At 39.6% G+C, this 144,179-nt stretch overlaps 6 protein-coding genes and 3 long non-coding RNA genes across 58 annotated transcripts; 6 read left to right on the forward strand and 3 right to left on the reverse strand.

Annotated features, from left to right (window-relative positions):
• Nucleotides 1–3,513: 3,513 nt before the first annotated feature.
• Nucleotides 3,514–6,912, forward strand: LOC131008254 (uncharacterized). Its single transcript, XM_057935166.1, has one exon. It carries the CDS (start codon nucleotides 3,514–3,516, stop codon nucleotides 6,910–6,912), a length of 3,399 nt encoding a protein of 1,132 aa, XP_057791149.1.
• Nucleotides 6,913–20,907: 13,995 nt separating this feature from the next.
• LOC131015966 (uncharacterized) lies at nucleotides 20,908–26,303 on the reverse strand. Of its 10 annotated transcripts, none has more exons than XM_057944560.1 (11): nucleotides 25,779–26,303; nucleotides 25,595–25,697; nucleotides 25,419–25,458; nucleotides 25,077–25,189; nucleotides 24,718–24,781; nucleotides 24,492–24,625; nucleotides 22,212–22,669; nucleotides 22,084–22,118; nucleotides 21,879–22,005; nucleotides 21,703–21,814; nucleotides 20,908–21,610 (listed from the first exon to the last, which is right to left on the reverse strand). In XM_057944560.1, the coding sequence occupies exons 1-7, from the start codon at nucleotides 25,814–25,816 to the stop codon at nucleotides 22,661–22,663; spliced, it is 501 nt and encodes a 166-aa protein (XP_057800543.1). In that variant the 5' UTR covers nucleotides 25,817–26,303; the 3' UTR covers nucleotides 20,908–21,610; nucleotides 21,703–21,814; nucleotides 21,879–22,005; nucleotides 22,084–22,118; nucleotides 22,212–22,660. The 10 variants fall into 10 exon arrangements, with proteins under 10 accessions (XP_057800543.1, XP_057800485.1, XP_057800477.1 ...); XM_057944502.1 differs by lacking the exon at nucleotides 22,084–22,118 and having other exon boundaries at nucleotides 20,908–21,194; nucleotides 21,298–21,610; nucleotides 21,879–21,954; nucleotides 22,212–22,766; XM_057944494.1 differs by lacking the exon at nucleotides 22,084–22,118 and having other exon boundaries at nucleotides 20,908–21,194; nucleotides 21,298–21,610; nucleotides 22,212–22,766.
• A 5,150-nt stretch (nucleotides 26,304–31,453) lies between these two features.
• On the reverse strand, nucleotides 31,454–69,061 carry LOC131015846 (uncharacterized). 39 transcript variants are annotated; one of them, XR_009098783.1, is made up of 29 exons: nucleotides 67,519–67,533; nucleotides 66,371–67,426; nucleotides 65,011–65,565; nucleotides 64,883–64,917; nucleotides 64,678–64,804; nucleotides 64,491–64,602; nucleotides 64,086–64,398; nucleotides 54,254–54,357; nucleotides 54,078–54,117; nucleotides 53,733–53,845; nucleotides 53,374–53,437; nucleotides 53,148–53,281; nucleotides 52,977–53,060; nucleotides 50,872–52,267; nucleotides 50,744–50,778; nucleotides 50,540–50,665; nucleotides 50,353–50,464; nucleotides 49,949–50,261; nucleotides 39,900–40,002; nucleotides 39,724–39,763; nucleotides 39,387–39,497; nucleotides 39,026–39,089; nucleotides 38,800–38,933; nucleotides 36,514–36,972; nucleotides 36,386–36,420; nucleotides 36,181–36,307; nucleotides 35,994–36,105; nucleotides 35,589–35,901; nucleotides 34,605–35,122 (listed from the first exon to the last, which is right to left on the reverse strand). XR_009098783.1 is itself a non-coding variant. In XM_057944320.1 (22 exons), the coding sequence occupies exon 22, from the start codon at nucleotides 33,561–33,563 to the stop codon at nucleotides 32,364–32,366; it is 1,200 nt and encodes a 399-aa protein (XP_057800303.1). In that variant the 5' UTR covers nucleotides 33,564–33,676; nucleotides 35,589–35,901; nucleotides 35,994–36,105; nucleotides 36,181–36,307; nucleotides 36,386–36,420; nucleotides 36,514–36,972; nucleotides 38,800–38,933; nucleotides 39,026–39,089; nucleotides 39,387–39,497; nucleotides 39,724–39,763; nucleotides 39,900–40,002; nucleotides 49,949–50,261; nucleotides 50,353–50,464; nucleotides 50,540–50,665; nucleotides 50,744–50,778; nucleotides 50,872–52,267; nucleotides 52,977–53,060; nucleotides 53,148–53,281; nucleotides 53,374–53,437; nucleotides 53,733–53,845; nucleotides 54,254–54,357; nucleotides 54,439–55,688; the 3' UTR covers nucleotides 31,454–32,363. The 39 variants fall into 39 exon arrangements, 18 of the variants coding, with proteins under 18 accessions (XP_057800303.1, XP_057800294.1, XP_057800275.1 ...); XR_009098779.1 differs by lacking the exon at nucleotides 34,605–35,122 and adding an exon at nucleotides 35,199–35,485 and having other exon boundaries at nucleotides 36,181–36,256; XR_009098782.1 differs by lacking the exon at nucleotides 34,605–35,122 and adding an exon at nucleotides 35,199–35,485 and having other exon boundaries at nucleotides 35,994–36,084.
• An 11,858-nt stretch (nucleotides 69,062–80,919) lies between these two features.
• LOC131016015 (uncharacterized) lies at nucleotides 80,920–84,664 on the reverse strand. Its single transcript, XR_009098818.1, has 4 exons — nucleotides 84,143–84,664; nucleotides 83,532–83,727; nucleotides 82,728–83,409; nucleotides 80,920–81,209 (listed from the first exon to the last, which is right to left on the reverse strand). It is a non-coding gene; the product is annotated as an uncharacterized LOC131016015 (long non-coding RNA).
• Nucleotides 84,665–84,679: 15 nt separating this feature from the next.
• On the forward strand, nucleotides 84,680–85,922 carry LOC131016061 (chaperone protein ClpB3, mitochondrial-like). Its single transcript, XM_057944619.1, has 2 exons — nucleotides 84,680–84,950; nucleotides 85,086–85,922. Exons 1-2 carry the CDS (start codon nucleotides 84,702–84,704, stop codon nucleotides 85,353–85,355), a joined length of 519 nt encoding a protein of 172 aa, XP_057800602.1. The 5' UTR covers nucleotides 84,680–84,701; the 3' UTR covers nucleotides 85,356–85,922.
• An 8,142-nt stretch (nucleotides 85,923–94,064) lies between these two features.
• On the forward strand, nucleotides 94,065–97,174 carry LOC131016066 (uncharacterized). The gene is made up of 3 exons (XR_009098840.1): nucleotides 94,065–94,346; nucleotides 96,301–96,362; nucleotides 96,882–97,174. It is a non-coding gene; the product is annotated as an uncharacterized LOC131016066 (long non-coding RNA).
• Nucleotides 97,175–105,003: 7,829 nt separating this feature from the next.
• Nucleotides 105,004–108,113, forward strand: LOC131016065 (uncharacterized). Its single transcript, XR_009098837.1, has 3 exons — nucleotides 105,004–105,285; nucleotides 107,240–107,301; nucleotides 107,821–108,113. It is a non-coding gene; the product is annotated as an uncharacterized LOC131016065 (long non-coding RNA).
• A 15,008-nt stretch (nucleotides 108,114–123,121) lies between these two features.
• Nucleotides 123,122–125,747, forward strand: LOC131016044 (chaperone protein ClpB3, mitochondrial-like). Of its 3 annotated transcripts, none has more exons than XM_057944591.1 (4): nucleotides 123,122–123,411; nucleotides 123,529–123,724; nucleotides 124,050–124,104; nucleotides 124,909–125,747. In XM_057944591.1, exons 1-4 carry the CDS (start codon nucleotides 123,255–123,257, stop codon nucleotides 125,116–125,118), a joined length of 618 nt encoding a protein of 205 aa, XP_057800574.1. In that variant the 5' UTR covers nucleotides 123,122–123,254; the 3' UTR covers nucleotides 125,119–125,747. The 3 variants fall into 3 exon arrangements, with proteins under 3 accessions (XP_057800574.1, XP_057800583.1, XP_057800592.1); XM_057944600.1 differs by having other exon boundaries at nucleotides 123,155–123,411; nucleotides 124,754–125,747; XM_057944609.1 differs by having other exon boundaries at nucleotides 123,155–123,411; nucleotides 124,900–125,747.
• A 7,050-nt stretch (nucleotides 125,748–132,797) lies between these two features.
• Nucleotides 132,798–135,280, forward strand: LOC131016022 (chaperone protein ClpB4, mitochondrial-like). The gene is made up of 4 exons (XM_057944578.1): nucleotides 132,798–133,377; nucleotides 133,677–133,942; nucleotides 134,034–134,931; nucleotides 135,014–135,280. Exons 1-3 carry the CDS (start codon nucleotides 133,092–133,094, stop codon nucleotides 134,406–134,408), a joined length of 927 nt encoding a protein of 308 aa, XP_057800561.1. The 5' UTR covers nucleotides 132,798–133,091; the 3' UTR covers nucleotides 134,409–134,931; nucleotides 135,014–135,280.
• The last annotated feature ends 8,899 nt before the right edge of the window (nucleotides 135,281–144,179 follow it).

Below are 144,179 nucleotides of genomic sequence, written 5' to 3' on the forward strand. Positions count from 1 at the left end.
TAATTAATTATATTTTTGACTTTTTAATTGATATATTTTTGGTATTGAATAGATCCGTTATCGGAGGCCCAGTACACTCAATCGTCCCAGGACGCAGATCAGTTCTTACTACAATACCTGTTATTTGTCCTCGGTAGCGGAGAAACTGAGGGACATTGGGGGTGAAGCACTGGAGAATACGTTCAGGCAGGGTTGCTTTGGACATTTGTTGGATTGGGATCCGGGCCACAGGTGCAACATGATTGATGAGGAGTAAGGATCTCATCAGCCATCTTATTCCAGAAACGTCGAATCAAGCAGCGCAGACCTAAGCCTGCGCAGACCAAGAAGGGAACTGATCTAGACTCTAGGTGCACCTGGCCAGGAGGAGCGGAGTCGCATCGTGCAAATATGAAAGCAAGATAGCGGCGCAGACAAAAGTCGGCGCAGACTAGAAGAGTTAGCACGACACTAAAGCAATACCCGGAGAAGAGTCAAAGAAAGAAGCGGCGCTGATGGAAACGAAGACTAAAAGAGCCGCGCGGATAAGTCAAGGGGACTACACATATGAAGGACCCAAGTACGTCTTATATAAAGAGCAGCGCAGACAAAGTTCTACCCCAGTTAAGGACAATACGGACAAAGGTTAGACATGATAAAGTCATCGCAGACAAAAGGTCGTCCCAGCGGAGTCAGCACAGAAAAAGAATGGAAGCAACCAACGTCGAAAATCTAGAAAGACCACGTGCTCAACGTAAAGCTGCGAGGTAGTTAGGAAAGTTTGTTAGAGGACAGAGAATCATTCACGTACACCGCATGTGGAGCGCGTAAATGACTTGTATAGACCCTTTTACCCTTCGCCCTAATGTAGTCTTATAAATACTCCCTGTAGTTCATTGTAATACACACGCAACAAATTACTCTAAAGATTTATCTGCAAGTTTTCAAGCGAGTTCTCATATTGTGATACAGGTTACTCCGATTTCTCTTTCCGGCATGTTTAGATCTAGGTTAAAATGTTGAGCTTCACCAACTGGCACCGTCTGTGGGAAATCTGGGCTAAGGCGTGAGGTTTTGAGAGTGTATCCGGGTGTTCTCATGTGTTCTCATGCATGCTTTGGGTAAATCTGGTCGTTCAAGTCTAGATCTAGAGGGGAAATGGGGTTCAAATTGCCAGATCTGCGTTCATGTTCATAACTGACCATATCTGCCTATTGCGTAAAAAGGGAACGGATCAATTACATGATTTGTGTTTGAATGTTTAACACGATTTGGTTCACGTTTTTTATTAATGTAATATGCATCTGTTTGTGCTTGTTTGCGATTTGTGTGGTTTTTGGGATCCGGGTGGCCTCTGCCACCTTACATGAACAAGGGAAACAAAACAGGGGAATGAAAATTTTCGAAATGTCTCTGGGAAATTGTGCCATTTTCTGAGTTCTTCAAACCTTTTATGCTTACATTGTTCGTTAATCTTTGATTCACGAGCTGGTCGAGATAACTTATTCTCCTTGTGCTTGATATTTTCATGTTATTTTCGACTAACCTTTGTGTTTTCCCGGAGGGCATATTTCGCCGGAGTTCTTTATTATAGGAACATTCTTTATTTAAACATGAGCGACGGAATTTTCGCTTACCTCTGCCTGGGTTTATTTCCCAGAAAAGGGGAAATATCTATGATCTTCAAAGAGGACTTCTATGAATTTCTTTCTATCTAAGGATTTCTGTACATTTGATCGAGAATCATTCTATGGGCCGGAGTTCGTGGGTCTTCTTTTTCTGGGGCTTATCTCTATTATTGGAACGCTTATGAGCCCATCTATCATAAAAAGGGAATTACATGTAAAGCGACATCAGCGCAGCTTGCCTGCGCCAACATATTTCTTCCATGCTTAGCTCATTATTTCTCATATTGTGATACAGTGATACAGGTACTTTGCAATGGCAACTCATGAACACTGCAAGGATCTAAGTAAGGATTTCGAAGCTACCAGGGGGAACACAAACACCAAGCCTACTGACGACATATCAACTAAGGGAATTGATCTGACTGGGCTAACTCCACCAGGTTTCGCCACGATCAACAACATGGTTCCAGGTTCTGTACAGTCCAATATGGGAACAGCCATGCCCGTCACTGCCACTATTGCTCCGGCCATAACACCAGCCAACGTCCCTATTTCTGAACAAGTGCTAGCCATGATCAACTATGCAACTATGCGCTCTTTAATGGGTATTACTCAGCCAGCCGCTGCACCAGAGGGCGTTATAACTACACAAAAGGCAGCAACTGCACCGGCGTAGGCTGGGGGAGGAGAGACTGTGATGGCTGCACAGACAGGAGGGAACAGGGTAGAACAAGGGGGAAGGAATAAGCGAAAGTTCATCACAAATAGTGTCCAGATCGAGGATGTGACGGATTCAACCAGTGGGACTACTCCGCAGCGCAGTTTGGGGATACACAAAGACAACGATAAGCTGAAGGAGAAAGTATCTTTCCTCCGAGACCAGTTGAAGAGCTTGGAGACGGAACTTAGAGAACATGATCATAACACAGAGGTGAACAAATCCCCCGACCAGCATGAGCCGAGATAAAGAAGGGCACAACTCTGATACTACCATAGTGATATCTGCCTACAGGAGTCTGTTTTCAGAGGAAATATTGGCGGAGCCTCTACCGGCAAATTACCGCCCCATCTCACTAGACTATGATGGTACCACCGACCCGGAGGTACACATGGCTCGTTTTGAGGGATTAGCCGCGCTGCACCAGTACGGGGAGGGAATCAAATGTAGGATCTTCGCCACGACTCTATCAGGTATGGCTCAGCGATGGTTCCACAACCTGAGAAGCAACTATATACAGACCTATGGTGATCTTCACCTCATGTTCATGAGACAGTTCGCTAGCGCAAAGAGGGTAGGGAAAACGCTCATTTCTTTGATGGACATCAGACAGGAGCCCCAGGAAACGCTTCGCGAATATGTGGCACGATTCAACACAATCGCGTTAGATATACCAGAGGCAGAATCTCAAATCAAGTGGTACGCCTTCGCTAGAGGGTTAAAGCAAGGCCCACTCTTCGAGGCACTCTAGATCAGGCCGCCCACCAGTTTCGAGGACATCATGACAATAATACCAGGGTATCTTCAATTGGAAGATGCAAAAATGGCAAGAAAGGCAGAGGCCGATAAACTCAAACCCAAAAAGCAAGACAGCGCGGACACAGGGGAAAAATACATCACGAGGAATCCCTATCGAGGATTACCTCCAAGAATTCCAACAATGGCCGTCGAGGCCGGAGATGGCCCACTGGTCACGGCGCAGGCGGAGAGGAGAGAAGAGCGCGGTGGTTACCGAGATGATCCGCAAAATCCAACTCAATGGAACCGTCACGTAGATGAGATTTTCCACCGAATTAAGGGAGAGAATTATTTCAGAGCCCCAAAAGATTACCAACCAGGAGTGCCAATCCCGGGCATGAATAATCTATTGTGTGAATATCACAACCGCTATGGCCATCTCATCCGCGAATGCGGACAGCAAGGAAGGGGTTCGTAGACCAGTACATAGAAAGGCCACGAGGCACATACAGAGAGCGTCGCTATGATGAACATAGGCGAGACAGAGACGATGAACGGCACAGACGTGATGACGATCGTCGTGGTCATGATGACAGAGATAGGAGGGATAGATGTGAAGCAAGAAGGGAAAGAAGAGATCATAGGCGAGACAGTCAGGACAGACATAACCCCGCAAATCATGTCCAGTATGACAGAGAAGTGCATATGATCATAGGAGAAAACAATATACCAACATCTAACCGAGCCAAAAAGCAATTAGCTCGCACGGTCAGATCAGGATACTACGACCAATCTGTCATGACAGTCAACATCGCGCCCGATGAACCGATAATATCTTTTGGACCAAAGGATGCTAGGCCTCTATTCTATCCACACGACGACGCCTTGGTATTTTCTGCCAACGTGGCTAACGTCCTGGTACATCGTATCTTTGTCGATTCAGGCAGCGCTGTCAACATCTTATACCTGGAATATTGGCGGGCAATGGGTCTAGAGGCTAAGTTAGAGCCCGCGGTGGCTCCTCTCTATGGATTTTCAGGGGAATCAGTCCTACCAGTGGGAACAATTGAATTGCCAATGACTATAGGGCAATCAGGGGGAAAAAAGACTCGAATGGTCAAATTCTTAGTCATTGATGCACCAAAGCCCTCTTACAACATGATCTTTGGGAGACCAGCGCTGAACTCTTTCAAAGCAATAATTTTCACTCTCTACCTGAAGATGAAGTTCCCCTTGGAAGGAGGCAAAATTGGAGAGGTTTGGGGAGATCAAGCCGTATCTAAGAAATGCCACGTACAAGTGTTAACTCAATACTCGGGACAAAAAAGGGAGAGGTCAATACACCAAATAGAGACAAGCAAGAAGGGAAAAACGGGAATGGCTACGGCTTCAGAGCCCGAGCGGAAGGAGATCGCAGGGCTGCAGGGGGGAAATGATAAGATCCCCCTCGTCACCACCACTGATACGTGCATGGTTATTGAGCTTTTCACTGATAAAGAAGGATTCACTACCAAAATCGGGGCACATATGGAACCAGAGCTGCAAAGAAAAGTGATAGCCTGCCTGCGCAGAAACGCTGATGTATTCGCATTCAGCACAGCGGACCTGAAGGGAATTGACAAAGAACTAGCTGAGCATCAATTGAATGTAGACCCCACAGTTAAGCCAGTGAAACAAAAGACGAGGCACTTCGGCACTGAAAAAGACACCGCTATCCGGGAACAGGTACAAGCATTGCTAGAGGCAGGACATATTGTGGAAGTTCAGTATACGGAATGGGTGTCCAATGCTGTCATGGTAGAAAAGAAAGCTAAGACCTGGAGGATGTGTGTGGACTATCGGGACCTCAATACGGCTTGTCCGAAATATTGTTACCCATTACCACGGATCGATCAACTAGTTGATGCTACATCAGGGTGCGAACTTTTGTCGATGATGGACGCTTACCAAGGGTACCATCAAGTCAAGATGTATAAGAGCGATGTTATCAAAACGGCATTCGCAGTCTGCGCAGGGATCTTCGCATACGTGAGTATGCCGTTTGGACTCAAAAATGCGGGGGATACGTACCAGAGGATGATGGATAGGATTTTCAAGGATCAATTAAAGGAGAATGTGTCGGTTTATGTAGATGACATGCTAGTACGCAGCGCTGAAGCACGTACACACGCGGACGACTTGGAGGAAATCTTCTCAGTTGTGCGAAGACACAAGCTCATGCTCAATCCAGCTAAATGCACTTTCGGGGTTCAGTCGGGAAAATTTCTGGGATACAAGGTTACACCTGAGGGGATAGAGGTGAATGCAGACAAAGTTCGAGCTATTCTCGACATGACAGCGCCACGGAACATTAAAGAAATACAAACATTGAACGGAAGAATAACCGCACTAAGCCGGTTCATATCAAGGTCGGCAGAAAGAAGTCTGCCTTTCTTCAAAATCCTAAGGAAAGGAAGTCGGTTCGAGTGGAATAATGAGTGTCAGCAAGCCTTTGAGGACCTCAAGAATTATCTCAAAGAATTACCCATCTTGACCAAGCCAGTACCAGGAGAGCCATTATATCTATACACCTCGGTGGGGGTAGAGTCGTTGAGCGCTGTGTTAGTACGAGAGGAAAGGGGTATGCAGAAGCCAGTCTACTTTGTGAGCAAAATCATCCAAGGAGCAGAGATTAGATACACCGCCGCAGAAAAAATAGCTTATGCCATTATGATCACAGCAAGAAAATTGCGCCCTTACTTTTTGTCACATAAAATTATCGTCAGAACAGCGCTGCCTTTTCAACAAATTTTGGGGAGGCCAAACCTTGCAGGAAGAATGGTAAAGTGGGCCATTGAGTTGGGGGAGTATGATGTGATGTTTGAGCCTCGTACAACCATCAAAGCGCAGGCCTTGGCTGATTTCATTCAAGAAACTACAAGGTGGCCGTTGCGGGGACCATGGACGGCACAGGTCGACGGCTCCGTCACTAAAGAAGGGTGTGGAGTCGGAATATACATTGAATCGCCGGAAGATGGAGCTTACCAGTTTGCGATCAAGTTCGAGGATAAGCTATCAAATAATGAGACAGAGTACGAGGCAGTCATAAGGGCCGCCCACATTTTGAAGGAACTTAGAGCAGACACAGCCATAATCAAGACGATTTCACAACTAGTAGCCCAACAGTTGAGGGGTGAATGCGAGGTCCGCGACGACAGAATGAAAGCTTATTACGATCAAATGCAGCAAATCAAGGGAAAATTTGAAGAACTGGAAATAGTACAAGTACCCCGAGAGGAAAATTGGAAAGTTGATCTTCTGGCAAGGATGGCCAATGCCGTCGAACAATCATGGAACGATGAAATCACACTCCTATTTGAGCCAAAGAGGAGTTCAGAGGTCCAAGTCTGCGCAGTTGAAGTTGGGAACGATTGGCGAGCTCTAATTATTCATTTTTTACGAACAGGGGAAAGAATGGAGGGAGACACCTCAAAGTACGCCAAATATGAGAATTTTTGCTTGATCAGCAACCAGCTTTATAAAAGATCTTTCACACATCTGTTCCTTAAATGTTTATCACCGGAAGAAGCAGAGTTTGCTCTAAAAGAAATTCATCAGGGTTGTTGCAGGAACCACGCAGGATACAAGGACTTGACCAGAAAAATCATCAGAGCAGGGTTTTATTGGCCCGGCATCGACAGAGACACCAAGGCATATGTAAAGAAATGTGGATCTTGCCAGAGACACGCGCCAAGAATTAATATCCCAGGGGAGGAAATGGGGATAATGTACTCAGCACATCCCTTTGACAAATGGGGAATTGACATCGTAGGCAAACTGCCAACGGCACCAGGAGGAAAGTGCTTCTAGATAGTAGCAGTAGACTATCTTTCGAAATGGGTGGAAGCAGAGGCTGTAACAAGGGTGGATGAGACCACCATCGAAAAGTTCATCTGGAAAAACATCTGTTGTAGATATGGGGTGCCCAGAGTTCTAATATCAGACAACGGAGCCCACTTCACTAGCCGAAAAATTGAAGATTTTTGTTCAAGAATGGACATCGAGCAAAGATTCGTCTCAGTGGCTCATCCACAAGCCAATGGTCAAGTAGAGCTAGCTAATCGCACCATCTGCGAAGGCATCAAGAAAATATTGGAAAGAAGCAGAGGACGATGGGCAGAAGAATTGGACACGGTTCTGTGGGCACTGCGCACCAGCCCAAAAATAGCTACAGGTGAAGCCCCGTTCACCTTGGTTTATGGCTCAAATGCGGTCATACCAGCAGAAGTAAGGCTAGAGTCACATCGAATTCGTACATATGATCCAGTGCAGAATGAGGAACTACGCAGACTCGAGTTGGACCTCACAGACTTAAAGAGAGAAGAAGCTCAAGTCAAGGCAGCCAAGTACAAGAGTATTATCAAAGCAGGATACGACAGGAAGATCAAGCGGCGCCGACTCCAGAAGGGCGACCTAGTACTCAAGCGCGCGGACACTCTAAAGGCCACTGGAAAATTTGAGGCTAATTGGGAGGGACCTTATATTATCACTGAAGTCTTAAGAGGCGGAGCGTATCACTTGTCCGATCAGGAGGGGAGATCTCTTACAAGGCCGTGGAATATCAACCATCTCAAGAAATTTTATGTATAAATCTCAGATATGTGCGGTCGTCGTGTAGACCAGATACTCTTTTTCCCCACAGGGGTTTTAATGAGGTCTGGGGCCATGGTCATCATCAATAAAGATCTATGGTTTTAGGGAGAACTTGCTTCTTATATCTTCCATTAGCATAATTTACAACACAGGTCACGAGGGCATTAATTGCACAAATTCAAGGCATAAATTGCACGACGAGGGCATCAATTGCACAAATTCAAGGCATAAATTGCACGACGATGGCATTAATTGCACAAATTCAAGGCATAAACGACGAGGGCATTAATTGCACAAATTCAAGGCATAAATTGCACGACGAGGGCATCAATTGCACAAATTCAAGGCATAAATTGCACGACGAGGGCATCAATTGCACAAATTCAAAGCATAAATTGCACGACAAGGTCATCAATTGCACAAATTCAAGGCATAAATTGCACGACGAGGGCATTAATTGCACAAATTCAAGGCATAAATTGCACAACGAGGGCATTAATTGCACAAAATCAGATAAGAAGGAAAATATGGATGTTATAATTGATGGCTTGGAGACTACTTTAAACAAATGTAAATAAATAAAATAGGAATTGGAAATTTACAATACGAAAGGTATCCAAATCCTTGAAATCATTAATGTTGAAATTTGAATAATTGTTTTAGAATCATTGCAAAAGAATTTGGCCCATGAAAGAAAATTATTACTAACTATAATAGGTTCAACATTTGAATTTAAATTCCTCTAAAAAAAAAAAACATTTGAATTTAAATTATTTAGGCCCAAATTAAAGAATATTATGCGAATATTTATTTATGGCTAAATTTTAAATTAATGTATGTGAGTATAAAATAAATTTCTATTGCTAAGAATATAATCTAAAATTTAAAGTCATTTATCTAAATAGGGACACGACTAGATCATTCATCACAACTCGACTCATAGATATATATATTAAAAACTCAAAAAATATAATAATTTCCAAATAAAATTTGCAAAGGAAGTAAATGGTTTTGGGCTGTGACATCTTCCGCCCTCTCAAAGCAGTCTTAGTTAGGGTTTTACTTTGCTTTCATTTCAATTCATCGTCTAAGATAGTTTACTTCTTTCATTTCAATTCTATAGCCTGGAGTAATCGTATTAGTTCAAGATTTATTTCAGAGATCTTCAGTACTGTAAGTTTCCATTATCATGACAATTCTGGGATTTACTTTTTGAATGCAGTTTTTATTTAATTTCCATATTCGCTCTAGTTTAAATTATAGATAATCAATTTATTCATTGCCCGCCTCGGTGCTGCCGTGTGCGGACCAAAACATTGCCGAGCAGCCCAGCCACGACTTACTACCCACGCCCATTCCTTCGCCAAACAATAACGAAGGGCACATCACCGATGATGGGATGGAACTTCAACGATCATACCGTGAAGTAATGATGAAGGATGTGGACGAAAATGGCCCAAATGAGGAGGATCCAATCACCGAAGTCGACGACCTCGAATGTCTTGACTCCCCTAATTTATGCTTAATTGTTCTAATTTTAGGGGTTTGCATGAGCTTTATTTTAAGATAATCTTCTGGAAATTGGTGCGTTTTATGGTGTGTTTTATGTTTTGCAGGAGATTTAGGTTTTCGAGATGAAGAGTGCAAATTTTGGAGAGTTTGGGCTAAGAATTACGTTTTTGTGCATACTCTGGCACGTCAGAGAAGCGAAGGCCCGCGCCAGAGCTAAAACCCAACGCGGAAGCCAGAGCAGCGGAACCAAGCTCTCCAGAGCAGAGAAGCGCTCCAGATCCAGAGAAGTCATTCGCCAGAGCAGCGAAATCACAAGTCAGAGGGGAGAAAAGTCATTGCAGCGAAGTCATCGCAGCGAAGTCAGAGCAGAGGAATCAATCGCCAGAGAAATGAATAGCCAGAGAAGTGAAAAGCCAGAGCAGCGAAATCAAGAAGCCAGAGGAACCGAGAGTCAGAGCAGACAAGTGCGCCAGAGCGGAAGCCGTTTCTCTGGAGAGAGCCGCGAATTCGGCCAGAATGGAGATGACTTGCAGCGCGCGTCACAGCTGGAAGTTGCCTTATCTTGCACGATTCTATTGCCTTTAGAATTCTACTTTGCATGGCAACTTCCATGGTGATCTAGAGGAATTTGAAGTCTATAAATAGGGTCATACTTTTCATTGTAAAATATCATCTTTTGCCCTAATCTCTAGTTTTCCGCCAAGTTAGCTAAAGCTTAGGAATTTTATTGCTTTCATAGTTCTAGTTTCGATTTCTGTTCTTAGTTAGTTTAAAATAGTTCTTTTAATTCATGTTTTATATTAGTTCCCGTTTAGAGTTGTAATTACGTGACAGATTACTTCTCGAGACGATTTACGGTATTTCTTTTATTAAGTTTATTTATTTGCTTTTACATGCGTTTCTTTAAATTCCGCTATTTCAATTCTGCTATTTAAATTATGCCATTTAGTTTATACGTTTTTATGATGCTTTCCTTTAAATTATGCAATTTAGTTTCTGCCTAGTTAGATTAGATTAGAAGTTTTAATTAAAGTTATTTAAATTCAATTTGCCTAGTTAAGTTTAAATTCATGTTAATTTACTTTCCATGTTTTAGTTTAATAATCCAACCTTTACAGCTTTCTTGTGACATAATTAAAAGCCCTTAAAGATCTTCCTTGAGAGACGACATTGGGTTAACTTATCACTGCTAGGATGTCCTTGTTCTATTGCAAGTCAATCTAGAGGTGTTTCTAGTTGAGTCAAATCTAGAGGTGTTTTTGTTTTGTGTTTTCCTAAGTTTTGGATGCTTGTGCGGATACTTTGATTTTTGGGTGTTAATGTCTTTGTTTTCAGCGCTGCAATTTCTACTCTTACTTTGCCGCCAGCGCTGACGAATGCCAGCGCTGCCCAGTTTCAGCGCTGCCGTTTCTACTCTGCATCGACCACAAACTCCATTCTTCACCGCCTCTCACGATGCTTCAGTTTTTCATAGCCGCTAATCAGGGACGTTTTCTACACTCTTCGTATTTTTTTTCTGCCCTGAGGACATGGCATGCTTTAAGTGTGGGGGGGGTATTTTGTTGTGCTTATATTTTCAATTGGGCGAGATTAGTCTTTCTATGCTTAGGTTTTGGTCTCGAATCTTGCTAGTTTGTATGAATTTGTGGAAGAGAATAAGGTTTTCGATGTGAATTTCGGGTTTGTGTTTATTTTGGTGGTTATTCTTGTTTTACTTTTAATATGTGTTTCTTGATTGTGCAAAGAAGTTGAGTTTTGTTGCAACATGATTGTAAGTTAGTAAAACGTGATTTGTCCGGTAGATGCTAGAAGGAGTGTTGTCATTGTGATTGCCTACGATCGTAACTTATCTGTGAAAATGTTGGAGGAATTGCCAACTTCAAAATTGCCAGCTCTGAAACATCTGGCCTGTTCTGAAAACGTTACAGCTCTGAGTCTCTGCTCCTCTAGTCTAACTATGAGCATGGAAAACCACGTGAAAAGACTTTGGATTACATTCAAATGATTTTTATTTCACGAACTATGGCTCAACTGTCGAAAATTTAAGCACACAAAGTGTGAAAAATGGTGATATTGATTATAAAGGCGATCACATTAGGGAATTCACTTCTAGCGGGGAATTGGGTCTGATCGAATTGCTTACATTACTGTTTTGTTGCTTCTTAAACTTTGAGTTACTTGCATGATCGAGAGATGTATGTTGATTGTAAAATTTTGAATTGACTTTGATAATGTTTGGATGGAAATTAGCATTGTTGAAATCAATCTCTTCCTAGGATTCATACGGATTTTGCTTGAGGACAAGCAAAAGGCTAAGTGTGGGGGGATTGATTTATGCTTAATTGTTCTAATTTTAGGGGTTTGCATGAGCTTTATTTTAAGATAATCTTCTGGAAATTGGTGCGTTTTATGGTGTATTTTATGCTTTGCAGGAGATTTAGGTTTTCGAGATGAAGAGTGCAAATTTTGGAGAGTTTGGGCTAAGAATTACGTTTTTGTGCATACTCTGGCACGTCAGAGAAGCGAAGGCCCGCGCCAGAGCTAAAACCCAACGCGGAAGCCAGAGCAGCGGAACCAAGCTCTCCAGAGCAGAGAAGCGCTCCAGATCCAGAGAAGTCATTCGCCAGAGCAGCGAAATCACAAGTCAGAGGGGAGAAAAGTCATTGCAGCGAAGTCATCGCAGCGAAGTCAGAGCAGAGGAATCAATCGCCAGAGAAATGAATAGCCAGAGAAGTGAAAAGCCAGAGCAGCGAAATCAAGAAGCCAGAGGAACCGAGAGTCAGAGCAGACAAGTGCGCCAGAGCGGAAGCCGTTTCTCTGGAGAGAGCCGCGAATTCGGCCAGAATGGAGATGACTTGCAGCGCGCGTCACAGCTGGAAGTTGCCTTATCTTGCACGATTCTATTGCCTTTAGAATTCTACTTTGCATGGCAACTTCCATGGTGATCTAGAGGAATTTGAAGTCTATAAATAGGGTCATACTTTTCATTGTAAAATATCATCTTTTGCCCTAATCTCTAGTTTTCCGCCAAGTTAGCTAAAGCTTAGGAATTTTATTGCTTTCATAGTTCTAGTTTCGATTTCTGTTCTTAGTTAGTTTAAAATAGTTCTTTTAATTCATGTTTTATATTAGTTCCCGTTTAGAGTTGTAATTACGTGACAGATTACTTCTCGAGACGATTTACGGTATTTCTTTTATTAAGTTTATTTATTTGCTTTTACATGCGTTTCTTTAAATTCCGCTATTTCAATTCTGCTATTTAAATTATGCCATTTAGTTTATACGTTTTTATGATGCTTTCCTTTAAATTATGCAATTTAGTTTCTGCCTAGTTAGATTAGATTAGAAGTTTTAATTAAAGTTATTTAAATTCAATTTGCCTAGTTAAGTTTAAATTCATGTTAATTTACTTTCCATGTTTTAGTTTAATAATCCAACCTTTACAGCTTTCTTGTGACATAATTAAAAGCCCTTAAAGATCTTCCTTGAGAGACGACATTGGGTTAACTTATCACTGCTAGGATGTCCTTGTTCTATTGCAAGTCAATCTAGAGGTGTTTCTAGTTGAGTCAAATCTAGAGGTGTTTTTGTTTTGTGTTTTCCTAAGTTTTGGATGCTTGTGCGGATACTTTGATTTTTGGGTGTTAATGTCTTTGTTTTCAGCGCTGCAATTTCTACTCTTACTTTGCCGCCAGCGCTGACGAATGCCAGCGCTGCCCAGTTTCAGCGCTGCCGTTTCTACTCTGCATCGACCACAAACTCCATTCTTCACCGCCTCTCACGATGCTTCAGTTTTTCATAGCCGCTAATCAGGGACGTTTTCTACACTCTTCGTATTTTTTTTCTGCCCTGAGGACATGGCATGCTTTAAGTGTGGGGGGGGTATTTTGTTGTGCTTATATTTTCAATTGGGCGAGATTAGTCTTTCTATGCTTAGGTTTTGGTCTCGAATCTTGCTAGTTTGTATGAATTTGTGGAAGAGAATAAGGTTTTCGATGTGAATTTCGGGTTTGTGTTTATTTTGGTGGTTATTCTTGTTTTACTTTTAATATGTGTTTCTTGATTGTGCAAAGAAGTTGAGTTTTGTTGCAACATGATTGTAAGTTAGTAAAACGTGATTTGTCCGGTAGATGCTAGAAGGAGTGTTGTCATTGTGATTGCCTACGATCGTAACTTATCTGTGAAAATGTTGGAGGAATTGCCAACTTCAAAATTGCCAGCTCTGAAACATCTGGCCTGTTCTGAAAACGTTACAGCTCTGAGTCTCTGCTCCTCTAGTCTAACTATGAGCATGGAAAACCACGTGAAAAGACTTTGGATTACATTCAAATGATTTTTATTTCACGAACTATGGCTCAACTGTCGAAAATTTAAGCACACAAAGTGTGAAAAATGGTGATATTGATTATAAAGGCGATCACATTAGGGAATTCACTTCTAGCGGGGAATTGGGTCTGATCGAATTGCTTACATTACTGTTTTGTTGCTTCTTAAACTTTGAGTTACTTGCATGATCGAGAGATGTATGTTGATTGTAAAATTTTGAATTGACTTTGATAATGTTTGGATGGAAATTAGCATTGTTGAAATCAATCTCTTCCTAGGATTCATACGGATTTTGCTTGAGGACAAGCAAAAGGCTAAGTGTGGGGGGATTGATTTATGCTTAATTGTTCTAATTTTAGGGGTTTGCATGAGCTTTATTTTAAGATAATCTTCTGGAAATTGGTGCGTTTTATGGTGTATTTTATGCTTTGCAGGAGATTTAGGTTTTCGAGATGAAGAGTGCAAATTTTGGAGAGTTTGGGCTAAGAATTACGTTTTTGTGCTTACTCTGGCACGTCAGAGAAGCGAAGGCCCGCGCCAGAGCTAAAACCCAGCGCGGAAGCCAGAGCAGCGGAACCAAGCTCTCCAGAGTAGAGAAGCGCTCCAGATCCAGAGAAGTCATTCGCCAGAGCAGCGAAATCACAAGTCAGAGGGGAGAAAAGTCATTGCAGCGAAGTCATCGCAGCGAAGTCAGAGCAGAGGAATCAATCGCCAGAGAAATGAATAGCCAGAGAAGTGAAAAGCCAGAGCAGCGGAATCAAGAAGCCAGAGGAACCGAGAGTCAGAGCAGACAAGTGCACCAGAGCGGAAGCCGTTTCTCTGGCGAGAGCCGCGAATTCGGCCAGAATGGAGATGACTTGCAGCGCGCGTCACAGCTGGAAGTTGCCTTATCTTGCACGATTCTATTGCTTTTAGAATTCTACTTTGCATGGCAACTTCCATGGTGATCTAGAGGGATTTGAAGTCTATAAATAGGGCCATACTTTTCATTGTAAAATATCATCTTTTGCCCTAATCTCTAGTTTTCCGCCAAGTTAGCTAAAGCTTAAGAATTTTATTGCTTTCATAGTTCTAGTTTCGATTTCTGTTATTAGTTAGTTTAAAATAGTTCTTTTAATTCATGTTTTAGATTAGTTCCCGTTTAGAGTTGTAATTACGTGACAGATTACTTCTCGAGACGATTTACGGTATTTCTTTTATTAAGTTTATTTATTTGCTTTTACATGCGTTTCTTTAAATTCCGCTATTTCAATTCTGCTATTTAAATTATGCCATTTAGTTTATACGTTTTTATGATGCTTTTCTTTAAATTATGCAATTTAGTTTCTGCCTAGTTAGATTAGATTAGAAGTTTTAATTAAAGTTATTTAAATTCAATTTGCCTAGTTAAGTTTAAATTCATGTTAATTCACTATCCATGTTTTAGTTTAATAATCCAACCTTTACAGCTTTCTTGTGACATAATTAAAAGCCCTTAAAGATCTTCCTTGAGAGACGACATTGGGTTAACTTATCACTGCTAGGATATCCTTGTTCTATTGCAAGTCAATCTATAGGTGTTTCTAGTTGAGTCATCCCCTACAAGGGTGGTGAGACGTATTGAGCTTGACAACCTTGGTGAGCATGAAAAAGACTTCTATATTGGCCTCCATGATGAGTGGTTTGAATCCCCATGGGTAAGGAACTTGGGGAATTTCAACAACAAAGTTATCGTCAATCCTTCACTCCTCTCTCTTCCAAAATGCAAACCCTTAATTGTTAATGATACTCTAATTTTGAATGATAAAGACTATATTGCCACAAAGCATGCTTGGGGTTTTTGTCTTCTTGGCTTTATTGCAGGAAAACTCCCCAAGAAAGAGAGAGTATCGGAGTTTGCCAAGACTTGGCCGATAGGATGCAAGATCTCTTACCATGAGGAAAGATGGCTTGTCTTTGCCTTCGAATCCGCCGAGGACCGTGACATGATTTACCGTGGAGGCCATTATGCCATTGAGGGATCCAAACTGTCCTTGTGTCATCTTCCTCCGGATTTCACCTTTGATGTTTCGGCTATTAACAAGTACTCGGCGTGGGGATTCCTCCCTAACGTCCCACTCGAGCTTTGGAATGAGAGAGCTATTTCCAAGATTGCATCTCTCAATGGAACTCCTATATCCGTTGATGTCAAGACCTTCTACAAGAGTGACGTGACGGCGGCTAGATTTCAAATCCTTGTTGACGCCACAAAACCGCAAGCAAAGAAGAATGTTTTTCTCAAGTTGCCTAATGGGAAAACAATCAACCAAAGAATCATGTTCGACCATTTCCCTAAACTTTGCGCTTATTGCCACAAGCTTGGCCATCATGAGGGGGAATGCAAGAACATGGGTACCGTGGCTCAAAAGGAGGCAAAGAAAAAGAACAAGGGTGGCGAACCGACACATGGCAATGAAAACGATGGGTGGACCAAAGTAACCTATCGCAAGGGACGTAGTCGTACTCGTCGTGATGTTCGGAGTGCTCCTCCATCAAATAGGAAGAAGACTCCAGGTCACAAGAGCAAGCCCCCACCACCCCAACATCAAAAGGTGTATGTACCAATCAAGAAAACCCCTCCTCCACCGAATACTCACATTAGGTTTCCTAGTCCAACGCCATCCTATGACGGGATGGTGGAAGATTGGGAAACTCGATTTGAGTGTGAAGATGTGCATCAAAGCCTACACCTTGAGGAAACGGAAGTGCAAAATCAAGAAGGAAGAACACTTGTGGGGGAAACCTCACCACTTGACGATTTGTGCTCACTGCCGCCCAGCCACTCACCATCCGCTGGACACCTTCACTCGGCAGTAAGCATAGCCTCGCCAGCGGCAGCATCCCAGTCCTCGCCTTCGGCAAAAAATTCTTCGCTGATTGCTCATGCGCACTCGGCTGATCACTTGCGTGGGCCCTCGGCGAAGCAGTCCTCGCCGATAGGACACTCAAACTCTCCAGTCAGCACGCCCGTGTCGATAAGAGATGAGGTTTTTGCCTCGGATCGAATTGATACACCCGTCTCGGCGCCTAGCGCCTCGGCGGGGGGCATTTTGGCGTTTGCTTCGGCGCCTAGCGCCTCGGCAATCACCTCCGTGGCTGCTTTGAGTTTTGAGGATGCACAGCCACCATGTTCGCCGGTTGGACAGCTTGCTCCACGTCCAACAATTTTGGCTCTCGAAGCCCCTACAAAGTCATACCAGAGATTGAATAAAGCCAAGGCCGAAAAGCAACAAAAACAAAAAACCAATGGAAAGGCCAAAGGCAAAGGTAAAGGAAAGGTTAGTAACACTCCTAAAAAACGTTCCTCATGATTTGTGCAACATGGAACATCCGGGGATTGCATAAACCCCATAAACAAAATGCAATTTTGGAGTTTTTGAAAAAACATAAAGTTGGGCTTTTGGGACTTATTGAAACTAAGCTTAATTCCACTAAGGTGAAAAAAATCATGGGAAAAATCTTACCGCATTGGAATTTCGAGCATAATTTTGATTTGTGTAAAGGTGGCCGTATACTTGTTATTTGGAATCCTTCACTCATTTCGGCCACTTGTTACTAGTTAAACAATCAACATTCAAAAACAAGTGTTGTTCATCCTTACTGTAACAAGTGGCCGCAAGTGGCCGAAATGAGTGAAGGATTCCAAATGACAAGTATACGGCCACCTTTACACAAATCAAAATTATGCTCGAAATTCCAATGCGGTAAGATTTTTCCCATGATTTTTTTCACCTTAGTGGAATTAAGCTTAGTTTCAATAAGTCCCAAAAGCCCAACTTTATGTTTTTTCAAAAACTCCAAAATTGCATTTTGTTTATGGGGTTTATGCAATCCCCGGATGTTCCATGTTGCACAAATCATGAGGAACGTTTTTTAGGAGTGTTACTAACCTTTCCTTTACCTTTGCCTTTGGCCTTTCCATTGGTTTTTTGTTTTTGTTGCTTTTCGGCCTTGGCTTTATCCAATCTCTGGTCTGACTTTGTAGGGGCTTCGAGAGCCAAAATTGTTGGACGTGGAGCAAGCTGTCCAACCGGCGAGCATGGTGGCTGTGCATCCTCAAAACTCAAAGCAGCCACGGAGGTGATTGCCGAGGCGCTAGGCGCCGAAGCAACCGCCAAAATGCCCCCCGCCGAGGCGCTAGGCGCCGAGACGGGTGTCTCAATTCGATCCGAGGCAAAAACCTCATCTCTTATCGACACGGCCGTGCTTACTGGAGAGTTCGAGTGTCCTATCGGCGAGGACTGCTTCGCCAAGGGCCCCCGCAAGTGATCAGCCGAGTGCGCATGAGCAATCAGCGAGGAATTTTTTGCCGAAGGCGAGGGCTGGGATGCTGCCGCTGGCGAGGCCATGCTTACTGCCGAGTGAAGGTGTCCAGCCGATGGTGAGTGGCTGGGCGGCAGTGAGCACAAATCGTCAAGTGGTGAGGTTTCCCCCACAAGTGTTCTTCCTTCTTGATTTTGCACTTCCGTTTCCTCAAGGTGTAGGCTTTGATGCACATCTTCACACTCAAATCGAGTTTCCCAATCTTTCACCATCCCGTCATAGGATGGCGTTAGACTAGGAAACCTAATGTGAGTATTCGGTGGAGGAGGGGTTTTCTTGATTGGTACATACACCTTTTGATGTTGGGGTGGTGGGGGCTTGCTCTTGTGACCCGGAGTCTTCTTCCTATTTGATGGAGGAGCACTCCGAACATCACGACGAGTACGACTACGTCCCTTGCGATAGGTTACTTTGGTCCACCCATCGTTTTCATTGCCATGTGTCGGTTCGCCACCCTTGTTCTTTTTCTTTGCCTCCTTTTGAGCCACGGTACCCATGTTCTTGCATTCCCCCTCATGATGGCCAAGCTTGTGGCAATAAGCGCAAAGTTTAGGGAAATGGTCGAACATGATTCTTTGGTTGATTGTTTTCCCATTAGGCAACTTGAGAAAAACATTCTTCTTTGCTTGCGGTTTTGTGGCGTCAACAAGGATTTGGAATCTAGCCGCCGTCACGTCACTCTTGTAGAAGGTCTTGACATCAACGGATATAGGAGTTCCATTGAGAGATGCAATCTTGGAAATAGCTCTCTCATTCCAAAGCTCGAGTGGGACGTTAGGGAGGAATCCCCACGCCGAGTACTTGTTAATAGCCGAAACATCAAAGGTGAAATCCGGAGGAAGATGACACAAGGACAGTTTGGATCCCTCAATGGCATAATGGCCTCCACGGTAAATCCTGTCACGGTCCTCGGCGGATTCAAAGGCAAAGACAAGCCATCCTTCCTCGCGGTAAGAGATCTTGCATCCTACCGGCCAAGTCTTGGCAAACTCCGATACTCTCTCTTTCTTGGGGAGTTTTCCTGCAATAAAGCCAAGAAGACAAAAACCCCAAGCATGCTTTGTGGCAATATAGTCTTTATCATCCAAAATTAGAGTATCATTAACAATTAAGGGTTCGCATTTTGGAAGAGAGGGGAGTGAAGGATTGACGATAACTTTGGTGTTGAAATTCCCCAAGTTCCTTACCCATGGGGATTCAAACCACTCATCTTGGAGGCCAATATAGAAGTCTTTTTCATGCTCACCAAGGTTGCCAAGCTCAATACGTCTCACCACCCTTGTAGGGGAGTCAAGACATTCGAGGTCGTCGACTTCGGTGATTGGATCCTCCTCATTTGGGCCATTTTCGTCCATATCCTTCATCATTACTTCACGGTATGATCGTTGAAGTTCCATCCCATCATCGGTGATGTGCCCTTCGTTATTGTTTGGCGAAGGAATGGGCGTGGGTAGTAAGTCGTGGCTGGGCTGCTCGGCAATGTTTTGGTCCGCACACGGCAGCACCGAGGCGGGCAATGAATAAATTGATTATCTATAATTTAAACTAGAGCGAATATGGAAATTAAATAAAAACTGCATTCAAAAAGTAAATCCCAGAATTGTCATGATAATGGAAACTTACAGTACTGAAGATCTCTGAAATAAATCTTGAACTAATACGATTAATCCAGGCTATAGAATTGAAATGAAAGCAGTAAACTATCTTAGACGATGAATTGAAATGAAAGCAAAGTAAAACCCTAACTAAGACTGCTTTGAGAGGGCGGAAGATGTCACAGCCCAAAACCATTTACTTCATTTGCAAATTTTATTTGGAAATTATTATATTTTTTGAGTTATTAATATATATATCTATGAGTCGAGTTGTGATGAATGATCTAGTCGCGCCCCTATTTAGATAAATGACTTTAAATTTTAGATTATACTCTTAGCAATAGAAATTTATTTTATACTCACATGCATTAATTTAAAATTTAGCCATGAATAAATATTCGCATAATATTCTTTAATTTGGGCCTAAATAATTTAAATTCAAATGTTGAACCTATTATAGTTAGTAATAATTTTCTTTCATGGGCCAAATTCTTTTGAAATGATTCTAAAACAATTATTCAAATTTCAACATTAATGATTTCAAGGATTTGGATACCTTTTGTATTGTAAATTTCCAATTCCTATTTTATTTATTTACATTTGTTTAAAGTAGTCTCCGAGCCATCAATTATAACATCCATATTTTCCTTCTTATCAGTATACTATAACCGCCATACTTTTTCTTATTTATCCACAAATATATTCAGCAATATGCTCATATATATATATATATGGTAAAATTTTGAAGTAGCCAAAATGAAGCATAAAACACAATTTACGGCCACACATTGAAAAAACACAAATTTTAGCCATTTTTATTGATTTGGACGTTTTAACCCTTAATGAAAAGAATGCTAATCACTAATCACTGACAGAAGATTAATATGAATCACAATTCTTCAAAAATATTGGAAAGTATAATAGAAGGCCATATATTTTGTTAATGCTCATTGGAACATGTTCTCTACAGCTCCTGCGGCCTCAGTCACCAAAACAAGTAAAAGGAGTAAATACCAGAATAAAGACAAGCAGCATTTTCAAATAAAAATGCAACTCCAAAAAATGGAAAGCCTTTTTAGGTCAGTATTAGTGAGGAGAACATATGTAGTAGTTAACAATGCCATACAAGTATCAGAAAGGTGAGGCCAGCAAATTGATAAACAAATTGACATTCCTAGGAGTGATAGAGGCCATTAAATTTTGGCAGGGAACTATGGTAAAGTAATTGGCAAATGTGCTTGCATCCACATAAATCCTAATATAAGTTTGGGTGTCAAGCCTTCCAAGTTGATATAAATCAAGACCCCGGAAAATCTCTCTATGTTCGTGAGGTGTGATGAACCTGATATCTACCTACGAATACTAACAGCGGGCAGAGAGAGAGAGATAATTTCAAGAAAATCAACAGAATAATATAAATATTTACAGAACCAAGCAGTGAAAGAACAAAAATATAGATGGCTTTACCAAATTGAAATTAACTTGTCATATCAAGAATTAGAGCTACGTTTTAGAGTGCAACATCGTATATAGTTCTGTGCACAGATACTAAAAGTTAAAAGAAAATGAAGAATCATAAATTGGATAGAAGTGCCCAGAAATTACATTTATTAAATTGTTCAAAGTGCCAATGACATCTTACTCAATTTCTATCCGGCTATCATCAGAAAATAGAGGTGAAAGTTCCATTGGATCACCAGGACTGATATTAAACTACATCAAGCACTGCAGGAATGATCACATGCTACTCAGACAGAATACTAGATAGTCTATCATCTTCTGCAGATAATTATAAGGTACTTAAACACAAGCATGCACAAAAATTTACCTTGATGAGATCTAAAGTCTGACCAGCAGTTTCTCGCTGGGAAGCCACCCACGGATCAACCATGGACGCCCAAATCCATCAGCAATCTGCATCCTCCTCCTTCCATATCCTCCGCCTCCGCCCCTTCTGTTCTCCCAACAAGCGTCTGCCTCATTTCCACCCGCCCGCTTTTCACCCGTCAATATGCACCGTCAATGCTGACAAGGCGGCGCCGCCTCCTTCGCCTTCTCCAAATGAAACCGCCATTTCTTCCCGTCTGTCCTCTTGCACCACCCGGGCTTCGGATCTCCTTTTCTGCTGTATCTAATACCGCCTGAAACAATTTCTGAGTTCAGTTAATAATATGCAGAGACTGGATGTGGAATGGTATGGGAGAATGAAAAATATTTATATATGTGCATTTACAGGGGAAAGAGAAGATGAGGCGGCACAGGAACACAGGAAATCATGCATGTGCATATCATAGCTTGTCTCTCCAGTTCTTTCTATTGTGCACCTGTGAATGCAACTTCTCCACCTGAATCATCCATCTTTCTAAATCAAGACAAAATAATACTAAAAAATAAATCATGATCGTTTACCTCCTACATAAACTGTAATTGTGAAGTCCATTTTTCAGCAGAATCAAATTCCTTGCTTTTATTTCCAGTGATGAATCTTCTTATCACCAGAAAAGTATTAAAAAAAAAAGGCATCTAAACTCAGACACTGCAAAAAAAGATGTGTCATCGACAAGAAAAAGCAAGATAAAATTCCACAACCTCACTCAATAAGAATTCCTCTCACCTTAAACAATGTTTTTCCCATTTCATATTCAACCACTGTAAGAAACCATTGCCATGAAAAAGATGTGTCATCGACAAGAAAAAGCAAGATAAAATTCCACAACCTCACTCAATAAGAATTCCTCTCACCTTAAACAATGTTTTTCCCATTTCATATTCAACCACTGTAAGAAACCATTGCCATGAGTGGAAGCTTCCGGAATTCCCGACAGCCGGAAAGTTGGCCGTCCGGACAGGAGTAGTGGATTTATCTTCCTGTTAATCGATCCGGCTTGCTTTGTTCCTTCAATCTTCAAAAAACACCCACGGCTCAACCATGGACGCCCCAAATCCATCAGCAATCTACATCCTCCTCTCATATCCTCCGTCTCCGACCCTTCTGTTCCCCCAACAAGCGTCTGCCTCATTTCCCACCCGCCCGCTTTTCACTCGTCAATATGCACCGTCAATTCGCCTTCTCCAAATGAAATCCTCGGTGGCCAGCAAAAAAGAGGGGAAGGGAGAAGGCGGCCGAGAGGCGTCTCTCAAACCCTAGTGTCCCCCTTCCCTTTACTTCAGCCCAAGTGTCCACCCAACGGTCATAAGTTCTGCACTCTCAGTAGCCAAAAATTACTAACATTTAAATTTTCGGCCCAACAGCCCAAACTCGCATCTTAACTCAGCCCGTTTTTTCTCCTCTTCAGCCTATTTTAAATTTAAATTAAATAAGAACAAAATTCAAATTAAATAGACAACTAATAATAATAATAACAATAATAAATTACTTGTAAATTATTTACATAATTATTTAAAAAAATCTCTCTCCTCAATCTTCTTTTTGGAATAAATATATCTTTAAATTCTTTTTTTTTTTACTTTTTTTTGCCTTTTCATAATATTAATTTTTATTATTGCAAACTCTTCTTTACTTTCTTTTTTCAATATTCAGATCATATACAGTCAGTTAAAATTTAATTTTTATTACATTAATTAATAAATATGATAATTCAGTTGGTATAAATTTTATATAAATACATAAATATAAAAATATTTTCAGGGTGGAATTGCTAATTATTTTTTTACTTGTGAATAATTTTGTTTCAATTTATTATGTTTTTCTCTATAGTGTACAATTATTTTCTATTTTTGTGTTATTTTCTTCTCTTTATTTATTTAAATTAATAACTATGATAAAACTTATAAGTTAATAAGTTAATAAATATTATAAATAAATTATGACCATGTCAGTTTTAAAAATAAGAGTAGTGATTAATTACTTTAGTATTTATTTTTTCAAAATATGTTGAAAATCATGAAGATTATGTGTAAATTATTTACATAATTGTTCTTAAAAGTATTTTATTGCATATTATTATTTTTTGTTTTAATTTTAATATATTGCTGCAAAGAAAGAAAACATGGAGGCTCATTATGATACTTAAAGGAGAAAATAGAAAAATGGCAGAGAACATTGGCATCCCTTAAAACAAGTTCACTTTGTAAGATACATGTGGAAAAGGGCCTACTTCATTTCCTTATGTTTGCTTTGCTGTAAATAAAACGCGGACAAAGAGGACACAAATTCAGTCAAATAATATAAAATAATATTGTTTAATGTTTATTTGTTAATTTAATTTAGGAATAAAATAAGAAATGTAATGTAATTGCAAGTATATATATGAACTTCAATCAATAATATTGACATCAATTAATGGTTTAAAATAAAATAATAGTATTAGTCTTGGTTGAAATTATAAAAAAAGTGTAAAAAAAACATGGAGGCTCATTATAAACACAAACAACTTAGCTCATAAACAATGAGTCCTTGAAGTTAGATCTGAAAATTAAGGCCAAAATAACTCTCGGTCAAAGGAGATGGAGTGTATGGTAATAAGTTAGACCATATATTCACATAGACTGCTATTACCATAAACGCCCACTATGTGATCACTATCTGCTATTGCAACCGGTATGGCTGCTGCTTTGACAACTATGATGACAAAAATTGGGTAAAAAACCCTATCAAGCAATTGATAGTGTTCACTCTTAACATTGCCAATTATAAGGTTTAAGACCTAAAGCACAAATAATAATGAGGCTAAGACTCCATACATAGTAGTATTTGTATCCAAATCCAGCTACGACTTAAAATACCAATCATTAGCAATTGTAGCCATACCACCACAACATAATCTTCTAATACTTCTGAAACTCTTGATAAATGAAAATAAATGAATTCGTAATGAGATTTGTATCACCTTCAAAGTGTTGGTGCACAGACACATATTTAACTACTTCTCTCTCTCGAGAAAATAGTCTTTAGTTTCCATTATACCCAGCATCTAAACAGAATGGTAAATTCTTCAATCATGCAATTTGAGATTGAAAAACATCACAAAAATAATAGGAAAACATAAAAGAAAAGTGTACCTCCATTACAGCTTCAATCATAAACTTATTGTACCGCGAATATGTGATGAGATCCATCACGAGCTGATTAACATAATCCTTGTATGTCGGTTTCTCTTCCTTCAAAAGCTCAAAAACGGATAGTACCCTAAAAACTGAAAATAAGGATTACCAAAGAGAACAGCCAATTAAATTAAGGCCACGGAATTTCAGAAGGGGAAAAAAAAGGAAATATAACAAAACATACTATCGTGGATCCTTTCCCAGAGCTTGGAACGAGGCATGCGCTTACTCTTTTCCTCTTCGAACTCCTAGGTTATTGTATGGAAATTTATAAGCACTTTTCAATTCATAAGACAATATTTTATAACTCTAAGGGTGCGTTTGGTTCTAATACTTCTAAATAGAGGGATAATATAAGGTGGTATAAATTATCCCTTGGGCAAGGGATAAGAGGTTGTCCAGGATTTTATACCCGGATTATTTTATACATCAAACCAAACAAGATATAAGGATGTACAATAATATTATCCTTCCTTATCCCTCTTTATCCCTTGAACCAAACGCAGCCTAAATTGAATAAGACTCATAAATTCCACAATATACCTCCTTGGTTGGTAATTTGAATGAAGAAGCTATTTGTATACAATCCCTTGTATCAATTTTGGCTCTCATCATCAACACCCACTGACTAGTAGAATAGATCTCTTCATGATCCTCTACAAACAAAAGTTGGGATAAAGATGAGACATATGATTGATCATCAATAGTTCATAGTTAATAGTTATATATTTTTATTCGACTTTTTAAATCTATCAAACATACATAGCTTTTACAATTTTGCATCATGTTCATGTAATTGATTAATGGAACTGACTTCTTAATGAAGCAGTACCAAGTTTCTCTATATGTTATAACAACAAATAAGACATTAAGGGGCAGTAGTACCTTCTTCAGAAATATAATCCAAGGGGCCAGATAAACGTGACTGCAAAACAACAAAATGATCAAATTCAGCTGATAGAAGCGGTCAAAAAATATATCATCTCCTAACAATGACAATCAGTTTTCTGAATTAGGGCTCAGAGGCAAAAACAATAAGTTCGAGGATTATTGCACCCTACCTGTGCTCCTGCAAAATTTGTCGTATTTACACATCGAAGATTTTTTTGCATCATTGAGTATTTGTCTGGCGCGCCATTGTTCCTACGCTTTAGCTTTCTCTTTCTGCGATTAAATTTTTTTAAAAAAATAAAGCTCGTGAATTTGTTGATAAATGATTCACATATCTAATCCAGCTTCAAGTACCTGACAGGTGAAGAACGAATGAGATTGAAGTATCTCATCTCAACGCAGAAATTAGGGTTCGTCCGACAAGTTGTGTCGAAGAAGAAGAGAGCAAAGAGTTTGCTTTGAAAAAAAAAATACTATGATTGGTTTTAGCGGTTTCAATGCGGTCGGGTCGGGTTCGGGTTCGATGTCAATGCGCTCGTGCCACCGTTGCTCACCGGTGACGCCTCTGCCGCCTGGATTTGTGTTGCCGGCTGAGTTCGCGCCGCCGTCTAGTATCTTTTCCTCTTTCAGGTTCCATCAGAAAAGTGATGGTAGAACTTAGGAGGAGATGCAGACTGCATAAATGGAGGAAAGTTGGAGAAGGGTTGGGAAGCAGAGGCTGTAACAAGGGTGGAAGAGACCACCATCGAAAAGTTCATCTGGAAAAACATCTGTTGTAGATATGGGGTGCCCAGAGTTCTAATATCAGACAACGGAGCCCACTTCACTAGCCGAAAAATTGAAGATTTTTTTTCAAGAATGGACATCGAGCAAAGATTCGTCTCAGTGGCTCATCCACAAGCCAATGGTCAAGTAGAGCTGGCTAATCGCACCATCTGCGAAGGCATCAAGAAAATATTGGAAAGAAGCAGAGGACGATGGGCAGAAGAATTGGACACGGTTCTGTGGGCACTGCGCACCAGCCCAAAAATAGCTACAGGTGAAGCCCCGTTCACCTTGGTTCATGGCTCAAATGCGGTCATACCAGCAGAAGTAAGGCTAGAGTCACATCGAATTCGTACATATGATCCAGTGCAGAATGAGGAACTACGCAGACTCGAGCTGGACCTCACAGACTTAAAGAGAGAAGAAGCTCAAGTCAAGGCAGCCAAGTACAAGAGTATTATCAAAGCAGGATACGACAGGAAGATCAAGCGGCGCCGACTCCAGAAGGGCGACCTAGTACTCAAGCGCGCGGACACTCTAAAGGCCACTGGAAAATTTGAGGCTAATTGGGAGGGACCTTATATTATCACTGAAGTCTTAAGAGGCGGAGCGTATCACTTGTCCGATCAGGAGGGGAGATCTCTTACAAGGCCGTGGAATATCAACCATCTCAAGAAATTTTATGTATAAATCTCAGATATGTGCGGTCGTCGTGTAGACCAGATACTCTTTTTCCCCACAGGGGTTTTAATGAGGTCTGGGGCCATGGTCATCATCAATAAAGATCTATGGTTTTAGGGAGAACTTGCTTCTTATATCTTCCATTAGCATAATTTACAACACAGGTCACGAGGGCATTAATTGCACAAATTCAAGGCATAAATTGCACGACGAGGGCATCAATTGCACAAATTCAAGGCATAAATTGCACGATGAGGGCATTAATTGCACAAATTCAAGGCATAAACGACGAGGGCATTAATTGCACAAATTCAAGGCATAAATTGCACGACGAGGGCATCAATTGCACAAATTCAAGGCATAAATTGCACGACGAGGGCATCAATTGCACAAATTCAAAGCATAAATTGCACGACAAGGTCATCAATTGCACAAATTCAAGGCATAAATTGCACGACGAGGGCATTAATTGCACAAATTCAAGGCATAAATTGCACAACGAGGGCATTAATTGCACAAAATCAGATAAGAAGGAAAATATGGATGTTATAATTGATGGCTTGGAGACTACTTTAAACAAATGTAAATAAATAAAATAGGAATTGGAAATTTACAATACGAAAGGTATCCAAATCCTTGAAATCATTAATGTTGAAATTTAAAGTCATTTATCTAAATAGGGGCGCGACTAGATCATTCATCACAACTCGACTCATAGATATATATATTAATAACTCAAAAAATATAATAATTTCCAAATAAAATTTGCAAAGGAAGTAAATGGTTTTGGGCTGTGACATCTTCCGCCCTCTCAAAGCAGTCTTAGTTAGGGTTTTACTTTGCTTTCATTTCAATTCATCGTCTAAGATAGTTTACTTCTTTCATTTCAATTCTATAGCCTGGAGTAATCGTATTAGTTCAAGATTTATTTCAGAGATCTTCAGTACTGTAAGTTTCCATTATCATGACAATTCTGGGATTTACTTTTTGAATGCAGTTTTTATTTAATTTCCATATTCGCTCTAGTTTAAATTATAGATAATCAATTTATTCATTGCCCGCCTCGGTGCTGCCGTGTGCGGACCAAAACATTGCCGAGCAGCCCAGCCACGACTTACTACCCACGCCCATTCCTTCGCCAAACAATAACGAAGGGCACATCACCGATGATGGGATGGAACTTCAACGATCATACCGTGAAGTAATGATGAAGGATGTGGACGAAAATGGCCCAAATGAGGAGGATCCAATCACCGAAGTCGACGACCTCGAATGTCTTGACTCCCCTGATTTATGCTTAATTGTTCTAATTTTAGGGGTTTGCATGAGCTTTATTTTAAGATAATCTTCTGGAAATTGGTGCGGTTTATGGTGTATTTTATGTTTTGCAGGAGATTTAGGTTTTCGAGATGAAGAGTGCAAATTTTGGCGAGTTTGGGCTAAAAATTACGTTTTTGTGCATACTCTGGCACATCAGAGAAGCGAAGGCCCGCGCCAGAGCTAAAACCCAACGCGGAAGCCAGAGCAGTGGAACCAAGCTCTCCAGAGCAGAGAAGCGCTCCAGATCCAGAGAAGTCATTCGCCAGAGCAGCGAAATCACAAGTCAGAGGGGAGAAAAGTCATTGCAGCGAAGTCATCGCAGCGAAGTCAGAGCAGAGGAATCAATCGCCAGAGAAATGAATAGCCAGAGAAGTGAAAAGCCAGAGCAGCGAAATCAAGAAGCCAGAGGAACCGAGAGTCAGAGCAGACAAGTGCGCCAGAGCGGAAGCCGTTTCTCTGGCGAGAGCCGCGAATTCGGCCAGAATGGAGATGACTTGCAGCGCGCGTCACAGCTGGAAGTTGCCTTATCTTGCACGATTCTATTGCCTTTAGAATTCTACTTTGCATGGCAACTTCCATGGTGATCTAGAGGAATTTGAAGTCTATAAATAAGGCCATACTTTTCATTGTAAAATATCATCTTTTGCCCTAATCTCTAGTTTTCCGCCAAGTTAGCTAAAGCTTAGGAATTTTATTGCTTTCATAGTTCTAGTTTCGATTTCTGTTCTTAGTTAGTTTAAAATAGTTCTTTTAATTCATGTTTTATATTAGTTCCCGTTTAGAGTTGTAATTACGTGACAGATTACTTCTCGAGACGATTTACGGTATTTCTTTTATTAAGTTTATTTATTTGCTTTTACATGCGTTTCTTTAAATTCCGCTATTTCAATTCTGCTATTTAAATTATGCCATTTAGTTTATACGTTTTTATGATGCTTTCCTTTAAATTATGCAATTTAGTTTCTGCCTAGTTAGATTAGATTAGAAGTTTTAATTAAAGTTATTTAAATTCAATTTGCCTAGTTAAGTTTAAATTCATGTTAATTCACTTTCCATGTTTTAGTTTAATAATCCAACCTTTACAGCTTTCTTGTGACATAATTAAAAGCCCTTAAAGATCTTCCTTGAGAGACGACATTGGGTTAACTTATCACTGCTAGGATATCCTTGTTCTATTGCAAGTCAATCTATAGGTGTTTCTAGTTGAGTCATCCCCTACAAGGGTGGTGAGACGTATTGAGCTTGGCAACCTTGGTGAGCATGAAAAAGACTTCTATATTGGCCTCCATGATGAGTGGTTTGAATCCCCATGGGTAAGGAACTTGGGGAATTTCAACAACAAAGTTATCGTCAATCCTTCACTCCTCTCTCTTCCAAAATGCAAACCCATAATTGTTAATGATACTCTAATTTTGAATGATAAAGACTATATTGCCATAAAGCATGCTTGGGGTTTTTGTCTTCTTGGCTTTATTGCAGGAAAACTCCCCAAGAAAGAGAGAGTATCGGAGTTTGCCAAGACTTGGCCGGTAGGATGCAAGATCTCTTACCATGAGGAAAGATGGCTTGTCTTTGCCTTCGAATCCGCCGAGGACCGTGACATGATTTACCGTGGAGGCCATTATGCCATTGAGGGATCCAAACTGTCCTTGTGTCATCTTCCTCCGGATTTCACCTTTGATGTTTCGGCTATTAACAAGTACTCGGCGTGGGGATTCCTCCCTAACCTCCCACTCGAGCTTTGGAATGAGAGAGCTATTTCCAAGATTGCATCTCTCAATGGAACTCCTATATCCGTTGATGTCAAGACCTTCTACAAGAGTGACGTGACGGCGGCTAGATTCCAAATCCTTGTTGACGCCACAAAACCGCAAGCAAAGAAGAATGTTTTTCTCAAGTTGCCTAATGGGAAAACAATCAACCAAAGAATCATGTTCGACCATTTCCCTAAACTTTGCGCTTATTGCCACAAGCTTGGCCATCATGAGGGGGAATGCAAGAACATGGGTACCGTGGCTCAAAAGGAGGCAAAGAAAAAGAACAAGGGTGGCGAACCGACACATGGCAATGAAAACGATGGGTGGACCAAAGTAACCTATCGCAAGGGACGTAGTCGTACTCGTCGTGATGTTCGGAGTGCTCCTCCATCAAATAGGAAGAAGACTCCGGGTCACAAGAGCAAGCCCCCACCACCCCAACATCAAAAGGTGTATGTACCAATCAAGAAAACCCCTCATCCACCGAATACTCACATTAGGTTTCCTAGTCCAACGCCATCCTATGACGGGATGGTGAAAGATTGGGAAACTCGATTTGAGTGAAGATGTGCATCAAAGCCTACACCTTGAGGAAACGGAAGTGCAAAATCAAGAAGGAAGAACACTTGTGGGGGAAACCTCACCACTTGACGATTTGTGCTCACTGCCGCCCAGCCACTCACCATCCGCTGGACACCTTCACTCGGCAGTAAGCATAGCCTCGCCAGCGGCAGCATCCCAGCCCTCGCCTTCGGCAAAAAATTCCTCGCTGATTGCTCATGCACACTCGGCTGATCACTTGCGTGGGCCCTCGGCGAAGCAGTCCTCGCCGATAGGACACTCAAACTCTCCAGTCAGCACGCCCGTGTCGATAAGAGATGAGGTTTTTGCCTCGGATCGAATTGATACACCCGTCTCGGCGCCTAGCGCCTCGGCGGGGGGCATTTTGGCGTTTGCTTCGGCGCCTAGCGCCTCGGCAATCACCTCCGTGGCTGCTTTGAGTTTTGAGGATGCACAGCCACCATGTTCGTCGGTTGGACAGCTTGCTCCACGTCCAACAATTTTGGCTCTCGAAGCCCCTACAAAGTCATACCAGAGATTGAATAAAGCCAAGGCCGAAAAGCAACAAAAACAAAAAACCAATGGAAAGGCCAAAGGCAAAGGTAAAGGAAAGGTTAGTAACACTCCTAAAAAACGTTCCTCATGATTTGTGCAACATGGAACATCCGGGGATTGCATAAACCCCATAAACAAAATGCAATTTTGGAGTTTTTGAAAAAACATAAAGTTGGGCTTTTGGGACTTATTGAAACTAAGCTTAATTCCACTAAGGTGAAAAAAATCATGGGAAAAATCTTACCGCATTGGAATTTCGAGCATAATTTTGATTTGTGTAAAGGTGGCCGTATACTTGTCATTTGGAATCCTTCACTCATTTCGGCCACTTGCGGCCACTTGTTACAGTAAGGATGAACAACACTTGTTTTTGAATGTTGATTGTTTAACTAGTAACAAGTGGCCGAAATGAGTGAAGGATTCCAAATAACAAGTATACGGCCACCTTTACACAAATCAAAATTATGCTCGAAATTCCAATGCGGTAAGATTTTTCCCATGATTTTTTTCACCTTAGTGGAATTAAGCTTAGTTTCAATAAGTCCCAAAAGCCCAACTTTATGTTTTTTCAAAAACTCCAAAATTGCATTTTGTTTATGGGGTTTATGCAATCCCCGGATGTTCCATGTTGCACAAATCATGAGGAACGTTTTTTAGGAGTGTTACTAACCTTTCCTTTACCTTTGCCTTTGGCCTTTCCATTGGTTTTTTGTTTTTGTTGCTTTTCGGCCTTGGCTTTATCCAATCTCTGGTCTGACTTTGTAGGGGCTTCGAGAGCCAAAATTGTTGGACGTGGAGCAAGCTGTCCAACCGGCGAGCATGGTGGCTGTGCATCCTCAAAACTCAAAGCAGCCACGGAGGTGATTGCCGAGGCGCTAGGCGCCGAAGCAACCGCCAAAATGCCCCCCGCCGAGGCGCTAGGCGCCGAGACGGGTGTCTCAATTCGATCCGAGGCAAAAACCTCATCTCTTATCGACACGGGCGTGCTGACTGGAGAGTTTGAGTGTCCTATCGGCGAGGACTGCTTCGCCGAGGGCCCACGCAAGTGATCAGCCGAGTGTGCATGAGCAATCAGCGAGGAATTTTTTGCCGAAGGCGAGGGCTGGGATGCTGCCGCTGGCGAGGCTATGCTTACTGCCGAGTGAAGGTGTCCAGCGGATGGTGAGTGGCTGGGCGGCAGTGAGCACAAATCGTCAAGTGGTGAGGTTTCCCCCACAAGTGTTCTTCCTTCTTGATTTTGCACTTCCGTTTCCTCAAGGTGTAGGCTTTGATGCACATCTTCACACTCAAATCGAGTTTCTCAATCTTCCACCATCCCGTCATAGGATGGCGTTGGACTAGGAAACCTAATGTGAGTATTCGGTGGAGGAGGGGTTTTCTTGATTGGTACATACACCTTTTGATGTTGGGGTGGTGGGGGCTTGCTCTTGTGACCCAGAGTCTTCTTCCTATTTGATGGAGGAGCACTCTGAACATCACGACGAGTACGACTACGTCCCTTGCGATAGGTTACTTTGGTCCACCCATCGTTTTCATTGCCATGTGTCGGTTCGCCACCCTTGTTCTTTTTCTTTGCCTCCTTTTGAGCCACGGTACCCATGTTCTTGCATTCCCCCTCATGATGGCCAAGCTTGTGGCAATAAGCGCAAAGTTTAGGGAAATGGTCGAACATGATTCTTTGGTTGATTGTTTTCCCATTAGGCAACTTGAGAAAAACATTCTTCTTTGCTTGCGGTTTTGTGGCGTCAACAAGGATTTGGAATCTAGCCGCCGTCACGTCACTCTTGTAGAAGGTCTTGACATCAACGGATATAGGAGTTCCATTGAGAGATGCAATCTTGGAAATAGCTCTCTCATTCCAAAGCTCGAGTGGGAGGTTAGGGAGGAATCCCCACGCCGAGTACTTGTTAATAGCCGAAACATCAAAGGTGAAATCCGGAGGAAGATGACACAAGGACAGTTTGGATCCCTCAATGGCATAATGGCCTCCACGGTAAATCCTGTCACGGTCCTCGGCGGATTCAAAGGCAAAGACAAGCCATCCTTCCTCATGGTAAGAGATCTTGCATCCTACCGGCCAAGTCTTGGCAAACTCCGATACTCTCTCTTTCTTGGGGAGTTTTCCTGCAATAAAGCCAAAAAGACAAAAACCCCAAGCATGCTTTGTGGCAATATAGTCTTTATCATCCAAAATTAGAGTATCATTAACAATTAATGGTTCGCATTTTGGAAGAGAGAGGAGTGAAGGATTGACGATAACTTTGTTGTTGAAATTCCCCAAGTTCCTTACCCATGGGGATTCAAACCACTCATCTTGGAGGCCAATATAGAAGTCTTTTTCATGCTCACCAAGGTTGCCAAGCTCAATACGTCTCACCACCCTTGTAGGGGAGTCAAAACATTCGAGGTCGTCGACTTCGGTGATTGGATCCTCCTTATTTGGGCCATTTTCGTCCACATCCTTCATCATTACTTCACGGTATGATCGTTGAAGTTCCATCCCATCATCGGTGATGTGCCCTTCGTTATTGTTTGGCGAAGGAATGGGCGTGGGTAGTAAGTCGTGGCTGGGCTGCTCGGCAATGTTTTGGTCCGCACACGGCAGCACCGAGGCTGGCAATGAATAAATTGATTATCTATAATTTAAACTAGAGCGAATATGGAAATTAAATAAAAACTGCATTCAAAAAGTAAATCCCAGAATTGTCATGATAATGGAAACTTACAGTACTGAAGATCTCTGAAATAAATCTTGAACTAATACGATTAATCCAGGCTATAGAATTGAAATGAAAGCAATAAACTATCTTAGACGATGAATTGAAATGAAAGCAAAGTAAAATCCTAACTAAGACTGCTTTGAGAGGGCGGAAGATGTCACAGCCCAAAACCATTTACTTCATTTGCAAATTTTATTTGGAAATTATTATATTTTTTGAGTTATTAATATATATATCTATGAGTCGAGTTGTGATGAATGATCTAGTCGCGCCCCTATTTAGATAAATGACTTTAAATTTTAGATTATACTCTTAGCAATAGAAATTTATTTTATACTCACATGCATTAATTTAAAATTTAGCCATGAATAAATATTCGCATAATATTCTTTAATTTGGGCCTAAATAATTTAAATTCAAATGTTGAACCTATTATAGTTAGTAATAATTTTCTTTCATGGGCCAAATTCTTTTGCAATGATTCTAAAACAATTATTCAAATTTCAACATTAATGATTTCAAGGATTTGGATACCTTTTGTATTGTAAATTTCCAATTCCTATTTTATTTATTTACATTTGTTTAAAGTAGTCTCCGAGCCATCAATTATAACATCCATATTTTCCTTCTTATCAGTATACTATAACCGCCATACTTTTTCTTATTATCCACAAATATATTCAGCAATATGCTCATATATATATATATATGGTAAAATTTTGAAGTAGCCAAAATGAAGCATAAAACACAATTTACGGCCACACATTGAAAAAACACAAATTTTAGCCATTTTTATTGATTTGGACGTTTTAACCCTTAATGAAAAGAATGCTAATCACTAATCACTGACAGAAGATTAATATGAATCACAATTCTTCAAAAATATTGGAAAGTATAATAGAAGGCCATATATTTTGTTAATGCTCATTGGAACATGTTCTCTACAGCTCCTGCGGCCTCAGTCACCAAAACAAGTAAAAGGAGTAAATACCAGAATAAAGACAAGCAGCATTTTCAAATAAAAATGCAACTCCAAAAAATGGAAAGCCTTTTTAGGTCAGTATTAGTGAGGAGAACACATGTAGTAGTTAACAATGCCATACAAGTATCAGAAAGGTGAGGCCAGCAAATTGATAAACAAATTGACATTCCTAGGAGTGATAGAGGCCATTAAATTTTGGCAGGGAACTATGGTAAAGTAATTGGCAAATGTGCTTGCATCCACATAAATCCTAATATAAGTTTGGGTGTCAAGCCTTCCAAGTTGATATAAATCAAGACCCCGGAAAATCTCTCTATGTTCGTGAGGTGTGATGAACCTGATATCTACCTACGAATACTAACAGCGGGCAGAGAGAGAAAGATAATTTCAAGAAAATCAACAGAATAATATAAATATTTACAGAACCAAGCAGTGAAAGAACAAAAATATAGATGGCTTTACCAAATTGAAATTAACTTGTCATATCAAGAATTAGAGCTACGTTTTAGAGTGCAACATCGTATATAGTTCTGTGCACAGATACTAAAAGTTAAAAGAAAATGAAGAATCATAAATTGGATAGAAGTGCCCAGAAATTACATTTATTAAATTGTTCAAAGTGCCAATGACATCTTACTCAATTTCTATCCGGCTATCATCAGAAAATAGAGGTGAAAGTTCCATTGGATCACCAGGACTGATATTAAACTACATCAAGCACTGCAGGAATGATCACATGCTACTCAGACAGAATACTAGATAGTCTATCATCTTCTGCAGATAATTATAAGGTACTTAAACACAAGCATGCACAAAAATTTACCTTGATGAGATCTAAAGTCTGACCAGCAGTTTCTCGCTGGGAAGCCACCCACGGATCAACCATGGACGCCCAAATCCATCAGCAATCTGCATCCTCCTCCTTCCATATCCTCCGCCTCCGCCCCTTCTGTTCTCCCAACAAGCGTCTGCCTCATTTCCACCCGCCCGCTTTTCACCCGTCAATATGCACCGTCAATGCTGACAAGGCGGCGCCGCCTCCTTCGCCTTCTCCAAATGAAACCGCCATTTCTTCCCGTCTGTCCTCTTGCACCACCCGGGCTTCGGATCTCCTTTTCTGCTGTATCTAATACCGCCTGAAACAATTTCTGAGTTCAGTTAATAATATGCAGAGATTGGATGTGGAATGGTATGGGAGAATGAAAAATATTTATATATGTGCATTTACAGGGGAAAGAGAAGATGAGGCGGCACAGGAACACAGGAAATCATGCATGTGCATATCATAGCTTGTCTCTCCAGTTCTTTCTATTGTGCACCTGTGAATGCAACTTCTCCACCTGAATCATCCATCTTTCTAAATCAAGACAAAATAAAAAAATAATAATACTAAAAAATAAATCATGATCGTTTACCTCCTACATAAACTGTAATTGTGAAGTCCATTTTTCAGCAGAATCAAATTCCTTGCTTTTATTTCCAGTGATGAATCTTCTTATCACCAGAAAAGTATTAAAAAAAAAAGGCATCTAAACTCAGACACTGCAAAAAAAGATGTGTCATCGACAAGAAAAAGCAAGATAAAATTCCACAACCTCACTCAATAAGAATTCCTCTCACCTTAAACAATGTTTTTCCCATTTCATATTCAACCACTGTAAGAAACCATTGCCATGAAAAAGATGTGTCATCGACAAGAAAAAGCAAGATAAAATTCCACAACCTCACTCAATAAGAATTCCTCTCACCTTAAACAATGTTTTTCCCATTTCATATTCAACCACTGTAAGAAACCATTGCCATGAGTGGAAGCTTCCGGAATTCCCGACAGCCGGAAAGTTGGCCGTCCGGACAGGAGTAGTGGATTTATCTTCCTGTTAATCGATCCGGCTTGCTTTGTTCCTTCAATCTTCAAAAAACACCCACGGCTCAACCATGGACGCCCCAAATCCATCAGCAATCTACATCCTCCTCTCATATCCTCCGTCTCCGACCCTTCTGTTCCCCCAACAAGCGTCTGCCTCATTTCCCACCCCGCCCGCTTTTCACTCGTCAATATGCACCGTCAATTCGCCTTCTCCAAATGAAATCCTCGGTGGCCAGCAAAAAAGAGGGGAAGGGAGAAGGCGGCCGAGAGGCGTCTCTCAAACCCTAGTGTCCCCCTTCCCTTTACTTCAGCCCAAGTGTCCACCCAACGGTCATAAGTTCTGCACTCTCAGTAGCCAAAAATTACTAACATTTAAATTTTCGGCCCAACAGCCCAAACTCGCATCTTAACTCAGCCCGTTTTTTCTCCTCTTTCAGCCTATTTTAAATTTAAATTAAATAAGAATAAAATTCAAATTAAATAGACAACTAATAATAATAATAACAATAATAAATTACTTGTAAATTATTTACATAATTATTTAAAAAAATCTCTCTCCTCAATCTTCTTTTTGGAATAAATATATCTTTAAATTCTTTTTTTTTTTTACTTTTTTTTTGCCTTTTCATAATATTAATTTTTATTATTGCAAACTCTTCTTTACTTTCTTTTTTCAATATTCAGATCATATACAGTCAGTTAAAATTTAATTTTTATTACATTAATTAATAAATATGATAATTCAGTTGGTATAAATTTTATATAAATACATAAATATAAAAATATTTTCAGGGTGGAATTGCTAATTATTTTTTTACTTGTGAATAATTTTGTTTCAATTTATTATGTTTTTCTCTATAGTGTACAATTATTTTCTATTTTTGTGTTATTTTCTTCTCTTTATTTATTTAAATTAATAACTATGATAAAACTTATAAGTTAATAAGTTAATAAATATTATAAATAAATTATGACCATGTCAGTTTTAAAAATAAGAGTAGTGATTAATTACTTAGTATTTATTTTTTCAAAATATGTTGAAAATCATGAAGATTATGTGTAAATTATTTACATAATTGTTCTTAAAAGTATTTTATTGCATATTATTATTTTTTGTTTTAATTTTAATATATTGCTGCAAAGAAAGAAAACATGGAGGCTCATTATGATACTTAAAGGAGAAAATAGAAAAATGGCAGAGAACATTGGCATCCCTTAAAACAAGTTCACTTGTAAGATACATGTGGAAAAGGGCCTACTTCATTTCCTTATGTTTGCTTTGCTGTAAATAAAACGCGGACAAAGAGGACACAAATTCAGTCAAATAATATAAAATAATATTGTTTAATGTTTATTTGTTAATTTAATTTAGGAATAAAATAAGAAATTGTAATGTAATTGCAAGTATATATATGAACTTCAATCAATAATATTGACATCAATTAATGGTTTAAAATAAAATAATAGTATTAGTCTTGGTTGAAATTATAAAAAAAGTGTAAAAAAACATGGAGGCTCATTATAAACACAAACAACTTAGCTCATAAACAATGAGTCCTTGAAGTTAGATCTGAAAATTAAGGCCAAAATAACTCTCGGTCAAAGGAGATGGAGTGTATGGTAATAAGTTAGACCATATATTCACATAGACTGCTATTACCATAAACGCCCACTATGTGATCACTATCTGCTATTGCAACCGGTATGGCTGCTGCTTTGACAACTATGATGACAAAAATTGGGTAAAAAACCCCTATCAAGCAATTGATAGGGTTCACTCTTAACATTGCCAATTATAAGGTTTTAAGACCTAAAGCACAAATAATAATGAGGCTAAGACTCCATAACTAGTAGTATTTGTATCCAAATCCAGCTACGACTTAAAATACCAATCATTAGCAATTGTAGCCATACCACCACAACATAATCTTCTAATACTTCTGAAACTCTTGATAAATGAAAATAAATGAATTCGTAATGAGATTTGTATCCACCTTCAAAGTGTTGGTGCACAGACACATATTTAACTACTTCTCTCTTCTCGAGAAAATAGTCTTTAGTTTCCATTATACCCAGCATCTAAACAGAATGGTAAATTCTTCAATCATGCAATTTGAGATTGAAAAACATCACAAAAATAATAGGAAAACATAAAAGAAAAGTGTACCTCCATTACAGCTTCAATCATAAACTTATTGTACCGCGAATATGTGATGAGATCCATCACGAGCTGATTAACATAATCCTTGTATGTCGGTTTCTCTTCCTTCAAAAGCTCAAAAACGGATAGTACCCTAAAAACTGAAATAAGGATTACCAAAGAGAACAGCCAATTAAATTAAGGCCACGGAATTTTCAGAAGGGGAAAAAAAAGGAAATATAACAAAACATACTATCGTGGATCCTTTCCCAGAGCTTGGAACGAGGCATGCGCTTACTCTTTTCCTCTTCGAACTCCTAGGTTATTGTATGGAAATTTATAAGCACTTTTCAAATTCATAGATAATATTTTATAACTCTAAGGGTGCGTTTGGTTCTAATACTTCTAAATAGAGGGAATAAATATAAGGTGGTATAAAATTATCCCTTGGGCAAGGGATAAGAGGGTTGTCCAGGATTTTATACCCGGATTATTTTATTACATCAAACCAAACAAGATATAAGGATGTACAATAATATCCTTCCTTATCCCTCTTTATCCCTTGAACCAAACGCAGCCTAAATTGAATAAGACTCATAAATTCCACAATATACCTCCTTGGTTGGTAATTTGAATGAAGAAGCTATTTGTACAATCCCTTGTATCAATTTTGGCTCTCATCATCAACACCCACTGACTAGTAGAATAGATCTCTTCATGATCCTCTACAAACAAAAGTTGGGATAAAGATGAGACATATGATTGATCATCAATAGTTCATAGTTAATAGTTATATATTTTTATTCGACTTTTTAAATCTATCAAACATACATAGCTTTTACAATTTTGCATCATGTTCATGTAATTGAATGGAACTGACTTCTTAATGAAGCAGTACCAAGTTTCTCTATATGTTATAACAACAAATAAGACATTAAGGGGCAGTAGTACCTTCTTCAGAAATATAATCCAAGGGGCCAGATAAACGTGACTGCAAAACAACAAAATGATCAAATTCAGCTGATAGAAGCGGTCAAAAAATATATCATCTCCTAACAATGACAATCAGTTTTCTGAATTAGGGCTCAGAGGCAAAAACAATAAGTTCGAGGATTATTGCACCCTACCTGTGCTCCTGCAAAATTTGTCGTATTTACACATCGAAGATTTTTTTGCATCATTGAGTATTTGTCTGGCGCGCCATTGTTCCTACGCTTTAGCTTTCTCTTTCTGCGATTAAATTTTTTTAAAAAAATAAAGCTCGTGAATTTGTTGATAAATGATTCACATATCTAATCCAGCTTCAAGTACCTGACAGGTGAAGAACGAATGAGATTGAAGTATCTCATCTCAACGCAGAAATTAGGGTTCGTCCGACAAGTTGTGTCGAAGAAGAAGAGAGCAAAGAGTTTGCTTTGAAAAAAAAAATACTATGATTGGTTTTAGCGGTTTCAATGCGGTCGGGTCGGGTTCGGGTTCGATGTCAATGCGCTCGTGCCACCGTTGCTCACCGGTGACGCCTCTGCCGCCTGGATTTGTGTTGCCGGCTGAGTTCGCGCCGCCGTCTAGTATCTTTTCCTCTTTCAGGTTCCATCAGAAAGTGATGGTAGAACTTAGGAGGAGATGCAGACTGCATAAATGGAGGAAAGTTGGAGAAGGGTTGGGAAAGCAGAGCGTTGTGTGGTTGTTTTGTTTGTAATGTTGTTGTTGTTTGTTTTGTTGTGTTTGAACAAGGGTGGAAGGACCAACCATCGAAAAGTCATCTGGAAAAACATCTGTTGTAGATATGGGGTGCCCAGAGTTCTAATATCAGACAACGGAGCCCACTTCACTAGCCGAAAAATTGAAGATTTTTTTTCAAGAATGGACATCGAGCAAAGATTCGTCTCAGTGGCTCATCCACAAGCCAATGGTCAAGTAGAGCTGGCTAATCGCACCATCTGCGAAGGCATCAAGAAAATATTGGAAAGAAGCAGAGGACGATGGGCAGAAGAATTGGACACGGTTCTGTGGGCACTGCGCACCAGCCCAAAAATAGCTACAGGTGAAGCCCCGTTCACCTTGGTTCATGGCTCAAATGCGGTCATACCAGCAGAAGTAAGGCTAGAGTCACATCGAATTCGTACATATGATCCAGTGCAGAATGAGGAACTACGCAGACTCGAGCTGGACCTCACAGACTTAAAGAGAGAAGAAGCTCAAGTCAAGGCAGCCAAGTACAAGAGTATTATCAAAGCAGGATACGACAGGAAGATCAAGCGGCGCCGACTCCAGAAGGGCGACCTAGTACTCAAGCGCGCGGACACTCTAAAGGCCACTGGAAAATTTGAGGCTAATTGGGAGGGACCTTATATTATCACTGAAGTCTTAAGAGGCGGAGCGTATCACTTGTCCGATCAGGAGGGGAGATCTCTTACAAGGCCGTGGAATATCAACCATCTCAAGAAATTTTATGTATAAATCTCAGATATGTGCGGTCGTCGTGTAGACCAGATACTCTTTTTCCCCACAGGGGTTTTAATGAGGTCTGGGGCCATGGTCATCATCAATAAAGATCTATGGTTTTAGGGAGAACTTGCTTCTTATATCTTCCATTAGCATAATTTACAACACAGGTCACGAGGGCATTAATTGCACAAATTCAAGGCATAAATTGCACGACGAGGGCATCAATTGCACAAATTCAAGGCATAAATTGCACGATGAGGGCATTAATTGCACAAATTCAAGGCATAAACGACGAGGGCATTAATTGCACAAATTCAAGGCATAAATTGCACGACGAGGGCATCAATTGCACAAATTCAAGGCATAAATTGCACGACGAGGGCATCAATTGCACAAATTCAAAGCATAAATTGCACGACAAGGTCATCAATTGCACAAATTCAAGGCATAAATTGCACGACGAGGGCATTAATTGCACAAATTCAAGGCATAAATTGCACAACGAGGGCATTAATTGCACAAAATCAGATAAGAAGGAAAATATGGATGTTATAATTGATGGCTTGGAGACTACTTTAAACAAATGTAAATAAATAAAATAGGAATTGGAAATTTACAATACGAAAGGTATCCAAATCCTTGAAATCATTAATGTTGAAATTTAAAGTCATTTATCTAAATAGGGGCGCGACTAGATCATTCATCACAACTCGACTCATAGATATATATTAATAACTCAAAAAATATAATAATTTCCAAATAAAATTTGCAAAGGAAGTAAATGGTTTTGGGCTGTGACATCTTCCGCCCTCTCAAAGCAGTCTTAGTTAGGGTTTTACTTTGCTTTCATTTCAATTCATCGTCTAAGATAGTTTACTTCTTTCATTTCAATTCTATAGCCTGGAGTAATCGTATTAGTTCAAGATTTATTTCAGAGATCTTCAGTACTGTAAGTTTCCATTATCATGACAATTCTGGGATTTACTTTTTGAATGCAGTTTTTATTTAATTTCCATATTCGCTCTAGTTTAAATTATAGATAATCAATTTATTCATTGCCCGCCTCGGTGCTGCCGTGTGCGGACCAAAACATTGCCGAGCAGCCCAGCCACGACTTACTACCCACGCCCATTCCTTCGCCAAACAATAACGAAGGGCACATCACCGATGATGGGATGGAACTTCAACGATCATACCGTGAAGTAATGATGAAGGATGTGGACGAAAATGGCCCAAATGAGGAGGATCCAATCACCGAAGTCGACGACCTCGAATGTCTTGACTCCCCTGATTTATGCTTAATTGTTCTAATTTTAGGGGTTTGCATGAGCTTTATTTTAAGATAATCTTCTGGAAATTGGTGCGGTTTATGGTGTATTTTATGTTTTGCAGGAGATTTAGGTTTTCGAGATGAAGAGTGCAAATTTTGGCGAGTTTGGGCTAAAAATTACGTTTTTGTGCATACTCTGGCACATCAGAGAAGCGAAGGCCCGCGCCAGAGCTAAAACCCAACGCGGAAGCCAGAGCAGTGGAACCAAGCTCTCCAGAGCAGAGAAGCGCTCCAGATCCAGAGAAGTCATTCGCCAGAGCAGCGAAATCACAAGTCAGAGGGGAGAAAAGTCATTGCAGCGAAGTCATCGCAGCGAAGTCAGAGCAGAGGAATCAATCGCCAGAGAAATGAATAGCCAGAGAAGTGAAAAGCCAGAGCAGCGAAATCAAGAAGCCAGAGGAACCGAGAGTCAGAGCAGACAAGTGCGCCAGAGCGGAAGCCGTTTCTCTGGCGAGAGCCGCGAATTCGGCCAGAATGGAGATGACTTGCAGCGCGCGTCACAGCTGGAAGTTGCCTTATCTTGCACGATTCTATTGCCTTTAGAATTCTACTTTGCATGGCAACTTCCATGGTGATCTAGAGGAATTTGAAGTCTATAAATAAGGCCATACTTTTCATTGTAAAATATCATCTTTTGCCCTAATCTCTAGTTTTCCGCCAAGTTAGCTAAAGCTTAGGAATTTTATTGCTTTCATAGTTCTAGTTTCGATTTCTGTTCTTAGTTAGTTTAAAATAGTTCTTTTAATTCATGTTTTATATTAGTTCCCGTTTAGAGTTGTAATTACGTGACAGATTACTTCTCGAGACGATTTACGGTATTTCTTTTATTAAGTTTATTTATTTGCTTTTACATGCGTTTCTTTAAATTCCGCTATTTCAATTCTGCTATTTAAATTATGCCATTTAGTTTATACGTTTTTATGATGCTTTCCTTTAAATTATGCAATTTAGTTTCTGCCTAGTTAGATTAGATTAGAAGTTTTAATTAAAGTTATTTAAATTCAATTTGCCTAGTTAAGTTTAAATTCATGTTAATTCACTTTCCATGTTTTAGTTTAATAATCCAACCTTTACAGCTTTCTTGTGACATAATTAAAAGCCCTTAAAGATCTTCCTTGAGAGACGACATTGGGTTAACTTATCACTGCTAGGATATCCTTGTTCTATTGCAAGTCAATCTATAGGTGTTTCTAGTTGAGTCATCCCCTACAAGGGTGGTGAGACGTATTGAGCTTGGCAACCTTGGTGAGCATGAAAAAGACTTCTATATTGGCCTCCATGATGAGTGGTTTGAATCCCCATGGGTAAGGAACTTGGGGAATTTCAACAACAAAGTTATCGTCAATCCTTCACTCCTCTCTCTTCCAAAATGCAAACCCATAATTGTTAATGATACTCTAATTTTGAATGATAAAGACTATATTGCCATAAAGCATGCTTGGGGTTTTTGTCTTCTTGGCTTTATTGCAGGAAAACTCCCCAAGAAAGAGAGAGTATCGGAGTTTGCCAAGACTTGGCCGGTAGGATGCAAGATCTCTTACCATGAGGAAAGATGGCTTGTCTTTGCCTTCGAATCCGCCGAGGACCGTGACATGATTTACCGTGGAGGCCATTATGCCATTGAGGGATCCAAACTGTCCTTGTGTCATCTTCCTCCGGATTTCACCTTTGATGTTTCGGCTATTAACAAGTACTCGGCGTGGGGATTCCTCCCTAACCTCCCACTCGAGCTTTGGAATGAGAGAGCTATTTCCAAGATTGCATCTCTCAATGGAACTCCTATATCCGTTGATGTCAAGACCTTCTACAAGAGTGACGTGACGGCGGCTAGATTCCAAATCCTTGTTGACGCCACAAAACCGCAAGCAAAGAAGAATGTTTTTCTCAAGTTGCCTAATGGGAAAACAATCAACCAAAGAATCATGTTCGACCATTTCCCTAAACTTTGCGCTTATTGCCACAAGCTTGGCCATCATGAGGGGGAATGCAAGAACATGGGTACCGTGGCTCAAAAGGAGGCAAAGAAAAAGAACAAGGGTGGCGAACCGACACATGGCAATGAAAACGATGGGTGGACCAAAGTAACCTATCGCAAGGGACGTAGTCGTACTCGTCGTGATGTTCGGAGTGCTCCTCCATCAAATAGGAAGAAGACTCCGGGTCACAAGAGCAAGCCCCCACCACCCCAACATCAAAAGGTGTATGTACCAATCAAGAAAACCCCTCATCCACCGAATACTCACATTAGGTTTCCTAGTCCAACGCCATCCTATGACGGGATGGTGGAAGATTGGGAAACTCGATTTGAGTGTGAAGATGTGCATCAAAGCCTACACCTTGAGGAAACGGAAGTGCAAAATCAAGAAGGAAGAACACTTGTGGGGGAAACCTCACCACTTGACGATTTGTGCTCACTGCCGCCCAGCCACTCACCATCCGCTGGACACCTTCACTCGGCAGTAAGCATAGCCTCGCCAGCGGCAGCATCCCAGTCCTCGCCTTCGGCAAAAAATTCTTCGCTGATTGCTCATGCGCACTCGGCTGATCACTTGCGTGGGCCCTCGGCGAAGCAGTCCTCGCGCGATAGGACACTCAAACTCTCCAGTCAGCACGCCCGTGTCGATAAGAGATGAGGTTTTTGCCTCGGATCGAATTGATACACCCGTCTCGGCGCCTAGCGCCTCGGCGGGGGGCATTTTGGCGTTTGCTTCGGCGCCTAGCGCCTCGGCAATCACCTCCGTGGCTGCTTTGAGTTTTGAGGATGCACAGCCACCATGTTCGCCGGTTGGACAGCTTGCTCCACGTCCAACAATTTTGGCTCTCGAAGCCCCTACCAAGTCATACCAGAGGATTGAATAAAGCCACGGCCGAAAAGCAACAAAAACAAAAAACCAATGGAAAGGCCAAAGGCAAAGGTAAGGAAAGGTTAGTAACACTCCTAAAAACGTTCCTCATGATTTGTGCACATGGAACATCCGGGGATTGCACTAAACCCCATAAACAAAATGCAATTTGGAGTTTTTTGAAAAAACATAAAGTTGGGCTTTTGGGACTTATTGAAACTAAGCTTAATTCCACTAAGGTGAAAAAAAATCATGGGACAAATCTTACTCGCCATTGGAATTTCGAGCATAATTTTGATTTGTGTAAAGGTGGCCGTATACTTGTTATTGGAATCCTTCACTCATTTCGGCCCACTTGTTACTAGTTAAACAATCAACAATTCAAAACAAGTGTTGTTCATCCTTACTACTGTAACAAGTGGCCGCAAGTGGCCGAAATGAAGTGAAGGATTCCAAATGGACAAGTATACGGCCACCTTTACACAAATCAAAATTATGCTCGAAATTCCAATGCGGGTAAGATTTTTCCCATGATTTTTTTCACCTTAGTGGAATTAAGCTTAGTTTCAATAAGTCCCAAAAGCCCAACTTTATGTTTTTTCAAAAACTCCAAAATTGCATTTTGTTATGGGGTTTATGCCATCCCCGGATGTTCCATGTTGCACAAATCATGAGGAACGTTTTTAGGAGTGTTACTAACCTTTCCTTTACCTTTGCCTTTGGCCTTTCCATTGGTTTTTTGTTTTTGTTGCTTTCGGCCTTGGCTTTATCCAATCTCTGGTCTGACTTTGTAGGGGCTTCGAGAGCCAAAATTGTTGGACGTGGAGCAAGCTGTCCAACGGCGAGCATGGTGGCTGTGCATCCTCAAAACTCAAAGCAGCCACGGAGGTGATTGCCGAGGCGCTAGGCGCCGAAGCAACCGCCCCAAAATGCCCCCGCCGAGGCGCTAGGCGCCGAGACCGGGTGTCTCAATTCGATCCGAGGCAAAAACCTCATCTCTTATCGACACGGCCGTGCTTACTGGAGAGTTCGAGTGTCCTATCGGCGAGGACTGCTTCGCCAAGGGCCCCCGCAAGTGATCAGCCGAGTGCGCATGAGCAATCAGCGAGGAATTTTTTTGCCGAAGGCGAGGGCTGGGATGCTTGCCGCTGGCGAGGCCATGCTTACTGCCGAGTGAAGGTGTCCAGCCGATGGTGAGTGGCTGGGCGGCAGTGAGCACAAATCGTCAAGTGGTGAGGTTTCCCCCACAAGTGTTCTTCCTTCTTGATTTTGCACTTCCGTTTCCTCAAGGTGTAGGCTTTGATGCACATCTTCACACTCAAATCGAGTTTCCCAATCTTTCACCATCCCGTCATAGGATGGCGTTGGACTAGGAAACCTAATGTGAGTATTCGGTGGAGGAGGGGTTTTCTTGATTGGTACATACACCTTTTGATGTTGGGGTGGTGGGGGCTTGCTCTTGTGACCCGGAGTCTTCTTCCTATTTGATGGAGGAGCACTCCGAACATCACGACGAGTACGACTACGTCCCTTGCGATAGGTTACTTTGGTCCACCCATCGTTTTCATTGCCATGTGTCGGTTCGCCACCCTTGTTCTTTTTCTTTGCCTCCTTTTGAGCCACGGTACCCATGTTCTGCATTCCCCCTCATGATGGCCAAGCTTGTGGCAATAAGCGCAAAGTTTAGGGAAATGGTCGAACATGATTCTTTGGTTGATTGTTTTCCCATTAGGCAACTTGAGAAAAACATTCTTCTTTGCTTGCGGTTTTGTGGCGTCAACAAGGATTTGGAATCTAGCCGCCGTCACGTCACTCTTGTAGAAGGTCTTGACATCAACGGATATAGGAGTTCCATTGAGAGATGCAATCTTGGAAATAGCTCTCTCATTCCAAAGCTCGAGTGGGACGTTAGGGAGGAATCCCCACGCCGAGTACTTGTTAATAGCCGAAACATCAAAGGTGAAATCCGGAGGAAGATGACACAAGGACAGTTTGGATCCCTCAATGGCATAATGGCCTCCACGGTAAATCCTGTCACGGTCCTCGGCGGATTCAAAGGCAAAGACAAGCCATCCTTCCTCGCGGTAAGAGATCTTGCATCCTACCGGCCAAGTCTTGGCAAACTCCGATACTCTCTCTTTCTTGGGGAGTTTTCCTGCAATAAAGCCAAGAAGACAAAAACCCCAAGCATGCTTTGTGGCAATATAGTCTTTATCATCCAAAATTAGAGTATCATTAACAATTAAGGGTTCGCATTTTGGAAGAGAGGGGAGTGAAGGATTGACGATAACTTTGGTGTTGAAATTCCCCAAGTTCCTTACCCATGGGGATTCAAACCACTCATCTTGGAGGCCAATATAGAAGTCTTTTTCATGCTCACCAAGGTTGCCAAGCTCAATACGTCTCACCACCCTTGTAGGGGAGTCAAGACATTCGAGGTCGTCGACTTCGGTGATTGGATCCTCCTCATTTGGGCCATTTTCGTCCATATCCTTCATCATTACTTCACGGTATGATCGTTGAAGTTCCATCCCATCATCGGTGATGTGCCCTTCGTTATTGTTTTGGCGAAGGAATGGGCGTGGGTAGTAAGTCGTGGCTGGGCTGCTCGGCAATGTTTTGGTCCGCACACGGCAGCACCGAGGCGGGCAATGAATAAATTGATTATCTATAATTTAAACTAGAGCGAATATGGAAATTAAATAAAAACTGCATTCAAAAAGTAAATCCCAGAATTGTCATGATAATGGAAACTTACAGTACTGAAGATCTCTGAAATAAATCTTGAACTAATACGATTAATCCAGGCTATAGAATTGAAATGAAAGCAGTAACTATCTTAGACGATGAATTGAAATGAAAGCAAAGTAAAACCCTAACTAAGACTGCTTTGAGAGGGCGGAAGATGTCACAGCCCAAAACCATTTACTTCATTTGCAAATTTTATTTGGAAATTATTATATTTTTTGAGTTATTAATATATATATCTATGAGTCGAGTTGTGATGAATGATCTAGTCGCGCCCCTATTTAGATAAATGACTTTAAATTTTAGATTATACTCTTAGCAATAGAAATTTATTTTATACTCACATGCATTAATTTAAAATTTAGCCATGAATAAATATTCGCATAATATTCTTTAATTTGGGCCTAAATAATTTAAATTCAAATGTTGAACCTATTATAGTTAGTAATAATTTCTTTCATGGGCCAAATTCTTTTGAAATGATTCTAAAACAATTATTCAAATTTCAACATTAATGATTTCAAGGATTTGGATACCTTTTGTATTGTAAATTTCCAATTCCTATTTTATTTATTTACATTTGTTTAAAGTAGTCTCCGAGCCATCAATTATAACATCCATATTTTCCTTCTTATCAGTATACTATAACCGCCATACTTTTTCTTATTTATCCACAAATATATTCAGCAATATGCTCATATATATATATATATGGTAAAATTTTGAAGTAGCCAAAATGAAGCATAAAACACAATTTACGGCCACACATTGAAAAACACAAATTTTAGCCATTTTTATTGATTTGGACGTTTTAACCCTTAATGAAAAGAATGCTAATCACTAATCACTGACAGAAGATTAATATGAATCACAATTCTTCAAAAATATTGGAAAGTATAATAGAAGGCCATATATTTTGTTAATGCTCATTGGAACATGTTCTCTACAGCTCCTGCGGCCTCAGTCACCAAAACAAGTAAAAGGAGTAAATACCAGAATAAAGACAAGCAGCATTTTCAAATAAAAATGCAACTCCAAAAAATGGAAAGCCTTTTTAGGTCAGTATTAGTGAGGAGAACATATGTAGTAGTTAACAATGCCATACAAGTATCAGAAAGGTGAGGCCAGCAAATTGATAAACAAATTGACATTCCTAGGAGTGATAGAGGCCATTAAATTTTGGCAGGGAACTATGGTAAAGTAATTGGCAAATGTGCTTGCATCCACATAAATCCTAATATAAGTTTGGGTGTCAAGCCTTCCAAGTTGATATAAATCAAGACCCCGGAAAATCTCTCTATGTTCGTGAGGTGTGATGAACCTGATATCTACCTACGAATACTAACAGCGGGCAGAGAGAGAGAGAGATAATTTCAAGAAATCAACAGAATAATATAAATATTTACAGAACCAAGCAGTGAAAGAACAAAAATATAGATGGCTTTACCAAATTGAAATTAACTTGTCATATCAAGAATTAGAGCTACGTTTTAGAGTGCAACATCGTATATAGTTCTGTGCACAGATACTAAAGTTAAAAGAAAATGAAGAATCATAAATTGGATAGAAGTGCCCAGAAATTACATTTATTAAATTGTTCAAAGTGCCAATGACATCTTACTCAATTTCTATCCGGCTATCATCAGAAAATAGAGGTGAAAGTTCCATTGGATCACCAGGACTGATATTAAACTACATCAAGCACTGCAGGAATGATCACATGCTACTCAGACAGAATACTAGATAGTCTATCATCTTCTGCAGATAATTATAAGGTACTTAAACACAAGCATGCACAAAAATTTACCTTGATGAGATCTAAAGTCTGACCAGCAGTTTCTCGCTGGGAAGCCACCCACGGATCAACCATGGACGCCCAAATCCATCAGCAATCTGCATCCTCCTCCTTCCATATCCTCCGCCTCCGCCCCTTCTGTTCTCCCAACAAGCGTCTGCCTCATTTCCACCCGCCCGCTTTTCACCCGTCAATATGCACCGTCAATGCTGACAAGGCGGCGCCGCCTCCTTCGCCTTCTCCAAATGAAACCGCCATTTCTTCCCGTCTGTCCTCTTGCACCACCCGGGCTTCGGATCTCCTTTTCTGCTGTATCTAATACCGCCTGAAACAATTTCTGAGTTCAGTTAATAATATGCAGAGACTGGATGTGGAATGGTATGGGAGAATGAAAAATATTTATATATGTGCATTACAGGGGAAAGAGAAGATGAGGCGGCACAGGAACACAGGAAATCATGCATGTGCATATCATAGCTTGTCTCTCCAGTTCTTTCTATTGTGCACCTGTGAATGCAACTTCTCCACCTGAATCATCCATCTTTCTAAATCAAGACAAAATAAAAAAATAATAATACTAAAAAATAAATCATGATCGTTTACCTCCTACATAAACTGTAATTGTGAAGTCCATTTTTCAGCAGAATCAAATTCCTTGCTTTTATTTCCAGTGATGAATCTTCTTATCACCAGAAAAGTATTAAAAAAAAAGGCATCTAAACTCAGACACTGCAAAAAAAGATGTGTCATCGACAAGAAAAAGCAAGATAAAATTCCACAACCTCACTCAATAAGAATTCCTCTCACCTTAAACAATGTTTTTCCCATTTCATATTCAACCACTGTAAGAAACCATTGCCATGAAAAAGATGTGTCATCGACAAGAAAAAGCAAGATAAAATTCCACAACCTCACTCAATAAGAATTCCTCTCACCTTAAACAATGTTTTTCCCATTTCATATTCAACCACTGTAAGAAACCATTGCCATGAGTGGAAGCTTCCGGAATTCCCGACAGCCGGAAAGTTGGCCGTCCGGACAGGAGTAGTGGATTTATCTTCCTGTTAATCGATCCGGCTTGCTTTGTTCCTTCAATCTTCAAAAAACACCCACGGCTCAACCATGGACGCCCCAAATCCATCAGCAATCTACATCCTCCTCTCATATCCTCCGTCTCCGACCCTTCTGTTCCCCCAACAAGCGTCTGCCTCATTTCCCACCCGCCCGCTTTTCACTCGTCAATATGCACGTCAATTCGCCTTCTCCAAATGAAATCCTCGGTGGCCAGCAAAAAAGAGGGGAAGGGAGAAGGCGGCCGAGAGGCGTCTCTCAAACCCTAGTGTCCCCCTTCCCTTTACTTCAGCCCAAGTGTCCACCCAACGGTCATAAGTTCTGCACTCTCAGTAGCCAAAAATTACTAACATTTAAATTTTCGGCCCAACAGCCCAAACTCGCATCTTAACTCAGCCCGTTTTTTCTCCTCTTCAGCCTATTTTAAATTTAAATTAAATAAGAACAAAATTCAAATTAAATAGACAACTAATAATAATAATAACAATAATAAATTACTTGTAAATTATTTACATAATTATTTAAAAAAATCTCTCTCCTCAATCTTCTTTTTGGAATAAATATATCTTTAAATTCTTTTTTTTTTTACTTTTTTTTGCCTTTTCATAATATTAATTTTATTATTGCAAACTCTTCTTTACTTTCTTTTTTCAATATTCAGATCATATACAGTCAGTTAAAATTTAATTTTTATTACATTAATTAATAAATATGATAATTCAGTTGGTATAAATTTTATATAAATACATAAATATAAAAATATTTTCAGGGTGAATTGCTAATTATTTTTTTACTTGTGAATAATTTTGTTTCAATTTATTATGTTTTTCTCTATAGTGTACAATTATTTTCTATTTTTGTGTTATTTTCTTCTCTTTATTTATTTAAATTAATAACTATGATAAAACTTATAAGTTAATAAGTTAATAAATATTATAAATAAATTATGACCATGTCAGTTTTAAAAATAAGAGTAGTGATTAATTACTTTAGTATTTATTTTTTCAAAATATGTTGAAAATCATGAAGATTATGTGTAAATTATTTACATAATTGTTCTTAAAAGTATTTTATTGCATATTATTATTTTTTGTTTTAATTTTAATATATTGCTGCAAAGAAAGAAAACATGGAGGCTCATTATGATACTTAAAGGAGAAAATAGAAAAATGGCAGAGAACATTGGCATCCCTTAAAACAAGTTCACTTTGTAAGATACATGTGGAAAAGGGCCTACTTCATTTCCTTATGTTTGCTTTGCTGTAAATAAAACGCGGACAAAGAGGACACAAATTCAGTCAAATAATATAAAATAATATTGTTTAATGTTTATTTGTTAATTTAATTTAGGAATAAAATAAGAAATGTAATGTAATTGCAAGTATATATATGAACTTCAATCAATAATATTGACATCAATTAATGGTTTAAAATAAAATAATAGTATTAGTCTTGGTTGAAATTATAAAAAAAGTGTAAAAAAAACATGGAGGCTCATTATAAACACAAACAACTTAGCTCATAAACAATGAGTCCTTGAAGTTAGATCTGAAAATTAAGGCCAAAATAACTCTCGGTCAAAGGAGATGGAGTGTATGGTAATAAGTTAGACCATATATTCACATAGACTGCTATTACCATAAACGCCCACTATGTGATCACTATCTGCTATTGCAACCGGTATGGCTGCTGCTTTGACAACTATGATGACAAAAATTGGGTAAAAAACCCTATCAAGCAATTGATAGTGTTCACTCTTAACATTGCCAATTATAAGGTTTAAGACCTAAAGCACAAATAATAATGAGGCTAAGACTCCATACATAGTAGTATTTGTATCCAAATCCAGCTACGACTTAAAATACCAATCATTAGCAATTGTAGCCATACCACCACAACATAATCTTCTAATACTTCTGAAACTCTTGATAAATGAAAATAAATGAATTCGTAATGAGATTTGTATCACCTTCAAAGTGTTGGTGCACAGACACATATTTAACTACTTCTCTCTCTCGAGAAAATAGTCTTTAGTTTCCATTATACCCAGCATCTAAACAGAATGGTAAATTCTTCAATCATGCAATTTGAGATTGAAAAACATCACAAAATAATAGGAAAACATAAAAGAAAAGTGTACCTCCATTACAGCTTCAATCATAAACTTATTGTACCGCGAATATGTGATGAGATCCATCACGAGCTGATTAACATAATCCTTGTATGTCGGTTTCTCTTCCTTCAAAAGCTCAAAAACGGATAGTACCCTAAAAACTGAAAATAAGGATTACCAAAGAGAACAGCCAATTAAATTAAGGCCACGGAATTTCAGAAGGGGAAAAAAAAGGAAATATAACAAAACATACTATCGTGGATCCTTTCCCAGAGCTTGGAACGAGGCATGCGCTTACTCTTTTCCTCTTCGAACTCCTAGGTTATTGTATGGAAATTTATAAGCACTTTTCAATTCATAAGACAATATTTTATAACTCTAAGGGTGCGTTTGGTTCTAATACTTCTAAATAGAGGGATAATATAAGGTGGTATAAATTATCCCTTGGGCAAGGGATAAGAGGTTGTCCAGGATTTTATACCCGGATTATTTTATACATCAAACCAAACAAGATATAAGGATGTACAATAATATTATCCTTCCTTATCCCTCTTTATCCCTTGAACCAAACGCAGCCTAAATTGAATAAGACTCATAAATTCCACAATATACCTCCTTGGTTGGTAATTTGAATGAAGAAGCTATTTGTATACAATCCCTTGTATCAATTTTGGCTCTCATCATCAACACCCACTGACTAGTAGAATAGATCTCTTCATGATCCTCTACAAACAAAAGTTGGGATAAAGATGAGACATATGATTGATCATCAATAGTTCATAGTTAATAGTTATATATTTTTATTCGACTTTTTAAATCTATCAAACATACATAGCTTTTACAATTTTGCATCATGTTCATGTAATTGATTAATGGAACTGACTTCTTAATGAAGCAGTACCAAGTTTCTCTATATGTTATAACAACAAATAAGACATTAAGGGGCAGTAGTAGTACCTTCTTCAGAAATATAATCCAAGGGGCCAGATAAACGTGACTGCAAAACAACAAAATGATCAAATTCAGCTGATAGAAGCGGTCAAAAAATATATCATCTCCTAACAATGACAATCAGTTTTCTGAATTAGGGCTCAGAGGCAAAAACAATAAGTTCGAGGATTATTGCACCCTACCTGTGCTCCTGCAAAATTTGTCGTATTTACACATCGAAGATTTTTTTTGCATCATTGAGTATTTGTCTGGCGCGCCATTGTTCCTACGCTTTAGCTTTCTCTTTCTGCGATTAAATTTTTTTAAAAAAATAAAGCTCGTGAATTTGTTGATAAATGATTCACATATCTAATCCAGCTTCAAGTACCTGACAGGTGAAGAACGAATGAGATTGAAGTATCTCATCTCAACGCAGAAATTAGGGTTCGTCCGACAAGTTGTGTCGAAGAAGAAGAGAGCAAAGAGTTTGCTTTGAAAAAAAAAATACTATGATTGGTTTTAGCGGTTTCAATGCGGTCGGGTCGGGTTCGGGTTCGATGTCAATGCGCTCGTGCCACCGTTGCTCACCGGTGACGCCTCTGCCGCCTGGATTTGTGTTGCCGGCTGAGTTCGCGCCGCCGTCTAGTATCTTTTCCTCTTTCAGGTTCCATCAGAAAAGTGATGGTAGAACTTAGGAGGAGATGCAGACTGCATAAATGGAGGAAAGTTGGAGAAGGGTTGGGAAGCAGAGGCTGTAACAAGGGTGGAAGAGACCACCATCGAAAAGTTCATCTGGAAAAACATCTGTTGTAGATATGGGGTGCCCAGAGTTCTAATATCAGACAACGGAGCCCACTTCACTAGCCGAAAAATTGAAGATTTTTTTTCAAGAATGGACATCGAGCAAAGATTCGTCTCAGTGGCTCATCCACAAGCCAATGGTCAAGTAGAGCTGGCTAATCGCACCATCTGCGAAGGCATCAAGAAAATATTGGAAAGAAGCAGAGGACGATGGGCAGAAGAATTGGACACGGTTCTGTGGGCACTGCGCACCAGCCCAAAAATAGCTACAGGTGAAGCCCCGTTCACCTTGGTTCATGGCTCAAATGCGGTCATACCAGCAGAAGTAAGGCTAGAGTCACATCGAATTCGTACATATGATCCAGTGCAGAATGAGGAACTACGCAGACTCGAGCTGGACCTCACAGACTTAAAGAGAGAAGAAGCTCAAGTCAAGGCAGCCAAGTACAAGAGTATTATCAAAGCAGGATACGACAGGAAGATCAAGCGGCGCCGACTCCAGAAGGGCGACCTAGTACTCAAGCGCGCGGACACTCTAAAGGCCACTGGAAAATTTGAGGCTAATTGGGAGGGACCTTATATTATCACTGAAGTCTTAAGAGGCGGAGCGTATCACTTGTCCGATCAGGAGGGGAGATCTCTTACAAGGCCGTGGAATATCAACCATCTCAAGAAATTTTATGTATAAATCTCAGATATGTGCGGTCGTCGTGTAGACCAGATACTCTTTTTCCCCACAGGGGTTTTAATGAGGTCTGGGGCCATGGTCATCATCAATAAAGATCTATGGTTTTAGGGAGAACTTGCTTCTTATATCTTCCATTAGCATAATTTACAACACAGGTCACGAGGGCATTAATTGCACAAATTCAAGGCATAAATTGCACGACGAGGGCATCAATTGCACAAATTCAAAGCATAAATTGCACGACAAGGTCATCAATTGCACAAATTCAAGGCATAAATTGCACGACGAGGGCATTAATTGCACAAATTCAAGGCATAAATTGCACAACGAGGGCATTAATTGCACAAAATCAGATAAGAAGGAAAATATGGATGTTATAATTGATGGCTTGGAGACTACTTTAAACAAATGTAAATAAATAAAATAGGAATTGGAAATTTACAATACGAAAGGTATCCAAATCCTTGAAATCATTAATGTTGAAATTTAAAGTCATTTATCTAAATAGGGGCGCGACTAGATCATTCATCACAACTCGACTCATAGATATATATATTAATAACTCAAAAAATATAATAATTTCCAAATAAAATTTGCAAAGGAAGTAAATGGTTTTGGGCTGTGACATCTTCCGCCCTCTCAAAGCAGTCTTAGTTAGGGTTTTACTTTGCTTTCATTTCAATTCATCGTCTAAGATAGTTTACTTCTTTCATTTCAATTCTATAGCCTGGAGTAATCGTATTAGTTCAAGATTTATTTCAGAGATCTTCAGTACTGTAAGTTTCCATTATCATGACAATTCTGGGATTTACTTTTTGAATGCAGTTTTTATTTAATTTCCATATTCGCTCTAGTTTAAATTATAGATAATCAATTTATTCATTGCCCGCCTCGGTGCTGCCGTGTGCGGACCAAAACATTGCCGAGCAGCCCAGCCACGACTTACTACCCACGCCCATTCCTTCGCCAAACAATAACGAAGGGCACATCACCGATGATGGGATGGAACTTCAACGATCATACCGTGAAGTAATGATGAAGGATGTGGACGAAAATGGCCCAAATGAGGAGGATCCAATCACCGAAGTCGACGACCTCGAATGTCTTGACTCCCCTGATTTATGCTTAATTGTTCTAATTTTAGGGGTTTGCATGAGCTTTATTTTAAGATAATCTTCTGGAAATTGGTGCGGTTTATGGTGTATTTTATGTTTTGCAGGAGATTTAGGTTTTCGAGATGAAGAGTGCAAATTTTGGCGAGTTTGGGCTAAAAATTACGTTTTTGTGCATACTCTGGCACATCAGAGAAGCGAAGGCCCGCGCCAGAGCTAAAACCCAACGCGGAAGCCAGAGCAGTGGAACCAAGCTCTCCAGAGCAGAGAAGCGCTCCAGATCCAGAGAAGTCATTCGCCAGAGCAGCGAAATCACAAGTCAGAGGGGAGAAAAGTCATTGCAGCGAAGTCATCGCAGCGAAGTCAGAGCAGAGGAATCAATCGCCAGAGAAATGAATAGCCAGAGAAGTGAAAAGCCAGAGCAGCGAAATCAAGAAGCCAGAGGAACCGAGAGTCAGAGCAGACAAGTGCGCCAGAGCGGAAGCCGTTTCTCTGGCGAGAGCCGCGAATTCGGCCAGAATGGAGATGACTTGCAGCGCGCGTCACAGCTGGAAGTTGCCTTATCTTGCACGATTCTATTGCCTTTAGAATTCTACTTTGCATGGCAACTTCCATGGTGATCTAGAGGAATTTGAAGTCTATAAATAAGGCCATACTTTTCATTGTAAAATATCATCTTTTGCCCTAATCTCTAGTTTTCCGCCAAGTTAGCTAAAGCTTAGGAATTTTATTGCTTTCATAGTTCTAGTTTCGATTTCTGTTCTTAGTTAGTTTAAATAGTTCTTTTAATTCATGTTTTATATTAGTTCCCGTTTAGAGTTGTAATTACGTGACAGATTACTTCTCGAGACGATTTACGGTATTTCTTTTATTAAGTTTATTTATTTGCTTTTACATGCGTTTCTTTAAATTCCGCTATTTCAATTCTGCTATTTAAATTATGCCATTTAGTTTATACGTTTTTATGATGCTTTCCTTTAAATTATGCAATTTAGTTTCTGCCTAGTTAGATTAGATTAGAAGTTTTAATTAAAGTTATTTAAATTCAATTTGCCTAGTTAAGTTTAAATTCATGTTAATTCACTTTCCATGTTTTAGTTTAATAATCCAACCTTTACAGCTTTCTTGTGACATAATTAAAAGCCCTTAAAGATCTTCCTTGAGAGACGACATTGGGTTAACTTATCACTGCTAGGATATCCTTGTTCTATTGCAAGTCAATCTATAGGTGTTTCTAGTTGAGTCATCCCCTACAAGGGTGGTGAGACGTATTGAGCTTGGCAACCTTGGTGAGCATGAAAAAGACTTCTATATTGGCCTCCATGATGAGTGGTTTGAATCCCCATGGGTAAGGAACTTGGGGAATTTCAACAACAAAGTTATCGTCAATCCTTCACTCCTCTCTCTTCCAAAATGCAAACCCATAATTGTTAATGATACTCTAATTTTGAATGATAAAGACTATATTGCCATAAAGCATGCTTGGGGTTTTTGTCTTCTTGGCTTTATTGCAGGAAAACTCCCCAAGAAAGAGAGAGTATCGGAGTTTGCCAAGACTTGGCCGGTAGGATGCAAGATCTCTTACCATGAGGAAAGATGGCTTGTCTTTGCCTTCGAATCCGCCGAGGACCGTGACATGATTTACCGTGGAGGCCATTATGCCATTGAGGGATCCAAACTGTCCTTGTGTCATCTTCCTCCGGATTTCACCTTTGATGTTTCGGCTATTAACAAGTACTCGGCGTGGGGATTCCTCCCTAACCTCCCACTCGAGCTTTGGAATGAGAGAGCTATTTCCAAGATTGCATCTCTCAATGGAACTCCTATATCCGTTGATGTCAAGACCTTCTACAAGAGTGACGTGACGGCGGCTAGATTCCAAATCCTTGTTGACGCCACAAAACCGCAAGCAAAGAAGAATGTTTTTCTCAAGTTGCCTAATGGGAAAACAATCAACCAAAGAATCATGTTCGACCATTTCCCTAAACTTTGCGCTTATTGCCACAAGCTTGGCCATCATGAGGGGGAATGCAAGAACATGGGTACCGTGGCTCAAAAGGAGGCAAAGAAAAAGAACAAGGGTGGCGAACCGACACATGGCAATGAAAACGATGGGTGGACCAAAGTAACCTATCGCAAGGGACGTAGTCGTACTCGTCGTGATGTTCGGAGTGCTCCTCCATCAAATAGGAAGAAGACTCCGGGTCACAAGAGCAAGCCCCCACCACCCCAACATCAAAAGGTGTATGTACCAATCAAGAAAACCCCTCATCCACCGAATACTCACATTAGGTTTCCTAGTCCAACGCCATCCTATGACGGGATGGTGAAAGATTGGGAAACTCGATTTGAGTGAAGATGTGCATCAAAGCCTACACCTTGAGGAAACGGAAGTGCAAAATCAAGAAGGAAGAACACTTGTGGGGGAAACCTCACCACTTGACGATTTGTGCTCACTGCCGCCCAGCCACTCACCATCCGCTGGACACCTTCACTCGGCAGTAAGCATAGCCTCGCCAGCGGCAGCATCCCAGCCCTCGCCTTCGGCAAAAAATTCCTCGCTGATTGCTCATGCACACTCGGCTGATCACTTGCGTGGGCCCTCGGCGAAGCAGTCCTCGCCGATAGGACACTCAAACTCTCCAGTCAGCACGCCCGTGTCGATAAGAGATGAGGTTTTTGCCTCGGATCGAATTGATACACCCGTCTCGGCGCCTAGCGCCTCGGCGGGGGGCATTTTGGCGTTTGCTTCGGCGCCTAGCGCCTCGGCAATCACCTCCGTGGCTGCTTTGAGTTTTGAGGATGCACAGCCACCATGTTCGTCGGTTGGACAGCTTGCTCCACGTCCAACAATTTTGGCTCTCGAAGCCCCTACAAAGTCATACCAGAGATTGAATAAAGCCAAGGCCGAAAAGCAACAAAAACAAAAAACCAATGGAAAGGCCAAAGGCAAAGGTAAAGGAAAGGTTAGTAACACTCCTAAAAAACGTTCCTCATGATTTGTGCAACATGGAACATCCGGGGATTGCATAAACCCCATAAACAAAATGCAATTTTGGAGTTTTTGAAAAAACATAAAGTTGGGCTTTTGGGACTTATTGAAACTAAGCTTAATTCCACTAAGGTGAAAAAAATCATGGGAAAAATCTTACCGCATTGGAATTTCGAGCATAATTTTGATTTGTGTAAAGGTGGCCGTATACTTGTTATTTGGAATCCTTCACTCATTTCGGCCACTTGTTACTAGTTAAACAATCAACATTCAAAAACAAGTGTTGTTCATCCTTACTGTAACAAGTGGCCGCAAGTGGCCGAAATGAGTGAAGGATTCCAAATGACAAGTATACGGCCACCTTTACACAAATCAAAATTATGCTCGAAATTCCAATGCGGTAAGATTTTTCCCATGATTTTTTTCACCTTAGTGGAATTAAGTTTAGTTTCAATAAGTCCCAAAAGCCCAACTTTATGTTTTTTCAAAAACTCCAAAATTGCATTTTGTTTATGGGGTTTATGCAATCCCCGGATGTTCCATGTTGCACAAATCATGAGGAACGTTTTTTAGGAGTGTTACTAACCTTTCCTTTACCTTTGCCTTTGGCCTTTCCATTGGTTTTTTGTTTTTGTTGCTTTTCGGCCTTGGCTTTATCCAATCTCTGGTCTGACTTTGTAGGGGCTTCGAGAGCCAAAATTGTTGGACGTGGAGCAAGCTGTCCAACCGGCGAGCATGGTGGCTGTGCATCCTCAAAACTCAAAGCAGCCACGGAGGTGATTGCCGAGGCGCTAGGCGCCGAAGCAACCGCCAAAATGCCCCCCGCCGAGGCGCTAGGCGCCGAGACGGGTGTCTCAATTCGATCCGAGGCAAAAACCTCATCTCTTATCGACACGGGCGTGCTGACTGGAGAGTTTGAGTGTCCTATCGGCGAGGACTGCTTCGCCGAGGGCCCACGCAAGTGATCAGCCGAGTGTGCATGAGCAATCAGCGAGGAATTTTTTGCCGAAGGCGAGGGCTGGGATGCTGCCGCTGGCGAGGCTATGCTTACTGCCGAGTGAAGGTGTCCAGCGGATGGTGAGTGGCTGGGCGGCAGTGAGCACAAATCGTCAAGTGGTGAGGTTTCCCCCACAAGTGTTCTTCCTTCTTGATTTTGCACTTCCGTTTCCTCAAGGTGTAGGCTTTGATGCACATCTTCACACTCAAATCGAGTTTCTCAATCTTCCACCATCCCGTCATAGGATGGCGTTGGACTAGGAAACCTAATGTGAGTATTCGGTGGAGGAGGGGTTTTCTTGATTGGTACATACACCTTTTGATGTTGGGGTGGTGGGGGCTTGCTCTTGTGACCCAGAGTCTTCTTCCTATTTGATGGAGGAGCACTCTGAACATCACGACGAGTACGACTACGTCCCTTGCGATAGGTTACTTTGGTCCACCCATCGTTTTCATTGCCATGTGTCGGTTCGCCACCCTTGTTCTTTTTCTTTGCCTCCTTTTGAGCCACGGTACCCATGTTCTTGCATTCCCCCTCATGATGGCCAAGCTTGTGGCAATAAGCGCAAAGTTTAGGGAAATGGTCGAACATGATTCTTTGGTTGATTGTTTTCCCATTAGGCAACTTGAGAAAAACATTCTTCTTTGCTTGCGGTTTTGTGGCGTCAACAAGGATTTGGAATCTAGCCGCCGTCACGTCACTCTTGTAGAAGGTCTTGACATCAACGGATATAGGAGTTCCATTGAGAGATGCAATCTTGGAAATAGCTCTCTCATTCCAAAGCTCGAGTGGGAGGTTAGGGAGGAATCCCCACGCCGAGTACTTGTTAATAGCCGAAACATCAAAGGTGAAATCCGGAGGAAGATGACACAAGGACAGTTTGGATCCCTCAATGGCATAATGGCCTCCACGGTAAATCCTGTCACGGTCCTCGGCGGATTCAAAGGCAAAGACAAGCCATCCTTCCTCATGGTAAGAGATCTTGCATCCTACCGGCCAAGTCTTGGCAAACTCCGATACTCTCTCTTTCTTGGGGAGTTTTCCTGCAATAAAGCCAAAAAGACAAAAACCCCAAGCATGCTTTGTGGCAATATAGTCTTTATCATCCAAAATTAGAGTATCATTAACAATTAATGGTTCGCATTTTGGAAGAGAGAGGAGTGAAGGATTGACGATAACTTTGTTGTTGAAATTCCCCAAGTTCCTTACCCATGGGGATTCAAACCACTCATCTTGGAGGCCAATATAGAAGTCTTTTTCATGCTCACCAAGGTTGCCAAGCTCAATACGTCTCACCACCCTTGTAGGGGAGTCAAAACATTCGAGGTCGTCGACTTCGGTGATTGGATCCTCCTTATTTGGGCCATTTTCGTCCACATCCTTCATCATTACTTCACGGTATGATCGTTGAAGTTCCATCCCATCATCGGTGATGTGCCCTTCGTTATTGTTTGGCGAAGGAATGGGCGTGGGTAGTAAGTCGTGGCTGGGCTGCTCGGCAATGTTTTGGTCCGCACACGGCAGCACCGAGGCTGGCAATGAATAAATTGATTATCTATAATTTAAACTAGAGCGAATATGGAAATTAAATAAAAACTGCATTCAAAAAGTAAATCCCAGAATTGTCATGATAATGGAAACTTACAGTACTGAAGATCTCTGAAATAAATCTTGAACTAATACGATTAATCCAGGCTATAGAATTGAAATGAAAGCAATAAACTATCTTAGACGATGAATTGAAATGAAAGCAAAGTAAAATCCTAACTAAGACTGCTTTGAGAGGGCGGAAGATGTCACAGCCCAAAACCATTTACTTCATTTGCAAATTTTATTTGGAAATTATTATATTTTTTGAGTTATTAATATATATATCTATGAGTCGAGTTGTGATGAATGATCTAGTCGCGCCCCTATTTAGATAAATGACTTTAAATTTTAGATTATACTCTTAGCAATAGAAATTTATTTTATACTCACATGCATTAATTTAAAATTTAGCCATGAATAAATATTCGCATAATATTCTTTAATTTGGGCCTAAATAATTTAAATTCAAATGTTGAACCTATTATAGTTAGTAATAATTTTCTTTCATGGGCCAAATTCTTTTGCAATGATTCTAAAACAATTATTCAAATTTCAACATTAATGATTTCAAGGATTTGGATACCTTTTGTATTGTAAATTTCCAATTCCTATTTTATTTATTTACATTTGTTTAAAGTAGTCTCCGAGCCATCAATTATAACATCCATATTTTCCTTCTTATCAGTATACTATAACCGCCATACTTTTTCTTATTTATCCACAAATATATTCAGCAATATGCTCATATATATATATATATGGTAAAATTTTGAAGTAGCCAAAATGAAGCATAAAACACAATTTACGGCCACACATTGAAAAAACACAAATTTTAGCCATTTTTATTGATTTGGACGTTTTAACCCTTAATGAAAAGAATGCTAATCACTAATCACTGACAGAAGATTAATATGAATCACAATTCTTCAAAAATATTGGAAAGTATAATAGAAGGCCATATATTTTGTTAATGCTCATTGGAACATGTTCTCTACAGCTCCTGCGGCCTCAGTCACCAAAACAAGTAAAAGGAGTAAATACCAGAATAAAGACAAGCAGCATTTTCAAATAAAAATGCAACTCCAAAAAATGGAAAGCCTTTTTAGGTCAGTATTAGTGAGGAGAACACATGTAGTAGTTAACAATGCCATACAAGTATCAGAAAGGTGAGGCCAGCAAATTGATAAACAAATTGACATTCCTAGGAGTGATAGAGGCCATTAAATTTTGGCAGGGAACTATGGTAAAGTAATTGGCAAATGTGCTTGCATCCACATAAATCCTAATATAAGTTTGGGTGTCAAGCCTTCCAAGTTGATATAAATCAAGACCCCGGAAAATCTCTCTATGTTCGTGAGGTGTGATGAACCTGATATCTACCTACGAATACTAACAGCGGGCAGAGAGAGAAAGATAATTTCAAGAAAATCAACAGAATAATATAAATATTTACAGAACCAAGCAGTGAAAGAACAAAAATATAGATGGCTTTACCAAATTGAAATTAACTTGTCATATCAAGAATTAGAGCTACGTTTTAGAGTGCAACATCGTATATAGTTCTGTGCACAGATACTAAAAGTTAAAAGAAAATGAAGAATCATAAATTGGATAGAAGTGCCCAGAAATTACATTTATTAAATTGTTCAAAGTGCCAATGACATCTTACTCAATTTCTATCCGGCTATCATCAGAAAATAGAGGTGAAAGTTCCATTGGATCACCAGGACTGATATTAAACTACATCAAGCACTGCAGGAATGATCACATGCTACTCAGACAGAATACTAGATAGTCTATCATCTTCTGCAGATAATTATAAGGTACTTAAACACAAGCATGCACAAAAATTTACCTTGATGAGATCTAAAGTCTGACCAGCAGTTTCTCGCTGGGAAGCCACCCACGGATCAACCATGGACGCCCAAATCCATCAGCAATCTGCATCCTCCTCCTTCCATATCCTCCGCCTCCGCCCCTTCTGTTCTCCCAACAAGCGTCTGCCTCATTTCCACCCGCCCGCTTTTCACCCGTCAATATGCACCGTCAATGCTGACAAGGCGGCGCCGCCTCCTTCGCCTTCTCCAAATGAAACCGCCATTTCTTCCCGTCTGTCCTCTTGCACCACCCGGGCTTCGGATCTCCTTTTCTGCTGTATCTAATACCGCCTGAAACAATTTCTGAGTTCAGTTAATAATATGCAGAGATTGGATGTGGAATGGTATGGGAGAATGAAAAATATTTATATATGTGCATTTACAGGGGAAAGAGAAGATGAGGCGGCACAGGAACACAGGAAATCATGCATGTGCATATCATAGCTTGTCTCTCCAGTTCTTTCTATTGTGCACCTGTGAATGCAACTTCTCCACCTGAATCATCCATCTTTCTAAATCAAGACAAAATAAAAAAATAATAATACTAAAAAATAAATCATGATCGTTTACCTCCTACATAAACTGTAATTGTGAAGTCCATTTTTCAGCAGAATCAAATTCCTTGCTTTTATTTCCAGTGATGAATCTTCTTATCACCAGAAAAGTATTAAAAAAAAAAGGCATCTAAACTCAGACACTGCAAAAAAAGATGTGTCATCGACAAGAAAAAGCAAGATAAAATTCCACAACCTCACTCAATAAGAATTCCTCTCACCTTAAACAATGTTTTTCCCATTTCATATTCAACCACTGTAAGAAACCATTGCCATGAAAAAGATGTGTCATCGACAAGAAAAAGCAAGATAAAATTCCACAACCTCACTCAATAAGAATTCCTCTCACCTTAAACAATGTTTTTCCCATTTCATATTCAACCACTGTAAGAAACCATTGCCATGAGTGGAAGCTTCCGGAATTCCCGACAGCCGGAAAGTTGGCCGTCCGGACAGGAGTAGTGGATTTATCTTCCTGTTAATCGATCCGGCTTGCTTTGTTCCTTCAATCTTCAAAAAACACCCACGGCTCAACCATGGACGCCCCAAATCCATCAGCAATCTACATCCTCCTCTCATATCCTCCGTCTCCGACCCTTCTGTTCCCCCAACAAGCGTCTGCCTCATTTCCCACCCGCCCGCTTTTCACTCGTCAATATGCACCGTCAATTCGCCTTCTCCAAATGAAATCCTCGGTGGCCAGCAAAAAAGAGGGGAAGGGAGAAGGCGGCCGAGAGGCGTCTCTCAAACCCTAGTGTCCCCCTTCCCTTTACTTCAGCCCAAGTGTCCACCCAACGGTCATAAGTTCTGCACTCTCAGTAGCCAAAAATTACTAACATTTAAATTTTCGGCCCAACAGCCCAAACTCGCATCTTAACTCAGCCCGTTTTTTCTCCTCTTCAGCCTATTTTAAATTTAAATTAAATAAGAATAAAATTCAAATTAAATAGACAACTAATAATAATAATAACAATAATAAATTACTTGTAAATTATTTACATAATTATTTAAAAAAATCTCTCTCCTCAATCTTCTTTTTGGAATAAATATATCTTTAAATTCTTTTTTTTTTTTACTTTTTTTTTGCCTTTTCATAATATTAATTTTTATTATTGCAAACTCTTCTTTACTTTCTTTTTTCAATATTCAGATCATATACAGTCAGTTAAAATTTAATTTTTATTACATTAATTAATAAATATGATAATTCAGTTGGTATAAATTTTATATAAATACATAAATATAAAAATATTTTCAGGGTGGAATTGCTAATTATTTTTTTACTTGTGAATAATTTTGTTTCAATTTATTATGTTTTTCTCTATAGTGTACAATTATTTTCTATTTTTGTGTTATTTTCTTCTCTTTATTTATTTAAATTAATAACTATGATAAAACTTATAAGTTAATAAGTTAATAAATATTATAAATAAATTATGACCATGTCAGTTTTAAAAATAAGAGTAGTGATTAATTACTTTAGTATTTATTTTTTCAAAATATGTTGAAAATCATGAAGATTATGTGTAAATTATTTACATAATTGTTCTTAAAAGTATTTTATTGCATATTATTATTTTTTGTTTTAATTTTAATATATTGCTGCAAAGAAAGAAAACATGGAGGCTCATTATGATACTTAAAGGAGAAAATAGAAAAATGGCAGAGAACATTGGCATCCCTTAAAACAAGTTCACTTTGTAAGATACATGTGGAAAAGGGCCTACTTCATTTCCTTATGTTTGCTTTGCTGTAAATAAAACGCGGACAAAGAGGACACAAATTCAGTCAAATAATATAAAATAATATTGTTTAATGTTTATTTGTTAATTTAATTTAGGAATAAAATAAGAAATGTAATGTAATTGCAAGTATATATATGAACTTCAATCAATAATATTGACATCAATTAATGGTTTAAAATAAAATAATAGTATTAGTCTTGGTTGAAATTATAAAAAAAGTGTAAAAAAAACATGGAGGCTCATTATAAACACAAACAACTTAGCTCATAAACAATGAGTCCTTGAAGTTAGATCTGAAAATTAAGGCCAAAATAACTCTCGGTCAAAGGAGATGGAGTGTATGGTAATAAGTTAGACCATATATTCACATAGACTGCTATTACCATAAACGCCCACTATGTGATCACTATCTGCTATTGCAACCGGTATGGCTGCTGCTTTGACAACTATGATGACAAAAATTGGGTAAAAAACCCTATCAAGCAATTGATAGGGTTCACTCTTAACATTGCCAATTATAAGGTTTAAGACCTAAAGCACAAATAATAATGAGGCTAAGACTCCATACATAGTAGTATTTGTATCCAAATCCAGCTACGACTTAAAATACCAATCATTAGCAATTGTAGCCATACCACCACAACATAATCTTCTAATACTTCTGAAACTCTTGATAAATGAAAATAAATGAATTCGTAATGAGATTTGTATCACCTTCAAAGTGTTGGTGCACAGACACATATTTAACTACTTCTCTCTCTCGAGAAAATAGTCTTTAGTTTCCATTATACCCAGCATCTAAACAGAATGGTAAATTCTTCAATCATGCAATTTGAGATTGAAAAACATCACAAAAATAATAGGAAAACATAAAAGAAAAGTGTACCTCCATTACAGCTTCAATCATAAACTTATTGTACCGCGAATATGTGATGAGATCCATCACGAGCTGATTAACATAATCCTTGTATGTCGGTTTCTCTTCCTTCAAAAGCTCAAAAACGGATAGTACCCTAAAAACTGAAAATAAGGATTACCAAAGAGAACAGCCAATTAAATTAAGGCCACGGAATTTCAGAAGGGGAAAAAAAAGGAAATATAACAAAACATACTATCGTGGATCCTTTCCCAGAGCTTGGAACGAGGCATGCGCTTACTCTTTTCCTCTTCGAACTCCTAGGTTATTGTATGGAAATTTATAAGCACTTTTCAATTCATAAGATAATATTTTATAACTCTAAGGGTGCGTTTGGTTCTAATACTTCTAAATAGAGGGATAATATAAGGTGGTATAAATTATCCCTTGGGCAAGGGATAAGAGGTTGTCCAGGATTTTATACCCGGATTATTTTATACATCAAACCAAACAAGATATAAGGATGTACAATAATATTATCCTTCCTTATCCCTCTTTATCCCTTGAACCAAACGCAGCCTAAATTGAATAAGACTCATAAATTCCACAATATACCTCCTTGGTTGGTAATTTGAATGAAGAAGCTATTTGTATACAATCCCTTGTATCAATTTTGGCTCTCATCATCAACACCCACTGACTAGTAGAATAGATCTCTTCATGATCCTCTACAAACAAAAGTTGGGATAAAGATGAGACATATGATTGATCATCAATAGTTCATAGTTAATAGTTATATATTTTTATTCGACTTTTTAAATCTATCAAACATACATAGCTTTTACAATTTTGCATCATGTTCATGTAATTGATTAATGGAACTGACTTCTTAATGAAGCAGTACCAAGTTTCTCTATATGTTATAACAACAAATAAGACATTAAGGGGCAGTAGTACCTTCTTCAGAAATATAATCCAAGGGGCCAGATAAACGTGACTGCAAAACAACAAAATGATCAAATTCAGCTGATAGAAGCGGTCAAAAAATATATCATCTCCTAACAATGACAATCAGTTTTCTGAATTAGGGCTCAGAGGCAAAAACAATAAGTTCGAGGATTATTGCACCCTACCTGTGCTCCTGCAAAATTTGTCGTATTTACACATCGAAGATTTTTTTGCATCATTGAGTATTTGTCTGGCGCGCCATTGTTCCTACGCTTTAGCTTTCTCTTTCTGCGATTAAATTTTTTTAAAAAAATAAAGCTCGTGAATTTGTTGATAAATGATTCACATATCTAATCCAGCTTCAAGTACCTGACAGGTGAAGAACGAATGAGATTGAAGTATCTCATCTCAACGCAGAAATTAGGGTTCGTCCGACAAGTTGTGTCGAAGAAGAAGAGAGCAAAGAGTTTGCTTTGAAAAAAAAAATACTACTATGATTGGTTTTAGCGGTTTCAATGCGGTCGGGTCGGGTTCGGGTTCGATGTCAATGCGCTCATGCCACCGTTGCTCACCGGTGACACCTCTGCCGCCTGGATTTGTGTTGCCGGCTGAGTTCGCGCCGCCGTCTAGTATCTTTTCCTCTTTCAGGTTCCATCAGAAAGTGATGGTAGAACTTAGGAGGAGATGCAGACTGCATAAATGGAGGAAAGCTGGAGAAGGGTTGGGAAAGGGTTACGATAGAGAGAGAGAGAGTGTGTGATTTGGGGCTGGATTTGGGGATGGGGTGACGGCGGGTGGGTAGATAGGTAGGGTTTTATCTTTTAATTTGAGAGCAAATCCATAATAGTATGAGGATAGTGTGTACCACTCATGCCCACAATTATCAATAGGGTTCCGCCCATGACCACTGGCCCACTTATTAATGATTTAAAAATTAAACTTTTGTATTCGACGGGAATTTTAATACAAACTATTAGCTGTGTATACATACCAATACCAATCATACTAATGTGTATAATATCAATTAGTGTATTACCCGTCGAAATTCGACGGCTATATATTTTCTGTAATTTATATATTTTATGTTATTCTTATGATAATTATATAAAATAATTTTTTATGTAAATTATTTATATAATTAATTAAATTAAATTAGTAATACATTTTAAATTATATTAATCTCAACAACTTTTAACAATTAAATTATTAATTTTGTTGAGATCATAAAAATACCCATTAGTTTTCATATGAAATTTTATAAAAAGTTAACGCGTAAGAAAAAAAAAGAGTAGAAATACATATAAATTTGACATAGGTATGATGGCGGTAAGGATGGCAATGGATCCGAGACCCGGTCCAGATCCGCGGATCCAGACCCTTTTTTCTGGATTTGGACCTTGCAAAATTTGGACCCTATGGATCTGGACCGGATCTGGACCACTCTCGAAAAAATCGGATCCGGATCTGGAGTAGTTGATGTAAAACCCAGATCCGGTCCAAATCCAGTTCTGGACCCGGTTATATTAAATATATAATATTTTTTATTTTTTATTTTTATCTAACCCTAAAACATAAACTCCTACTTTACAATTCAATTTCAGATTTCAAAAATCAAAACCCTAGTTCTTCCCAATCCCACCTGCGCCGCACCACCAGCCGCTCATCTACCCCCACCCGCGCTGCTCACCTAACTTCCGGCCGTCCACCACCTACCTCGGCCCCTCTAGCCTCCCCCACCCAAAATCCCCTCAAGTCCAGACGCAAGGCAGCGCGCCAACGCCAACCGCCGCTCCATCTTCGTCTTTGTCCACCTCCAGTGTCTGTCCACCCGAAATCGGTGGTCTCGGACAGAGGAGGCGCTGCAGAGGAGGTTCTCACTCAAAATCGGCAGGCCCCTCCCCCACCCGCCGCTCCTTTCACGCCGACCACCCCTCATCTCCGGCCGCTGCTCATCCCCACCCGCCGCTCCTCTCCGGCCGCTGCTCAACCTGGGGAAGAATGTGACTGATTTCTACCTTTTTGCATTCTATATATATTTATTCGATTTCGATTTTTGCATGATGAAGAAATTAGTTTATTACAGATTTTTGCAAGATGTTGTGTTTATACAGATTTTTGCAGAAAATTAGTTGTAAATTCTCATGTTGTTGCTCCACAGATTATTACACATATTGTTGTAATTAGTTTATTACAGAAATTAGTTGTAAATTCACATGTTGTTGTGTTTATACAGATTTTTGCATGATGTTGTGTTTATACATTGGTTTATCAGATGTTGTGTTTATATCAGATTTTATGCATGTTCTTGTTTAGTTTTAAATGGATTATGGTGTTCTTATTTATTTTGGATTGTTTAGTTTTAAATGGATTATGGTGTATTTTGTGTTCTTGAATGATTGTTGAAACTTTAGACAATTGTTATGATTTTTATTTTAATGTTTAATTAGTTTAGAATTTATTTTAAAAAATAATAATATGGATTCGGGTCTGGACCCGAGATCCTGTGGATCTTATGGATCTGGGTCTGGATCCCATTTTTTGGATCCAATGGATCTGGACCGGATCTGGGTCTAAGTAAAAAAACATGGATCTGGATCTGGACCAAGCAGGATCCGGTCCAGATCCGGCCCATTGCCATCCCCAGATGGCGGATTGATTTGTTGCATTTGTTATTACAAGATTTATTAATTTTGTTCAATTTTTTTTTTTTTTTTTTGCCTTTTGACCATAATTTTATATAGAGTTTGAAAATTCATAATTGAATTGTGAGTATCATATAATTCTGAACTTCTAAAAGCATAACTAATTATGAAAATAATCTCACATGATATTTAAAAGACCATAACTGATTTATCGAACATCGTATCATTTGGAGTTTTAAGACCAACCAAGTTGTGGGCATCATCTCGTCGCAAACTTGACAGATCATCTCTAACTTCTGAGCATTATCTTGTCTGAAACTTGAAAGAGAATCATCCCGTCTAAAACTTGAAAGAGCATCATCTCATCTAGAGTTTGAGAGAGCATCATCAAATATGAAATTATATTCAACCATGACTCCAATTGTCAACTATCTAACAAACATAACTCTAACAATTTAGATATTTTATTTATATATGTAAATTTATTAGTTCAAACTCTAGAGAGAAAGGAAAAAGAAGAGATATTAAAGTAGTAAAAGAGAGAGCGTGTGCTTTATTTCATCATCGTAGGTATTTATAGGCATTACAGTCGGGGTAAAGTAGTAAATTCGTTTGGTCATCTATTCTGCATGCTCGCCATTAAACTAATTAAGGCTATTATTAGATTATAACTTGTCAGGTCTTTGTCCCCTAATTACAGAGCTGGATTCTGTCCTCATCATCCCGCTCTGTCTAGTAGCTCTGGATTTCCTTCCTTGGGGCAGACTTTTACTCTTTGGCTCCGCTTTGCTAAATAGCTCCGCCTTCTGGCGAATTGTCTCTGGCGTGTGGCTCCGCGCTCTGGCTCCAATAGCTTAGCTCTGACTCTGGATCTGGCGATTTGGCTCTGGCTCTGACTCTAACGACTTAGCTCTGACTCTGAATCTGGCGACTTGGCTCTGGCTCTGACTTTAATGACTTAGCTCTGGCATCTCTGCTCTGGCAGCTCTGCTCTGGCAACTTGGCTCTGGCCCTCTGGAAGCTCTGCTCTGGTTAGCTCTGGCTCTGGCAGCTTTGCTCTGGAAGCTCAGCTCTGGCAACTCTGCTCTGGAAGCTTTGCTCTGGCATCTATGCTCTGGTTAGCTCTGGCTCTGGCATCTATGCTCTGGCTAGCTCTGGCTCTGGCATCTCTGCACTGGTAGCTCTGCTCTGGCAGCTCAACTCAGCGGTGGCTCGGTAGCGGACGAACCGCAAGCTCAGCGGCGACTATTTCGCCGGAGTTTAGAAGAAGGAACGACAACGGGTTATAGGAAAAAGAAATCTTAGGGCTCTTGTATTAATTGCTTCGAATGGAGAATTCTCATTGGTTTAAGAAGTGGAAACAGAATCGAACTAATTAAGGAATGGAAGAGGGAGTCAGAGATGAGGCGGAGCAACGCCGCCCTTAGGACGGCGGCGACGCCTGAATTTAGAGGGAGAGAGAGGCGGGCAGTTTAAGGGGGGAATTAGGGCTCAATTTGAGTGTGTAATCGACTTTAGAGAGAGAAAAGGATTGAGAGAAGAGAGAGACAGTGAAGGGGGAGACGACGCCGACCTGATTCAGGGACGGCGGCGATGGGGTGAGGAAAATGGAGGCGTGAGGAAGAGGGAGGCCTGACTTTTATTTTAAAAGTGAGAATGAGAATATATAAATTGGATTCTCAAATGCCACGTTGCAGATTGAGATTGAAAAGAAAGAATTTGAGGCCTGCCACGTAGGGCCGTAGGCTAAGGCCTAATCGTATTATAGAATAGATATTATTATTATTATTATTATTATTATTATTATTATTATTGTTGTTGTTGTTGTTGTTGTTGTTGTTGTTGTTGTTGTTGTTGTTGTTGTTGTTGTTGTTGTTGTTGTTGTTGTTGTTGTTGTTGCAGTAATGGACTAACAAAAGCAAATAAAGTTTGTAGAAATGAAAAATATATTTTTCTTCCCTATATAAATAAAATGTATGGATTTATTTTTAAAAAAATAAAAATAAAATTTTAATTATTTTGATAGACATATAATAAGATTTTGTTTTAAAGTAATCAGTTTATAGAATTTGTGCCTTATTATGCAAACATGTAAATCAATTACCGGACCCGTTTATAATTTACATATACGTGCATGTCTCAATTCAAACTTAATTCAAAATTAATTTTATTGAAAATTAAGAATATAAATATTATATATATATATATATATATATATATATATATATACAATATGGGGAAGTCTAAAATAAGAACGCTTCTTAAAATATAAATTAGGAACCATTTTCAGCCCTTAGATCATCAAGATCTACGGTTGATTCATCACCTTGTTGGATAAATTCATGATCTTGAGTTCGAATCCCAAAGGTAGCAAAAAATTATTTTTCGCAATTCATGCCTTTATACAGTTTATTCATGCGTGTTATACATAAAATTCATGCATTTTTGCTGGTTCGTAATTCTTAAAATAAGGATGGTTTATTGAATAACCGCCCCCTATACAATATAATATATTGCAACATATACATATAATATGTTCGCTATTGAGAAATATAAAATTAATAACAAATATACATCTAATCACTAACATTGAATTAAAATAATTTATCGTATATAGATTATAATTTTTTTCTTATCAAACATGTAAATCTAATTTTTATCTAGAAAAAATAAATAATAAAATTTATTAATTTATATTATATGTAATGTTGATATTATATATATATATATATATTATTAATTATATTTATTATGATTAATGAATCTTTATATAGAATGTAATAGTTAATTAATTAATAAATGATGAAGATTATATATGGTAAATTTTGAAATGGTGAGATTTTAGATATGCCACATAGGTTAAGGCTTAATCCTATTATATAATAGATGGTACGTGGCATCATGAAAAATCCAGACCCAAATCACAAGTAATCCTTTGGGGCACGAGGAGGTTCTCAGCCGATATACCATTTTGATACCTTACAAGATGGTATTAAGTACTCAATAATCGCGTATTCGCGTTTCCATCTTGAATATTGATAAATGATAAGCAAGTTTAAAATGCATTCATATTTAAAACAAAATGCTTTTGAAAAGCAAAAGGTGAATTCATCACCTATTCACGTTTAAATCAATAAGTTTTGCTTTTCTTGTTCATCTTTATTCTTTAGGTTGATAACTGAATTATAAATTATTTTAATATTAAGTACTATAATATTAAATGACTAAGTGAGGATTTAAATCATAATTTCAATTTGCAATCAGACGACTTGGACAAACTTTTTTTGGACTTGGACTCTTGGAGGAATAATGATTAATGAATTTAAAACAGCCTATAACTGACGGGCCAATCTAGGCCCGAAAGCCCAGTGGGCTTTTTGGCCCACAGACCGCGCCGCGTGGGTTGGGCCTGGGAGGCCCGGTTTTTTTTGGCCTTGGAAATCCTAGCCCAGCCCGCCCAAAACAACGGGCGGGCCTAGCGGGCCGGGCCAATTTCGGCCCATTTTGACAGCTCTACCCAGCACCAGCCCCTCTAAACCGTCATTTTCAATGGAGGCTTCCGCGAAACTGAAGAAGGGCGGCGTTATTTGAAAATGGGCAGCTAAGCGTAGCGTATCGGCGCTGGTGCGCCGGTGTACATGGCGGCCGTTCTCGAGTACTTAGTTGCTGAGGTAACGAAAACGCATCGTGCTCGGCAAATTTAGACGATATGTCGTATTCGTTGTTTGATCTTAGTTCTTTAGGTCCAGTAGCATTGAATTGTGTTATGGATCTGAGATCGCGCCATTGTTGTTTGATTATGATTGTTGATTTATTGAAATTTATTGGATTTCAGGTGCTGGAGTTGACTGGATATGCGGCTAAGTGTCAGAATAAGAAAAAAAATCATTCTGAGGCACATTTTGTTGGCTGTGAGGAAGGACGAGGAGCTCGGGAAACTGTTGCAGGGTGTGATCATTCCTGAGGGTGGTGTGCTTCAAAACATCAATCCGGAGCTCTTGCCGCCACAGTCGCTGCCCAAGGCAGCGAAATCACCTAAAAAAAGCTGCTGCGTAGTTTTAGTGTCACACCCCAATTCTTGAAGGAATAAATATAATCGAGGTGTGAATAATTCATAGAAATAAACAAGGGAAATACCTTGTTAAAACCTGAAATAGGATAGAAAGTCAGGCTATGCCCCTTTGGATCACAAGTTTTGTTTCATGCTTCTGACAACCGACGTTCATTAACATAAAACTATAAATTTTAAATTGAAGCTCAAATGAAGTCATCTTAAGTTGAGAAAACAAAAGATGTATAAGAGTAATTACTACAGCGGAAGTCTAACATAGGAATTTATCTCTAGCCTCAGCTCCGTCCCGTCAGCACCGGCCAGCCAACCTGAAAACATTTGAAAGTATTTTTGGGCTAAGTACTAATGTACTTAGTGGGCATGCATTTTCATAAATATTTCATATTTTTGTAAAGACAGTTTATCCAATCATACTTGACATGACTTAGAAGGTTTTAAATTAAAATAACTTCTAAGCATGTTAAAATAATTTCTTTCATTTGTGCGCACATGTCACACTCCCTTTCCGTTACTCGCTGTGATCCCGGACCTTTTAGCCACCGACGGATCCATTACTCCTGCTTTACTTGGACTGAGGGCGTAACCCAGCCAAGCTCCCATTTGGGACCCAATGCTCCGGAACACATCCCGTCGAGCACCCTTATAACGCCTCATACATGATTAGTGCCCGATGGAGATCAACCCACCGAAACAACTAACAAGTGTACACAATTCTCAAATAACGTGTTAGGCCATAAGAGAACCTCCATCGATCCATGAATTGCGAGCCTTAAACAGAGCAGAGTGCACATAAACATTTTATTGGATAAACAATTTGCATTTTATTAAATAAACAATTTACATTTCATTGAAACATTTTGAGCTTAATAACTCAATCATACTTTATACATTTGGAAAGTAAGCCCACCTGGATAGGCAAAGCCTGAAGATCATAAACATGAAAACCTGTCTTGGGAAAGCAGCGCTAATCCCCTTGGTCCACAAAGCCTACAAGAAATCTATTATCTTAATAGGTCTCCTGAATCTAATCTTAAGTCATAGTGAAGTGCTAAACATTCCTAATCTATCACGTCGGGTTTTCAAATTTAATAAATAAATAATTGAAACTAAATTCTTGAGTTAAGGACACCAACAATATCCTTATTCGATTTTCTTAAATAATTGGATTTATAAATAAACCAATTTAAATCATGAGTACTTTTATTTGCAAAAATGCATATGCAAATGCATGTCATGCTTAGTATATAATAAGTAATCACTTAAAATATGCACATAATAATAATATAATATTATTATGCAAATCATCTTTAAAATAATTAATCAACTACTGATAATCAAATTAATTAAAATGTGGACTGCCCAAAATAATTTAATGTCAGGCCCAACTTCTTAAAAATTCGTAGCCCACATAAATGAATAGACATGGACTAATTAAATAAATAAAACAGGCCCAACACTCATAAAAATCGGCCCAAGACTCTTTTTAAAAAAAACGCAGCCCAATCTAATTAAAACCCGGCCCAAACCTAAGCCCAACACTCTTTTCTTCTTCCTTCCTAACCTCACGCTGCACACACACACACGACTGCAGATCTCACTCTCTCTCTCCCAAGGCTCCGCCTCTCTCTCTCCCTCGAATCTCCTCCGGCGGCGACCGCCGTCGTCGTCTCATCTCTTGCCTCTAACCTCTCACCTCTCGGCCCTCCCTATCTCTCCTTCACACAACACGCACACCAACACATGTCCAAACCCTTCTCCCTCTCTCATCCTCCTCTCGCCTACCACGCTCTGGTGGACAGCCACGACGATTGCCGCCGTCACGCCTGCCGCCTCCTGCTCCAGCCCGGCGTCGCCCCTCATCTCCTCTCTTTTCCTTCGGCCACCGCGACCAGTCATCAGGTGCCGCCATCCTCGTCTCCCTCGACTTCCTCTCTTTCAGTTCAACCACCTGCACACAGCGGCAGCGCCGCTCCCTCCACAGGAAAGAGCCGCCGCCGACCTCCCTCAGCTCTCTCTCAAATCAGTTCGGCGACAGCAGCCAAGCCACCATCGCCGACACCCTCAGCTGTACCCAGCCCATCTCTCCCTCTCTGAAACTTCCGGCCGACAGCAGTAGGAGAACCACCGCCGCCGATCGCATCCCTCCTCTCGACTCATACAGCCAACAACCACATTAAGGTTCGAAATTAAAGCAAGACAAAGCTTCAAGATTCTATTTTTCTTCTTCTTTTTATTCATTTACTCAACATGTAAAATCATTCAATACTAGCTTATACACATATGTGTGTATGTACAGAATATGTATACAAAAATTACATATGTGTTATAAAATCTGTTCAAATGAAAATTTGTGAATGTATGAATGCGTGAGTTTCTTGTTGGGCAGCTGAACAGCTTCATACATACAATGGCTTGGGTTTCTTAATCATAATTTGGAATGAAGTAAACAAGGGAGTTAAAGATGAAACCTTGAGTTTGAGTGAGCTGCTCAAAATCTGAAATGGCCGTTACTTGGTTGCTCTGCTATTCTTGGCTGGACTTAAAATTTGTGACTTGTAAGTGTTTCGTGTGGAGATGGAAGGATGGAAGATGGAAGCTCGGATCAACCCAGTTATGTAAGTTGCAAAAAGGTGGGAGTAGGTGGGTAGTGATGTTAAGTGTTGAAAGAGAGGCTACTTTTAAGGCATGGTAGCATAGATAGGAAAAGCTAGTTGTGGAAAATGTCAAACTAATATGGCGCATTTGATTTGATAGAAAAGTTGGGATCTGCACAGCCTGACTTTTGGGGCTGGAATTGGGCTGTAGAGTGGGCGGCTATGAGGCATAGGGTGGGGTGACTACACGGCTATGCTGTTGCTCTTTCAAGAGTAGATGTGTGAATGAAGGAAAATAGAGTGTAGGCATATACTTTAATTGTGTGAATGAAATTAAGCTGCAGGGAGGGTGTCGTAGGTGATGGAGAGATGTTGGTATTTGGTGTACTTGTATCTTACAAATGTGTGTATATGTCTATGTATAAATGAGTACCAATGTAACTTTCTTTATTGTATAATGTAGGAATAATAGATGTAGTAAAATTGTAATGGAAATGTAATTAAATCCTTGGTGCATTTATAAAAGGAATTCCTTTCAAATCTTGCTAATTAAAAGCTCGTGAAAATGCTTAAATGCTTTAAATTTAATAACTAAATTTACAAATATTTTTTTTAAATCATTTTTGTTGGAATTAAAATAAATTCATTTTCTTTATTCGACGTGAATCGTCCTACTTCAAAGTTCAAATTTACTCTAGATCTAGCTAGGTAAAAGCGGGGCGTTACATCCCTCCCTCCTTATAAAAATTCCGTCCTCGGAATTGCATATCTGGGTAATCTAGTTTGGGATACTAGACTTCACTATCAGTGCGGCTACATAGCTTGATTGTTATCACATCTTTCTAATTGTGAGAACACAATGTCTATAGTCTCGAGAACTAGTGACAAACGAACTCATTCTAATCATATTATGCTTATCGTGATGGAAGAAAAATCTTATTGTGGCAACTACATAGTGAGAGTCTCTATATATTGTGATGACGCTCTACAAACATTAAAAATCTAAATTGACAATCACCGAGATCATAGTCATGTGGGCTGGCCAGACCCAGCACGGCGAGTCACTCAGTCAAATGGGAGCTTCGCCCCCAATCATGTCAACATCTTATCTCTTATAAGGCTCTAATTCAACTTCTAACTTAAGCACTTACTTCCAAGCACTTCAATCATAAATCATTGGTACCATATAAGTTCATTCTATGCCGTCCTAGCGGTGCTATCACGACTAACATTCTTAAGACATTCTTGGGTGGTTCTCAAACAGTTTGTAAAAGAACTCATCATTCTGATCATATAGGCAGTGAACCTAAAATGATAACATAAAACTTTCACATACATACATACATACATACATACATACATACATTTGCTTTCTTAAAAACTTTGAGTCATATGGACATTAAATGCCCCTTTTATGAACAATTTTGCTTATGCCGGAAAGATTCAAGGAATCTAACTCGACCATACATACATACATACATTAATTCGTTAAGGGCTCGGGTAGTCCCAAACACGAAATACATTCATTGAGTCGTTATGGGTTCGGGTAGTCCCAAACACGACATTGAGTTTAGTTATATGAGTCAGAGACCCAAAATAACAACATGAAGAATAATTTGCAGTTCACATAACATCATAAACATAAGGTGCACATTTTCTTGAAAATTTTCATAACTTTGAATATACATATATATTTTTGAAACTATTATCGTACCTTAGTTGCGGCAGTGTGACGGCGAGCTGAGGGCTATTGAAATTCTTAGAAATCTAGAGATACTATTCTAGACTCGACATTAAAAGCTTATGGTTATCAGAAACATGAAAGAAAACTCATGCTCTGATACCATTCTGTCACACCCCAATTCTTGAAGGAATAAATATAATCGAGGTGTGAATAATTCATAGAAATAAACAAGGGAAATACCTTGTTAAAACCCGAAATAGGATAGAAAGTCAGGCTATGCCCCTTTGGATCACAAGTTTTGTTTCATGCTTCTGACAACCGACGTTCATTAACATAAAACTATAAATTTTAAATTGAAGCTCAAATGAAGTCATCTTAAGTTGAGAAAACAAAAGATGTATAAGAGTAATTGCTACAGCGGAAGTCTAACATAGGAATTTATCTCTAGCCTCAGCTCCGTCCCGTCAGCACCGGCCAGCCAACCTGAAAACATTTGAAAGTATTTTTGGGCTAAGTACTAATGTACTTAGTGGGCATGCATTTTCATAAATATTTCATATTTTTGTAAAGACAGTTTATCAAATCATACTTGACATGACTTAGAAGGTTTTAAATTAAAATAACTTCTAAGCATGTTAAAATAATTTCTTTCATTTGTGCGCACATGTCACACTCCCTTTCCGTTACTCGCTGTGATCCCGGACCTTTTAGCCACCGACGGATCCATTACTCCTGTTTTACTTGGACTGAGGGCGTAACCCAGCCAAGCTCCCATTTGGGACCCAATGCTCCGGAACACATCCCGTCGAGCACCCTTATAACGCCTCATACATGATTAGTGCCCGATGGAGATCAACCCACCGAAACAACTAACAAGTGTACACAATTCTCAAATAACGTGTTAGGCCATAAGAGAACCTCGATCGATCCATGAATTGCGAGCCTTAAACAGAGCAGAGTGCACATAAACATTTTATTGGATAAACAATTTGCATTTTATTAAATAAACAATTTGCATTTCATTGAAACATTTTGAGCTTAATAACTCAATCATACTTTATACATTTGGAAAGTAAGCCCACCTGGATAGGCAAAGCCTGAAGATCATAAACATGAAAACCTGTCTTGGGAAAGCAGCGCTAATCCCCTTGCTCCACAAAGCCTACAAGAAATCTATTATCTTAATAGGTCTCTTGAATCTAATCTTAAGTCATAGTGAAGTGCTAAACATTCCTAATCTATCACGTCGGGTTTTCAAATTTAATAAATAAATAATTGAAACTAAATTCTTGAGTTAAGGACACCAACAATATCCTTATTCGATTTTCTTAAATAATTGGATTTATAAATAAACCAATTTAAATCATGAGTACTTTTATTTGCAAAAATGCATATGCAAATGCATGTCATGCTTAGCATATAATAAGTAATCACTTAAAATATGCACATAATAATAATATAATATTATTATGCAAATCATCTTTAAAATAATTAATCAACTACTGATAATCAAATTAATTAAAATGTGGACTGCCCAAAATAATTTAATGTCAGGCCCAACTTCTTAAAAATTCGTAGCCCACATAAATGAATAGACATGGACTAATTAAATAAATAAAACAGGCCCAACACTCATAAAAATCGGCCCAAGACTCTTTTTTTATTTAAAATATATTATATATATTATAAATTCATAATTCACCAAATAAATAGTAGCCAACCTTCCCCACAACAAAAAGATAAAAGAGACGACCAAGTTTAATCTATGAGCTCTACAACTAATCTAACTTGTAATAGAGAACCTTCAAAATCCTCTATAAACTGTAGTTCAGTTGCAATAATTACAAAAATTACCTCAAAGATTAATACACCATAACAACAAATCTAACTCAAAAACTACTCAACTATCAACTGTAGTCCAATCAACTATCAACTGTAGTTCAATGCTTTACACAGATAAACAAAATGCTTTAGCAAAAACATGGACGATTTTGCATTCCATAACCCCTGCAGAAAAATTATATCAATTAGAGAAGCTATATTTGATTTGGTAATACACATATAACCATATGATGTCTAACCATCCATATTTGCTTCAATGTTATCCCCTATATCAACATGCTCTAATTCCACACAATTTAAATATTCATTCCGATTTGCATTTTTATGTGTGTGCGCAAGTGCAAACTATCTTTTTCTCCAGAAAAAAGGCTATGGGATTGGGATTCCTCTTGGCATTTGGCATGGCTTGTCATAAATGTAAAATGCTATGCAATATGCAAACATATATAATTATGATAAAATGCAACTAAGCTCAAAGGGATACAAATCAGTAGAGATATCTAAACCCATATATACAATTACACAAAGATTGTTTACAAAATTCGAAATTTCAGAATATCGGTATAGTGAGAATCTTCAAAGAACCATGTTAGAGAAATCTCTCCATAGATTCCTGACCATTGAAAATCAGAATCACATCGGTTCATTTCAACATGAATCAGAGCAGAGATCACAAAACCTTATCAAAGCAAAAATACTAATAGAGATTACATTCAGTCAAATAAATCATTCTTGAATCATTACACATAGCTAAAGTTGAGTTCCACAATCAAAATCCAAGAGGTTCAGAAAACCAAAACATTGCATTATATCTCACTCGATCAATTCCACAAGAATCTAATGCACAATAAAGTGAGAATAAAATAAAAGTTAAAAGAAAATAAAGCCTCAATCCAAGTTTAGTAGTTTAGAATTTCAACTAATTATTACTCACAAGTTTAAGAACCATATACATTTGAATTCTAACTTTGAAAAATCATATGAAATCAACTACTTCAAAGAAAAATGCAAGATTTACCTTTTTAGAAAGCTATTAAAGACTATCTTTAGTAGAAAGTTACAAAAATATAATATATCAAGTGTATACGAAATTATATCACAAAAGGCAGAATCTGCCACTGAACTTCGTTGCTTCGTGCAGTACTTTTCAGAAAATAATTTGACATATCTAAGGGTCTCGGATTTAGCTGAAATTTTGCAAATATTTACTACTCGTAATGAAGTTATTACTGTAAAAAAATTCAACAGATTTGAACCACGGGAACACCCCCAAAAGTATCCCGCAACACTCTGTCCAGTCCAGCCAAGAATTGACAGCAAGGCATGTCTTGCTTCAACTAAACAAAATTCATGGCTTGGCTAAATAAAGAGATGTAGAGCTCAAATACATCACCTTACTACATATTAGCATCACCATACAAATAAACTCATGAATTATAGCATATCAAGAAATAATATATGCCTCAAATCACTACTCCACATAAATATGCATGGAAATATCATTTTAAATCATTCGCTATTGTCACCATTCATATTGCAATTGTCACAAAAGATTGAGAAATTTTCACGAATCACACAATTAGGTGCAAAGTATGAAAGAACACTCAATTAGCCAGCCCGCCAGTGAACTAAAAACACTATTAGTCAAAGGAACATTATTGTAGCCAGCCCGCAAGCATTTACCTTTTTATGCAGTGCTCGAAGACTTTGTTGGTGATGTGCTCGGAGATCTCAGCCACGGCAAAACAGGGAAGTAAAGCAATCGCTTACTTACAGCCAATATCATAATATTGTATATGCTTTATAATGATATCCTTGGCATGGCTGAGCCTGATTACAGAAGCTCAAGCACACAATTGCAAGTATGATCAGAACATACATAAAAATAAAAGAATAGCTGTATAAGATGAAGGACAAACCAACAACATGACTGCTCCACTGTGAAGGGCTTAGGACCAGATCTGACCCAGCAAATGGCAAAGCAGATGATCTAATATGTTGGTTTGCAGAATGATACAACCTACTTTGGTGATTCGATTTCCATAAACAAAAATCATAATATAGTCATCCTTTTGAAGCAAACCGTTGGATAAAATGACATCAATCCAGGAAGATATTTTTTGGCATCAAAATAGCATCATTTTTTAGTACCAACTATAAGCAAAGAAAAATAATATCAGATAGCCCAAAAGAATCATCCATGCAACACAACTACAAGTAGAAAAGGGGCTGACCCATTGACAACTTTCATCAGCAACAACAGATACCCCGTACTTGGTTTTTGCAACGTGACTAACATGACCAAAACCCTTCCAATCATCTCTGTGAACTGGCTGTTCAAAAAGAATAGGCATTACCTCCATTTCTGCCAGAAAAGAGAAGGAATCTTTCCAAGAATATACGCAGGTAGAAGAAACATATATTTACTACTAATGCAAGTTCACGCAGCCTTGGCATGAATGCACACATTCAGAATTACTTTGTTACCGTGTAATTTTTGGAGAACTTGAATGGTTTCCTCAGAGCTATAACCTTCATTAGCATCTAAAATGAACAAACAATCAGAATGGACTGTGCGTATAGCTTTAAGAACTTCAATATCAGATGTCAAGTTCTTCCCCACTTTGATCTTCAAAGTCTTGAAAACTTGAACACGATACTTTGAAGCCAACTCAGCATAAACCTGACAGTAATACAGAACTTCCTTGAGTTATGTTAATTATTCAGAACAGACTAATAAAATCAAACCTATCTACACTCCAAAATTTATGTGAGAAACAAAAAAACTGCATCGCCACTTCAAACACGAGTTATACTAATGCTTAGAGCAGCCACCAGATTGAACTTGTACAGAAAAAGATAGATTAATTAACACAATAACCCAATAGCCATCATCAACACAATCGTCATTCAGACATTTCGTCGAACAGCTAGAGAGCAAGGAGAAACAGCATAAAAGGGGCTGACCCATTAACACCCATCTTTCGAAAATCCAACAATTACATCCAACCAACAATTAAATCGAAAATCAGCCCCCATTAGTTACCCACTGCCATTGAAATAAATCCAACAATTAAATCTAACAATTAGAATCATACCTGACTGTATCATCCCCTGCTCCAAGCGCGCAACTGGCGGACTGCTCTGGTCGCGACGGCGCGGCGTGACGGCGAGCGGGGCGACGCGACGGCGGCCGAATGCGGTGCGACGGGGTCTGGTCGCGCCTCAGAGGAGAGAAGAAGAGGGGCGCAAGTGTGTGCACATTGTGGAGGCGCGCTAGATTAGGGTTTCAGGTTTGAAGGTGGTCCGGCGAAGCAGATCGTGGCGGTGGAGGGGCGGGGCGCAGTAGGGCAGATTGCGGCGGCGGGGAGGGGAGAATCGGATGCGAGAGATGGAAGAAGGGGAATTGATTTTAGGTTTTGGGAATTGGGGTAGAGAAATGTTAGATTTTGTGTTTTTTAAAATAAAATAAGTGATGTGGAATTATATTGCCACGTCAGCGATAGAAAATTGAGCTAGAGGCTCTAGAATTGCAGGGATTTTGAATGGTGAATTCTTAGATATGCCACGTAGGACCCCGGATTAAGGAGAGCGCAGGATTCCTTAACCGTATTATATATTTGATTCTTTGGACTCGGCCGTTTTGCTTTAGCGACGATGGCAATTGTTAGAAGCACGCCGGCGGTGCGGCTAAGCAGGTCAGCCGTCGCAGCGCTTAGGGCAACCGGCAGGGGTCTTCAAACCCTACCAGCATCGTCCCCTGCGCTGCGCTCTGCCTCCGCCTCCCCTGCTTTTTATCCCCGTGCTCCCGTTCCCACCCTCACTAATAACCAAAATACAATTTCTTCTGCTTCGATCTCATCATCATCATGCATCCGCTCTTACTCCTCTGCTGCCTCTAGCCAGGTATGTGAGTATGTTTTTTTTTTATTTTATTTTTGGTAAATTAACCCCAGAAAGCTTGAGGAATTATGAAATGGTGACGTGCTTGTGGATTTTTTTTCCATTTTTCATGTTAATGATAGCAATATTGTGTGACAGATTAGCAACTCCGAGTTTACTGAAATGGCGTGGGATGGAATTCTTGGAGCTGTGGATGCAGCAAAAGACAGCAAACATCAAGTGGTGGAAACCGAGCATCTCATGAAAGCCCTTTTGGAACAAAAGGATGGCCTTGCTCGAAGAATATTCACCAAGGCTGGTGTTGACAACACATCGCTGCTGCAGTCGACTGATGACTTCATATCTCAGCTGAAGGAACCATTTTTTGATATACGGTTCGTGTGCCCACGATCCATTTCGGATATCTAACAAGTACATACAAAAACCATAATCCTACAAGGTAGTAAAAGAAGTATACCTGCGAAACGAGAAGTGATCGACTCCAGAGTTGATCTTCCGAATTGTTCCCACGGCAAGATTCAACGTTGGATGGCAACTATCTTCGAATCCTTATCTCAATCTAGAGAATTGCAAATCACCTATCTCTCTCTAACTCTTTCTCACACACTCTTTCACAAACCGTTCTCTGCACACTTTCATGCTAAAAATATAGCAAAAGCATAGCAAAAGTGAAAAGATAATGATGTGCATGACTAAGCACCAACTTTCATTCCTTTACCATCACTTTCGGCTAGTGATAGTTTAAACAATAGCAAAAGTGAAAGTTGGACAATCATGGTCATTTAATTATTATTTAGAATAAATAATAATGCCCATCATTATAATTAAGAGAAAGATCCTTTAGAGAATTGGTACATTGTTCTCTTGAGATTTAAGCCTATATTTGGGCCAACCGGGGATCTACTAGCTCGAATAAAGTTTGGCCTCCCAGTGCTCGATTTTCTTATTCAGCCCAGAATATAAATCGAGACACTAGTATTAATTTATTCCACCAGAAAATTAATACTGAATTACCTCTTTATTCTTTAGGTGAGTCGGGGCTAGTATTAGACTTAATTAATCTCCGTGTTTAAGATATCGAATATCCATTAATTAATTAATTCCTCTGACGGTCAATTAATTAATTAATTAGTCGTTTAATTATAAACGACATCTCGAGTGCTACCACTTAAACTTATTATCGTATCGGAACTAATTCCACCTGCAGGGTTTAATACGATAAACTTATTAAGTTCCTCAAGAGGATATTATCATCTTGTTATCAGCAGGACACGGATCCTTATTGCAATATAATCGCATATCAAATAATAATTGTTATCACTCAAAGTATCGAGTATCTTGAACTTCAACAGAGTTCTCACCCATGATAAATCAAAGTAATAATCAATTAATTATTTACACCGATTAATTCAATTAAGGTTAAATTATTTAAGTCACCGAGATCTTGATTCTTAATTAGTCAGAATATAAGAATTCATCTCACTGTGATCCTATTCAATACACGAAGGTACTAGCATAAATAAATAGCCAAGACAAACTATTTATCCATTTATGCTACAATCTAAACCAGCAACTCGTCCATAGTTGCCTCGATTGTGAACTCAATTTATATCTCAACTTTTTCCAATTATATGATCTTCTGTGATCTACAACACACCATATAATCTATAGTATGAGATAAATTGGACTATAATAGGATTATGCAATAACAATAATTCAGATAGGAAAATAGTAGTGAATAAGGTATCAATATATACAAGCATAAAAGTGTTGCTTTAAGTATATAACCCTTCAATTCTCCCACTTATACTAAAGCAAACTTTTAGTATACAACGTGACTAATAAACTGATAATATCCTAGCTATCCACTCACTTGTAAATCTCTATTACAAATTCTCCCACTTATACTAAAGTTTAGTTTAGTATCGGGAGGTCACGAACTCCAAGGTCTTCAACATACTTGTTGAACACCGCACCAGGAAGACTCTTCGTGAAAGGATCAGCAAGATTATCAACTCCCGCAATATGTAGTAATGCAACATCACCATGCTTGACCACTGACCGAATGTAATGATACTTGCCATCAATGTGTTTCATGGATTGATGACATCTTGAATCCTTGGTATTCATAATAGCAGCCTCATTATCACAATAAATTGTAATACATTTAGGCAAGCTAGGAATCACATCAATCTCAGCTAGAAAGTTCCTGAGCCATACAGCCTCTTTAGCAGCTTCACAAGCAGCTACATACTCGGCTTCCATGGTGGATAGTGAATTGCATTTCTGCTTTACACTTCTCCACACAATGGCTCCACCTCCAAACATAAACACATAGCCAGTAGTAGACCGCCTCTTGTCCTTATCACCTTGATAATCGGCGTCTACATACCCTACTGGTGTCAGATCATGAGACTGGTAAACTAGCGCATACTCCTTAGTCCGTTTAAGATACTTGAGTATGTGCTTTACAGCAGTCCAATGAGCTTGACCTGGATTCGCTTGATATCTAGCCACAATGCCAACGGCAAAACAGATATCAGGCCTGGTACACTGCATCGCATACATGAGACTTCCTACAGCCGAAGCATAATGAACTGTCTTCATGCTCGCTATTTGCTCAGGTGTTGTGGGACACAAAGCTTTAGATAGCGGAACACCATGTCTGAAAGGTAGAAGACCTTTCTTAGCATTCTGCATGCTGAACTGTGCCAAAACAGTGTCAATGTAGGATGCTTGAGACAAACTCAACATTCTCTTAGATCGGTCACGACCAATCTTTATTCCGAGAATATATGCTGCCTCTCCCAGATCCTTCATTTCAAACTGTTGGGATAACCAATCCTTAATGCCAGACAATACATTCACATTATCACTAATGAGAAGTATGTCATCCACATAGAGTATAAGGAAAACCAAACTCCCATCGATACAGACCCTATAAACGCAGCTATCATTGACACACTGCTCAAAACCATAAGTTTTGACCACGTCATCAAAACATTTATTCCAAGATCGTGAAGCTTGCTTAAGTCCATAAATAGACTTCTTAAGCTTCCAAACTAGATGCTCTTCACCTTTCTTGATGAACCCTTCTGGTTGTAGCATATAGATATCTCTATCTTCTTCAAGATACCCATTCAAGAATGCGGTCTTGACATCCATTTGCCATACCTCAAGGTTCATATGGGCTTCCATGGACAAGAGAAATCGGATAGACTTAAGCATGGCTACTGGCGAAAAAGTTTCCTCAAAATCGATACCAGGTCGTTGAGTATAACCTTTCGCCACCAGTCTCGCTTTGAAGGCCGTAACCTTCCCATCCGGTCCTCTCTTGCGTTTGTATACCCATTTGCTACCAATGGCCTTTCGACCCTCAGGTAGCAAACATTTCTCGTATACATCCATGGCAGTTATGGATTCAAATTCTGAAACCATACATGCCTCCCACTCAAGAGCATCCGGATCTGCTAGTGCTTCGGAGTAAGTCCAGGGATCTTCTTCGATAAGCCCATCGTCAATTGAATCTTTAGATTTATTGACAAATGCATATCGACTGGGCAGTTTGCCCTTTGATTCCCTCTCACTTCGACGTGGCACTATTTCAGATTCGGTATCGACATTCTGTGCATTTTCTGATGAGACCTGCGGTACTACATCTTGCACAATTGGCTGAATTGGCTGACTTGTCGTGCCAATTTCTTTGACCTCTCCGAATATAATTTTACTCTTACTTTTATGGTTATTTATGTAGTCCTCTTCCAAGAATCTTGCGTTAGTGCTAATAACGACTTTTTGATCTTTAGGACAATAAAAATAACCCCCTTTCGTTCCTCTAGGATATCCTATAAACAACTTTACTTCAGTTCTAGAGCTCAACTTATCGGCATCCTTGTTCAGCACGTGTGCTGGACTGCCCCAAACCCGGATGTGGTTAAGAGAAGGCTTGCGCCCTGACCACAGCTCGGACGGGGTCTTAGCAACCGACTTAGAAGGCACTAAGTTTAGAATGTAACCAGCTGTTTCTAAGGCATATCCCCAAAACGAAATGGGTAAAGTAGCAAAACTCATCATCGATCTAACCATCTCAAGAAGAGTTCTATTTCTTCTCTCTGCCACACCATTATGTTGGGGTGTACCCGGTGTAGTCAACTGAGATGTAATCCCAGATTCTAACAAGTATGCTCTAAACTCGTTACTGAGGTATTCGCCACCGCGGTCAGATCGCAATGACTTGATACTTTTACCTTGTCGCTTTTCTACTTCCGCCTTGAATATTTGAAACTTGTCAAAGCATTCAGACTTGTAGCGCAACAAGTAAATGTACCCGTACCTTGAGTAATCGTCAATGAAAGTGACAAAATACTCGTACCCTCCACGAGCTTGAGTGGACATAGGTCCGCACAAGTCAGAATGAACCAGTTCCAACACTTCTTTGGCCCTATACCCCTTGGCCTTGAAAGGCCGAGTCGTCATCTTTCCTTCTAGACAGGATTCGCAGACTGGGATTGGTTCTACTTAAAGAGACTCCAAGATACCATCGGAAACCAGTCTTTGGATCCTCCTTAGATTGATGTTACCCAATCGTAGGTGCCAAAGAAGAGTTTGGTTCTCTAGAGAAGAAGCTTTTCTCTTCTTTTGGTTTGTAGTCAAAGTAAAAGCAGATGAAGAATAATCAAATGGACATGTAAAAGTATAAAGAGAATCAGCCGCACTTCTAAATAAAACTTGACCATCTTTAATGAATACTGCACTGTCTTCTAAAAGAACAGAATATCCATACTTTCGTAATTGAATGGTAGAAATCAAGTTTTTCCGAAAACCCGGAACATAGAGTACATCTCTTAAAAACAAAACATGTTTATCAATTAATAAATTCACATCTCCAATTGAAACAACGGGTAAGCTTGCTTCATTTCCCATGGAGAGTGACAGCTCGCCTCCACTAAGCTCCCTTGTCCGCAGGAACCCCTGCAAGGTGTAACAAACATGGTCAGTTGCACCCGAGTCAACAACCCATTGATGGGAAGATCTCAAAACTGAGTATGTTTCCGTTACAAGAGCAGTAGAAATACCTTGAGCTTTCTTCATCATGGGACAGTCGGATTTCCAATGTCCAGTTTTCTGACACTTGAAGCACTTGCCTTTCCCTTTTGGCTTTTTAATGCCTCCGGTAGGGCCTGGCTTCTTCTTGCTCCCACCTTTTTCTTGGCCTTTCTTGCCATGGGGCCCTTTCTTCTTCCTACCTTTCGGTGGAAAACTGGGTCCTATGGCAGTGGCCAAAGCCTGTGGACTCTGTCCCATGACCCCCTCGGCCGCTACCAACTCATTAAGCAGTTCATTTAGAGTGAACTTTTTCTTGCCCATTACGGCATTGAGTCGGAAGTTTTCGTAGGATTTGGGCAGAGTGTGGAGAACCATGTCTACCTTAATGGCATCCTCGATTCCTCCACCGAGCACGTCCAGCTCATTGAAATGATTAATCATTCCAAGCACGTGCTCGCGCACAGACGAACCTTCCGTCATCTTTGAAGACATGAGTTTCCTCATGAGTTCAAAACGGACTGATCGGTCTGATTCCCCAAAGAGCTCCTCGAGGTTCCTTATAATTGCAGCCGCAGTCTCCAACGACTGATGTTGCAGCTGCAACGCAGAAGACATAGTGGTCATAATATAAGCTTTCGTCATATTATTCGCCCTATGCCACCGCTTATGGGCCTCCCTTTGCTCTTCGGAAGACCGAGTAGTAAGGTTCGCGGGAGCGGGAGTAGTAAGCACAAACTTATACTCCTCCGCGTCTAGGACAAATCCCAAATTGCGCTTCCATTCCGAAAAATTCGGACCAGTAAGCGGCTTAGCAGATAAAACATTCAAAAGCGGGGTAATAGTCATATCTGAAATATTAAACAAACAAAATAAATGCAAATAAGAAAACACGTTATTGCATAAAGATTCGTAGCAATAATATTGTAACCTTTTGATAAAACAATATTATTGAAACCTCCGTTAGCCCAATCGAATTACACGCAAGCCACGTTCGTGTGGACGTTTACGCGCTCTTCGTTTGACCAGACACCCAGTCTTTGGTCTCATTCCATTTTCAACTTATCCTTATGAAAAAATGGGACCAATAAACGGACCTTGTCTAGACCACGCAATTTCAAGAAGGGACTCCGTTGGGGAGTTGTACTTGAAATAAACGCCTAAGCTATGACCACAATTTAGTCAACTTTATGACTATCTTTTATTTTAACCCCTTCTAGAATAATCCATGAAAGACTAACCCGTGCAAGCCACGTTCGTGTGGACGTTTACACGAGAAGCTCCCACTATTCTCAAGGTTAAAATAATTAATTTTAATCATTTCTAGAATAATTCGCAGAAATTAATACATGCAAGTCACGTTAGTGTGAACGTTTACATGCAAAAAACTCCCACTTATTCACAAGATTAAAATATTTTTTAATTTAGAAGTTTAACCGACAAAAGCTGCAAATTAATAACGAGTGCAAGCCACGTTCGTGTTGACGTTTACACCAATTATCAATTTACTTTGTCTTAAACCAACTGTGGAGGTCTATATCAATTTTATTTAAAAAATTGAATTATCCGCTTAGTCTTTTACTTCAAAAGGTTTACAGGTTAAATCACGTTGACACGGAAAACCTAAGCATGCATTTCTATAACACATGTAATAAAACATGCTCGCTTGAAATTCTAAAACATGCTTAGAGAAAACGTGATAACACCTAGCATGATATACTATGCGCATTTAAAACCACATAAAAAAAATATCATGCTATTAAAACACCTTAACGGTGATTAAATTCCACGACATAAAAGAAACCTAAAAAAAAATTGTCGTCTTATCGTGGAAACCTGGAACCTGTTCTTCCCTGCCTATTTTATTACAAATGAATAAAATAAGGGAAATTAAATTCTAATCTATTACATAATAGATTTCTTCGTCTTTTGGCAAGTCTCGTCGTCCGCGAAACTGTAGTAGCCCGCTATTTTATTTTATGATTAAGATTAGTAAATGCGATATTTAAATTATTGCATCCTCAGTTATTTTTAATCCAGTGATTAATTTCCTGTTAAGTTAGCCTAGATATTTGAATTTAATGCAATTGCATGTTATGATCGCAATCGAATTATTGAGCCAGTCAATAATTTATAATTTTAGATTTATAACTGACTTAGTAAAGTCAAGTTATTTTTTTTTTACTTGCAATAGAAATATCATTTCTATGTATTTACCTTTATCACTCGAGTCGTGGATTTATTTCAGCTTGTGAAGTGAATTAAATCTACAGATTTAATTTAGATTTATTCTACAAGTCACGATGTTAATGGATGAGAAGTCAACAATCAAAATATGAGAATTTTTAGAGTATTTTGTATTTTTAGCAAGACCCGAGATTAATAACATATATAGATTTACCAACAGAGAATGATTTATTTTATTCATCACATCACAACTTTACAACTTATTATTCACTACATCCCTATTTCCTACCTACTACATCAAGAAAACAAACCAAACTTCCTACCTACTACATCAAGAAAAGAAAAGGAAAGGCATGCGTGTGGGAACAAAATCAGCCATTTTAGTAGACTACTCAAGTATAGCCATTAATGCACTCCTTCAAATAAACATATCAGCAGCAACTCTCTTCCATTTTACTTCCCATTTCCCCTCCATGCTACACTAATGACCCACGAGGAGGAATTCCATTCATTGCTCTACTGCCAAACTTCAGAGTTTATCGTCCCACCGATTCAATCACACAGCAGCCACCCAAACACAAGCATTCGCAGGTAAATACTAAGCTTTCTTATTTTTGAATCCAGTTCGCATATCATCCAACAAGCATGATTAATTAGAAAGGGCAGACTGTGTATAGATGTATATTTGCATAATGGACTTAGCAAAGTCACACACTTATGTAATCTAGAATGAGCTTGAGTTAGTACAGAAAGAACAGCATAATCGGTAGTCACCTAGAACAACCAACAACCTATAAGCTCCCACACAAGTCAATTGCATTGAGAATTTGCATAATCAGTAGCAAAACCACAGCATTTCATAACAAGAGTATAGAATAACCAAGATTTCACGATGTAACACCCCGTACTTTTCCTATGATGTGAGATAGTGTCTTAACACTATTGAGAGAACTGAGATGTCGAGACGCGAGACTTTTTTTTTATGATTAGATAAGACAGATTGTCTTTTAAATAGAGATACGAGTGACTAAACCGAGGATAGAGTTAGAATGATGAGATTCGAGAAATGAGCTGAGATAGAGATGCTGATTGAATTGAGTTGAGATTTTAATTTTATTTCCGATTACCGGGAATAGATTTACCAGATACTGAGTTATCAGAGTTTGACTGACCTATTAAAGAGAATAGGTATAATGAGTCTGACCTAGAGTCGAGGAAGAAAGAGTGAGAACCTTGATGAAAAGAGTCGGTCCGAGAGATGTCTAGTTTGTTTGCTTTGCCGACTGCTTTGATGTGACATTATGTGAAATTACGTGACTAATCGATTATGTGATTTTCGTGATGTGTGTCACTGTGACCGAGTTATTATGATTTTTATTCGAGACCTTAGCATTCGAAATTTTGTTTGAGTTTCCAAAGCAAGTATGGGTTATTTTTATCGAGAAATCGAATGACGCCGGTTTATGAAAATTTTTCCGGGCATAATATTTTTAAATTATTTTTCATACGAAGAGGAATATTATAGTTGAGTGAGTGCACTAATAATAGTGCTATGATCATTATTTTGGACACATGAATAATTATACTATGGTATTTTATTAATGAGTGACTTTACCATAGTTTTGTGATTTTTATTTAATCACCCTTCACACTTTATTTAATTCCCCATACCATATGTTATATGTCTCAATTTTGCTAAGTATGGAATTGAGAGAGTAGAGATTGAGAGTATAGAGGATGAGAGAGTAGAGATGAGAGTGTAGAGATTAGAGAGAGATTAGAGAGAGAGAGAGAAAAGATTAGAGAGAGAAGAGAAAAGATTAGAGAGAGAGGAGCATTAATTAGCAAATATTGCATAAGATATGCAAGATCAAACTCAATCTTGCAAAAGCCAAACCTCTCTCTCCCTCACTAAATTTTCGGCCACCCCTCTCTCCCTCACTACAATTTTCGCCCAACACACATACATACACTCATCTTCTTCACCTCACACTTCCACCATTTTCCACCATTAGAGCAAACCTTCGAAGCTTCCAACAAAACTACCAAACACCTCACATCACTCTAAAACTTTCCATAAACACTATCTATCCTAAATTGATCAAGAGAATCCTTGAAGAAGAAGCTCCAAAGTAGAGTGAGAAAGTGTAGATTTTGGTAAGAACTTGGGTAAGTAACCATGTCTTCCCTAAAATCTTGTTTGAAAGATGTTGTGTGAGTGTATTTTTGAAAGAGGAGCAAGAAAATCACCCCTCCCTTTTCTTTTCCAAATTTTCGAAAAAAAGGGGTCTTCACCCCTTTCAAAATTTTTCTTTTTCTTTTCTTGTTTGGGGGTGAAAAATGAGAGTTATGTGATGTATATTGATGTTGGATATATGTTGTGAAATATGTGTCATGAGATGTGAAACTTTGATGGAAGTTAGTTTACCCCAAAAATGGTAACTTTTGAGTTAATGAGTTAAATGATGAATTGATGATATAAATGAGTCTATGAGGTGTAGATGATGATGATTGATGGATTAATTTAAGTATATGATGTCAATTGGAGTTTTTGATGTAAGTTAGTTTGCTAAAATTAGGGATATGTGTATATATGCCCCTATTGGTGAATTGATGGTTTTGATGTGAGATTAATTGGTTAAAAATGAAAGATCTATGAGTTGATTAAAGATTTGTATGTGTTTGTAAAAATTTCAAAGAGTTAGTTAGTAAAAATTAGGACTTTTTAGTCTATGTGTTATTTAAGTGTTTTTGCTTGGGATATATGTTTTTAAGCATGATTGTAGTGTCTTTGTATTTTTGATTAAGTCTATTGTAGGCTAAATAAAATTTTGGCTAAGTTTAGTTTGTATGAGTTTTGAGTTTTTATATGATGTGAGTTTGATGCTTTATAAAATGAGGTTTATTTGCTCTATGATCATCATGAGAATTTTATCCATGTTTTGCTAAGAGTTTTATGTTGATACATGGATTTTCATAAAAACGTAATAAATATAGTTTTTATGATAAAAAGAGAGTAAATATGAGAATAATGAGTTATATGATGTAAATGATCATGTTTGAGTATTTGAGAAATTTCGAGCATGAAATTGAAAAGGAATTTGTTAGATATGTTCGTTGAAGTGTTTTCTATGAGATTTGAGTGGATGATGAAAGAAAGGAGTCGAGATTGAGTATTACGAGTATCTTGATGTATTTGAATGTTTTTAAGTGCTTTAAGTGCTTAAAATGAGTTTTGATGTGTTTGCTTTGTATAAATGTTGAGTTGAGCATGTTTGCTTGTGTGTATGTTTCGGAGTCGTTTTTCACGACCCACTGACCTACTGTTTTAGAGGGGTTCTTGATACCCAAACGCCCTGAAACTTTTATGGTAGATATATTTGAGAGTCTTGAGCATACCGGTAAAATTTCAAGTCATTTGGACTTCGTTTGCTAGTTTTATAAAATGTAATACTAAAACTGCTACATTCTGCCGAATTGTTCGGTGAGTAGCCAATAGAGTCGTCGTTTCCAGTAGCTTTCCTTAGCATTCTGGAACCCAAATTTTTATGGTTGAGACCTGAGTGTCCTAGCTAAGTACCCACAAAATTTCAGACCGTTTTGACAACGTTTACTATTTTTCCAAAATCAAACTTTTCGGTTGCTAAAAACTGTCGAATATGGTAGACTGTAGTAAAACAGTCATATCTCCTAAAATACTTGGAGTTTTTGATCCTACTTTTTTTTAAATGAAACTAGACTCGAAGAGGTTTCTTTTGGTATGAGTTACGACCCCAGGAGAGTTCTGTACAGAGTCTGGTGAGGTTTTAAAGTTGAGTCAGTGCAGAGTAAAGCTTGTTTTCGACTTGTCTATGTGTGTTTTTAATATGCTTAAGTGCTTATACTTGTTTATGTGCTTATTTGCTATGAGTTTGAGTCGAGTTGAGAGTTAAGTCGAAAATTGGACGTGTGAATCCTTAGAAGCCAAGTATACCTAGGGATTGAGTTTTAACGGGTAAATAGACGTTGAGTGAGAAGTTAGAGTAAAGAAGAGATTGGATTTAGAATTTGAGGTTTCTGACTAAGGTTTGTTTTATCACATGAACCTTCGATGACGATGACGATGTGATGATGACATATGAAGGCCCGAGCGAGACGAAGAAGTAAGTTGCCTGATTTCTTTCCAGAATAAGCGAAGGACTTCAGGTGGGCAATATTTTGAGTATACAAATATTATCCGAGCTTTCTAAAATGATTTAATGATATAATGATGTTATGAGATTAACAAATGTTTTGAGATAAATGATATTTGAGAACTGTTTGACTTGCCAATTTTTGATGTTGAACCTGTATGTTACCCTCTACTGATGAGACGAATTCGGTCCTGCCACAAGCGGGATTTTGTGCACAGAGGTGACTGCGAGCCGTCTTCGGGTCGGCCGGTCACGGTACTTGAGAGGGAGGCCTACTTCTCAGTACCTTTGATAATGATGAGTTGTAGATGTGGTACATGCATGATGAGTACTTTGATAGCGCTATCGTTTATTTATGATGTTGATTATGAAAACTGCATGCACAGATTCATTTACGCTAACTTTATTTCTGTGTATTGCTGAGATGTGGCAAGCTTCAAACCTATAGCTCTATGAGCACCTTTCTTGTTTTTCGGCATTTGCCCACTGAGTATTATGTACTCACGCCCTGCATGTATTTCTAAATGTGCAGGCTAAGCTGGGAGTGAGATTGGACTGGTGCTGATGGGGGAGAGTTTCAAATGATGTAAATTAAATTACTATTTTGCCTCTATGATAATAGAGTCTTGATGTTTGAATTACTTAGTTTCTTTTGAGATCAAGCAATACACTCACGGTTATGTGTCTTCATACATATAATCGGTTCGCCTTTTGCTGCGATACTCTGCAAATTATGCTTCCTTATGAAAAATGAACTATACGCGTTTTGTTTTTGTTCGTGAAATTCCTAATAATTAAAAAGTTATGACAATGTTGACGATTTTACCCTTGGGCTAGTTTTATGAAGTCTTTCCTTAGCATGCTTTTACGTGAGCTTCCGCATGACGTTCACCTAGTTCTTCTTATCTTTTATTCTTTAAAAATAGTCGTATCGATACTCGTACCCCACTATTACTAGTGTCGGGTTTTTGGGCTGCGACAGGGTGGTATCAGAGCAGGTCATCTGCTCTGAGTCTATTGCTTGACTAAGTTGAACCCTTGATTGCTTCTACTCTTTTAAAATTGAGTACTAGTCTAATTTGAATTCTTAGACTAATTTGAGAAAGTTAGTTTGAAACGAAACCCCAGCACCCCATCTCCTCCGGCTTAAACGAGGTAAGAAGTTGATGTTGTTTCTTGTCGCTTTCTTGATTGAAAGTTGAGTTTGTTTCACTAATGAGTTATGAATTGTTTTGATGACGGAATTGTTTGAGAGGATGGAATCTGATATGAGGCAGTTGATGTGGAATATGAGGAGAAATGTTGAGGCTAGTATAGCTGATGCCCCACCATATCAAACGAGGACGAGTATGTTGTTGATTGAGATGTACCAAGTAAGTTTCGTATCCATTTTCTAATGAACGTGATATTTTACAGGATGCAGAGTCGAGAGGAGGCATCGATACAGAGACGATACAGCGAGGCGATGCGCCGATGGTTCAGGACTACTGGACTGCGAGAGGGCGATACTCTTGGGGAGTTTCTAGCGTACTACCACCGACGCTGGTTGGAGGCTAGTGCCCATGGGATAGACGAGGCTGAGGCTATTACTCACCTGATTCCACAGTTGCCACTTGGATGGCAAGACTGGGCGGCTCCGCTGGTGCCGCAATATATCAGGAGGACTGAGTTTGGGCGGTTAGTGAGCGCCGATTTCCGTGGTTTCATCGCGACGTTGAGCCACCGCTATTTTGCTTTTGACGAGCCACCTCCACCGCCGTATGGACAGTTAGAGGGACCAGCCCAGGGAAGGGAGCTACTTGTTGTGCCCCCACTTCCCGATGAGCCGTTTCCGATTGCACCTCCACCTCCAGTTGATCCGATGCCAGTTCTATCTGAGCCTGTTGTTTTCGAGTCGACTACCTTTGAGACGTATTCTCCAGTGGTAGAGCATGACCCGTTTGCGTTTCTATCACTTATTCCTTTTTCCAGTGCCGAGTTACCGCCTTAGGATTGGACACCGGCGACGGCATCTTCGCCATTGCCACCTGTTGAGTTGGCACAGCCGATTGTTTCCACCGAGCCTGAGATGCAGTATGTCCCCTTCGATCCATATCCGAGGGTTGCCCCGTTGCCTGAGCCGGGAACCTTGGCTTTTCAGACGTACATGCATTCGATTTTATATCCACCGTCCCGAGACGCCCAGGAGGGAAGTTCTCGACCCGCACACTTTGACAGTGATGAGGAGGACCCGGATGAGGAGACTCCAGAGATGACGGTCGGATACGGACGGACTCAGCCGTTGCAGCGTCACACTACAGCCGACGGAGTTGAGACATGGGTACCTATTCCCGAGGTGCCGGTTTTTGGACCGATGATGGACACGGACGTTGAGGATGAGCCGAGTGATGACAGCGTCTATCGACTGATTGACGAGTACGGGAGTCAGGAGGCAGAGCAGGACGAGGAGACGGAGCCGAGTGAGGACATGGATTATGACGAGGCGACGAGCAGGATTGCAGGAGATGACGACTGGTGATCGTGTATTTAGTAGACGCGCATATATGTATAGATGCATAGTTGATATATATATATAGGTAGAGAGGCATAGTATAGTGTGTATATGTAGATAGCATATATCTATAGGTGCTTAGTACCTATGATGCTTGTATAGCTAGAGCATCATTTTAGTATTAGGACCGTTGTATATATGATCCTACTTTTGTAAAAGCCCTCAAGGAAGAGGCAATTTTCCCTATATATATATACTGAGATGTTGATGATTAGTGAGTTTTACCTTCCTTATCAGAGTTTGAGAATGATGATGATGCTGATGCATAGTGATAAACGAGAAATAGAGGTTGACGAGAATAATGATCGATGATAGACGAAAAATTGAGTAGACGAGAATTTTGAGAGTTTTAAGTTTTTCAAACGAGATATAGAAGCGAAGTGAGAAAAACAGAAATCGTTTGTTTGTTTTTTTTATGATGAACGGCTAGTTTCAAAGCCGATAGTTATATGTTTCTTTTTCCTTTATAGTATGCCTCCGAGAAGAAGGGAGAACAGAAGGAACATAGATCGAGAAGAAGAGGAGGAAGAGGAGCAGAGAGATCCCACGCCACCACCTCCCCCACAACAAGAAAGGAGGGTAGAGGAACTTTTTCTGCGACAAAATCCACCAACATTCAATGGATCAGGAGATCCCGCTGAAACCGAGGAGTGGATTCGAAGTATGGAGAGAATTTTTAGATTCCTTCGATGTAATGACGCTGAGCGACTCACGTGTATGTCATATCAACTTAAGGGATCCGCAGATTTCTGGTGGGAAGCGAAGCAGAAGACGATGAACGAGGAGCAGATAGCAGCTCTTACCTGGGAGCAGTTCAAAGAAGCTCTTTGTGAGAAATACATACCCCGAAGCTATCGAAAGAAGAAAGAGATGGAGTTTGTAAATTTGAAGCAAGGGAGTAAGACGGTAGCTGAGTATGACCGACAATTTTGCGTTTTGGCCCGATATGCTCCATATCGAGTGGATACAGATGAAAAGATGTCAGAACTGTTTTGCTCCGGATTAAAGCAAGAGATACGAGTTGTTTTAGCGAGTCAGAGTGCGCTAACCTACGCTGAGGCTTTAAACCGAGCGCTAGACATGGAACTGGCAATGCAGCCAGAGAGACCGAGTCAAGGCTCGATTCCACAATCAAACCCGAATGTTCAATCGGGAAATCATCCTTTTGCTGGACAAGGCCAAAAGGGCAAGAGAAAATGGGATGACCGAAGTCAAGGTCCCAAGAAGCCGTGGCAGAGTCAGAATGCGCCACCGCAATTCCAGAATAGAGATAAACGACCTTATGTTGGCCCAGCTGCCCCAGCAGCAGTTTTTCAAGGACCGCGAGGATTACCGCCTTGCCCGAAGTACAATAAACTCCATTTGGGAGAGTGTAAAATGGGACAGAATGCCTGTTACACCTGCGGAAAAGTTGGACACTACTCGAACCAATGTCCGAATCGACAGCAAAGTGGGAGCGGAGGACGACCGAGCCAATTCCGGCCACAACTCAAAGCAATGGATGGAATCTTACCGCTACCTCCGCCACAACGACAACAACAAGCCTATCGACCGCGTCAGTCAAAAAGGCAACCACCAGCCCCGCAGACAAATCAACAGCATCACCAGAGGGTGTTTGCACTGGATCAGAAGGCACCAGAGAAGAATCAAAGAAATTTGACAGGTATAGGCGAGTTGAAAGGAGTGCCTATCGTAGTTTTGTTTGATACTGGAGCTTCGCATTCTTTTATCTCACATACTTGTGTCGATACCTTAGAATTGAAAGTAGAGCCTGCCCCACAATCTCTAAGAGTAACCACACCTATAGGCAGAACTACTACGGTTTCGCACGTGTGCCCTAACTTAGAATTTAAGTTAGAATCGATTAAGCTTGAGGCTAGAAACCTGAGATTGATGCCTATGTGGCACTTGGATATAATTTTGGGAATGGATTGGTTAGAGGAGAATCATGCGAAGATACAATGCAAGGAGAGACGGATATCTTTTCAGCCACCTGGCCAAGAACCTACTTCCTTCATTGGCATTGAGGGAAAATGGAAGAAGACGCCGATCATCTCGGCATTGCAAGCAAGAAAGCTCTTGCGAAGAAAGGATACAACCGCGTACGTTGTATATCTGAACCAGAGAGACGAGTCCAAGGCAAACGTTGATGACGTGCCGATCGTGCGAGAGTTCAAAGACGTTTTTCCTGAGACTTTACCAGGATTACCCCCAGATCGACAACTCGAGTTTACGATTGATTTAGAGCCTGGTGCAGCACCGACGTCGAAAGCACCCTACAGAATGGCCCCTGCTGAGTTGCAAGAGTTGAAGCTGCAACTTCAAGAACTTTTAGATATGGGCTTCATTCGACCTAGTGTTTCCCCGTGGGGAGCACCAGTTCTTTTTGTCAAAAAGAAGGATGGAAGTTTGAGGTTGTGTATCGATTATCGAGAGCTGAACAAAGTGACGTTGAAGAATAAGTATCCGTTACCTCGAATCGATGATCTGTTCGATCAACTACAAGGAGCGAGCACTTTTTCAAAGATTGACTTGAGAACGGGATACCATCAGCTGAAAATACGATCGGAAGACGTTCCGAAGACGGCTTTTCGTACAAGATACGGACACTATGAGTTTATAGTTATGCCTTTCGGTTTGACGAATGCTCCGGCAGTATTCATGGATCTCATGAATCGCGTTTTTCACGAATACTTAGACAAGTTTGTGTTAGTCTTCATAGACGATATCCTGATTTACTCGAAGAGTAAACGAGAACACGAAGAGCATTTGAGGATCGTGTTGGAAAGTTTACGAGCGGAAAAGCTGTATGCGAAGTTTAGCAAATGCGAGTTTTGGCTTAAAGAAATCAATTTTCTTGGCCATATCGTTTCCGCGAGAGGAATTGAGGTAGACCCAGCGAAAGTTCAAGCGGTACAGGAATGGAGATCGCCAACCACACCGCACGAGATTCGCAGTTTTCTGGGATTAGCAGGATATTACCGACGTTTTATAGAGGGCTTTTCAAAAATCGCTAAGCCATTAACGCACCTGCTAAAGAAAGAAGTCAAATTCGTCTGGACGGACGAATGTGAGCGAAATTTTCAAGAGCTGAAGAAGAGGCTCACTATTGCCCCAGTTTTAGTTGTTCCGAAAGCAGACAAAGAATATGCAGTGTACACTGATGCATCGAAGCATGGTCTAGGTTGTGTATTGATGCAAGAAGGAAAAGTTATAGCGTATGCTTCACGACAACTGCGACCGCACGAGGTGAATTATCCGACGCATGATTTAGAATTAGCAGCCGTAGTGCATGCTTTGAAGATCTGGAGACACCATCTCTATGGAACACGGTGTGAGATATACACTGATCATAAAAGTCTCAAATATTTCTTTGAGCAAAAAGATCTGAACATGCGACAACGAAGATGGTTAGAGTTGGTGAAGGACTACGATTGCGGGATAAATTATCATCCCGGAAAAGCTAACGTTGTAGCTGACGCTTTGAGCAGAAAGAATCAGGGAGAGTTAGGATTTCTCCTTACTCGAGAAGAGAACCTGATCAAGGAATTCAAGAAGATGAATTTGGAGGTAGTAATACCACCACAAACGACAGGAATAGTAATTTCTGCACTAAGCATTACACCTGACTTACGAACGAGAATAGTCACAGCTCAGAGAGAGGATGAGAAGATGGAAAAGTTACGAATGAAGATTCGAACTGAAAAAGTGGAGAATTATCAAGAGGCGGCAGATAATGCCATTTTGTTTGAGGGAAGACTGTGTGTGCCCGATAAAAAGGAGCTGAAGAATGAAATCATGAGTGAAGCTCATGACACCCCTTATACCGCACACCCAGGAAGTACGAAGATGTACCAAGACTTGAGAACGAAGTTTTGGTGGGAAGGAATGAAGCGAGAGATAGCGTCTTTCGTTGAAAGATGTCTAGCCTGTCAGCAAGTGAAAGCGTTACACCAATGACCCTATGGCAAGTTACAGCCATTGGAGATTCCAGAGTGGAAATGGAGTGATATAGCCATGGACTTTGTGACAGGACTGCCAAAGTCAAAAAGAGGAAATACCGCTATTTGGGTAATCATCGATCGATTGACGAAGAGTGCACATTTTGTACCGATTCAGATTACTTATGGATCTGACAAGTTAGCTCAGATTTACATCCGAGAGATAGTGCGATTGCATGGAGTACCGAAGACGATCACATCAGATCGAGACTCGAAGTTTACTTCACGATTTTGGATGAGCATGCAGAAAGAGTTAGGTACTAAATTAAATTTTAGTACAGCGTTTCATCCGCAAACAGATGGACAGTCCGAGAGGACTATTCAGGTTTTGGAGGACATGATCCGAACTGTAGTGGTTGATAGAGGAAGCCAATGGGAGCAAGTATTACCCCTGATTGAATTTGCTTACAATAATAGTTTTCAGTCAACTATCAACATGGCCCCATACGAAGCCTTGTATGGAAGAAAGTGTAGATCTCCGCTTTATTGGGATGAAGTTGGAGAGAGAAAGGTACTTGGACCTGACGCGATAGAAGAGATGATCACTATTGTGAGACAGATTCGACAGAGAATAAAAGAGGCACAAGATCGTCAGAAATCTTATGCAGACACCAGAAGGACGGAGATTCATTTTGAAGAGGGAGACAAGGTTTTTCTAAAAGTTTCCCCATCTAGAGGAGTTCACCGTTTTGGAGTGAAAGGAAAACTTAAACCGAGGTATATAGGACCTTATGATATATTAGAGAAGGTAGGCCCTGTAGCCTATAAACTAGCGTTGCCTCCGAGCTTCGCGAACGTCCATGACGTTTTCCATGTTTCTCAATTGAGAAAGTACGTGTTTGATCCAAAACACGTCATTCATCAAGAAGAAGTATCCCTGGAACCAGATTTGAGCTATGAAGAGAGACCTGATGCTATTCTGGACCGGAAGATCCAACAATTGAGGAACAAGTCGATTCCTTTGGTGAAAATCCAATGGAGACATCACGGTCAAGAAGAATCAACATGGGAACTTGAAGAGAAGATGAAAGAGAAGTATCCAGAGCTTTTTCCCGAAGGTGAATAACTCAAATTTCGGGACGAAATTTTTTTTTTAAGGGGGGTAGGATGTAACACCCCGTACTTTTCCTATGATGTGAGATAGTGTCTTAACACTATTGAGAGAACTGAGATGTCGAGACGCGAGACTTTTTTTTTATGATTAGATAAGACAGATTGTCTTTTAAATAGAGATACGAGTGACTAAACCGAGGATAGAGTTAGAATGATGAGATTCGAGAAATGAGCTGAGATAGAGATGCTGATTGAATTGAGTTGAGATTTTAATTTTATTTCCGATTACCGGGAATAGATTTACCAGATACTGAGTTATCAGAGTTTGACTGACCTATTAAAGAGAATAGGTATAATGAGTCTGACCTAGAGTCGAGAAAGAAAGAGTGAGAACCTTGATGAAAAGAGTCGGTCCGAGAGATGTCTAGTTTGTTTGCTTTGCCGACTGCTTTGATGTGACATTATGTGAAATTACGTGACTAATCGATTATGTGATTTTCGTGATGTGTGTCACTGTGACCGAGTTATTATGATTTTTATTCGAGACCTTAGCATTCGAAATTTTGTTTGAGTTTCCAAAGCAAGTATGGGTTATTTTTATCGAGAAATCGAATGACGCCGGTTTATGAAAATTTTTCCGGGCATAATATTTTTAAATTATTTTTCCTACGAAGAGGAATATTATAGTTGAGTGAGTGCACTAATAATAGTGCTATGATCATTATTTTGGACACATGAATAATTATACTATGGTATTTTATTAATGAGTGACTTTACCATAGTTTTGTGATTTTTATTTAATCACCCTTCACACTTTATTTAATTCCCCATACCATATGTTATATGTCTCAATTTTGCTAAGTATGGAATTGAGAGAGTAGAGATTGAGAGTATAGAGGATGAGAGAGTAGAGATGAGAGTGTAGAGATTAGAGAGAGATTAGAGAGAGAGAGAGAAAAGATTAGAGAGAGAAGAGAAAAGATTAGAGAGAGAGGAGCATTAATTAGCAAATATTGCATAAGATATGCAAGATCAAACTCAATCTTGCAAAAGCCAAACCTCTCTCTCCCTCACTAAATTTTCGGCCACCCCTCTCTCCCTCACTACAATTTTCGCCCAACACACATACATACACTCATCTTCTTCACCTCACACTTCCACCATTTTCCACCATTAGAGCAAACCTTCGAAGCTTCCAACAAAACTACCAAACACCTCACATCACTCTAAAACTTTCCATAAACACTATCTATCCTAAATTGATCAAGAGAATCCTTGAAGAAGAAGCTCCAAAGTAGAGTGAGAAAGTGTAGATTTTGGTAAGAACTTGGGTAAGTAACCATGTCTTCCCTAAAATCTTGTTTGAAAGATGTTGTGTGAGTGTATTTTTGAAAGAGGAGCAAGAAAATCACCCCTCCCTTTTCTTTTCCAAATTTTCGAAAAAAAGGGGTCTTCACCCCTTTCAAAATTTTTCTTTTTCTTTTCTTGTTTGGGGGTGAAAAATGAGAGTTATGTGATGTATATTGATGTTGGATATATGTTGTGAAATATGTGTCATGAGATGTGAAACTTTGATGGAAGTTAGTTTACCCCAAAAATGGTAACTTTTGAGTTAATGAGTTAAATGATGAATTGATGATATAAATGAGTCTATGAGGTGTAGATGATGATGATTGATGGATTAATTTAAGTATATGATGTCAATTGGAGTTTTTGATGTAAGTTAGTTTGCTAAAATTAGGGATATGTGTATATATGCCCCTATTGGTGAATTGATGGTTTTGATGTGAGATTAATTGGTTAAAAATGAAAGATCTATGAGTTGATTAAAGATTTGTATGTGTTTGTAAAAATTTCAAAGAGTTAGTTAGTAAAAATTAGGACTTTTTAGTCTATGTGTTATTTAAGTGTTTTTGCTTGGGATATATGTTTTTAAGCATGATTGTAGTGTCTTTGTATTTTTGATTAAGTCTATTGTAGGCTAAATAAAATTTTGGCTAAGTTTAGTTTGTATGAGTTTTGAGTTTTTATATGATGTGAGTTTGATGCTTTATAAAATGAGGTTTATTTGCTCTATGATCATCATGAGAATTTTATCCATGTTTTGCTAAGAGTTTTATGTTGATACATGGATTTTCATAAAAACGTAATAAATATAGTTTTTATGATAAAAAGAGAGTAAATATGAGAATAATGAGTTATATGATGTAAATGATCATGTTTGAGTATTTGAGAAATTTCGAGCATGAAATTGAAAAGGAATTTGTTAGATATGTTCGTTGAAGTGTTTTCTATGAGATTTGAGTGGATGATGAAAGAAAGGAGTCGAGATTGAGTATTACGAGTATCTTGATGTATTTGAATGTTTTTAAGTGCTTTAAGTGCTTAAAATGAGTTTTGATGTGTTTGCTTTGTATAAATGTTGAGTTGAGCATGTTTGCTTGTGTGTATGTTTCGGAGTCGTTTTTCACGACCCACTGACCTACTGTTTTAGAGGGGTTATTGATACCCAAACGCCCTGAAACTTTTATGGTAGATATATTTGAGAGTCTTGAGAATACCGGTAAAATTTCAAGTCATTTGGACTTCGTTTGCTATTTTTATAAAATGTAATACTAAAACTGCTACATTCTGCCGAATTGTTCGGTGAGTAGCCAATAGAGTCGTCGTTTCCAGTAGCTTTCCTTAGCATTCTGGAACCCAAATTTTTATGGTTGAGACCTGAGTGTCCTAGCTAAGTACCCACAAAATTTCAGACCGTTTTGACAACGTTTACTATTTTTCAAAAATCAAACTTTTCGGTTGCTAAAAACTGCCGAATATGGTAGACTGTAGTAAAACAGTCATATCTCCTAAAATACTTGGAGTTTTTGATCCTACTTTTTTTTAAATGAAACTAGACTCGAAGAGGTTTCTTTTGGTATGAGTTACGACCCCAGGAGAGTTCTGTACAGAGTCTGGTGAGGTTTTAAAGTTGAGTCAGTGCAGAGTAAAGCTTGTTTTCGACTTGTCTATGTGTGTTTTTAATATGCTTAAGTGCTTATACTTGTTTATGTGCTTATTTGCTATGAGTTTGAGTCGAGTTGAGAGTTAAGTCGAAAATTGGACGTGTGAATCCTTAGAAGCCAAGTATACCTAGGGATTGAGTTTTAACGGGTAAATAGACGTTGAGTGAGAAGTTAGAGTAAAGAAGAGATTGGATTTAGAATTTGAGGTTTCTGACTAAGGTTTGTTTTATCACATGAACCTTCGATGACGATGACGATGTGATGATGACATATGAAGGCCCGAGCGAGACGAAGAAGTAAGTTGCCTGATTTCTTTCCAGAATAAGCGAAGGACTTCAGGTGGGCAATATTTTGAGTATACAAATATTATCCGAGCTTTCTAAAATGATTTAATGATATAATGATGTTATGAGATTAACAAATGTTTTGAGATAAATGATATTTGAGAACTGTTTGACTTGCCAATTTTTGATGTTGAACCTGTATGTTACCCTCTACTGATGAGACGAATTCGGTCCTGCCACAAGCGGGATTTTGTGCACAGAGGTGACTGCGAGCCGTCTTCGGGTCGGCCGGTCACGGTACTTGAGAGGGAGGCCTACTTCTCAGTACCTTTGATAATGATGAGTTGTAGATGTGGTACATGCATGATGAGTACTTTGATAGCGCTATCGTTTATTTATGATGTTGATTATGAAAACTGCATGCACAGATTCATTTACGCTAACTTTATTTCTGTGTATTGCTGAGATGTGGCAAGCTTCAAACCTATAGCTCTATGAGCACCTTTCTTGTTTTTCGGCATTTGCCCACTGAGTATTATGTACTCACGCCCTGCATGTATTTCTAAATGTGCAGGCTAAGCTGGGAGTGAGATTGGACTGGTGCTGATGGGGGAGAGTTTCAAATGATGTAAATTAAATTACTATTTTGCCTCTATGATAATAGAGTCTTGATGTTTGAATTACTTAGTTTCTTTTGAGATCAAGCAATACACTCACGGTTATGTGTCTTCATACATATAATCGGTTCGCCTTTTGCTGCGATACTCTGCAAATTATGCTTCCTTATGAAAAATGAACTATACGCGTTTTGTTTTTGTTCGTGAAATTCCTAATAATTAAAAAGTTATGACAATGTTGACGATTTTACCCTTGGGCTAGTTTTATGAAGTCTTTCCTTAGCATGCTTTTACGTGAGCTTCCGCATGACGTTCACCTAGTTCTTCTTATCTTTTATTCTTTAAAAATAGTCGTATCGATACTCGTACCCCACTATTACTAGTGTCGGGTTTTCGGGCTGCGACACACGAGCTATGAGAATAACAGCAAATCGAAGAGCATAATATATGATCGAAAACAGAATATCGTAGAATTGTTGAAGTTAGCTTTTGAGGGGGGAGCTGACTGTCCTGTTTAGTCGAGCTCAAGGAAGACGACGACTCCCAACGACCCTCGCCGATTCTGGACCAGCAGCAGCGTGGCTGAACCGAGAGGGGACGACGCTGGGGTTAGACACGGAGACAGCCAACGCCGGATGGAGCTGGCGGAAGCTGAACGGCCGGGGAAGGAGAAGCCGACCGGAGTTGAAAGGGAAGGCCGATCTGATTTTGGGGGAGAAAACCCGTTTGAAACTTCAAGGGAGAATTGGGGCTTTGCTTTTCCTTCGTGGAAGAGACGAGGAGCGAGGCGGGCTGCTGGAGATCAGACCAGCGACCTCGATTCCGGGCAAAGTAGCTGCAACTCCGGGCGGCGGCGTTACCTCAGCAGCGGCGACGTCCGGCGATAGAGCTTCCAGGCGTGTCAGGGGCGGCGGCGGTGATTTCCGATTTGGGAGAGCAGGGGTTCGTGCCGACGACACGAAGACGCCGGAGCTTCAGGTGTAGCGGCGGCAGCGGCAATTTCTGATTTGGGGAGGAAATCAGGGCTCCTTCTATATTTTGCCTCCTTCCATGAATCGAAAGGGAGAATAGATAGAGAGAGGAGAAGAACGGGAGGGATGAACGGCGGTCGACGGTCGCCGGGCTCCGGAGCCGCGGCGGCGGACTCCTTGGCTGAGAACGAGAGAGAGAAGAGAGGGAAGTAGCCGATTTTGAGAGTATAGAGAGAGAGATCGATTTTGAGAGAAATGGGAGAGAAAAAGCGTGAACCGTGAAGGAAGAAGGAAGGATTTGGGCTGAAACTTTGGGCCAACTTGTGGGCTAAAATTTAATTGATGATGGGCTCCTATTTTATTAAATTGGGCCAAATTATGGGGCTTTATTTATTTTAGTATTTGGGCCGAAAGTTGGGCCTTATTTATTTTACTCAGATGGGCATCTATTACATTATTTCTTTGGGCCGAATTTATTTAAATTAAAGCCCACCTATTTTATTTTAATTGGGCTGTTATATTATCTTCGTTGGGCCTCGTTTGATTTATTAATTGAGCCCAGCTAATCAAATTATTTATTTATTGGGCCAAGATTTATTTAATTACTTGAGCCGATGAATTATTTCAATTAGGCCTCTCATATTAATTTTTCAAGCCCACTTTTACTTAATTAATTATTAGGCTGCTTTATGTTGACGCTTTTAATTATTTAAACTTACTACAGTACTTTCTCCCATTTATTAAGCACGATTGAGATTATGAGGTTATAAAGCAAATGAGTCGAAGTATTTATTTATTTCTTTTCTATCGATTACCTCGAGTAAGATTTATTTAATCAGTGGATTATAACATCCTGAAGAGAATAGATTAATTTTAGTTAATTATCCGGTTTCATGAGACGAGACTTAGCTTTTGTTTAAATCCGATAGCCTGGATTAACAATAGAAATTCCCTGATTATTATCTCAGAATAATAGTTCATGCATACGAGATTCATGCATAGTTAAATTATGCATTCTCATTTAATTGAGAATTTTCCCTCGATTTAAAGTCTTACGATATTTTCTCGGATAAAGGTCGAGCGCAAGAATAAGAGCTCATCAAGGAGTCACTAATTTGTAGCAAAGCTTTGCTATCAGGTGGGCATTACTTTCATATATATCAAATGAGTTTAAATGTTACGTTTAAGCAAGTTATTTCATGACTAAATTAATTGAAGTTATTTCAAATATTGTCTTGCCATAAAATGTTTAAATTTTAGTATGATATCTATCTGATGTGGCTTTGCCAGTTATGTAATCGAATTCGGGTCTTGAGCAGTTGATAGCTATCCTGCCAGGGCTAGTGTACACCAGTGACCGTGAGTCATCTAGCGGGTTGGCCGGTCAAGTGACCGTGAGAGGTGGCCACCTCTCCGGCACACAGTTCCAGATATGATAGATTACAAGAGAACTTAGACTGCAGTCGAACTTTAAGAATCACAAATGAACTTAGTAAGCTTGGGCCTTTTTAGCGAAAAACTCCCTTGCTGTACTGTTTATGATGGCATGACAATTTACACTTTTGAAGCATGTATTTTTATACTTAGGCATACGTGCCCACTGAGTACTTTTGTACTCAGCCCTGCATATATTTCTAAATGTGCAGGTTGAGTAGCTGCCGATGGTGATGAAGTGACGAGCGGGACTATTTTGTCTTATTATGTATTAATGAACTCTAGGGATACATGTCTTCATACATGTAATCAGAACCTTATTCCGCTGCGTACTCAGAAGTTTTATGTTATTTTGGCTAAGTCGGAGTTATCCGAACTTACTAGTTATTTGAGTCTATACGACTAAACCTTCGTTATATTATAAATATCCCTTTTATAAAAAAATGATGAAATGCGATCCTTCCTTGTTTGATTATCCCCCTTTCTACCCCGCTCCTAATCTCCCTCCATTAGTCACGGTTTCCCCGGCTTAATTATCCTTAATTAGGGCCGGTCGTGACAGAGTGGTATCAGAGCAGTTCATTTGTTCTGAACCCTAGAGTTAGCCCATTTTTCTGGTATGATCACTAGAATATATGAGTCAGTCAACCAAAGCTCATCACTTCATCACATCGTCATGCTCAGCAAGAAAGAAGGTGGTAATGATTTTAAAACATTGAGAAGTACTTCACGTTTTATATGAATGTACTGATGCTTACATTCAAGTTTTATGCTTTATTGATTGATTAGATATCTCAATGAACTTAGATGCGTTAAGAATGCATGATCACTGTTACGAGAAGAACAATAGAAGCTAGAAACTCAGTTATGTTTCACTATAGCCATGGTGAAGAGCTAAGAAAGAGGAAGAGAATCCAATGAAAGCAGTGCAAGCGGAGTGCCACGCACGAATCACTGAAGCAGGCATAGTTCTTCATTCAGGTTGTTCACACGAGACGGAGCACCTAATCGACTATTGCCTTATTCAATGATAGTTTAAGTATGATATTGCTTATAGCGATGAGTATGACTTATGTAACCAGTTAGCTAATCCCTAATAAGTTGAGACTCACTTCTAGCCTCGATTATCACTAGCTATGACTTGAGGATAACTTTCATGATTCATCAATGAACTTCATAATTAGACTTACCAGGGGTCAAAATGCTTTGTATTTGATGTTAATAATTCGATTAAAGCTATCAGCTTATAGTTTCAGGTATTCGGAACCATTCTGCTTACAGTACCTATCATATTAGATGAGGACATGACTGAGAATCCCTATTGATTACGATCACCTACTACGAATTGGAAAGACGAGATGTGATATGGGTACTGACAATTACCAACCATTATGATTGATCATAAAAGTTTACGCAAGTGGGTAAGACGAGGGAAGTTCTCGAAGATGGTTCAGAGTTTAATAATAGCTAGAAGCGCCGACAGTGGATCAATGCTGAAACAAATGAATTAAGATTCTAATGAGACCCTAAGGATATACTCAAGATAAGTATACATACCTTAACCTATCGAGGACATCGCCTCAGTTAGAACGTCTTGGATTAGGTATTTAGTCTGGTAGCCGGAATAAGAGCATTGACTAAGGTCATTCCATGACTTAGCATTACATATGGTGACACATACCCTATAAAGGTGCTCAGATGAGCAAAAGCTATTTCCTTATTGAATGTGTGATGATTCAGAAGGTCTTTTGCAATAACATGGAATAGTACTTCAAATTATATGGTTGCATTTCAAGCGCTATGTGAATAAAACACTAAGTACTAGAAGTACTACACAAAGATCATGTAGAGGAAGATTGTTGAGTAAGGTCGAGCCTACCTTATTTCGCCTATAGAAGATGTTTAAGGATTGCATTAAACTAGGAGGCAGACTCCAAGTTTGAGAAGCTCTAGAATATTCTCAAGGACATGTTCAAGATGTTAAGAAGAAAGTGGTGATTTTAGACCAAATATACCTTTTTCAGCCAATGAACAAGAGTTGCCAAGTTCGGAAAAGTATTTCCGAGTGACTGAGAAGTAGTTATGTCGGACCTGGCCAGTCCACATGACCAAAATATCAGTAGTCGTCATATATGGATCTCTAAACCTATATATTTAAACTTTCATCTGAAAAGCCAAGCGGGTTCAGATTATTAGGTCATTTCGTTTCGACCTTTTAGTCAATTCATTTCTACCCTAAGGCCATTTCTTTTCAATCGTCTGACAAAATTGTTGATTCACTTCACTCTGCGTAATTGCCATTTGTGACTTTAATCATTGTGGTTTATTAGTTGTTAGTAGATTTCCGGTGACCTAAAGACAAACAAGTATTCACCAGATTAAATCCATCTAGCACGTATGCCTCGATCGAAGGGTCAAGCACGTGATCCAACTAGACCATCTCTTATGGATTTAGTAGAACGTTATTTGTGTTTTTTCAGAAATGTTGATTGTTCTGATGCTTTTTATGCCCTTATGCTGGCTTAGTTGTTTGACTAGTACTAGTACTGAAACGCTGGTTCACAGGGCGTAATGTGACTAAGTTCTTTTGTGATAACTGCTAGACAACCAGTCCACCACGTGTAGTACTTGGATAGATGAGTAGATCTATATCCAAATGTTAATGAAATAGTCTTTATTGATGTAAATTTCCTATGTCTATTCAGCAACCTATTTGGTGTTTTGCGGCAAGTCACTTCTGCCACGTGTTACTTATATACTTGCATGAGAAAGAGTCCGAACAAGATTTGAAAATCAAGAAACAAATTACAGAAGTGATGATATGCATCTGTATGTTTTATAATGCGTTAATGACTATATGTCAACTCATCAGTATGCCACCAAATGAGGGTGTCCGAGAGGAGGGAAAAAAAATAAAATAAAAAAAATTCCCCGAGATAATGGAAAAGGCCCAGTACCGGGGCCAGAACAAGCCCCACTAGCCATACAACAAAAATGTAGAATATAATAACTATTTCTACGAGAAAATCCACTTGTCTTCGATAAGATAGGAGATCCTACGAAGGCTGAGAAGCTAGTGAGCGCATCTTCAATTTCTTACACAGGAACGTCTCGCGTATCCTTTCAACTGACTTATGGTGGGAAGCAAGGAGGAAGACAATGACAATTGAGTAGTTAGGAATTTTAAGGTGGGAATAGTTTAAGACTGTAATATATGACAAGTATACACCCAAAAGCTATCGCAAAAAGAAAGAAATGGAATTTCACAATCCGAAGCAAGGAAGAACAACAATTACTCCATATGGCATGATGTTCTGCGATACGTCAAGATATGCGCTAGAGCAAGTAGACACATATGAAAAGATGGTTAAAAGAATTCGATGTCGGACTGAGGCACGAGATTAGAATGGCTTGGGTAAGCCATGGTGGATCGTCTTACGTGGAGTCGCTTAGCAAAGCGTTATGCATTAAGGCAGCAATGCTGGGAGAGAGACCAGCAACTGCGCCTACGTCTGCACCTCCACAAACTCGGGCTCAAAACTTTTGAGAAAGAAAAAGAGAATGGGATATAGTAACCCTGGCCAAGCTAAGGAAAGGGCCATGGCAGGGGCAGACGTCACAGCAACGTGGCTATGACACCTCAAAATAGATGGGGGATAACAAGTATGGGACTCCACCCTGCCCAAAGTGGAACAAGAACCATGGGAAACTCTCCAGTACTGGTAATGAAGGTTGTTGCATAGTAACTGGAATGAACATTATACAAATCGTTACCCGAATAAGCAACAAAGGGCGGGTCTCAGGCTAAACTCGCCTGTTCAGAATCTGCATTTGAGCAATCCAAGCTTTGCCCAACCATACCAAGAGCAGTAACCACACCAACGATAGCAACAACAACAATAATAGCACATGTGTGCTTGAATTTAGAGCTAAGCATAAAAATTATTCAAGTTGGAGTGAACAACTCGTATGTTATGCCGATGAGAGACATATACATAATTTTAGGAATGGAATGGATAGTTGAGAACTATGCCATCATCATTTGCAATGAAAGTCAAATTTCTTTTCGACCATGGAGAAGAAACTGACACGTTTTCATGGGATCAGCATGGGTATGAGAAAGACGATCATCTCCGTCCCTCAAGCAACAAAGATGATAAGAAAATGGTGTCCACCCTACCTTGTGTAGTTGCACAGAAAACTAAAAACCGAAAAAAAAAGTATAGGAGACGTGACAATCGTACGTGAATTTCCAAATGTTTCCTGGAGATTTCACTGGGGTGCACCCGTTCTTTTTGTAAAAGAATAAAGATGGCACATTGAGAATGTGTATCCTCTACCGAGGATACACATCAACTTATAGAGAGTTGAACAAGGTGACACTCAAGGACAGGTATCCTCTAACGAGGATAGACGACTTCTTCAAGCAACTCAGAGTAGTGAGTGTGTCCTCAAAGCTAGATTTAAGGTCTAGGTACCATCAACTATAGATTCGATGAGAAGATGTACCCAAGGTAGTCTTCCGAACCAGATATAGACTCTATGAGTTCGTAGTGGTGTCATTTGGATTGACCAATGCACCAGCCATGTTTGTGGACCTCATGAACCGAGTGTTCCACCCGTACTTAGGCAAGTTGTCTTAGTTTCATAGATGATGTCTTGATCTACTCGAGGAACGAGAAGGACCATGAGAAACACCTGAGGATAGTCTTAAAAATATTGAAAACAAAGCATCTTTATGCTAAGTTCTGCAAGTGCGAATTTTGGCTCAACAAAATCACGTTTTCGGGACATATTATCTCATCAAAAAGGATCAAAGTGCACCCTGAGGAAGTATAAGTTGTACATGAGTGGAGATCGCCTACTAACCCCAATGAGATCAAAAATTTCTTGGAACTAGCAAGTTGCTATCAGAGATTCATAGAAGGATTTTCCAAAATAGCAAGACCAATGACCCTATTACTCAGGAAGGGAATTAAATTTCTTTGGACAAGAGTATGTGAAAAAAAAAAAAGATTTCAAGAAGCTCAAGGAGAAGTTAACCATAGCTGTTCCAGTAGCTAACAAATAATATGTGATTTATACAGACGTGTCCAAGGAGAGTACTTAGTTGCATGTTAACGCAAGAAGGAAGAGTGGCAACATACGCATCACGATAGCATTAACCACATGAATTGAACTAGCCAACTCATAAACTAGAATTAACTGCAGTAAAGACCATAAAAGTTTGAAATACTTTTTCGAGCAAGAAGATCTTAACATGAGACAGTAAAGATGGCTCGAACTAGCGCAGGACCGCGACTGTAGTATTAACTACCACCCAGGCAAAGCTAACAAGGTAGACGACTCCTTGAGTCGTAAGACTCAACTTAAGTTGGGATCTCCCCTTACTTAGGAAGAGGAACCCATGAAAGATTTTAGTAGAATGAATTTAGAAGTGGTTCAACCACTAGAATCTGTAGAAGGGATTATTGCCACGATGGTAATAACACCCAACTTTATAGGAAAGCTGATAATGCGAAAAAAAAAAAAAAAACCTTGGAGAGAATACATTATCAATAGGAATAGGCAAGCCTGGACGTTACCACTAGACGTCGGATGCTGCGTTAATGATTGAAGAAAGATTGTGTATCCCACACTATGAGAAACTCAAAGATGAGATAATGAGCGAGGCTCATGACACATCATATACTAGCCACCAGGGAAGCACAAAATATACCAAGACTTGAATAGACAAATTCTAGTGGGAAGGTATGAAGAAAGATATAGCTTCACTTGTTGAGAAACTCCTAGCATGCCAACAAGTGAAAAACTTGCACCAAACACTGTATGAAAAGTTACAGCCATTGAAGATTTCAGAGTGCAGGTGGGAGCACATTGCAAGAGAGGTAATAGTGGAGTGACTCACGAAATGCGCTCGTTTTGAACCAATACTGATCGCATACGGATCAGACAAACTAGCCCAATTATATGTCTGAAAAATTATGCGTTGCACGGCGTGCCCGTGTCAATTACTTCAAACAACGATTCGAACACCCAGACTGTAGATGAACTTGCATAAGGAATTAGGCACAAGATTTAATTTCAGTGCTATCTTCCACCCACAAACAGATGGACAGTTTGAGATAACAATTCAGATTCTCGAAGACATGTTAAAAGTAGTAGAACTAGATAGAGGTGGGAGTGAGGAATCAATGTTACCATTGATTGAGTTTGCCTATAACAATAGTTATCAGGCAAACGTCGATATGGCGTCTTATACGGCATTATGTGGAATAAAATGCAAATCACCATTTTATTGAGATGAAATAGGTGAAAGGATAATTTGAGGGCCAAATATGACTGGCGAAATGATTGAGATAGTTTGTCATATTAAGATAAAGAATAAAAGAAGCACAAGATAGACAGAAATCGTATGCTGATACGCGCCGAACTAAGTTAGATTTTAAAGTAGGAGGCAAAGTCTTCCTAAAAGTATTACCCTCCAAGGGAATAACTAAGATTGACGTAAAAGAAAAGATTACACCACAACTTGTGCGACCATATGAGATTTTAGAAAATAGGCCCAATAGCCTATAGATTGGTGTTACCGCCAAGTTATGAGAATGTCCAATGTTTTCCACATATCCCAACTCAAGAAGTATGTTTTGGATCCAAATGACGTGATCCACCCAAAACGAAATGATCCTTAGCCTAAATTTGAGCTATGAAGAAAAGCCAAAAGACATCTTGGATCGTTAAGAGCAACCGCTTAGAAACGAGTTCATCACTTTGGTGAAAATCCATGGAGACACCATGGATAAGAAGAAACTACATGAAAGTTTGAAGGTAAGATGCTAGAAAGATATCAGAACTGGTGCGATAATATGCAAATTTCGGGACGAAATTTTTGTTAAGGGGGGTAGTATGTAGTAGCCCGCTATTTTATTTTATGATTAAGATTAGTAAATGCGATATTTAAATTATTGCATCCTCAGTTATTTTTAATCCAGTGATTAATTTCCTGTTAAGTTAGCCTAGATATTTGAATTTAATGCAATTGCATGTTATGATCGCAATCGAATTATTGAGCCAGTCAATAATTTATAATTTTAGATTTATAACTGACTTAGTAAAGTCAAGTTATTTTTTTTTACTTGCAATAGAAATATCATTTCTATGTATTTACCTTTATCACTCGAGTCGTGGATTTATTTCAGCTTGTGAAGTGAATTAAATCTACAGATTTAATTTAGATTTATTCTACAAGTCACGATGTTAATGGATGAGAAGTCAACAATCAAAATATGAGAATTTTTAGAGTATTTTGTATTTTTAGCAAGACCCGAGATTAATAACATATATAGATTTACCAACAGAGAATGATTTATTTTATTCATCACATCACAACTTTACAACTTATTATTCACTACATCCCTATTTCCTACCTACTACATCAAGAAAACAAACCAAACTTCCTACCTACTACATCAAGAAAAGAAAAGGAAAGGCATGCGTGTGGGAACAAAATCAGCCATTTTAGTAGACTACTCAAGTATAGCCATTAATGCACTCCTTCAAATAAACATATCAGCAGCAACTCTCTTCCATTTTACTTCCCATTTCCCCTCCATGCTACACTAATGACCCACGAGGAGGAATTCCATTCATTGCTCTACTGCCAAACTTCAGAGTTTATCGTCCCACCGATTCAATCACACAGCAGCCACCCAAACACAAGCATTCGCAGGTAAATACTAAGCTCTCTTATTTTTGAATCCAGTTCGCATATCATCCAACAAGCATGATTAATTAGAAAGGGCAGACTGTGTATAGATGTATATTTGCATAATGGACTTAGCAAAGTCACACACTTATGTAATCTAGAATGAGCTTGAGTTAGTACAGAAAGAACAGCATAATCGGTAGTCACCTAGAACAACCAACAACCTATAAGCTCCCACACAAGTCAATTGCATTGAGAATTTGCATAATCAGTAGCAAAACCACAGCATTTCATAACAAGAGTATAGAATAACCAAGATTTCACGAGCTATGAGAATAACAGCAAATCGAAGAGCATAATATATGATCGAAAACAGAATATCGTAGAATTGTTGAAGTTAGCTTTTGAGGGGGGAGCCGACTGTCCTGTTTAGTCGAGCTCAAGGAAGACGACGACTCCCAACGACCCTCGCCGATTCTGGACCAGCAGCAGCGTGGCTGAACCGAGAGGGGACGACGCTGGGGTTAGACACGGAGACAGCCAACGCCGGATGGAGCTGGCGGAAGCTGAACGGCCGGGGAAGGAGAAGCCGACCGGAGTTGAAAGGGAAGGCCGATCTGATTTTGGGGGAGAAAACCCGTTTGAAACTTCAAGGGAGAATTGGGGCTTTGCTTTTCCTTCGTGGAAGAGACGAGGAGCGAGGCGGGCTGCTGGAGATCAGACCAGCGACCTCGATTCCGGGCAAAGTAGCTGCAACTCCGGGCGGCGGCGTTACCTCAGCAGCGGCGACGTCCGGCGATAGAGCTTCCAGGCGTGTCAGGGGCGGCGGCGGTGATTTCCGATTTGGGAGAGCAGGGGTTCGTGCCGACGACACGAAGACGCCGGAGCTTCAGGTGTAGCGGCGGCAGCGGCAATTTCTGATTTGGGGAGGAAATCAGGGCTCCTTCTATATTTTGCCTCCTTCCATGAATCGAAAGGGAGAATAGATAGAGAGAGGAGAAGAACGGGAGGGATGAACGGCGGTCGACGGTCGCCGGGCTCCGGAGCCGCGGCGGCGGACTCCTTGGCTGAGAACGAGAGAGAGAAGAGAGGGAAGTAGCCGATTTTGAGAGTATAGAGAGAGAGATCGATTTTGAGAGAAATGGGAGAGAAAAAGCGTGAACCGTGAAGGAAGAAGGAAGGATTTGGGCTGAAACTTTGGGCCAACTTGTGGGCTAAAATTTAATTGATGATGGGCTCCTATTTTATTAAATTGGGCCAAATTATGGGGCTTTATTTATTTTAGTATTTGGGCCGAAAGTTGGGCCTTATTTATTTTACTCAGATGGGCATCTATTACATTATTTCTTTGGGCCGAATTTATTTAAATTAAAGCCCACCTATTTTATTTTAATTGGGCTGTTATATTATCTTCGTTGGGCCTCGTTTGATTTATTAATTGAGCCCAGCTAATCAAATTATTTATTTATTGGGCCAAGATTTATTTAATTACTTGAGCCGATGAATTATTTCAATTAGGCCTCTCATATTAATTTTTCAAGCCCACTTTTACTTAATTAATTATTAGGCTGCTTTATGTTGACGCTTTTAATTATTTAAACTTACTACAGTACTTTCTCCCATTTATTAAGCACGATTGAGATTATGAGGTTATAAAGCAAATGAGTCGAAGTATTTATTTATTTCTTTTCTATCGATTACCTCGAGTAAGATTTATTTAATCAGTGGATTATAACATCCTGAAGAGAATAGATTAATTTTAGTTAATTATCCGGTTTCATGAGACGAGACTTAGCTTTTGTTTAAATCCGATAGCCTGGATTAACAATAGAAATTCCCTGATTATTATCTCAGAATAATAGTTCATGCATACGAGATTCATGCATAGTTAAATTATGCATTCTCATTTAATTGAGAATTTTCCCTCGATTTAAAGTCTTACGATATTTTCTCGGATAAAGGTCGAGCGCAAGAATAAGAGCTCATCAAGGAGTCACTAATTTGTAGCAAAGCTTTGCTATCAGGTGGGCATTACTTTCATATATATCAAATGAGTTTAAATGTTACGTTTAAGCAAGTTATTTCATGATTAAATTAATTGAAGTTATTTCAAATATTGTCTTGCCATAAAATGTTTAAATTTTAGTATGATATCTATCTGATGTGGCTTTGCCAGTTATGTAATCGAATTCGGGTCTTGAGCAGTTGATAGCTATCCTGCCAGGGCTAGTGTACACCAGTGACCGTGAGTCATCTAGCGGGTTGGCCGGTCAAGTGACCGTGAGAGGTGGCCACCTCTCCGGCACACAGTTCCAGATATGATAGATTACAAGAGAACTTAGACTGCAGTCGAACTTTAAGAATCACAAATGAACTTAGTAAGCTTGGGCCTTTTTAGCGAAAAACTCCCTTGCTGTACTGTTTATGATGGCATGACAATTTACACTTTTGAAGCATGTATTTTTATACTTAGGCATACGTGCCCACTGAGTACTTTTGTACTCAGCCCTGCATATATTTCTAAATGTGCAGGTTGAGTAGCTGCCGATGGTGATGAAGTGACGAGCGGGACTCTTTTGTCTTATTATGTATTAATGAACTCTAGGGATACATGTCTTCATACATGTAATCAGAACCTTATTCCGCTGCGTACTCAGAAGTTTTATGTTATTTTGGCTAAGTCGGAGTTATCCGAACATACTAGTTATTTGAGTCTATACGACTAAACCTTCGTTATATTATAAATATCCCTTTTATAAAAAAATGATGAAATGCGATCCTTCCTTGTTTGATTATCCCCCTTTCTACCCCGCTCCTAATCTCCCTCCATTAGTCACGGTTTCCCCGGCTTAATTATCCTTAATTAGGGCCGGTCGTGACAGAAACACTCCATCCATTAAGTAGCCCAAATTAAATAAAAGATCCCAAATTAATTAAATCAAAGAGGCTCAAATTAATTAAATAAAAGAGCCCAAATTATTAAGCTCAAATTAATTTAATTAAATAGGCCCAACTTAATTTAATTAAATAGGTCCAATATATTTAATTTAAGAGGCCCAAAAGAGAGCCCAATGGAATTAAATCATAGAAGTCCAAAAGATAGGCCCAATTCGTCAAACTGTCGCTGAACAGGTCAGCCAACTTCAATGCTCCGTTTGACCCCTCAAACGACCTCCAATCGTATTTTATGCAGAAATACGACTTCTTCGTCTTTGAAAGAGCTTTCCGTGGCCACCTGTTTCACCTCAATCGGACTTCTGTAGAGGAAGTTATAGCTGTTCTTCGGAGACTGCCAGAACTTGATTTCCTGCGAGAGGCACGGCGGCGCCGGCTGAATTCCGGCACCGGGCGACCAGCGGGAGCCCGGAATTTCTGTGCTTCTCCATTTTGCATTCTATCACCCTCTGTTCTTGATTTCTATTGTTCTCCAATAGATAAACCAACAAAGAAAAAAAATACAAATGGAAATCCTAATCTAATCACGCATAGCTTGTCGTGATTTTAAGATTACAGGCCAAGATTGACAAATCAAATAAATGATCCACGATAAGACGACGAACAATATACAAAACCTGCATATTGATATAGCAAAGTTCTACCAAGATCTAATGGTTTTACTACTCATTAATCCGATAGAGCCGAAATTTCCGAACCTTGGCTCTGATACCAATTGAAGGAACCATTTTTTGATATACGGTTCGTGTGCCCACGATCCATTTCGGATATCTAACAAGTACATACAAAAACCATAATCCTACAAGGTAGTAAAAGAAGTATACCTGCGAAACGAGAAGTGATCGACTCCAGAGTTGATCTTCCGAATTGTTCCCACGGCAAGATTCAACGTTGGATGGCAACTATCTTCGAATCCTTATCTCAATCTAGAGAATTGCAAATCACCTATCTCTCTCTAACTCTTTCTCACACACTCTTTCACAAACCGTTCTCTGCACACTTTCATGCTAAAAATATAGCAAAAGCATAGCAAAAGTGAAAAGATAATGATGTGCATGACTAAGCACCAACTTTCATTCCTTTACCATCACTTTCGGCTAGTGATAGTTTAAACAATAGCAAAAGTGAAAGTTGGACAATCATGATCATTTAATTATTATTTAGAATAAATAATAATGCCCATCATTATAATTAAGAGAAAGATCCTTTAGAGAATTGGTACATTGTTCTCTTGAGATTTAAGCCTATATTTGGGCCAACCGGGGATCTACTAGCTCGAATAAAGTTTGGCCTCCCAGTGCTCGATTTTCTTATTCAGCCCAGAATATAAATCGAGACACTAGTATTAATTTATTCCACTAGAAAATTAATACTGAATTACCTCTTTATTCTTTAGGTGAGTCGGGGCTAGTATTAGACTTAATTAATCTCCGTGTTTAAGATATCGAATATCCATTAATTAATTAATTCCTCTGACGGTCAATTAATTAATTAATTAGTCGTTTAATTATAAACGACATCTCGAGTGCTACCACTTAAACTTATTATCGTATCGGAACTAATTCCACCTGCAGGGTTTAATACGATAAACTTATTAAGTTCCTCAAGAGGATATTATCATCTTGTTATCAGCAGGACACAGATCCTTATTGCAATATAATCGCATATCAAATAATAATTGTTATCACTCAAAGTATCGAGTATCTTGAACTTCAACAGAGTTCTCACCCATGATAAATCAAAGTAATAATCAATTAATTATTTACACCGATTAATTCAATTAAGGTTAAATTATTTAAGTCACCGAGATCTTGATTCTTAATTAGTCAGAATATAAGAATTCATCTCACTGTGATCCTGTTCAATACACGAAGGTACTAGCATAAATAAATAGCCAAGACAAACTATTTATCCATTTATGCTACAATCTAAACCAGCAACTCGTCCATAGTTGCCTCGATTGTGAACTCAATTTATATCTCAACTTTTTCCAATTATATGATCTTCTGTGATCTACAACACACCATATAATCTATAGTATGAGATAAATTGGACTATAATAGGATTATGCAATAACAATAATTCAGATAGGAAAATAGTAATGAATAAAGTATCAATATATACAAGCATAAAAGTGTTGCTTTAAGTATATAACCCTTCATCGGCAGCCCAAGGTATACCCATTCATCATATTTGGTTGAATTCTTCTATTGGCCTTCATTTTTTTTTCTTCCTGCCAGGTTTCAGGGGATACAATACAACCGGACCTATTGTGGGCTCTCACTTCACTTCTCTGTTGGAGAATGCTCGGAAATGTAAAAAACAAATGGGTGATTCGTTTTTGTCTGTTGAGCATCTAGTCTTGGCATTCCCTTCGGATAAAAGATTTGGGCAAAAGCTGCTCAACAATCTTCAACTAAGCGACAAGGCTTTGAAGGATGCTGTTGATGCCGTTCGTGGCAGTCAAAGAGTAACTGACCAAAGTATGTTCTAACATCTTGCAACTTCTACTTTTATAACCTTTACCTATATTGCAAGAGTTTGTTTCTAGGCACAGGAAGTAAATGTGATCAAACTAACTAGTAAACCATCTTTTGTAGATCCAGAAGGTAAATATGAGGCACTCGAGAAATATGGAAATGACTTAACTGAGCTTGCCAGACGTGGAAAGCTTGACCCAGTTATTGGACGTGATGATGAGATACGACGGTGCATCCAAATATTATCTCGTAGAACAAAGAACAACCCTGTTATAATTGGGGAACCTGGAGTTGGAAAAACTGCAATTGCTGAAGGGTACAAACTTTTGGAGCTGTGTCTTATTTCTGTATCTGGTCTTTTATGTGCTCTGTAAATAGATCTCAATTCATTTTATAAGATAAATTTTGATCAGAAGATGCTTACTCATTGCTGGAAGAACTAGGGATATTGATTCGGTTTACTTTAATTTACGGGTGTTTAGTTTTCTTTTTCCTGTATTAGGATTTAGGGTAGACAATAACTTCTTGGAGAAATTCTAGCAATGTTTTCCAATTTCATACATTGTATCTGAAAACAATCTGTAATTGAAGGTATATAAGATAGAGGATTAACAGTAATTCACCATCTACCTATATTGCAGGTTAGCTCAAAGGATTGTCCGTGGAGATGTTCCAGAACCTTTGCTAAATCGGAAGGTAGTCTCTCTGTCATAGTGATTCCATTTGCAGCAATGATGAAACTATTATTTGCAAAGAAGCAATTTGTTCATTACTTCCTCTTTTAGCATCATCAGTCATCAGTAGAAATATTTTTAAGCCTTTATGACACTATGCACTTGTTGATCGCAAGGCATTAACAGTATGTCTTTCTTTATTCATTGAGTAAAATGAGAAGTCAAAACTCTAAAATGTAGTAGTCTTCATCTGATTTTTCATATAGATGATGAAATTTGTATTAGAAATCTGTTTGGAACTTAAAAACCATCTTTGTGGACGGTGCTGAGATGAAGGGCTGCTCAAGTTCCGGTATTTGTTTGCTTGAGAACTTTAGAATCCAATTTTCCCAGTTCTGCATCACACTTTCCCAACATAATTTAGTATCTCAAGATTAATTTGTCTCCAACTTTTACAATAAATATCAGACACCCTATTGGCTTTAAGAATCATCTGCTCCTGTTGGGGTTGGGGCATATGTAATTGTCATCATTTTAACACTCCTAACATGCATCTACGAAGTAGATTCAAATACTCCCTGCCCCCTACCAATTTACAGTTCGGTTCAACTGAATTTTCTTACCTATCTCATCCTTCTAATGTGGAATTTGCTTTCATATGTGTGCATTAGTTGATCTCTCCGGATATGGGTTCTTTGCTTGCTGGTGCGAAGTGATTTATGCCTAATTGTTCTAATTTTAGGGGTTTGCATGTTCATATTTTAAGTTAAATCTTCTGGAAATTGGTGCGTTTTATGATGTATTTTATGCCTTGCAGGAGATTTAGGTTTTCAAGATGAAGAGTGCAAATGTTGGAGAGTTTGGGCTAAGAATCGTGTTTTTGTGCATACTCTGGCATGTAAGAGAAGCAAAGCCTCGCTTGCCACAGCAGCGAAATGGGAAGCCAGAGAAATGCCCCAGAGGAATCGAAGCGAGTGAGGAAGCGCCAGAGGAATCGAAGCGAGCGAGGAAGCGCCAGAGGAATCGAAGCGAGTGAGGAAGCGCCAGAGAAATCACTTCGCTGCTGGAATCATAAGTGCAGAGGAATCATAAGTGCCAGAGAAATCACCATTTCTCTGGAGTCAGAGAAATCATCATTTCTCTGGAGTCAGCGAAATCAAGAAGCCAGTGTAGCCAAGTAATCACCAGAGGAGTCAAGAGTCAGAGCAGAGGGGATAGAAGTCCATTACAGCGGAATCGAATAGCCAGAGCGGAAGTCATTCCGCTGGCGAGAGCCGCGATTTCCGCTAGGGTGGAGATGACTTGTAGAGCGCGTCACAACTGGACTTACCTTCCTTTGCACGATTCTATTCCTTTTAGAGTCCGGTTTTGCATGGCAACTTTTATGGTGATCCAGAAGGATTTGAAGTCTATAAATAGGGCCATACTTTTCATTGTAAAAAAATCAATCCCTTGCCCTTATCTTTAGTTTCCGCTAGGCAGCCAAAGCTTAGGTTTATTGCTTTCATAGTTCTAGTTTCGATTCATGTTCTAGTTAGTTTAGTTTATAGTTCTTTTAATTCATGTTTTAGAGTAGTTCCCGTTTAGAGTTGTATTTACGTGACAGATTACTTCTCGAGACGGTTTTACGGTATTTCTTTAATCAAGTTTATTTATTTGCTTTTAGTTGCGTTCTTTAAATTCTGCAATTTAAATTCTGCCTTTTTATTAGAAGCTTTTAAAGTACAAGTATTTAAATTCCAAGTTCTTTTACTTTTATGCGTTTAATTCTTGCCTAGGGTTTAATAGTTTTACGCCTAGATAATTTTAAGATTAAGTTTTTAGTTAAGTTTAAATTACAAGCATTAGTTAATAATTCCTTTTTGCCTAGTTAAGTTTAATTCACGTTAATTTACTTTCCATGTTTTAGTTTAATAATCCTTAGTTTACGGTTTTCTTGTGACATAATTAAAAGCCCTTAAAGATCTTCTTTGAGAGACGACATTGGGTTAACTTACCACTACTAGAGTGTCCTTGTTCTATTGCAAGTCAATCTAGAGGTGTTTCTAGTTGAGTCAAATTTTGGCGCCGTTGCCGGGGAAGGTTTTAGGCGTTTTAATTGTGTTGCTTTTACTTGCTTTATTTAAATTTCTGTTTTTCTCGTTTTTACTTTTCTTTTCTTACCACCCGATGCGTTTAATCCGTGTGTTAAGTGTTGTGTATGCAGGGACGCCGTAGTCTAAAAAGAAAACTAACTTCCCCGCTGAATAACACTCGCACACATACCAGAGCAGACGTGTTATACTCTGACTCTGATTCTGAGGCGCACTCTGAAGCCGGCTCTGCCTCTGACCGAGTAGAGCAAGACACAAACAAAGAAGAGATGGCTCTGAACATGGAGTACATGGGAGATTTCACCCGGCCCGTCATCGGAGACACCAACACTTCGGCTATTGTGCTTCCCACCGCCGTCAGAAATTACAATCTAAAGCCGAATGATTCAAGTCTTTTACCTCTATTCCATGGGATGCCGAGTGAAGATGCCCTACAATTCATCCGTGATTTTTGCACACAAGTTCAAACCATTCCATTGCTGAATCTCACGGAGGACCTACTTAAGCTCAAGTGCTTCCCCTATGCACTTAAAGATCGGGCGAGAACATGGATGCTAACTCTGCCGCCCAACTCTATCACCACTTGGGGAGAAGCTTGTGAGAAATTCATGCTAAAATACTATCCCAGCCACAAGACTCAGGAGCTAAGGTCGCAAATCATGGAATTCACCCAAGGAATGGACGAGCCCTTTCATGAAGCTTGGGAAAGATTCCAAGAACTCCTCCGCCAGTGCCCGCAATATCAATTTTCCAACGTGATGTTGATGCAATTTTTCTACGATGGGTTAGTGCAAACTGCCCAATTCATGGTGGACAGCACTGCAGGAGGTAACATAGCTCGGAAGACTGCAGCAGAACTGAAGGAGATATTCAAGACCTTAGCCGAGAGCTCCCAGCAGAAATCAATCCGTGGAAAGAAAGTTGAGGCTAGCGCTGTGACGAACCAGTATGAGCTGCAAAAGCAATTAGCGTCAATCATGCGCGAAGTACAGCAGCTCAAGATGAGCCATACGGAAGCTGCACTTGTCCCTGCGCAGAGCATAAATTATAATCAAAGCAATGGTGGATGGAGAGGTCAGCACCAAGGGAATTTTCAGCGCAATCAATTTCAGAGTGCACAACAAATTCCAACGCAAAAACAATCTCTGGAGGATACGTTGCAAGCGTTTATGGAGGTTAGCAAGCAGAGCATGGAGTCTCAGGCTGCCACTATTAAACGCCTTGAGACCACCGTAGGGCAACTGTCGGGCGCGCTGGACCAGCTACAGCAGCAGCAGAGCCAAACTCATCAAGCGCTAGCTCTGGCAAGGATGCCAGAGCAGACTAGGCAGCCAGAGCAGACTAGGCAGCCAGAGCAGAGGAGAGTGCCAGTTCTGGCTTGGCAGCCAGAGCAGAGGAGAAGGATGACGGAGCAGAGGAGAGCACCAGAGTTGATAAGGCCAGAGCAGAAACTTCACAAATCAAGTACGCCATATCAACCACCGAAGCCCAGCCCGCCTCTGCCACCATCAAGTGTTGATCCAACCCAACCATTACCAAAGAAAGAAGATCCAGGGAGTTTCATTATTGGTATTGGCTTGGGTCGAGCTGGAGAATTCACGGGCATGTTAGACTTGGGTGCGGCAGTCAATTTGACGCCGTATGCTATTTTTCAGAAATTGGGCAGGAAGGAAGAGGAGCTTAAAAGCACGAAAATAAGACTTCAACTAGCTGATGGGGCATATTGTAGCACTCGTGGTATTTTAAAAGATGTTGAAGTCATGGTGAGAGGAATCACGGTGCTAGCCGATTTCGTGGTGCTCGAGGCAGGGCATGGCATTATAGGAAAGAATGGGCAACTTGTTCTACTTGGTCGGCCTTTTATGGCTACTACCCAGACGCACATTGATGTGGGTTCTGGAACTTTGAGCATGGCCGGGTTTGGTAGATCGGTAACATTCTCCGTTTTTAATAAAAAGCCTATTATTTCTAACTCTTCAATGCATATCTGTTCTCTTGTGGAGATTGCTGACCAGGAGGAAGAAGTAGAAATTTTCAGAGCTAACTGTCTTTCTCCATCTATGCCTATTCCGCCAGCGCTGATTACTCCATCTATGCCGATTCCGCCAGCGCTGACTATTCCAGCTCTGCCGCTGGAGGACAGAGCAGAAATTCTTCGAACAGCTCAGAACAGCATGCGCCAGAATTCTGCTAAGGAGAAGCTGATGTGCACCCGCCCGGAAGAGGAAAAAATTATACAAAATTTTCTTGATAATTTGCAGGATGAGGAGGCCATTGAAGATCAATTTTTGGCCAAGCTTCCACTCGACGTTGATGCCGTTCATGAGGTACCAACTACCGTGAAAGAGGATGCAACCGTTGAGGAAGAACAGGCTGATGTGCTGCCGTGCAAGGATAATGCCGTGCTAAGAGTGCAGAGTGCACCACCTTTGGAAGAGAAGAAAGAGGAGAGATCTCGACATAATTCTTGGTTCGAGAGAATGATGAATGTGATGAGCTCTGCTTGCTCACTAAGAGGACCCGCAGCTGAACTGGAGGATGATGTGCTTTCACGAGGACTAAGTCAGCTGACGTTTCATAGCAATTTTGGTTAAGGGATCCTCTACGTCGGGCTGGCGACTCTAACTCTAGCGCTTGGTGGGAGGCAACCCATCGTTGGTTTGTTTTTAGTTTTTGTTTTTCTTGTTTTCCGTTTTTGTGTTGTCTTTCCTAAGTTTTGGTTGCTTGCACGGATACTTTGATGTGGTGTTCATGTTTTGACTTCAGCGCTGCAGTTCTAACTCTGTCGACAGCGCAGCCGCGCCAGCACGTCTCTGCACTTTTCCGCGCTGCACCTTTCCACCGCTGCACTTTTCCGCGCTGCACTTCTCCGCGCTGTACTTTTCCGCGCTACACTTCTCCGCGCTGCTCTGCCAGCGCTAATCTGATTCAGCGTGGCCACTCTTCACTATGCCATAGACCGCGAATTCCCCTCTTCACCACCTCGCACGATGCTTCAGTTTCTCCATGCCGATAATCAGGGACATTTTCTCAACTCTTCTTATTTCTTTTGTACCCTGAGGACATGGCATGCTTTAAGTGTGGGGGGGTGTTTTATTGCGCATATGCTTTCAATTGGGCGAAATTGATTTTTCTATGCTTAGTTTTTGGTCTCGGATCTGGCTAATTTTTATGAATTTGTGGAAGAGAACATGGTTTTCAATGTGAATTTCGGGTTTGTGAATGAATGGTGGTTATTCTTGTTTTACTCTTGATATATGTTTCTTGATTGTGCAAAGGATTTGAGTTTTGTTGCAACATGTTTGTAAGTTAGTAAAACGTGATTTGTCCGGTAGATGCTAGAAGGAGTGTTGTCATTGTGATTGCCTACGATCGTATCTTATCTGTGAAAATGTTGGACGAATTGCCAACTTCAAAATTCAAAATCGCCAGCTCTGAAACATCTGGCCTGTTCTGAAATGTGATAGCTCTGAGTCTCTGCTCCGCTAGTCTAACTATGAGCATGGGAAACCACGTGAAAAGACTTTGGATTACATCCAAATGATTTTTATTTCATGAATTATGGCTCAACTGTCGAAAATCTTAAGCACACAAAGTGTGAAAAATGGTGATATTGATTATAAAGGTGATCATATTAGGGAATTCAATTCTAGCGGAGAATTGGGTCTGATCGAATTGCTTCATTACTCCTTTGTTGCTTCTTAAATTTTGAGTTACTTACATAATCGAGAGATGTGTATTGATTGCAAAATTTTGAATTGACTTTGAGAATGTTTGGATGGAAATTAGCATTGTTGAAATCAATCTCTTCCTAGGATTCATAGGATTTTGCTTGAGGACAAGCAAAAGGCTAAGTGTGGGGGGGTTGATTTATGCCTAATTGTTCTAATTTTAGGGGTTTGCATGTTCATATTTTAAGTTAAATCTTCTGGAAATTGGTGCGTTTTATGGTGTATTTTATGCCTTGCAGGAGATTTAGGTTTTCAAGATGAAGAGTGCAAATGTTGGAGAGTTTGGGCTAAGAATCGTGTTTTTGTGCATACTCTGGCATGTAAGAGAAGCAAAGCCTCGCTTGCCAGAGCAGCGAAATGAGAAGCCAGAGAAATGCCCCAGAGGAATCGAAGCGAGTGAGGAAGCGCCAGAGGAATCGAAGCGAGCGAGGAAGCGCCAGAGGAATCGAAGCGAGTGAGGAAGCGCCAGAGAAATCACTTCGCTGCTGGAATCATAAGTGCAGAGGAATCATAAGTGCCAGAGAAATCACCATTTCTCTGGAGTCAGAGAAATCATCATTTTTCTGGAGTCAGCGAAATCAAGAAGCCAGTGTAGCTAAGTAATCACCAGAGGAGTCAAGAGTCAGAGCAGAGGGGATAGAAGTCCATTACAGTGGAATCGAATAGCCAGAGAAATCACCATTCCTCTGGCGAAAGCCAGAGCGGAAGCCATTCCGCTGGCGAGAGCCGCGATTTCCGCTAGGGTGGAGATGACTTGTAGAGCGCGTCACAGCTGGACTTACCTTCCTTTGCACGATTCTATTCCTTTTAGAGTCCGGTTTTGCATGGCAACTTTTATGGTGATCCAGAAGGATTTGAAGTCTATAAATAGGGCCATACTTTTCATTGTAAAAAAATCAATCCCTTGCCCTAATCTTTAGTTTCCGCTAGGCAGCTAAAGCTTAGGTTTATTGCTTTCATAGTTCTAGTTTCGATTCATGTTCTAGTTAGTTTAGTTTATAGTTCTTTTAATTCATGTTTTAGAGTAGTTCCCGTTTAGAGTTGTATTTACGTGACAGATTACTTCTCGAGACGGTTTTACGGTATTTCTTTAATCAAGTTTATTTATTTGCTTTTAGTTGCGTTCTTTAAATTCTGCAATTTAAATTCCGCCTTTTTAATTATGCAATTTAGTTTATGCGTTTTATGATGCTTTCCTTTAAATTATGCAATTTAGTTTTATGCTCATTAGATTAGAAGCTTTTAAAGTACAAGTATTTAAATTCCAAGTTCTTTTACTTTTATGCGTTTAGTTCTTGCCTAGGGTTTAATAGTTTTACGCCTAGATAATTTTAAGATTAAGTTTTTAGTTAAGTTTAAATTACAAGCATTAGTTAATAATTCCTTTTTGCCTAGTTAAGTTTAATTCACGTTAATTTACTTTCCATGTTTTAGTTTAATAATCCTTAGTTTACGGTTTTCTTGTGACATAATTAAAAGCCCTTAAAGATCTTTCTTGAGAGACGACATTGGATTAACTTACCACTACTAGAGTGTCTTTGTTCTATTGCAAGTCAATCTAGAGGTGTTTCTAGTTGAGTCACGAAGTTTCGAGGTGATTTCGAGGAAAGGTTAAAGGCTGTCCTGAAGGAAGTGACCGCTTCAAATGGGCAGTTCATATTGTTTATTGATGAAATTCATGTTAGAACCGGGTACACGATCGAGATATTACAAAATAAATATTTTGAGATATTACAACTCAAAATAATTGAAAATATTACAAAGAAAATAATTTGAGAAATTACAACTCAAATAATTGTATACAACTGAAATATACTGTATAAATAAATTATACGTATAAACTAAGTCGAGTCGAGATGAATCTCTTCCCGCAAGAAGATTATCGCCCCGGTAGTGCTATTCGGTTTGGCGTATCTTCCCCAAAGGTAAAACGACTTCGTCTCGTTGGATGTAGCACCACAATCCGGCGAGCTCCGGCGAACTGAATAGGATTAAGAACTGAGCGCAAGTGTTATGCAGAGAGTGTGTGTAGAAATGGCAGAATGCAGAATATTTGTTGATCTTTGTGGGTTGTTTCTGCATGCTCTCCACAAGCCTATTTATAAGCATGTAGTAAGTATGAATTCAACACCTTGAATTCTACTCCGACGGCTGGAAGCCGTAAAGGTTGAAGATGAAGAGATGGCCGGTGGTCGCAGTCAAAAGGATGAAGCTGCCATGCAGAAGTCGAAGTTGACGTGCTTCTGCTACTGCTTCTTCTGCTGCTGCTGTGTGGGCTGGGCTTGGGAATAAAACAATCATTTGGGCCAAGAATTAAATTCTGTTGGGCCAAAATTAAAAGCCCAGTGGAGTTGGTCCAAAATAATAGTTTGGGCCCCAAACACCACCCCAAAGCACCAATTGCCAAGATCCAAGTCCTTGGCCGCGGCCCGCCCGGCGGCGGCAGCGGCGACGACGTCGTCGTCCGTTCGATCGTCGGCGGCGCGCGTGTGTGTGCGAGGCTAGTACTTAGATCAAGCCCACTAGCAAGCCCACAAGTCAATTTATCAACTCCATGTGCTTTGCTATTCTTATACATGAAAAACATCTCTATGTTTTCCAATGTGGGATAGCATAACAAATGTTATTTTCCCTCTTCAACATCCAAACTTTGACATACAATATCTCACTCATCGGAAATCGGTTTTGAGACTTCAAGTATATCACGTTGATCTACTCGAGATGTAGATTAACATCCAATAATTATTTTAATTAAATAATAAATATTTAATTAAATAATAATTTTCAGATATGGCATAAAACCATATTTCCAACAATTCACACCATGGTTGGTGCAGGAATTTGAAAAGTTTTACTGTTTCATCTCCATTCCTTGTGCATAAAGTTTGTATCTGGTCATCAAATAAACAACTGCTTTCTTGGGTTCAAGTGGTGACTTTGACATGTTCAAAATTTGCTATGAATAAGCTTGATGCTTCGACCTTGTAAATTCATTGTCTGATTAAACATCAAGTTATACTTCTCTATTACTGATCTGAAGAAGTTACCTTCTGGATATATGGTTAAGCTAGCTAGTCCTAGAGGGGATCAGATGTTTGAGATGCATGTTTAGGCTTGGGAAATAAAATGTGTCTTGTCACCATGATTATCCATACCTGAACATATTGTGATGAGTGGATTACTCCATGTCAGGGGCTACTGGAGGTGCGATGGATGCTGGGAATTTGTTGAAACCCATGCTTGGCCGTGGAGAACTAAGATGCATCGGGGCCACCACTCTGAATGAGTACAGGAAATACATTGAGAAGGACCCTGCTTTGGAACGTAGATTTCAACAAGTATTTTGTGGACAACCATCTGTGGAAGATACAATTTCCATTTTGCATGGGGTGAAAATATCAGACAATGCTCTTGTATCAGCAGCAATTCTTTCGGATAGATACATCACAGAGCGCTTTCTACCAGACAAAGGTAAACCATAGGTTTTGTTTACACATGTAAGGTGTAACACTTCACATGCTGCTCATAAGGTCTGAGCAACAATAGATTATTCTTGTTTCTCATAACACTTAAGGCCCTTATCTCCTTTCTTTCAAATTAATTATCCTGTTATGCAGAAAGGAACTAGCACTATTATAATTCATCCCATTGACCTAATCCTTGCTCCAGTAGTTGCAAAATCATTTAAACATGTTCTTGGGTGTTTAGTTTCCAGATTAGGTAATCCAACTTCAGCCACACACTCATACAAATGAAATTTGTTATGCCAGCCATTGACCTTGTTGATGAAGCTGCTGCAAAGCTGAAAATGGAGATAACATCAAAGCCTACTGAGTTGGATGAGGTGGATCGGGCAGTGCTTAAGTTGGAGATGGAAAAGCTCTCTCTTAAAAATGACACAGCCCCATCTTCAAAAGAGCGCTTGATGAAGCTGGAACATGATTTGGTGGCTCTAAAACAAAAGCAAGGGGAGTTAAACAAACAGTGGGAAAATGAGAAAATTCTTATGAACCGAGTTCGGTCAATTAAAGAAGAGGTAATAGCTTTGTTAAAACTCTCGTGTCAGCTGTTAAATTTGGCTACATCATAGAGTATCCTTGGACTCATTTGTTTTATTCTGCAAGTAGATTGACAGAGTTAACCTAGAGATGGAAGCTGCTGAGCGCGAATACAACCTGAATCGTGCTGCTGAACTCAAGTATGGCACATTGATGGCACTCCAGCGCCAGCTTGAAGAGGCTGAGAAAAACATTGCTGATTATCGGATATCTGGAAAGTCACTACTAAGGGAGGAAGTTACAGATCTCGACATTGCTGAGATAGTAAGTAGATGGACAGGCATACCACTATCTAACCTCCAGCAGACTGAGAGAGAGAAGCTCGTCTTGCTAGAGGAGGTTCTCCACAGAAGGGTTGTTGGGCAGGACATGGCTGTGAGATCTGTAGCTGATGCAATACGACGTTCCAGGGCAGGGCTTTCTGACCCAAATCGGTGTTGGTAAAACTGAACTAGCAAAAACTCTTGCTGGGTATCTTTTCAACACGGAGAATGCGCTTGTACGAATTGATATGAGTGAATACATGGAAAAGCATGCAGTTTCGCGGCTGGTTGGTGCACCACCTGGCTATGTTGGATATGAAGAGGGCGGACAGTTAACAGAAGTGGTCCGGCGAAGGCCATATTCGGTGGTGTTGTTTGATGAACTTGAGAAGGCGCATCATGATGTTTTCAACATCCTGTTGCAGCAGCTCTTGGATGACGGAAGAATAACTGATTCTCAAGGACGGACTGTCAGTTTCACTAATTCAGTTCTAATCATGACATCAAACATTGGATCTCATTACATCCTTGAAACTCTTAGAAACACAGAGGATAGCAAGGATGCAGTATATGATGTGATGAAAAGACAGGTGGTTGAATTAGCAAGACAAATTTTCCGGCCAGAGTTCATGAACCGGATTGATGAATACATTGTTTTCCAGCCTCTGGATTCGAAACAAATCAGTAAAATTGTTGAAATTCAGGTAAGTTGCTTTACAGATTTTATCCTTAGTGGTACAAATCAGTAAAATTGATGGAAGTAAAGTATATGTTTGATTTATGCAGCTGGATCGTGTGAGAGACAGACTGAAACAGAGGAGGTTAGGGTTGAAAACTCGCAACCCGAAAAAATCTCCAACCCGATTAGCCCGTACCCGACTAACCCGGAACCCGATAGGACTAGCCCGAAAACCCGATAGGCTGGCCCGGTGGGCTGACGGAATTGTGACTGATGCATCCAGTTACAACTTCTGCTATGTTTAGATCTATTGTATTTGCTTAAATATATATATGTAGCCTCATTAAAAAAAGTGAAATTAATTAGTTAGAATATATATGTGTGTGTGCAATCTCATTAAAAAAAGTGAAATTAATTATGGATTTTTTGTAGAAATTGATTATTAGTATCTCATTAGTTATAAATTAATTATTAGTATCTCATTTTAAAGTGATACCATTTTTTTTTTTTTTTTTTCTGTCAATGAGACGTGCATGGCAAATCCACTAATTATTCAGTAATAATCCAGATTGATTCTAGTGCATTGATACATGTTAAATTTTACTATCTCGTTTTAATATAATTTTGTATATGTAATCTTGAATATCTTATATTTTTGCATTTCATGCTTTGCTATATAATTTTTATCTTTAATATCTATGTATATTTTATACATTATACATTAGATCATTAGGAATAATAAAATACAAATGATAATTTTATTTTTACGTCTTTAACCTGATTAGCCCGATGGGCTAGTCCGAAACCTGAAAGTTTAGGGTTAGGGTTGAAGATTTACAACCCGAAAAAATCTCCAACCCGATTAGCCCGTACCCGACTAACCCGGAACTCGATAGGGCTAGCCCGAAAACTCGATGGGCTGGCCCGATTGACATCCCTAACAACAGGGGGCTCGAACGCAAGACCTTTGACCTTATGCATTAACTCCTTATCAATTGGTCAATACACAGCACACTCGTAGTCACCATTTTATTCAGGGTGATTCTATTCATAACCCCCTTTTTACTCTTTATAGCCTCTTATTATTAAAAAAATAAAAAATAATTATAAAGTTACAATTCAATCCATATATTTCATTGCCCCAAATTAGAGTGATTTTATAACCTAACTAACCTCCAAATTTTATTATAGCCCCACCTAATTAACACGGTTTTCTTCTCTCTGCCGATCGGTGTGCAGTCGCGGACACTACAGAAACTCGTCGCCGCCGCCATCATCATTTGATAGCATACATATTATTATTCGGGAAGAAGATGTGATGTGTTGTTGAATTTTGTGGTTGAAATGGATTATGTATAAGTATATATGTAGAGGGATAAGATGCTGCGATTGAAGAGTGCGATTGACACGTGGAAGCATGGTTTTTGTTCAAGAACAATGATGAAAATTTATGTTTTGCATCTGGTCTTACTAAAAAGAAATTGACAATTTGTGGGGTTTCATTACTAATCTCTTGTTTCGATCAGCTATATTTATTTCTTACGAAAAATCAAAGGCAATTCGGATTCTTACTTAATGTAGAACTATGAATTTTCATATTAAGCATGATTTTATTGGGAGTATCAATTACAGGGTAAATTAGTAAATTTATAATTGGGGTTATTGCCTGAAAATACTCATAGTTTGCCAATTTTCTGGTTTATAACATGACCTTATAATTTGACAAAAAAATACACCAATTTTCAATTTAATCGCAATTATAACATGACTTTGTAGCTTGACCAGAAAAATACACAATAGAATATGAAAATCAAATTTATATATATGCATTTGTGTGTTGAAAATGTAGATATATATATATATATATATATTATATATATATATTTATGTATTTTTAAACCATCAATATAATATCTTGATATATAATGTATATATATATATATTATGAAATAATTAATCATCTAATGTAATTTTTATAAAAATAAATCAGTCAATTAACAATATTTTACATATAACATTTAATATGAAATCACAATAAATATTAATACATCTATGATGAACAATAATCAAAATAAGGTCATGTTATTATTGAGATTAAATTGAAATTTGGTGTATTTTCTTGTCAGACTATAAGGTCATGTTATAATTGCACTTAAATTGAAAATTGATGTATTTTCTGGTCAAATTATAAGGTCATGCTATAAACCAGAAAATTGACAAACTATATGTATTTTCCGGCAATAACCCCTTATAATTATGTATTAGTATTATTTTAAATAGGGGCTATAAAGAGTAAATTAGAAGCTAGGAATAGAATCATTATAAGTTTATAACCCTTAATTTAAAATAATAATAAAAATATTTATGAATATAATATTTTACCAAAATTCTAAATAAAATAATTAATAAATAATTGAGCTGTTCCATATAGCCTATATTTTTTTAATTGTAGTCTCCCACGTAGGGGTGTCAAAATGGGCCGAGAATGGCCCGGCCCGATAGGCCCGCCCGTAGTTTTGGCCGGGCTGGGCTAGGATTTTCAAGGCCCAAAAAAATCCGGGCCTCCCTGGCCCGGCCCATGCGGCCCGCCGGGTCACGCGGCCCGCGGGCCAAAAAGCCCGCCGGGCTTTCGGGCCCAAATCGGCCCGTCAGTATATTATGTTAAAATTTCAAAAATTTATATCTCCTCCCAAATCCCAATGGACCCAACCCAATCTAAGTCCATTTCTTCAATTGACGACAATGACGAATCAAAGTCTAACTTAAGATTTAAATTACCAATCAACAATCAATATTAAATTATTTTTACTTGAAAGATTTATTTATTTTTGATTATTTTTTGTGGTTGTTATTTGATTCCAATTGATTTGATTACTGTATTAATTCATTTGTGAATAAATTTCAGTTTTTGTTGTTTTTGCAATTAGTTTTTGTTTTTTACTTGTATTCATATTGTTTACATTTAGTTTTAGTCATATTTGTTTACATTTAATTTTAGTCAGTTACGTAAGTTAGATGTAGATTGTTTAAGGCCCTTTTTATTTCATCGAATTTGTCTTCAATTTTTTTCTTTAAATTTGATTTAATTTATTAATTTTTGGAACTATATATATATATATATATATATATATATATATATATATATTAATTTATTAATTTTGGCCCGTTTTGGCCCGGCCCGCCTGGCGGGCCGTATAGGGCCGCGCTGGGCTTCATTGTTCGAGGCCCGCTGAAATTTTGCGCCGGCCCGACCCGGCCCAAAAAATTGCCTAGGCCCGTTGGGTTGGGCCGGGTCGGCCCGGCCCGCAATGTTTGACAGCTCTACTCCCACGTTTTGCATAGCTATGATATTTCTTACCTGCATTTATGTTTAAATTCTCAGAAGCAAGAAGCAATGGAAGGGAAGTGGTTAAATAAATATATTCAGATGTTGTGGGGAGATTCAATGAAATTTTAGAAAAATAAAAGATTATTACCTTTCTTATCGTTGAGATGCGTGAACTGCGCATCTATTTTCGAGTTCATTGTGGCAAATGGTTTTAGTCTAATTATTCACCACTGAAACTAAATTAATTGATCTATAGCTAGCTAAGAGTTTTAAACAGTATAAAAAACAAATTGTTCCCTAGGTTTCTTCTAGGGTTTTGCGTTCTCTAGGTTTTCTTCTAGGATTTTGCGTCTCTCGCCTGAGATTGTCTAGGGTTCCGCCCCTGTGTTTGGTCGGCGGCTTGTCCGCCTCTGCTCACCTTTCCCGTCTCGTCTCCCTCCACTTCACTTCCTTCATCTTTCCGTTCTCTTGAGTCTTAACCCTTCTCTTCGCTTAGATACTCCGATTGTGTAATAGGGCAGGCGATTTCTTTCTTTTCATCGTTTTTGTTATGTGCAGGTTCGATGGAGCGCGGTGCATCTTCTTGGGGTTATGGATCTGAAACTGGTATTCAAGAGCGCATTGAACATGAGGCTCATATTGTGGAAATTGATGGTACTGATACGATTGAGGGATGGCGGAGAACCCCTCATCCCATAATCTGGTGGGGCGGCTGATTAGTATAAAACCACCCAATGGTTTCCATTTGATCGAGATTATGAAAAAATCTTGGAAAACATCACAAGATTTCACAGCGAGAGAATGGAGGAAATATCTTTTCCTTTTTACTTTCGAAACAAAGGAGGATTGGGAATGGGTGATTCAAAGACAACACTGGCATTTTGATAGGCACTTATTTGCGATTTCAAGCCTCGATGGATCTATTCAGCCATAAAGAAAGCTTTTGGGTTAGAGCGTATGATCTGCCTATGAAGTGTATGGCCCCGACTATTCTTCGCAATATTGCTGCACGGATTGGAACAGTTGAAGATGTTGATATGGATGCTAATTCTGCTGGGTATTTTGCTAGATTCAAGATCAACTTTGATGTCACTATTCCACTTCTATGTGGTGTAACTATCAAGGTTGATGGTAAACAACTTTGGATTCCCTTGAAATATGAAAATCTCCCCATTTTTCGCCATCGATGCGGCATAATGGGTCATCATACCCATGCATGTGAGAAGTAGACATATGATGATTCAGGAAAGCAATTTGAGGATCTCTTATATGGTCTGATTTTGAAAGTCTCCCCTCTCAAACGCATTAAATCGGCTACGCTTGATGGTAGCTTGGGCAAGGCACCAGAGACCCATATGCTGATGAAGCCTGATGAACCTGCTGTAACCCCCAAAAACCATTGCATGACTAACACTTCCCAGCCGAAAGTGGCATTTCATCAAACACTTGGTGTTGCCACTTTTAAACCCACAAAACCAACAAACCCCGACCCCCACCTCTATCATACAACCAAACTTCTGACCGAGGACCCAATAATGTCCCCCCTCGGCAAAAAACTTACCCTCTCGGTCCGAGAGTTCCTCATCCTAGTAGCTACACCGACACCATATCCCCACCTGCCTCTCTGCAATCGGGTTTGCAGGTCTTTGGAAATAGATATGGGGCTTGGATGTCCTCCCTAAAGTGAAACTTTTTATGTGGAAATGCCTCTCGGGTGTGCTACCGACTTCTCATGGTTTGAGGGGATGCTCTATTGATGTGGATCCATTGTGTTATAGATGCGGAGAATCGATTGAAAACACAGATCATGTGCTCTTGGAGTGCAAGTGGGCTGCTTTTCTTTGGGAAGTTTCACCTCTTCGCCTTTCTATCAATAACCAAAACGAGTTGCATGGTTTTTCTGCTTGGCTGGAGTTTGTAAGGAACCTCCCTCATAAGGAACTTCATAATATTTTTTCCAATATCGCTTGGGCTATTTGGTATTCTCGAAACATGCTCTTATTCCAAGGGAAGGATATTTCTCACGTCGACTGCCTCCTACTTGCGCAAAGAGTGCTCTGGACTAAGCGCGTCTGTGATCCACCTAATCAGCAGCCACCTATCAGTCTTGAATGTAGCAGCCAAATCCAAGTAAAAATCTGGTGTGATGCAACACTAGATCCGAATTCAGGCATGGGTTTTGGAGTGGTGTTGAAAGATGATGCTGGCTCTCTCCTTGGAAGCAGGTATGGTTTCATTCAGGGGATTTTTCTCGATTGAGGCGGAAGCAATTGCGGTTTCTAAGGTGGTGAATCGTGACTGAGTGGGTAGTATTTTAACAGGTGAATTATGATTAGATTATGAGATTTACCTAATGTTGAACGTGAAAATTGAAAGAGTAGAGTTGAATTGCTGAGAAGAAAGGAATTTGCTGTTGTATAGAGAGAAAAACACATGAAAATCCATAATACAACTGCATGAGTATTTATAGAGTACACTTTAGAGGCAAAATAGTAATTTCAGCCTTGAAGTCATGTTCCCTGCGTGGTCAGGGGTACGATGGTAATTTTACCTTCCTTCGCTCATTCCTCTGCTCAGCGATAGAGAAACGTATGTATTGGGGAGCTCTGGATTCCTCTGCGAGCGGGTGATTCCTCTGCTCTGGCGCTTCCTGGGTAAAGTGGTCATTTCTACCGTTGACTATCTTGTGGGTAGAGCATTTCTCTGACTTCAGTGATTCCTCTGACCGAACCCATTCCTCTGACCCGAACGATACCTCTGTCCAAGTCCATTCCTCTGCTCTGCATATATTACTCCTCATCAGCTACTCCCCCATCTGGTCTGGCTAGTTACTTTGTAACGAAGTAACTAGTCAGAGTGTTCCCCCGCATTGCTGACGTCATCTGCATTAAATGCCTGCCCTCTTGCAGCATACTTTTTCGCATCCTGAGGCTACCTTTTCAGCCCTTCCGTCTTTTCGTTTTTCCGTAGAAATTCTCAACCATCGATCCACCCCTCAATGCCACGTGTCATTCATCCCGCTACTTTGTTGTTGCCCGCGTAGGTTAATTATAAGTGGATTCAAACTCAATTTTCACTTTTCATTTTGTTTGTTCTTGCTTCGTACGCTTCAACTACTCCCATTGTTTTCGGCGGCCTTCCTTTCCCAATTCTGGCGTATACCTTGCGATTTATCTTCTTCAGTTTCTACCGCAGACTTAGGTAAATCCTACATCCCTTCTCCCTGGTACTTGTGTTCGGCGTGGGTTAGTTGTGTTGAGTCTATTGGTGCTCTCATTCAGAGCTTGTAAACCCTAGGCTATAATCTTCCATGGCGTCTTCATCCGCCGACTGCCCGTTTTTTCCCCTTCTCCTACCCCCACTCCTTCGGCTTCTCCTCCTTCCTCTCCCGATCCCCTGAATCCACAAAATCCTCCGGCCTTTCCACCCTCCTCTTCCAATCCCCGGGATCCTCAAGACCCTCCGGCCTCCCCTGAATCTTCCTCACCTCCTCCTAAAATGCCTAAACCTATTCCCCCATCCAGGCTAGATGTCGCGGACATGAATAAGATGGCCGAAAAGTGTAGAAACCCTACTGGCCTGAGGTTCAAACCGCAGACCAAGTCTTTAGAGCCATTCCATAAAATGAAGATGAATACCGTGGCCGTATGGCAGGCCCAGATTGACGTCGGACTAAGACTTCCCCCCCTCCACACTTAGTAGAAGTTTGTAATTATTTCCAGATTTCCTTCTATCAAGTAGCCCCCTCCGCCCTTCGGAGATTATTCTGTTTCCACATTTTGTGTAGATCTCATGGTGTCGAAGACACCAAAAAACTATTCCTTCAGACCCAATTCCTGAGATTACAGGGTGGTCCCCTGTATAGCTTCGCCGCCCGCAAAACGTACCCCACCACCTTCCTCAGCTCCCTGAACTCCTATGATAAGGGCTTCCTCCCCTATTACTGCTATGTGGTAACCGCCACTGGTACTTGGCGCCAGTACGGTGCCCAAGAGCTAAAGTGGCATGATATTCGTACCAAACATAAGCCCGCTTCCCAAGGAACCCCCGACGATTTTGATCTGGGGGTGATAGCCAACCTTAATGCCCTTAATAGGGAAGAGCCCTTCCTCTGCAAACAGCTCACCGAGAGCAACTCGGCTCTAGCAGCCAATGACTTATTCCCTCTGTATCCACGCACAACTATAGGTAATGTCATGTGATAATAAATATATGTATTGGCACTACTCTGATTTTGATGATGTAGCATTGTTTATCTGAAGGCATGTCGTGGAGGCAAAAATGTCAATCGATTCTATCTGCCGACCTTTCCTCTGGTCCCGGGGGACGCGGTTCTGGAGATGCCAGCTCCAGGGCGGACACGTTAGAGCAGCCTACTGGCTCTGAAGTGGACACCTCTCGGATAGTATCCGACGTCGCAGAGGTGACCACCCCCACTCGAAGCCTTCCTCCGGACAAGGGAAAATCCATGGAGGTACTGGCGATGTTTAGCCCGAATCAGCAGAGGGCTGGCAGCTCTGGTGGCAGTTCTCACAGGGCAGAGGGGAGGTCTGCTATTTTTGGGGGTAGTATCCCCGTGGTGGATATCTCCGAGAATGCTCCTGCACCGGAGAAGACCCAGGACATCCCTACCCCTGCATTTACAAGAAAGAAGAGGAAGGGTACCTTGATGTCTCTTGGGGAGATGAGAAGGAAAGAGGCTCTGCAAAAGGGGAATGCACTGGTTGTGGAAGAGGAGCCGACAGATGAAGCAGAGACCACTCCCGCAGATGCTGAAGAGGGCAATCTTTTGGCCCTTACTGCAGAGGCGTCAGAGGTCTCCACTTCCAAGCCCGTCTCGTCCATGAAGGGACGAGACTTTGTTCGAAAGCTGCTTACCCAGATTCATCCCAAGGATCGGGAGGCAGCTTCCAAAATGAAGAGGGCGAAGTTGGCCAGCAGCATTGGCCAATTGTGGACTCAGGTACCCTGCATTTACTCTTACCCTGGTGATGTTTTATGTTCGCCTTTTAATTCCTCTGCTCTGACATTTGCCCCTTGATTCCCTGCAGCTGGAGTCACAAATAGGCGAGGCAATCCAGTGTATCGATGATTACGATACATTGGAGAAGGATTTAAATAAGGAAAATGATGCGCATGCGAAGCGTGACCAGGAGGTCACGGTCCTGGGGGAGCGCTTCAGCCAGGCTGATAAGGATATGGCCGCGCTGCGGGCCCAGGTTGAGCAGCTTGAGGTGGAGAATGCCTCCATGGCTTCAGAGCTGGAGAGGACTAAAAAGGAGGGATATGAGAGCCTGGAGCGCTTCCGGGCCCGATACCACGTGGAATACAAAGAGGCCAAGCACCGATGGAAAGTGGCTTGTGAAGGTGCTCTGAAGCGGGGCTTGTTGGATTTGTATACTGAAAGCAAGAACTTTATGCTTGTATACAATGATTCCTGTTTTCACTATTCTTATCTCCTATCTGATTGTGTTCATGATTGCATATGTATGTTCTTTATCTCTGTATGAGTAGATTATATGGTGTGTTGTAGATCACAGAAGACCATATAATTGGAATAACCTTAAGAGATATAATATGATTGACTCATCCAAAAAAACACCTAACGGATGGACTCGAATTTATACGAGGTCGTCCTAGGGTGGTAAGGTGACTCAAGTCGTCTCACAAGGAAGACTTAGCAGGGCTCTAATCGTATTGCTCACAAGAAACTTAAAAGAAATCTAAACACTCTAATCGGGTAATTGGGTCTGACACTTTCTCTTCGATTAACTAATGCGTAATTAAAATAAAGCATATAAAGTTAACTAGGCAAAAGATAGGAAGCCAATAAGAACGCAAGAAGGAAAACAAGCTAAGGTTCTTAACTAGCAATCTAGAAAGCAATCATCAATTCAACACCATAAACAACGATTATCTAGGCGAAATAACATATTAACATTTAT

Source organism: Salvia miltiorrhiza, chromosome 1 (assembly GCF_028751815.1).
Source record: "Salvia miltiorrhiza cultivar Shanhuang (shh) chromosome 1, IMPLAD_Smil_shh, whole genome shotgun sequence".
Classification (NCBI taxonomy): domain Eukaryota; kingdom Viridiplantae; phylum Streptophyta; class Magnoliopsida; order Lamiales; family Lamiaceae; genus Salvia; species Salvia miltiorrhiza.

What these genes read in the sequence shown, in the direction of transcription:
- LOC131008254 (XM_057935166.1), top strand. Translation starts at nt 3,514, where the DNA reads ATGCGGACAGCAAGGAAGGGGTTCGTAGACCAGTACATAGAAAGGCCA.
- LOC131015966 (XM_057944518.1), bottom strand. Translation starts at nt 25,816, where the DNA reads ATGAGATACTTCAATCTCATTCGTTCTTCACCTGTCAG. An exon ending in TCAAATTACCAACCAAGGAG is followed by an intron (nt 24,782 to 25,076) that starts GTATATTGTGGA and finishes ACAATAACCTAG; the next exon opens with GAGTTCGAAGAGGAAAAGAG. An exon ending in TGATTGAAGCTGTAATGGAG is followed by an intron (nt 22,767 to 24,491) that starts GTACACTTTTCT and finishes AATTTAAAATAG; the next exon opens with GCTGAAGAGGAGAAAAAACG.
- LOC131015846 (XM_057944320.1), bottom strand. Translation starts at nt 33,563, where the DNA reads ATGGAACTTCAACGATCATACCGTGAAGTAATGATGAAGGATGTGGAC.
- LOC131016061 (XM_057944619.1), top strand. Translation starts at nt 84,702, where the DNA reads ATGGCAATTGTTAGAAGCACGCCGGCGGTGCGGCTAAGCAGGTCAGCC. An exon ending in CCTCTGCTGCCTCTAGCCAG is followed by an intron (nt 84,951 to 85,085) that starts GTATGTGAGTAT and finishes ATTGTGTGACAG; the next exon opens with ATTAGCAACTCCGAGTTTAC.
- LOC131016044 (XM_057944591.1), top strand. Translation starts at nt 123,255, where the DNA reads ATGGGTGATTCGTTTTTGTCTGTTGAGCATCTAGTCTTGGCATTCCCT. An exon ending in TCAAAGAGTAACTGACCAAA is followed by an intron (nt 123,412 to 123,528) that starts GTATGTTCTAAC and finishes CATCTTTTGTAG; the next exon opens with ATCCAGAAGGTAAATATGAG. An exon ending in AACCTTTGCTAAATCGGAAG is followed by an intron (nt 124,105 to 124,908) that starts GTAGTCTCTCTG and finishes CAGGAGATTTAG; the next exon opens with GTTTTCAAGATGAAGAGTGC.
- LOC131016022 (XM_057944578.1), top strand. Translation starts at nt 133,092, where the DNA reads ATGTCAGGGGCTACTGGAGGTGCGATGGATGCTGGGAATTTGTTGAAA. An exon ending in GCGCTTTCTACCAGACAAAG is followed by an intron (nt 133,378 to 133,676) that starts GTAAACCATAGG and finishes TTGTTATGCCAG; the next exon opens with CCATTGACCTTGTTGATGAA. An exon ending in TTCGGTCAATTAAAGAAGAG is followed by an intron (nt 133,943 to 134,033) that starts GTAATAGCTTTG and finishes TTCTGCAAGTAG; the next exon opens with ATTGACAGAGTTAACCTAGA.